The 144,179-nt window shown below is 40.8% G+C and overlaps 1 protein-coding gene across 1 annotated transcript; it reads right to left on the reverse strand.

The window, feature by feature from the left end:
* Nucleotides 1-43,746: 43,746 nt before the first annotated feature.
* On the reverse strand, nt 43,747-118,194 carry LOC126162401 (UDP-glucuronic acid decarboxylase 1). The gene is made up of 8 exons (XM_049918895.1): nt 118,064-118,194; nt 110,418-110,695; nt 101,277-101,562; nt 89,865-89,978; nt 89,287-89,474; nt 60,773-60,905; nt 45,661-45,794; nt 43,747-44,362 (listed from the first exon to the last, which is right to left on the reverse strand). Exons 1-8 carry the CDS (start codon nt 118,122-118,124, stop codon nt 44,240-44,242), a joined length of 1,317 nt encoding a protein of 438 aa, XP_049774852.1. The 5' UTR covers nt 118,125-118,194; the 3' UTR covers nt 43,747-44,239.
* Between the last annotated feature and the right edge of the window lie 25,985 nt (nt 118,195-144,179).

Genomic DNA, 144,179 nt, shown 5'->3' on the forward strand with positions numbered 1-144,179 from the left:
AGTATGAGATGATAGTCACCAACACGTGTTTTGAAATGCCCAAGAGAAGAATATATACATGGAAAAGTCCAGCAGATGGCAAAAGGTTTCAGATAGATTATATCCTAGTCAAGAAGAAATTTATGAATCAAATAAAGTCTAGCTACTCGTACCCTGGATATGATATAGACAGTGACCATGTTCTAGTGATAGCAGACTATAGTAGCAGATTTATGAAATATAAAAGAACTAACCAACACAGATGGTTTGTAGAAAAACTTAAGGAAAAGCATGTAGCTGCAGACATGAAAGAATTGACCGATACCTGATAGGTAACAGGGAAGGATGGGAAGGATTCAAAGAGACTATAGAAGTAGCTGCTAAAGAACTAGTAGGATTAAGGAAATCATGGATGACCAAGGAAATACTAGACCTTATTGAAGAACGAAACAGGCTGAGGAAAAGAGATTTCGATAAGTACAAAAGAGTAAAAAATGTAATTACACAGAAATGTACACTTGAAAAAGAAAAGTGGTTGCACAACAAACATAAGGAAATTCAACAAGATCTAAGTGGAGGTCAAACTGATAGAGCCTACTCTAAAATTAAATCAATGCAGATAAAGCCAAGAACAAAAAGAAATATGGTCAAGAATAAAAACGGTGACCTACTTTTCGAATTAGAGGATGTATGCGAAAGATGGAAAGAGTATGTTGAGGAACTATATGAAGGAGAAGATATTGCTAATGAGGGGGAAATTCTGGAAGCAGTGTGGACATCGACATGATAGGGCCACCGATATCTAAAGAGGAATTCAACACTGCCTTGAATGATCTAAGTACTGACAAAGCGACAGGCACAGATAATATCCTAGCAGAAATACTGAAAGAAATTGGTGAATCAACAAAAGAGTACTTATATAAACTTATTAAAGAGTACTATGAAGATGGAAAAGAACCACCTACAGATTTGCTTAACAACAAAACAGTAATAATCCCAAAACAAGGAAATGCTCTCGACTGTGAGAACTACAGAACTATCTCCTTACTATCCCACACTTCCAAAATAATGTTAAACATAATAAAAAATCGAATAAAAAAGAAAATTGAGGCAAACCTATGAGAAGGACAATATGGTTTCAGATTCGGAAAAGGAACTAGAGAGGCAATACTAGCTCTGAGGATGGTATTAGAAAGACGAATTGGAGCTAATAGGAAAACCTACTTGACCTTTATAGATTTACAAAACGCATTTGACATGGTTAACTGGAAATTGTTATTCCTAACAATGAAGGAAATAAATCTAGATTGGAGGAACAAAAGATTAATCTGGAACCTGTATAAAAGGCAGGAAACAGAGATAGAAGTGAATGGTATGAAGAAGAAAGCAAAAATATGGAGGAGAGTAAGGCAAGGATGCCCATTATCACCATATCTGTTCAACTTATTTATTGAAAAAAACATTAAAAAATTGAAAAGAATAACCAAAGGAATTAAAATTAATGGGGAACGAATACACTGTATCCGTTTTCCAGATGATGTAGTAGTAATTGCTGACTCAGTAAAGGAAATGGAGTTTATGTTGCTAAAATTTGCCAAAATCCTAAGAGAATTTAATCTAAAAATAAATAAGAAGAAAACAAAAACTATGGTAGTAGGGAAGACAAAAAGAAAATGGTAAAGTTAATATTAAACTAGATGATGATGTTCTAGAGCAGGCTGAGAACTTCTGTTACTTGGGAAGCACAATCACTGACGACAATAAATGTGTCACAGATATAAAGAGAAGAACAGCCTTGGCAAATCAAGCTTTCCAAAATAAATGCAATTTGCTAACAGACAATCATATAAGCTTAGAAATTAGGAAAAAGTTTGCCAAAACTTTTGTCTGGAGTGTCTTAACATACAGATGTGAAGCGTGGACTCTGGGGAAAGGAGGGAAAAAGAGACTGGAAGCAATGGAAATGTGGATATGGAGAAGATTGACGAAAAAAAGCTGAGTAGATAAAAAAGTAATGAACAAGTCTGAAGAGAAGTGAATGAGAACAGAACGCTGCTAAATTATGTAGGAAGAAGAAAATAAAAAAATGATACAGCACATAATGAGACACAACCAGTTCCTAAATAATGTATTTTAAGGAAAAATGTTAGGGAAAAAACCAAGAGGCAGGCCAAGAGCAACGTATTTTAATAACATCAAAAAAGATATGGGGATGAAATCGTATGAAGAATTGAAGAGGATGACAATGGAGAGAGGGACATGGCTAAATCGATAAGGCACAGCCTTTAGTTTATGATGATCATGAGGTTAGGGTATATGGATCGACAGAAAACACTAAGAGAGACCTGTTAGCCGATTACTGAATCTCTCCGACAGCTCTCAGCAAAAACAAAAACACGCGATAATAATGTGTTGCCATTGACTAATTCATTATCCATCATGCCCCAGGCCAGATAGATAGGACATTCGTCGTTAGCACGGGAAAACTGTACATCTTGGGTAAGCACCCTGTAACTGTAACCGATGACACAATACATTACCGAAGGCTATGTGAAAAACTGGTGAATGTGGCATTGAGAATTTAGATGTTGCTGGAGGCCCTGGCACCCACTGGGTATCAAATGTTATGAAAAATGCGGATACTATTTCGACTCATTTGGTGACCTGCAACCACCAGAAGAATTACAACGATACTTCACTCACAGAAGACGTGTGTTTTACAATTATCGGCGCTACCAGGACTTTAATACGTACCTTTATGGACATCTATGCATCATGTTTCTCTTAGACGTTTGCAAACCTCAAAACACTTAAATCTGAAATAAGGACTGTAAATGCAACGATTGACTTTAACCAGAGAGGTTCAATAGGGCGCCTGCTGGGTTTCACAAAAGGGCAGGTTTTGAAGAAGGATCCAAGTAAATTTTACAAGTCAGATCAGACTATGGACATACTGCCTGTCAGCACAATCCGAGTCGAGTGTAACATTGCAACGAACTCCTATCTTAACGATAGTTTGACTCATACTATTTATGGATTCTGCCCCTCAGTTGCAACAGTTGCAACGGGTTATAAGATTGCTGAGATGCCTGCCAATACAATATAGCTTCCAGTGACAGCTCAGACACTGGATTATTTGGAGCTGCGTATTGTGGACCAGAATAATCAACTTGTTGACTAACTTGGCGAGGAAATCATTGTACAATTACATCTAAGGCAACATGGGCGTATGACATCAAACAATTGCACGCAATCCACACTACCGAACAGCAAAGTGATAACATGTGCGAACTACGAGTTTCTTAAATCAGTTGGCTTGAAACCGTGCAGTGATGTCCTCACTCAACATAACCAATCGATAGTATGATGAGATAATTATACGTCAGGAATACTTGTCCCATAAACCTTACGCTTCTACCACATTTAACAAGAACGATGAAATTAGGATTGTCAAAAAATGGTTCAAATGGCTCTGAGCACTATGGGACTTAACTACTGTGGTCATCAGTCCCCTAGAACTTAGAACTACTTAAACCTAACTAACCTAAGGACATCACACACATCCATGCCAGAGGCAGGATTCGAACCTGCGACCGTAGCGGTCACGCGGTTCCAGACTGTAGCGCCTATAACCGCACGGCCACTCCGGCCGGCAAGGATTGTCATCCAGCACCAAGACGCACTGATGCTTCCATGAAAGAGTTTCATATATCTAGAGGGGTCATTCAAGAAAACCGACGGCAGTGATACAGTGGGTTCCAAGCTTACATGTAACGCTTTAGCATTCCTGTTCCACGCTATGAACTCAATCAGTCTGAGGTCGATCGTACACGCAACCCCTTAAAACTTAAGTCTCTACATCACTTGCAGATTTGCATAGTTTAGAAAATGTGGGATGGTTCATAGTCGATCCAGAGGATAGAACAGTTGCAGAGTACAAGCGATTTAATGCATGCATACCTCTAAAAATGCTCATGGGCTACTTTGAGGGCATGAGACAGATTATTATGAACGCTAAACAGGAACTCATTCTGGTGCAGAGTGCGACGGACAATAACTCACATATACAAGGAGCTCAAGAGGAGATTATTATCACAAACAGCAAGATAATTTGGAAGATGTCTCACATCAGTGTATCCGACGAGAAGCGTTTGAAGCTTTTAAAAGTTATGAATTCCGGTACATTTCTGTCACTGACATTTCGCTCATGGAAGGTTTCCGAGTACCCAGTGTTACCGACTCCGAGCAGACAAACATGGGCCTCTTCGCAGCTAGAGACACGTAGATTCATCATACTTGCGTTTCTGACTGATAGAAGAGGTAATGTAACAAATGATTCCACCATGTTCGACAGCTGCAAGTTGACTAATCCAAAGTCTACCTGAATTCAGAATTCTACCCATATGATAATTTACATTTGCAGTGGAAACAAAATGTATGCGGTCGAGCTTATGATATGTATGCAAGGTTTCATGCTTCTCACTACGAAATTGCTGAAGGATAGAGAGGAGGGTGTCTACTCAGTCCACGTAAGTTCAAGGAGCTTTCACCGATAATCATAATAGACTGCTAGAAACAGAACGAGATAATTAAGTCTGGACCTATAGACATGTGAATTTAATTTGAATCTTTGACAAATTTCTCAGAACACACTGCCACGTATGCTCTAGTTCTACTTGACCATGTGATCAACTACTGCCCACTCACCGATGTTGTGCAACGAGCTGTATACATTAGTAGGTGTTGTACCATACCTAGAGCATTTCACAATGGCATCTCAAGGTGTGAACATCAGTGCGGATGCTCAGGGTTTCTATGATGGTGAGCGTAGACAGTTCATATTTAAATATGTTGCGTTTGAAGCGTACAAACAAGATGCTGGAATAATAGAGACTTTCTGAGCAAACATTGCATCACTGAGGCCTTTCAAGTATATGAAGTGTGTTAAGACATGGAGTGCAAAGTGGTTAACACATTTCTACCATGGAATTCACTGGGATGATCCTGGCATACCCTATAAAGATATGATGAGGGCACTTAAATTATTCGATTACATGGATATCATCGTCTACGTGAAGGGGAAGGAGAAGATCACATGGATGTGTTGAATCTGTAAGTTTGCTGCTATTCAAGACCTGGAATTCTACAGATGTCCTTCTCTCCATCGACTCAAGAACATGTATGAAAAAAGTTTTGCTGTGTCTGCTTATGAAAATGTTAAATTACTTTTAAGTTGGACGAGAAAGAAATGAATTTTTACCTCACAACCTCTGTATTCTTCTTCCTCAACCCTGTTCCCTCTGTGATAGTGTACAGTTTTAACCACATGCTATATCTGTGGTTTTCTTCAAGCACAGGAGATATTATTTTAGACATGTCTGCTGTATATCTTTGGAAGCAGACAAGGTCATGTGCCTCCTGCTCCCATAACCCAATTCGTGCTGCACGATAGGCATAATTCCATGTAACCATTCTATATATTTTGTTAACTTCCATATTAAACTTCACCTCCTTAATAGCACTCATCTTCAGCAAAACTAATGTCATTTGTGACCTGCACAGCCTTTATATACGTATACATACGTAATGCAATAGGGGATATGGTTTCTTGTAAATAACAACAATAACAACAACAAAGACGTATGGTGACTAATTTTTTTTCTTGGTTTATTCAGTTCACACAAATACAATATGGTTATTGAGATACAATATAATTCTTGAGGTACAATGAAGTTTTTTTGAGATACAATATAGTATTCTTGAGGTATAAATTGACTCTGCTATTCCATTGCAGAAATGTTTTTAACTTACTACATCACTAACACTGGTAGGATTTTTCTTTACTACAACTAAATTCAACAACCTCAGTACCATAGCTTTTACAATAATTCTGATCGACTGCACACACTTAGAATCTAATTTCAACAGTCCACAATAATAAAGGTTTTTAAAATAACAATTCTGATGGACTGTGAGCTATATACACTTAAAACTATTCTGACTTGGATGGCTAGTGGCAGGTGAAAAACTTTAAAGCTATTCTATTTACAACATGCACAGGGTGCATACATATATTTACAGGCTACACATCCGTTACGTATGAACAAATAAATCAATATATAATTCTTTTCTATTTTTTGCTTTTTTTTGTTTATGCTTTTTTCCTTTCTTTCACTGGCATCCTTTCTTTTCCGCACCTTCTCTCTCTCTCACTCTCTCACTTTCACTCAATCAGAGTCCCCCCTCCCCCTTCTCTCGCAACAAGTAAGTAGTGTGAGTATGGGAGAGTTTCAATCCTGTCATCGCAAATGACCCTTTTATCGTCATGAGGTGACAGACCGATTTTAGACTGCAGCACAGTATACACCTCCTGTCCTCTCGATCGAATACTGGTCTGCCGTACCATATGCAGTGGTTGCGAACACCACTGCACGGCCACCGCAAATAGTCTTTAATACAGAGGGCTCTCGATGCCATACGACACACACCCTTAGCCCACCTCTTGGTGGTGGTGGTACCTTCCAATGTGCAATACCCATAAATTTTTGAGTGTAGACTTACAAACTGCACAATCGGCAATCCATTTGCCTTGTCCTTCATAAGACCAAAAACCAAATACCATAAGGATTATCGGCCGTGCATGAGGACGTGTCGAATTCATCACCATGGCACCTAATTAATTCATATGGATCGCAGTTCTTCACCCAATAGAGGAAGCTATCTGTATCCATATAAAATAATTTAGGATCTGCAAAATGAGTTTTCTCAAACACATAATGGAAGCGGTACACATGGAATTTGGATAAGTCTGTAAGTCCCCACATAAATACGTTTCATAAACTCTACTGCAGTCTTCGCCATCTCCACAACAACAAAGTTCTTTTGAATATGGTGACCCACTTAAAATTTGGTTTGGCAATGCATTTTCTTACGCCATCCTTTCGGTTCTAATCAAAGTTTCATGTCGTTCTCTCAAATTCTCCATTGTTTTACCATAAATTGAATTATTCATTAATTTATAAAAATCTTTCTCAAAGTCACACGTCGTGGAAGCTCTCTGTCTCATATTCAGATCAATATACTCCTTCAACCAGGAGGACTGCTTGAAAGAGACGGCCTGGGTGATTCTAACCAGCTCCATACCCAAGCTGAGATACTGCTGGAGATAACGACAATGAATTATGTATGTCCGTCCACTTATCCCCCAGTGTTGTCATCAGTTTTGGCATGGAGCCTCCTCGCGGAACTAGTTGCTCTGGACACAGTGGCAAATTGGCGTGTGCATCATGCAAACTAATAGGGTATGTGAGTTCTGACTCCACCACATACCCTACATCAGAATCAGCTGCCATACCCCCCAAGATTTTTCCACATAATCCCTTGCATTCGCTTTGGACACCCATCGAAACTCGCCAATCGGCAGTGATTGCTGCATGGCGTGCCTATATAAGTTATTTACGTCCAGGTACATTATGTAACTCAAATCAAGGGATGCACTGAACCTGTCACCCATCCACGGCTTATTTGCCTTTGCGTACCTATGGACACATTGGCAAAATTCCCAACAGATCCCTCAAAGAGAAGAAGCATGTCGGCATCGGTTAATAATTCAATGCTGCACTTCGTTTTCTTGAGCATTGAGTCCCAAGAGAACCCAGGTGCCTCGTAATAAAAGGCGGGATCCAGAGAATATGTGATCATGCATAGACTCCGGAATTTCTCGAAAACGTCCGCAAGCAAGTGCTCGTCTGTGCCTATGTAAAGCCGTGCGTACTCTCCTAAAGTGGAAAGATGTAATTCACGCCAGACATTCATGGTATGCTCATACTCTGCATATGTTATGGCATCGCCTGTAAGGTTGCTGGAGAATGCAGATATGTCGGGTAGCCTGGTTTCGTTGAATTTTGCCGTACTATCCACATACTCATATGGAAAAGTCCCTTTCCTAGTTACAAGTTGAAACTTTTCCTCCTCGAGAAATGCAGCTTGAGTGATATGCATATCCCCCCGAGGTTGAGTTTCAACGAGTTTCTGGAGTGATGCCTGCATAAAGTGTAGTGTATTAAGGAAGCAGAGCATAATTCTTGGCGTAATTCGTTTGGATAATGAAATGTATTTCTCGACACTCTCAGGTAGGGCACTGACCTGATCTTTATCCTAACCGAAATCAGCCAAGTGCTCAACTATAAAATGAGCATCATACCCATTTAAATTGTGGAAGAAAACGGGTATGTGTCTAGGTAGCTGGTACTTCAAATTGCACGTATTGTGAGATGCACCATGGAATTTCCCTGTAATATGACGGTAGTCCCTACAAGCAGTTTCGGCTTTTCTGTCTAACGGCAGCCCACAAATATGACAATCAACCACGTTATTATACAAATCTTCATTCTCCTTCGATTTGGTCATGGGCACATTGCCGCTGTAAAGCTTATCAACCTCTCATGAAAATTTTTCGAGCTCAGTGAGCAGCCAAACTTCAGGGCTGTCCCCGATGTAAGATTTGTAGCAGTTAAGACTGGAATCATATGATGATACAATTTGGTACACTGCCGCATATGGTATGTGTTTTTCTGTAAAGGTGGTATGTGAGGCTGTAGGGTCACCTTCAAAGCGGGTCACAGGAGCAAGGAGACATTCAAAGTCAGCGTACCATACAAACGGGCATCGCTCCTGGTGGTGAGCATTCTTGGACCTTCAGAGAAGAGCAGCATGTTGCGAAGCTAAAGCTCACTGGCAAATTTTGAGAAATGGAGGGGGCTGATGACAATGCAAAACAAGCATGATCATATCTATTTTCGACATTAATACATGCCTGCTTGTTAGCTATATTTTCAGGGAGCTTGATATAGCTAGACCCTCCATTCATTGGATCATAGTCACGAGTGTGGATGTCCAGGTGTAGATTTCTGCTGAGTGTTTAAGCTGAGCCTCTCACTTCCATCTCAGAAAACCGGCCCAATATAGCACTCAAGGTGGATTTACGAAACCATTCAGCAGTTGATGTGGTTCGTGTTATCACGCCATTTTCCCTCCAAAGATAATGAAGACTCGTCTATTCAACAGGTGACTCAACTTTGGGGGGGGGGGGGGGGGGGGGGGATGTGATAATTCGATGCAAAGCACCGCACTGCATTTAATGGCGGGATACTGCAGATCATTGACTACCTTGAGGAGCTCCATTTCCATGACAGGAAGGCATGCCCTTATAAATCCAACAGGGTCGCGGTACCCTCCTGCCAGGTTCTCGATCCTGGTGAACGAGAATCACTCCTCAAAAGCGTCTGCAATCACTGAGTACACCAACTGCGGTCTGCTATCATTGACCTAATGTCCTTCACTAAAAGGAGGGAGAGGGAACTGGCACTAGCCATAGGATTTTCTTTATTCCTAATATTATAACTACAACTAGTCGATGGAGTTAGCAAGGTCGACAGGAGTGTGTGCTGTACATCACGTGATCGGCGAGGATGTGACAGCAGAGGAGGAGACGCTGTGGAATCGGGCAGCTGCGAGCATCCTGTATGCTGATGCCCTAACCTGCTAGCCTGAGGGAGGGCGGCCCATGGACGTCAGAGCGACGCTGTGGCAGCCACAGCCGGGGCAGGGTCGGGACCAGGGGCAGAGGCGGCGGTAGCGGCGGCGGCGGCGGCGGCCGCTTCCCAGTGAGAGCAACCTGGGCTGGGTGTAGGCGGAGCATAACAGATGATGCTAGCTCTTTTCTGTGGACTTGCCCCAGTGTCACTTAGCCCGCAACCACTTGCAGAGGCGCCTGCAGCTGCCTGCAACCTCTGCAGAGCAGCCGACAAAGGGGTGCGAGCTGGCAACGTGTGCCAGCGGGAACCTGTCGCTTTTGCAGCCCCGCGTACATCTGGGGAGGCTGCAGGAGCACGCACTATGTGCTGAGAAGGTGGTTCTGTAAAGATAGGATGGGAGCAATAAGTACCCACATCCACATTGTATGAGGAAGAGAACACTTGTTCATATAATAGCAATAATAATAATAATGGTAATTACCTAATTCACCCTGCCACCAGGACGGCATCTCCTCCCAAATATCTGCATCCAGGAGGATGTCTTGCATCCAGTTTGACGTTGTGTATCCCCGCTCCTCGGCAATTTCATGTACCCACTCAGGCACTAGGGAGGATGGACGCGGATCTACAGACGTATCCACATCAACAGACTGTGTAACATTAAGCACATGAATGCAGCAAAGGAACTTCATTAAACAAACATGTTCTAAAGCATAACTCTCGATCAGATGTCTCTACATATACTCTAAAGTAGGATGCACAAACGGAACCACAATATTACAAGATAAAGAAATTCAGAATCACGGTTTTGAAGTAAGGAAGACTGCTGTTGCTCTCTAATTTCCTCCGCAAACTTCGGATCTGTTTTTCTCAACATCTCTAGACCGAATGCTGAAAGGAAAGGAGCGAATATAGTGTAGGAGAGAGACAGAAATAAAGTTTCGGCGACACAAAAGCACAAGAACTGGAACAACTTTCAGTTCTGCATGCTGAAGATTGATCACACACAAAAAAAGGTAATCATAACTTACGCTGGGTCTCGGTTGAGCGGACGCCTTTGACCTCGTCGGAATCGTGAGCAACACCGTTTCTGCTCCTCTTCATGGTGTAAGAATACAGACACACAGAGACAGACACACACACACACACACACACACACACACACACACACACACATGAAAGAATGCTGAGACGAGCTAAAGAGGAGTGAGAAAGGCTCTTGGAAAGCGTTGGAAAGCAATTCCTTATATAGATGTGATGACGCAACATCATGTGATCTCAGCGTGAACCAATGGGTGTTGAGAACCTTGGGGGGGGGGGGGGGAGGGTTGTGAGTGGGGGCGGGGGGGGGGGCTCACTAGCAGTCCTAGTGACTGAAAGCTGAACTGTGCCAGATGCTTCCAGTACTTCGAGGACCCCTGAGTCTCTGATAATTTATGGATTTACAGCAAAAGAATTAATACTATGAGTGAAGATGTTATTTGGAATACACGCTGGATGATATTGAATTCAGCCTCTGCATCTGGAGTCATTATGTGTATTACGAGCTCAGCTATGGAGAATGCCATTAGATACATTCTTGATCAAAGAAGGGAGGTATTTTTAGTGATTTTCGAAGGTGAATGTTATATATGGGTAATTCTAGGTTGCTGGTATTAAGACTAGTGTTTCTTAGATTTAGCTTAGTTTCGTAAACGCTGAAGCAAATGATTTAAAAAGTCTTGAGATGATAAAATGGAGAATTTTAGTATTTTGGGATGGTGTACAGCGGAAAAGATGAAATTCTGCAGTATTTTCGTAAACAGGTTCTGTTAGGGCAAGAATTCCCATGCAGACAAGCTGAGACATCAAGAAAGCCAACATTAACTATTTCTGGGACACTATACATTTTCCGAGAGGTCGACTTGGTTCTTATTTTACATAGACATGTGACATCAGTATAACATTGAGAACCTTGTTAGCCGGCCACAGTGGTCTAGCGGTTCTAGGCACTCAGTCCGGAACTGTGCGACTGCTACAGTCGCAGATTCGAATCCTACCTCTGGCATGGATGTGTGTGATGTCCTTAGGTTAGTTAGGTTTGAGTAGTTCTAAGTTCTAGGGGACTGATGACCACAGATGTTAAGTCCCATAGTGCTCAGAGCCATTTGAACTATTTTAGAACCTTGTTAGATGCGCTTGCGATGCTTTGTAGCTATGCGCACGCATTTTGGAGCAATGTGTCAGCCATGCGTGAATGGCTAGATGCATCTTGCATGTGCCGTTAGTATCACGATGGAGAGAAAGCAGTCAAATAGATTTCTATACCACGAGTTGTGACATCAGTATGTGCAGGTTTCGCGTCAGCAATGGTAAACACACGTGCACAGCCCAAAGAATGACTTGGTGCTTATTTAGATAGACATGTGACATTAGCATAACACTCAAAGAACTATAGCTGTAGACATGACTTTCACATGCCATCGGCAGCGGTGTGACCCACCATTTTCGCCCACTCTGGAACGCCATCTTGGATTATGTCACGGGATGGATGACAGCACCCTCTGGTGGCAGTACTGTGTACTAGGTCAGTTGGAATTCAGATCCCATGGTGAACACACTGGATGGAGGTACTGCTTCAAATTGTTTAATTAAAGATGTGCATCCTTTCCCACCATTTTGCCCCACCATCTGGGATTGCATCATGGACTACGCCAATTGCCTGTTTCCCTTGAGCCATATTTAGCAGGATATCACGTGAGAAAAAGGCAAGCTGAGTTCCACATGAGAGGTGCTTTCTAAATCTGTGCCGATTTGTGGGCAGAAGCCTTTTCGACCCAAGGATGTTTATTATTTTCGAACTCTACAATATGCCCAAGAATTCTGCAGCAAACCGATGTTAAGAACAATGGCCTGCAATTTTGCAGGTCCATTCTTTTGCCCATTTTATATACTGGAGTCACCTGCGCTATTTTCCGTTCTCTTGAGACTTTACGTTGAGCAAGAGATTCGTGATAATTGGAAGCTAAGTAAGGGGCCAATGCCATAGAGCACTCTCGGGTAAAGCCGAACTGGTAATCCATTCGGACCTGGCTACTTCTTCGTTTTCAGCTCTTTCAGTTGCATCTCTAAGCGAGGAATGCATGATGCTGTAGCCACCGTGTGGGAGTCTGTGAGGCGTTCAAACGAGGGTATGTTTGCACGATCTTCCTGCGTGAATGATTGCTTAAAAGTGAAATTTAAAACTTCAGCTTACTTTTGCTATCTTTTGTTCCCACAACAGACCGGTCAGCGAGTGACTGCACTGAATCCTTCGACCGGCTTAACGATTTTACGTAGGGCCAGAATTCTTCTGGGTTCCCGACAAGATCTTTTGCTAAAGTATGAGTATGGATGTTGTAAGCTTTCACGCATCGATCTGTTTACAGAGGCACGAATTCCTACTAACTTTTGCCTGTCGTCATTTGCGCGTTTCTTTTTGAACTGAGGGCACAACAGTCTCTGCTTGCTCATCAAATTTCGAATTTGCTTGTTAAACCTCCGCGGGTCTTTTCCATCCTCAGTCTACTTACTCCGCACGTATTTCTCCAGAGCGCGATTTATAATCTGTTTAAACTTTGCCCATAATTCCTCTACGTCCGTCATATTTGAACTAAATTATGTCCATTCGTTGTCTAACAAGGAACCCTTGAGTGTGAGGTCGCAAAAGGCCAGTCATGTTCACAGCATTCGACGCCGTACATATTGCCTACCATGTAACCACAATATTTGCTGCTAATGGCACAGGGGGCGATCTGGAAGTACCCAATAGTGAGCACAGCATGAACGTAGTTGAACCGCTTAGTCGACGAGTAACTTGGAACAGTACAACAGTCCTACGCTGTTGATACAAAGCAGGGAAAATACTGCATTGTATCAATAACAACTGTTGCCGAAGTTGACATTTCGGATGAAAGGAACCCAAGGAATTTTGTAGAGTGAGAAAGAAGTGACAGATGAAATATTAGCGTTTCTGCGAGATGAGTCAGTGCAATGTATGGTGTCGTATACGACCGACTGTGCGGAAAATGTACACGAGAATTACAGTGATAACTATACGTGCTTAACAAGTGAAAGTGATACTGAAACAGATTTCGAGCCGTTTATCATCGTTTTGAGACAGAGAGCTGCAGATCCCGTCTCCAGGAAATATAGTAAAGGACAATCGTTGTCGAAGGAGCGGGTACTAAACATAATGACGTACATGGAAGATCATCCACAGCATAGTAAAATAGATGTCGAGTGACTCCGCTGCAATATGACCGTGTAGCGCGAAAGAAAAACTGCAGGTATTCAAGGGAGGACAAGGCGTACTTGTTGCAAAAACTGGTGTTTGTGCATTTCAAGGATGCTCGATACAATTTACAGAATATGTTTGATAGTAGCTTACTACGTTATGCACACCAAATGGCGCCACATGGATTACAGTGATTTCAAGGGAAGCAGTAGAAGGTTGCATAACTTCAAACAGTGCTGCAGACCTGGAAGACGTAAGATAACGAAATTTCAAACAAAACATTAATTTGACGACGCACAGCAAGCTGCGGAATTGGATGAAACCATATAGATGAAATAAATAAACTTGTCCCATCGTTCACTACGGAATTTGTATTCAACTCCGACCAATTGGGAAATTAATGTTAAAGGAATCCTGGAAATTAGAGGTACGTAGAGAGTTATATCAAGACCATCTAGCATCAATGCCTTAACGCCTTCGTATACAATTATGCCGAATGTTAATCCGGATGGTAAATCACCTGGAAGGTCGTTTATTGTGCTCTGCCCTACGATTCTTTGTCGTGAGCGTGATCTTGGAAAGGACAATACGAAATATTTACGTCACAGCAAGAAGAATGGGAAGGTGTTCGTAACAGAACTACAACTATGGTATGGGCACTGCTTTTGGCCATACTCCTTTAGACCAAACTATCTCTCCTGAAAAGTGTGTGATATTCCAGTTCATACCACCTGGAACCACTGGACAAATTCATCCTCTGGATGCTTTTTTTCCCTTGCCTATACAACATATTATCGCACTATCCTTAGCTACGCCATAAAGGATAGCCAGTTTTACGACAGACTGTTTCGCTTTCGGTTGCATGCCATCACAATCCGTCAGTTTTCATCACCCCATTACACCAACATGCTACTATATGCATTCTTTAAGAATGGATACTTAGCTGAACGTCCTGCACAGTTTATACCTCGGAAGGAGTTCGTCTTCGATCTTGATGGTGAGAACCTTTTGTGATGAGTGATCAGTGTGGCGCGCCATTTCTCGTTCGGTGTTCATGGTGCAAGTTAATGGTTTGTTTTGTACATTTCTTCAATGTCGACGACGTCCATTTGGTGAAGTGTAATACATAAATCCCATGGAAGATTGACCTCTGCACTTCGCGGACGCTCATTTTCTGCCGCCGCCTTCCTGATGCGCAAGGTGAGTCAGTAGCAGCTAATTTTTTTTCATGTCATAATAGTTAAAACTAAACTTTCAAAGGAGCGTTACTAAAGTCTGAAACTGCAACCTCGCGCTCTAGGGGTCCCTTGTAAGTGAGATACTAGCGGCTGCAACGTCTGAAGACTCGATTTATATCCAAGATGTGGCAGAGAAATGGAGTACTTCGCATTCATCTTCGCTCATTTAGAGGAGGGTGCTGAAATAGGTTTCACATCAATGGACATGATTCATCACACATGCATTGGAAGTCCTCTGCTGACTGTGGATTTGTGACATTTGCTGTTAACGATTGCCGGTAGATAGCACTCAAATTCACACACAGAACACGCAATTGTGTATGAGTCGATTGCAAATTATACCACACAACTGATGCACCCTGAGAGAACAATGGAAAAAATGGTTAAATGCATGATAAATGACCTGCAGCAATATCTCCCTGTTCCTAGAATGCACCACCAACTTACCATTAAATCATAACTCATTACAACCTCTCTCAACTAATCATTCCATCTACTTTCTATCATCCTTTAACTCAGATCCATGTCAATTTTTCTTTTCCAGGATTCATCAAAGAAAGCTGTCAACCTGCATGTATCACTATTACCTCAACAGACATCCTGTAGTATACTGTTAACAAGCCATGCAGCAACTCTTCTGTAAGGTATTTGTTAGCTGACACAGCATGGTTGTGATTAGTGGAGAGTAAATACTGTTTGTTGGGGTTTAAGACACATAAGCAGACTTGCACAGTGTCAAACATGCGATCCATTCTGAAGTTGTACGTTGCAGCCCCCCAGATGGGAATACAACGCTCTTCAGCTAAGGACACTTTACAACAGTTTATAGGGTGGTTGCCGATAACCTTGGGGCCACAACTGGCTCTGTGATCCGACTTAAATGAATTAATTACTCTACACTTAGTGATAATCTATATTAAGCATTCTATTCCAACCGTCTTATCGCTGTCGAAGAAAAATGACTGTTTCCCTGGTTCCCAGTGCTTCCAAGTCAACATTTTCTCGTATTCCTTTTGCTGTCACATACTTGTTCCCATATATAAGACTTTTCCTGCACCAAGCAGAAGACATGCAAGTACTCCCTTATTTCCCCTCAATTTGACATATTTACCCTCAATTTATACGTATTTTCTGTCAATTTTCGTAATTTTACCGATTTAATATCAGTTCTGCCCATATGATCATGTCATCACTTCTCGCCAAGTATTTTCAAAGTGCTTGTAGATGTAGCACAGTTGTCAACATCTAGCGCAAATGTACTATTTTTCTGCTCTGACGGTATCATATTGCACTGTACTCGAATGCATCCCCAGTCACTTCGAACCACACATTCTACAGTTGCAATGCATTTGCTCTGTTTTCTGTACATCTGTGTCTGTCAGTTTGCAACAAATGGCTCCCATGGCCCGGCTTAGATCCTAGTTAGTGTTTAAATGTGGATCCACCACTCGTTATATCCGCAGCAATGTTCAGGGGCAGATCCACAATACGCTACATCTGGGTCAGGGTTCATCCACCATGTGCAGACAAACAAAAATTACGCGAAGCGTAATGTAGTGTGAGGAGGCCTATGCGAGAGGCGTTCAATGAATTCGAAAGTAAAGTTCTATGTACTGACTTGGCAGAAAATCCTAAGAAATTTTGGTCTTATGTCAAAGCGGTAGGTGGATCAAAACAAAATGTCCAGACACTCTGTGACCAAAATGGTACTCAAACAGAGGATGACAGACTAAAGGCCGAAATACTAAATGTCTTTTTCCAAAGCTGTTTCACAGAGGAAGACTGCAGTGTAGTTCCTTCTCTAGATTGTCGCACAGATGACAAAATGGTAGATATCGAAATAGACGACAGAAGGATAGAGAAACAATTAAAATCGCTCAAAAGAGGAAAGGCCGCTGGACCTGATGGGATACCAGTTCGATTTTACACAGAGTACGCGAAGGAACTTGCCCCCCTTCTTGCAGCGGTGTACCGTAGGTCTCTAGAAGAGCGTAGAGTTCCAAAGGATTGGAAAAGGGCACAGGTCATCCCCGTTTTCAAGAAGGGACGTCGAACAGATGTGCAGAACTATAGACCTATATCTATAACGTCGATCAGTTGTAGAATTTTGGAACACGTATTATGTTCGAGTATAATGACTTTTCTGGAGACTAGAAATCTACTCTATAGGAATCAGCAAGGGTCTCGAAAAAGACGATAGTCTGAAACCCAGCTCGCGCTATTCGTCCACGAGACTCAGAGGGCCATAGACACGGGTTCACAGGTAGATGCCGTGTTTCTTGACTTCTGCAAGGTGTTCGATACAGTTCCCCACAGTCATTTAATGAACAAAGTAAGAGCATATGGACGATCAGACCAATTGTGTGATTGGATTGAAGAGTTCCTAGATAACAGAACGCAGCATGTCATTCTCAATGGAGAGAAGTCTTCCGAAGTAAGAGAGATTTCAGGTGTGCCGCAGGGGTGTATTGTAGGACCGTTGCTATTCACAATATACATAAATGACCTTGTGAATGACATCGGAAGTTCACTGAGGCTTTTTGCAGATGATGCTATGGTGTATCGAGAGGTTGTAACAATGGAAAATTGTACTGAAATGCGGGAGGATCTGCAGCAAATTGACGCATGGTCCAGGGAATGGCAATTGAATCTCAATGTAGACAAGTGTAATGTGCTGCGAATACATAGAAAGACAGATCCCTTATCATTTAGCTACAAAATAGCAGGTCAGCAACTGGAAGCAGTTAATTCCATAAATTATCTGGGAGTACGCATTATGAGTGATTTAAAATGGAATGATCATATAAAGTTGATCGTCGTTAAAGCAGATGCCAGACTGAGATTCATTGGAAGAATCCTAAGGAAATGCAATCCGAAAACAAAGGAAATAGGTTACACTACGCTTGTTCGCCCACTGCCTGAATACTGCTCAGCAGTGTGGGATCCGTACCAGATAGGGTTGATAGAAGAGATAGAGAAAATCCAACGGAGAGCAGCGCGCTTCGTTACAGGATCATTTAGTAATCGCGAAAGCGTTACAGAGATGACAGATAAACTCCAGTGGAAGACTCTGCAGGAGAGACGCTCAGTAGCTCGGTACGGGCTTTTGTTAAAGTTTTGAGAACATACCTTCACCGAAGAGTCAAGCAGTATATTGCTCCCTCCTACATATATCTCGCGAAGAGACCATGAGGATAAAATCAGAGAGATTAGAGCCCACACAGAGGCATACCGACAATCCTTCTTTCCACGAACAATACGAGACTGGAATAGAAGGGAGAACTGATAGAGGTACTCAAGGTACCCTCCGCCACACACCGTCAGGTGGCTTGCGGAGTATCGATGTAGATGTAGATAGCCATCAGGGGGAGGTATTTCCGATACTTCTCTCATTGTCGAATGTCATTAAATTGGGGCTGCAAACGTAATATTAAATGTAATTACAGTGACAAATATGTGCCTGGTTTTTTAGGACAACACCGTTTGGCTCCTTTGTGTGAGTGTTTCAATGATCTCAGACAGCTGACTGCTACTACAGATTGGATCGTGGTTTAAGTGTGTCATGTTTAGTGCTTCTTAATACCTCACAGTGAACTCTTGTCTTGTAGTGGTTTTTGTTGTGTTTGTCTCTATCCTATCACACAGAAGGCCCCTCCTCTTCCTTCTGAATGTAGTGTAGAGAACATTTAAGAGTTCTGCAGTGCTTTAAAAACGCAATTGCAACATCAAATTGCTGATTGATCAATTTATTGTTCCCAATAGTGATAATGTGGTAATGTGAGCACACATCTGTCCAACCCCTCCCGCAAATTGTTTAAGGACATAGCTTGCAAATGAGCTGATATTTGATATTTTCAGCAACGTCCAACTTAATGGACAGGCTGCACACAGAGAATCCATTAAATTAATGAGTCAATCATTCTGATAGAAGGAATATTTCCATGACATCCACAGCTGAGGGGGATACCAGGTGTCCACTACTTTGTTCAGCACATGACAGAAGTAGCCATCAGAGAGAGAGAGAGAGAGAGAGTATATGTTTTGAAATGAATTTCCCAGTTATTAATGTCAAAGAATAGCCACCAACTGCATCAAAGAGTTGTCGCCACATGATGCTTTGTCAACTGGAAATAACCGGAGGGGTGTGGTAGAGAGGAGGAGGGAACTGCAGGAAGGAGGGATAGGGGGTTGCTTCTCTCAGCGTCCTCTGTTGGTGATATTGTGAAATAACTCGGTCAATGTCTGCACAGCTGGGTGAGCACATAAAGCAGCTGCTTCCTTTGACCTGTTATGGAAAGTGTGTGCTTGGCAGTAGATTGTGCAGGAGTTGCAATCAGAAGTAGCCACTTGAGGTGGCAAAGGACACCACTGTGAACAAAGGGGAGTTATGAGGGTTACTGGCTGATGGATGTTCACAAAAAAATGAGCGCAGTATTCAGAGACACTGTGGTCTGCTGGTTTAGTCACATTAGTTCATGCACTGAAGAAGCAGAAGTAGCCACGAGTGCGAGAGAGAGAGAGAGAGAGAGAGAGAGAGAGAGAGAGAGAAAGCACATGCGTTTCAACAGGAATTTCCCAGGAATCAAATATCAGATGGTTGCCACCACCTGAAGCTTTTGGTCAGATTTAGTGCAACTTGTGGTCTGCAACGTCACGTGTCAGCAGGCTATGCAGCAGCCAACAGTGGTCTCAGGGCCCAAGCAGCATGGTGTGGAATGTGTGTGTGGGAATATGCGAAGTGGCACACCTGGAAAAGTGGTCAAGGCGTGGGCGCACAAAGCCCAGCAGTTGCTGCAAAAGATTTTTAGCAGTGTAATTATGTGGTTCCTAGTGCAATCAGAATAAAAACAAGTGATTGATTTAATTACTTCTTTTCAATGTTTTTTACAAGACCATCATCTTCTCAAACTGTAGAGATTGATGAGCAAGTGAGATCCAAGGCCTGAAAATTGAATTTTATAAATAAACAATATACCCTCTACAGTGTAATCGAATTTACTGTTGTCAGATCCCTCCTCTTCAGCACAGACCTGTCTGTTTTCAGGAGGGAAGGGGACAGGGAGGGCTGTGGGATTCCTGGAGTGGGAGGGGTTAATTAATTCATCTATTTAATTAATTAGTCAATCAAATTGATAGAGTGGGAAGGGCTATTTGAATAATTCAGGACTCAAAGTGAATTGTCTCAGTGAGGAGGATGGGGAGGGTTGGTCATTTCCAGAGGGGTGGGGGAGGACAAGGGAGAGGGTGGTGGGGAGGACGTTTCGTATGTTGTTGTGGTCTTCAGTCCCGAGACTGGTTTGATGCAGCTCTCCATGCTGCTCTATCCTGTGCAAGCTTCTTCATCTCCCAGTACCTACTGCAACCTACATCCGTCTGAATCTTTCGTATGTGGATAGATTATGTCCAGGGGGCCATAAATCACCGCCCAGGTGGTTGAAATCCACTTAGCAGAACAATAGGTTAAGGGGAGGTAGAGGACCATAAATCAGTCAAGTGCCCCTGAATGTATGCAACCCGCACTAACAAGATGCCATAAAACAAAGTTTGTCATACTACTCCCAGATGCTCACCAAGCCCAGCCCTATGTACAATGGCAGAAGAAACCCACCTTATTGGGGCATGGAAATAGGTCCACGGCGACCCCATACACACACTTCTCACAAGCCATTCTGCCAGCAACATAGATCACGTAAGTGTCTCTGTCACCCACCAGTCTAGAGTGTTCACTGTGGAAAAATGGCCACTCCCCTTTTCCAACCACGGCACACTCATCAGCTCCCACCTATTTGCACAACTGTCAGTCTGGCACCGCCATGGGATGTGAAAGCTATACATGTCTCTCCTCTGCAACCCAACTTATCAACAGTGCATCACAGCAGTATGACTTCCTGTGAACATCACCTTCCCAGATATCCTTCTACAATGATGTGGTGGCGCAACTGCGCCAAACCAGTGATCAAGAGGGAGTTCGTCTGGGAACCCGAGGACAAACCTCCATCAGAATGAGATTTTCACTCTGCAGCGGAGTGTGCGCTGATATGAAACTTCCTGGCAGATTAAAACTGTGTGCCCGACCGAGACTCGAACTCGGGACCTTTTACTTTCGCAGGCAAGTGCTCTACCAACTGGGCTACCGAAGCACAACTCACGCCCGGTCCTCACTGCATTACTTCGGCCAATATCTCGTCTCCTACCTTCTGAACTTTACAGAAGCTCTCCTGCGAACCTTGCAGAACTAGCACTCCTGAAAGAAAGGATACTGCGGAGACATGGCTTAGCCACAGCCTGGGGGATGTTTCCAGAATGTGATTTTCACTCTGCAGCGGAGTGTGCGCTGATATGAAACTTCCTGGAAGATTAATACTGTGTGCCCGACCGAGACTCGAACTCGGGACCTTTGCCTTTCACGGGCAAGTTTCATATCAGCGCACACTCTGCTGCAGAGTGAAAATCTCATTCTGGAAACATCCCCCAGGCTGTGGCTAAGCCATGTCTCCGCAGTATCCTTTCTTTCAGGAGTGCTAGTTCTGCAAGGTTCGCAGGAGAGCTTCTGTAAAGTTTGGAAGGTAGGAGACGAGATACTGACAGAAGTAAAGCTGTGAGGACCGGGCGTGAGTCATGCTTAGGTAGCTCAGTTGGTAGAGCACTTGCCCGTGAAAGGCAAAGGTCCCAAGTTCGAGTCTCGGTCGGGCACACAGTTTTAATCTGCCAGGAAGTTCCAAACCTCCATCACCTGAAACGCCAAGGAATGACAACACAGTAAAGCCAAGCTCCTATCACTGACATGCAATAAGCGACAGAGTACGGTTGTGAGATCACACAGACAGGAGGATATCACACCCAAGGAAACACCATCTAAGCTACACACTGCGTCTGACCATTAATATCGTCGTCGTCAACAGCTTATCACCACCCTCCTCACGCAAGACAGTTGCCCTCCACCTTTGCTGACCACTATGGACAAATTTGCTACTACAGAACCATGGACAATACAACCTCCGAGGACATTCTCTGACACATCACACTAACTCTCAATGCTACAGAGGAAACATCCCTGGTGGCTGCAATGACTACAGACAAGGTGGCAGATGCTATTGCCAAAGGTGTGATGAATAAATTGCCAGGCCTAGACTATTTTCTGGTTGATTTCTCTTGGGCTTTCAATAACCTTTTGATCCAGTGGTGGACCAAAATGTTCCAGGAGCTGCTCACTATCAACTGCGAAGTGCCAGCAGCCTTTGTGGTTGGATTTTATTTCCGGCACATAAACCATCCCAAGGTATGGAGATCACAAACTGTTGTCTACACATGCTTCTTAATGCGGACACAAAGATCTATGCACGCCTACTGGTGGCGCACATACACATGGTTCTCTCCTCAATCCTTTCACTGGCGCAGACATCACATGGCTGTGGTGCTAATTTACAAACTGCCACACGCAAATGTCGCGATCTCGTCGCACTTGGCCTGTCCTGCCACCTTTGTGCAGCACTGGTATTGATCTACTTTGACAGGGTCCGAAAACAGTTGCTTCTATCAGTGGCAACGCGTATGGTCATTCATTGACATCCTGTGATGCCTACTTACCAGTGCCACATCAAGTATTCAAGTCAACGGACGACAGGCGGGACCAATTCCAATACAGCTTTTCGTCAGGCAGGGCTGTCTTCTGTCGACTGTATTGTTCGCCATAGTGCTCAAGCCCCTTACTGGAGGCCTCCTACCATAACTTACGGGATTTACCCTATGCAGTCATACTTTATGTGCCAGGCATATGTGAACGACCTCCTGCTCCTGGCACATACACCTACAAAAATACAGTACATAACGCCTTCACATGAATCCAAGTGTACAGAAGAACCTCAGGAATTATCCTCAATGTGGCCTGATCTCCGATTATGAATGTAGCCCACCAAGACGAAAGATCACTGCTGCTGCCTACAGTCGACAAACTCCATTAACTGGGTATTACATTTATCAGACATCCACTGTATGGCAGCACAGGCCTTCAGCCATTTGCTTCAGACAATCCAACACAACCTCCACCACAGGCTGAATCCAATCCAGCGAGTAGCCTACATCAACACCTATGTCGCACCCAAGTTGGTATGTGTTAACCAAATATTCCCTCTGCCAATAGTCCTAGGACAGCAATTTCAGGTGGCCTTAGGGTAGTTTGTATCAGTAAGAACCATCTTTAACAGCCACTATAACTCCCTCACCCACGCCACTTCAGCAGAACTCAGTCTCATCCATGTCAGAGACAGGACATACGCTTTATATTTAAATACTATGATAAGGTATTGGTGCAGGCCTTCCACATCCCTTAGGTGCAGCCTCTTGGAGGTTCTTATGCGGAACTGCCCTGTCTCACTGGTCAATGTGACTCGCATTGCCCCAACACTTTCCCACATATCGACCTACTTAGTCGAACTCAGCTATGTATATGATGCCCGTCTGTCCACATGTGTACCATGAGTGAAAGACTTTTACAAATTGTTTTCGAAATGCAGCCACGGGTGTCGCCAATGGTGATGGGGTCATTGTCTCCAAAGCAATGAAGGCATAAGACTACCAAACAGCTTGTCCATGTTTGAAACTTGGTCATAGTTGTGTTTCATTCGATATTTTTTGTTGTATGTGATAATATTCTAATCAGAAACTTTTTAGGATTTTTTTGAGTAAAACATTGGAAAGTGTGATTAACAATCAGATAATATATAGTGTACTGACAGTTATTTTCATCATGAATCATCGTACCAAAAATATGGGGGGAGAGTAAAAAAGAAGTGGTCAGCACATCTAACTGCCATGCAGTGAGCCTAGGTTCGATCCCAGAACGGGTCAGAGATTTTCTCCGCTCAGGGACTGGGTGTTGTGTTGTTACCATTTCATCATCATCGAAATGCAAGTCATCCACTGTAGCATCGATTAAAAAGACTTGCAACTCGGTGGTAAACTGACATGGCCATCAACGCAACACGATCATTTCATTTCACGAGACTCTGGACAGTACCAGCACAGACCTGACTGCAAGGATTACCGCACCTGCAGAAGCAGTACAACACACTCTGGAATTCTTGAGCATTGAAGACTGTTGATGGTGTGTCGCTGTACACACGTGATCATGGTGGTCGAAATTTTGAACAATACATGTAAGGGAACAGGAAATGTCATGGAGGGTAACTAAAATATGATGGCGCCAACCCGTGTCATATGCCTTATGTGTCAAACAAGACGACAACAAGGTGCCGACAGTTAGTAAAAGATTGTCAGATTGGAGTTTCCAATCTGAGTAAATGGTCAGTTGGAGATCGTTCTTCCCGAAAGCCAGACTGATAGGGGGACAAAAGGCCCCAAGATTCGAGTACCCACCATAATTGGAAGCTAACCATTCTCTCAAGCAGTCTACAAAGTACGTTCATCAGGCTAGTAGGGTGGTAGCTGTTGAGAGACAGTGGTTCTTCCCAGGCTTATGGTGAGAGTCCAGGTGATACATTAAGAAGCCGAAGGGAGGTCATGTCATTTGGTCGGTGGTCGTCACCAATGAGGATGACGTGACATCCATAAGAACTAGGTCTTGATTCACGATGAAGTGGAGGGAGTAAAACCCCCAGGAAGCTGGGGAAGCCACGTCCTTTGACTTGTGCTGCTGCTTCTCCTCCCGCAGAGGGAAGGAGGAGGCATTATCAGCAAGGGAACAGGTGTCAATGATGTCAGGATCGGACAGAGAACGAGTGGCTAAGAGGCCCTCAAAGCGTGGGTCTCTCCTCTGGCCTCATAGTGCAAGCTTCGTGTCCTGAGAATGCCAGGAAGGGGTGTTCTGAGACTGAGTCCCATCCCTAGTAGGAGCCAGAGAAGAGGGTGTCTTCCTAGGAGGAGGAGTTCCTGCAGGGGAATGGATTGGAGCTGCCAAGGGTGAGGAAAGGGAAGGGGGGCAAGATGGGGGTAAGGGGGGGGGCGGATGTAACTGAGGCAAAGGTAGAGCACAGATTTACAGGGTGAAGTCTGTCAAACTTCTTCCGGGCCTCAAAGTAGTTGAGACAGTCCTGGATCTTTAATTCTTGAATTCTTTTTTCCTTCATGTACACTGGACACTGGTGAATGGGGAGGATGGAGACCAGAGCAGTTTACACAGTTAGGCGGTGGGGCGCAAGGGCTCCCCACATGAAAAGGGCCACCACAGATGGATGTAGCATTGCATCATGAGGACATGTGGCCAAAAGGTAATGGAAGAAACATATGGGAGATGGAATGTATGGTTTTATGCCATATCTGTACACCATTTCCTTGACCTTCTCGGGCAAGCTATCCTCCTCAAATCCCATGATGAAAGCACCACTGTCTACATGATGGTCCTTAGGGCCTTTCTAGACACACCAGACGAAATGAACGCCACATCGTTCCAGATTAGCAGTAAGTTCATCATTGACCTGGAGGAGAAGGTCCCTATGGAAAATTACATCCTGTGTCATATTGAGTGGCTTGTGAGGATCGATAGCCATGGGGATGTCTCCTAAATGGTCGCAGGCACAGAGGGAGGCTGACTGGCTGAAGTTCTCTTTATACAGAGAGCACGATCTCATCTTAGTTAATGACTGAACTTCACCGAACTTGTCCTCAATATGATCCACAAAGAGGGGTTTGGTGGTGGAAAAAGTCTCCCCGTCAGTCCTGATACAGATCAGGAACCATGGAAAGGGGTTTGCCCAAAGCCAGCAGGCCTGGCCCTCCTCCCAGGGTGTATCCAAGAAGAGTAAGGCGGAGAAGGCAGAACCAGGAACAGACAGAACTGTACTGAGGAAGAGAGAGAACTGCAGTAGAGTGGCCAGAGAATTTAATACATTGTGCCTTGTGGGCACCACCCAACCACAGCAACGGCCACCTGACAGAATGGCCGTTGCAGGGAGTTTCAACGCCTGAAAAAGATGGGCAACTACTCCTAGGCTTGCACAAGGTGTTCACAGTGCAAGTACTAGCAATGTGATCCCTGTGTTGTCAGGGGGCTCAGCCAGATGGTTACATAACAGCCCACCACACCGACTGGATACTGAGTTGGAGACCTATCAAGGAGGCCAAAGGACTTTGGCGGGGAGGGAGTCGAAGGGGGAAAAGGGATAGAGAACAGGAGGGGGAGAGAGAGAGAGAGAGAGAGAGAGAGAGAGAGAGAGAGGAGGAGGAACCCACGCCAAAGACGCTAGGGAGGGAATTCTTCCCCATCTGGCTCACACTAAAGATTTCAAACCCCTGAGGGGCACAAAAAAGGCCAAAAAGGAGGAGGAAAAGCAACCAACCAAAGCCACAAGACAAAGCAGTCACGAGTATAGCCAGGCCAACATAAAGAACAACACCAAGAGAAGGAAAGAAAGGAGCAGAGGGAAAGGAAGGACAGGGAAGGAGAAGGTAAGGGGAAGGTAAAGCAGCCCAGAAAATAATAAAGGCTGCAACAGCTCAGGGAACCATGCATACCACACATGTACCTACAAAAGAGCTGTGGGCCTCCTGGAGGGACAAATTTTGACATCTGAATGGTAAGTAAAGACATAAATTGACAAAAAATGTAAGGACTTCTGTATTTCTAAAATTGTTAGTAAAAATCTCAGGTACTATCATCAACATTTTTGCAATGAACTGTTTTTAGAGGGAGAAAGCAAGCCGTATGGTATATATCGTCGGTGAAGAAACAATACCGCGTAAGTAGCAAAATAAGAATTTTACACGAGAGACAAAAAACTGTCTAAAATGCCTAATACATTTCACAGCAGCGCTAAATTTGCATTGCAGCAACACAAGGAAATATTGCATCAAATAAAAATGTGAAACAAAAAAAAAAGCTTTAGAAAGCTTAATTATGGCACATACGCGGAATTGTCTCGGTATTTATGCCATGATCTGTTATTTACGTGGTATTTGTTTGTCAGTCTCCCAGCACGACTTGACACATTTACGTTTAGGAGCATTAATCATTTTTATTGGAAGATTTTATAGAAACATAATAATATACTGTTTACATAGTTCCGATAATGTATGCACATTTCTTCAAGAAAAATCCTAAACGTCACTCAAAGCAGCAACAGAGAATTACACTGCACTGATACTCGTCACACTGTTACCTCCGCGATAATTTTCATTCATAAGGAAAGTTGTCATAATAACTATGACAATCTTTAGAAAGAATAGATTTAAGTTGTAAATGATCCAATTTGGATTTCCTTGTGTAGTTTCTGGAAGCAAACATCTCCAAGAATTTTCGTCGAACCCTCGGTAATTCTTGCCACACCTCATTGAAAGAGCACTTGTAGTAAATAATACCATTTGGGCGGTACTGTAGCGCCCTCAGATCGGTAACTGTAGATTCAGTTTTTACAGCTCTTTCAGGCCTAATTGAGTCGTACAGCCACAAACTTTTCTCTGCGTAGTTGATGAAAAAGGAATAATCTAGGTAGTAGGTTTCGTATGGCTGTGGCTTTTTTCTCGCTTCTTTAGATATCATAGCGCATTGGCTAGAAGTGTAACTTCACGCCCTTTAAGCTTGCACTCAATGGAACTGTGAACTGAGTCACATTCCATCTGAGGAAGGCCTTTCTCCAAATACTCTTGTGTAATCAATACTCCATTATCAATTGCTGATCTTAAAAGAGCATTTGATAATATCACATTTCTGTTCTGATATGTCAGCCGTCAGAATACAAAATGACTTGAACGGGATTTTCCTTAATCGTTCTGGGTAGGGTGTCCACCATGCATGAGGCAAAACATGATGCAACCAAATCACCTTGCGTTTCATCGAACCAGTAACATACTGCATAACTTTCTAAATTATACATTGTAAAGTTATGAACGGTCAACTTTGTTTTATAATAAACTGCACTTGCACTTAAAATTGGAGTAACTTTCACGACCTGTAAGTCCATTGTGTACACTGAGCAGAGCTTCTGCTGGGCTTCTATCTTGTCAGCATCTTTTTGCGTCCTTGCCTGCTCTTTCCGTTCTGTTTGTTGCTTCTACACGTCTTCACTCACGTTACCAAGCCTGTAACTACAACACAAGTCGTACTGGTCTCTCTTGGGGGAAAATAAGCTAATATTACCATCTTCTAAAATTAAGTTAAAGGTAGCCCAACTTCATGGTGAAACCTTCTCCCCATAACATTTTTCCACATAGAGTCCATACAGCTGTTGTTTGGATTGTAGAATAGGCTCTACGTACAACTTCAAGGGCGATTTCCTGCAGTAATGCGACGGAAGAGAGTCCAGAAATTCTTTCATGAAGGTTCTCTCATCTTTCTTCTTCGTCTGTTTGATTCGAGGTCGTGACGATTCTGTATCAGGACTTACCCCATGTGTGGAATTACCCAGCCAATATCCGACAGTCCATTCATTAATCCCAAGGGTATTGAGAAACATCTTTTTGCATACTTCGTTTCCCCAGCTCATTTTTCAAATGATAAATGAGTGTCCCTTTTCTCCTGTATTCGCCAGTGTTCTTCCATGGACGTTTGGTTGGAATTACGTCCACAGGGTTGATAACGTAAACCTTCCTCTGATCATATTACATCGTTTCCCAAAATGTGTTAAATATTGCCTGCCTATCACCAGCAGAAAACTGATGGATTCTGGCACATCTTCGAAGTATATGTTGGACCTAATTTTCGTTACTCTCTTGGAGTATCATGAGTGATTTTACCAATTCGACTCCTTTTGTATCCAGTATACGCCTGCCCACGCATTCTCAGAATTTTATTGGCATTTTTCTTCCAATCTTCAGTATGTGGTTTAGACTTCCTTTTCCTGTCACTTCTTACGTCATCATATAATTCTTGGCCTTCACTGTCCGCATGATTATTACTCCCGTGATCTTCTGATAATTTATCCAGAGTGTTTGGCGAACAATGAGCACCATCGCATAGCAATGAGTGTGAAGTACTGTCGTCTCTAGTGGAAACTGTGACTGTGGTTTCATTTTGAGCATTGTTGGATACAGCCACTGAAGTTTCTAGATGGAAAAATATTTATAAATTAATTTAAGTAGACAAAGATAAAGCTCAAATTCATGTATTTATGAGAACGACGGCATCAGTAATATTGTTAATAATAATCCCAAGAAAATTCACCTGCGTCATTAGATGTAGCAGGAACAGTGACGTGAACCCCATATACGAAATTAATTCTTCTTCAGTACATGTAACTCCAGCGTTACGGCTTTTCTTGCCTGTTGTTTGTTCTGCATTTATGGGAGATCCTACAAGAAAGTGGAGTCTAGAAATCTTTGGCAGAAATGAATGAAGCACAGAACGAGTGACTGGGGACGTTCTGATTTATATCACAATAAGACATTTGCGGTGCTACTAACATTCAAAGGTGAATAATAAAACAATTTTCTTACTGCTGTCTGTCACTCTCAGAAACGATTCTCCGCGTTCATAAGCTGATTTCAGCTGAGAAACAATTTCTTCTTCAGTAAAAAGATCGCCATCTATATCGCTGTCCATTATCACAAATGAAACTACAAGCATGGAACCACTTTCGAGCACTGTTAAATACGTAATAAGTATTGTTTACAGTATCCATAGATTGTAGGTACGCGGTATTTAATTCTCTACAGTTCCGCGTATTGCCATCTATTTATTTGCTGTGTCACATACACGGCATTGTTTTCGATAATTTTTTCATGGTAAATAATTAAAAATTCGGCATTATGGCGTTAAGAGCAGATGCGCGTACTGTCAAAGACATCATCTGACTGAAAAACAAAAAATCGTCAATTTGTCAGTTACGCGGTATTGTTTCTTCATTGACGATATGTTTCATTAAGACCACCGATTTTATTTTATTTCAATAAAACAAAACACATTTGGTGACAAAAATACGCATTTCATTGGAGTCGCAAGAGTTGTGTAAACCAACACTATAGGTGACTGCCAATGAAATGTTGGTTCTACTATGTTTGTTATTGTCGGTTATTACCCACTGTGTCATGTCTAATATTTTACAGGTATTTTGTGGTTTTTCTTTCAAGAAATACTTGAGTACCCAGCATACAAACTGCCTGTCACTGCCACAATTTTCTTCCTCTTAGCATCCGTATTTTCTAATATATAAACTACTTTTGAAGTGCACTGTACAATGTACTTGTAGTCAGACTGTCACAATTCCTAAAATCCATTGCCCCTGCCCTCTGGCCTGCCAAGGAGCATTGCAGTCCTGAGTCCACAGGTAAACCACGAAAATCTGCCGCATTATGCCACACAAAAACAGACCTAGCCTGCAGGCAGATTGGTGAGATGGGCAGGGCCCGCACATTAGTGAGAAATGATGGGCTTCAGATTGCCAGGCCCAGTCCGTTAGACACACCCACAGAAATGGCCAGCAGTTTTGGCCCGTCATGGGAGTCCACTGGTGTGGCCAGCTATTTACACATCACAGACACCTGTTGACGAAATGAGACTGCCGAAATCAATCCATGCAACAGATAACTTGCATGAATACTCTGGGAATCAATACTAATGAGGATAGGTAGCAACTCACCATAAAGATTATCACTGAGCTGCAAGACAGGCACATAGGAAAGACAATCACACTCTCATAACTAAATTTTTGGCCATAGCCTTTGTCAGAAAACAAGAGCAGGCATACATTCACTCCGATGCAACTCATGCACACATGAATGCTGTCTCCGGCCTGTGTCAATAATCTCTGAGAATCAGGTCCAAACGAACCACTCTTCACGCTTCCCTGTCTCTTGTCAGCAGCTGCTAGGTTAGCAGCAAGAAGTGGTGGCAGCACTGACTGCAAGCTGAGGGGACTGGTAGAAAGGGAAGAAGCAGTAACAATGAGGGAGTAGGGAAGTGGCTCACGTATTCGGTTGCGCCCAGCCAACGACAATGCAGGACATCTCAGTAAACAAACCAATTCACCTACTGAAACAGAAATGAGATTTTTCCAGTGGTTTTTTTTTCTTCTTCAAATTTCCCTGACACATTTGAAATTCCCTGATTTCCAGAACTGGCAACCCTGCTAAAGGTTTGGTGAGATAACTTACCCAATTCTTATGGGCAATACCACCCAAGATAGCACATTACTGTTAACAATGGTAAAGACAATAAAATTACTCTGCTATTCTTTTCACACACATCTAATAAACCACATTTTGCAACAGCTGTATCATGTATATAACTGTAAGCAGTTATGAGGTTAAATCTATTGATGGATTTTAAACTTGACAAGATCTTACTAGGGTTTTCTCATACACTTCCTGCCAGGATCGTACTGTGCAAATACACTGATGGCCATTATGATTGCAACAAATGTAACACTGACATGAAGTGTATCATGTGCTTGTATCTGAAAATGAAAAGCACTTTAGCACAACTGTGCAGAGAAGAGGAATACCACCTACAATCATAAATCATATTTAGTTGTTTGTGAGAAGATTGCATTAGGCCTTGTATGAGAAGAAGAAATGTTTATCAGTACATGACAAAATTTGAATGCAACGTGACTATAGCCTACTGAGACTGCGGTTTATTGTTCTTTGATACTGCTGCACTTGCTAGTCAGGATACCGTGACTATCATGAGAGTATGGAACTGATGGGTTCAGGAGGATCTCTGTAGCACCACACAACTAGCATCCAAAAGGGCAGACATAATTAACACTCTGCCTGTAGGATTTTACAGCCATGTCACTTAACTTGTGTATGGAAATGGGCTTGTCCGTAGCAAGACAAGTATCAATTTGTGCTGAGAGTTGACAGCACTGTGCCCACTGTTGCAGCTGCCTTGATATAACACCAGACAAACATGTGCTGACAATGGTGCACCGAATGACAATACTGGACACAGGAGTGCCACCATGTCATCTTTTCAGACAAGTCTCAGTTCTACGTACAGCATCATGATTTACATATCTGTGTGTATGTATGCTCTGAGGAGAACAAATGTGATTTTATTCATCAGTGTCACACAGACCCAGCATTTGGTGAGAGTGGTATCAATGTGCACACAACAAAATCAACTGGTACACAGTTGCTCATTTGGACAATGGCCATTACATTTCTGACATGTTAGGGCCTAGCGGCTGCACTCTATCTTCGAGGCCTTTGATGTTACCTTTCAATGACGTGGCACAAGACCATCTGTTGCTCGTACTGCCCTGACCTAAGTAGATATGGAGGATGTTTCGCTGTTTCCCAGGACAGCATGTTATCCAGATCTCTCACCTATTTAACACAACTGCTCAGTTGTTGCCAAGAGATTGGCACACCACTACTCACCAGCCCCTAGGATGGATTCTTGCATCGCTCCCTCCACCTTTCACTTTCCCATTCCATTTGACACAACCTCTCACGCCAGTAAGTTGCAGTATTAGTGAGTACAGAATACTTACAATAATTCATAAGTAAATTTCAGTAAGTGGGCTTCAAGATGTTTCTTCCGATTATTGTAAGCCAGTATTGCAGTTTAGTGCAAGTGAAAGAGATTGGTCAGTTGAGGCATTGTATTACAGCTAAACAAGGCCAGTAATCCTTATTAAAATGTTTTGCAAGTTCAGCAGAATGAAGGACTTATCTGAAACTACTGCAACCCACATCCCCAACTAGTTAACGTTATCCGGGAACATATGGATTTAGACCATGGGCACATGTAAAACTTTGCACAACACTGTAACATCACATATGAAAAGGAAAGGGACATACCATATTTATTCCTTTATTGGCATTCGTAGCTCACAAAGATCAGGTGCAAAGCAATTGTAATTTCCAGAACCTCAATACAAAAGACAAAAATAATTTCCATGTAGATGTTGCTTCCTTGTCTATGTTTTTTAAGTGAGGTTATGCATACTGATGCAAATATCTTCAACAAGCTCCAGAGAATCTAAGAAATTAGGAACCCCTAGATTCTTCAAAACTAATAATGCACTTCATAAATTTAGAAAACGTTGTCTGTGGAGTGCAGTGATCTGGTGCTATACATCGGTTAAAATCAACAGTTGAGACTGCAATAACATTTGTTTACTGACCAGTTTCAGCTTATTTTAAAGCCATCCTCAGAATTTTTGGGCCCTCTATAGCTGGTGCTGATGACTCCTTGGTTTTTCAGGTGATACCATGATTGTTCACAGTGTACGATCATGGTGTCACATGAAAAACTGAGAAGCTGTCAGCATCAGGCATGGGGGCCCAAAAATTCTGAGGATGGCTTTAACATAAGCTGAAACAAGTCAATAAGCAAATGTTATTGCGATTTTGGTTGTTGATTTTAACCAAATAATATATTTTATTATATGGTTTTAATATCTGAATATTTCTTTCACCTAGCAATGTTCACTGTAACATAGGAACATTATCCTTCAAAGGTAGTATGGTTATTTAATGGTAAATAGCAATGAGATTATGGAGATACTAAGCTGTCAACAGGAGATAAATTAAAACTATTTAATACAACCGTGAAAGTAGCATTGTTCTCTCTTTCCTAAACAATGTATTTCCCCTTAATTTGTGTTAAGCTTAGCATGAGTAAGCACATATAATTAATAAAGGTTTTACAATAGTTAATAAAGTTTCTAGCAGCTGCTTCAAGTTCTTAAAGTATACACTGTTCAGTTTCATATACCTGGAAGTTCTCTCTCACGATGGCACCTATGAAACAGGTGAATGAATTTACTAGTTCCCGTTACCACAACTGAATTCTGAACCTTCACTCTGTCACCTCAACTTCGATCTAATGATGCAAGTGTCTACTTAACCGATGAACAACTGGAGCACAGCTACAAGCACACACATTTAAAAGTATTGTTTAACTCTTACACAAATTCAAAAATCATCCTCGAGAGATAACTTACAAATATTGAGAAAGCGAAGGTAATGCATACAGGAGCTGAAGAGAAGTCACAACAGATCCTAAATCAGGTGAGTGGAAGTGCAAAAGAGTGCTGCTAGTAATTAATACATACATCTACACTGCACAACAAAATTAAAGGGCCACTTTTTTGACGTGTCATTTTTTTCCTACTGAGACACAGAAGTTCAAAATTTGGCTCAAAGGTACCAACATCTTTCCTCTGTAGTGGTGCAAAAGCTTTGTGCCCCGTGATGTCAACCTCAGACTCTGCAACATTTCAAACACCAGGATGTCACCACTTGAGGAGATTATAACACTACCCTTAAGCCATCCTCACATGGCTTCTTTCTTATCACAAAGCACGCCATATGTGGTATCCACTGTGTTTGCTGTGTGCTCTGAAATGACCTGGTACATCTCATAGAATGTGCTCCACATCATTTGTGACTGCAGTGCTTTCCAGTGGCAGTTCACGGCTACATCTGGCATGCAAATTACACAGTTTGTTTGCCAAAACTGATTGTAAATAGCTGTGTTATCCCTGTTAGCAATCATTGAAAAAGAGCAGATAAAATCACAGAGGAGATTCTGGAGTCCTCAATGGCTTGGACGACGAATTACTGGTAGAGGAACACTGTATGTTGTAGAATGATCTGAGAGACATACTAATAGGAGTCATGCATTAACTCAACTGAATCTCAATCACATTTTTAGTTTTAAACCGAACAGAGTCAAAGGTTAGTGTATAATATCAGTTTTTGCTTGTTTAATATCCATATTCTCTATGTAGAATTGATTAATGTTACTCTGAAGTAAAATGCTTCATTATGTACGTTTCAAGATCAAGAGTCATTTCATAATTTCATCTGAATGGAAGAGGAGTTTGTTTCAAAGCTACTCATCATCACTGGAGAAGGTATTTACCAGCAAGACAGAAACGTGAGGCAGTCCATAAAACAATGAGATCGGTATACGCATTTTACGTAAAGCTTCACAATAGTAAAAACTTCCAGCGTACAACTTGTATTCACTTTCTGAAACAAACTGTCTGTCATGTTAAGATTTCTGATCACTGGGGAAATATGCCAGTCGTCGTCCTATTCAACAAGAATTGCAGGAAATAAATCGATTATTGAAGATGATACTTCTATTAAATTAATAACAAAGACCCAGAACCTTTTAAAAAACAAAAGGTGAAAAAAAAATCTTTCGTTTACATACTATGCTACGAACCATGCTACAGCTTTATGTGGCAGTAGCATCTCAGTTATATGGTACACAATACATAAAGGTTTCGATCTGGTCACTTGAAACAAGTAAGTTGCCCAACCCAGTTTGCAGTGAATACTCTACAGCACTGGCTCCTTACTCAGCTTCCATTTATTACAAACCTTTCACCCAAAGTCGCAAGCGACTGAAAGAAAGTGCAAGTGACTACTATATATAAGAATGGTAAAAGAACAGACCTGCAAAATCACAGACCTTCATAATTACAGACCAACATCCTTAACATAGGTTTGCTGCAGATTTCTTGAACATGTTCAAATATAATAAATTTCCTCGATACAGAAAAGTTCTTGTCTGCAGGTCAGCGAAATTATAAAAAACATCCTTCATGCGAAATTCAGCTTGCTGTTCTCACATGATATCCTGTGAACCATGGATGAAGTACAACAGGCAGATTCCATATTCCTAAAACTGCAGAAAGCATTCAACATGGTGCCCCACTGCGGGCTGTTAAACAGAGGTATTAGCACACTGAATAAGCTCCCAGATCTACAAGTGTCTCAAGACTTTTTAAGTAAGTGCTCAATGGCGAGTATTCATCAGAAACAGGGGTATCGTCAGGAGTGCTCCAGGGAAGTGTGATAGATAAATGATCTGATGGGCACAGTGAACACAATCTGTGGCTATTTGCTGATGATGCTGGATGCATGGGAAGTTGTCATTGAGTGACTGTAGGGGGGTACAAGATGACCGAGACAAAATTTTTAATCGTTGTGATGAATCGTAGCAAACTCTGATTGTAGAAAGTCAGTTAACACAGATAAATAGGGGAAAAAACCTGTAATGTTAGAATACAGCATTTGTAGTGTGCTGCCTGACAAAGTCATGTGATTAAATATCTAGGATTAACACTGCAAAGCAATATGAAATGGGATGAGCACCTAAGGACTGTAGTAGGGAAGGGGAATGGTCAACTTCGATTAATTGGGAGAATTTTAGGAAAGCATGGATCACCTGTCAGGAGAGGACATATAGGAACACTAGTGGTCTATTCAGAAGGACTGTATGAATGTTTGGGATCCCTACACTGTCAGATTAAAGGAAGACATCGAAACAATTCAGAGGTGGACAACTAGATTTGTTACTAGTAGGTTCTATCAACACGAGAATATTATGGAGATGCTTTGTAAAGCAAAGGGGAATCCCCACACAGAGACAACGTTCTTTTTGCAGTACTTTACTGAAAAACTCACTCCTTTTGTTTGTGAGGGGAACACGGCAGGAAATTACTAGTAGTGGTATGAGGTACATCACACACCATGTAGAGACTCGCAGAGTATGAGTGTAGATGTAATTACGTTGCAAGAAATCGTCAAAGTGCTGGTGCTCTGAAACAGTTGTTTTTTTAAGTTTAACTCCAAACAATATGGTACCTCCCTAAGTTATGCTTGTGACAAAAACAATGCCTCATCTCACTGGCCGTGTTCCCCTCTGCAAGACAAAAATTGAACAAGGCAGATTCTCCATTTCACACTTCTCAATTTAGTGGAATGTGGAATTCCACACTATGACGTTATCAGCACCTCATCTACACACATTTTCATGTCCCATGGAGGACGCCTTTACTGACATCTCATCCTCTCTCAATGCCTCTGCAGTGGAGCTAAGAACCATGACGCCTAGCACTGAAATCAGACATTTGTGTTGTGGAAAACATTTCGGGCACACTGCTGCTCAGAATCAACACAAAAAGGATCAGGTGGTGTTATAAAGAATGTGAATGAGACCGTTAATTTTCATGCATTCTGTGATTGAAAATGAAAGTTCGCAGCACGATGTGCAAGAGGATGACATTTTTGACTATTTCAGATACTGCTGACACACCACACAGATGTTTCAGTCCTTCTGTAAGGACGCTGTAGGACTGCAACACCACTGAGTGCAATCTCACCCATTTGAAGTGTAGCGGGACAACACTTTTTGTGCTCAAATACACTGGTCGGAACCACCTGAGACCACTGAAAACCATTCAACAAAATTTGAATGTTATATACAGGATGTTTATGATTTTTCATCCAACCTTTTTTGCATCCTCCAATGGCACGTGCATTGGAGTTGCCCATACTGTCAGCAGTTAGGAATCAGTGAATTGTCTCTGTACAGGGACATTTTTAAAGCATCCAACAGAAGTGCACAGAGGGGGTGGGGGGGGCAGCCAAAGGCATTGTTGAACTGGTGGAGCGGATGGAAGGCCAGCGGTAGGGGTGGGTGGTGGTTTGCAGGTGTCCCAGAGGGACACTTTGCCATTTTATTCATGTGTGTGTTAGTGTTTCACCATCCCATGCACATGCACATGCTACAGGAGGAATGAAAAAGCATAAACACAGTTTTCCACTGCGACAGCAACTTAAAATACCAGGTATACTCAGCCAACCTAAAAACAGACCTTTGAAAACAATAAAACCTCACTTATTCCATTTCAACGCCAATAGTTTCACATTTTGTTGAAATGGTTGCGACTAAATATCATCTTCACTGTGAGTAGCTTTGGATACTCGATAACAAAATGGGTCCAGAATGAGATTTCCACTCTGCAGTGGAGTGTGCGCAGATATGAAACTTCCTGGCAGATTAAAACTGTGTGCACCAACCAAGACTCGAACTCGGGACCTTTGCCTTTCGCGGGCAAGTGCTCTACCATCATATCAGCGCACACTCCGCTGCAGAGTGAAAATCTCATTCTGGAAACATCCCCCAGGCTGTGGCTAAGCCATGTCTCGGCAATATCCTTTTTTTCAGGAGTGTTAGTTCTGCAAGTTTCGCAGGAGAGCTTCTGTGAAGTTTGGAAGGTAGGAGACGAAATACTGGCAGAAATGAAGCTGTGAGGACCGGGCGTGAGTTGTGCGTCAGTAGCTCAGAAGGTAGAGCACTTGCCCGCGAAAGGCAAAAATCCCAAGTTCGCATCTCGGTCGCGCCCACAGTTTTAATCTGCCAGGAAGTTTCAACAAAATGTGTGCTTTCATCCTCTGTCCAGTATTATTGTTTAGGCAGTGCTTCCAAAAATAGGTGGATATAGTAATCCTGAGTTTGACATGATTTTAGCCACTCAGAAAGTGAAGAAGAATGTTATGTTACTTATTTAGAGACAAACTGATAACAGATCAGACAATGGACAAATTCTCACCAGAGGTAAATATTAGCGCTTGAGCTTCGTAAGACGAAAATGCATGTTGCGATGGTTCAACTCCTGCTCAAACTTAATTACTGGTCTATTTTTTTCATCACTGCTCACATTATTTAATTTACATTTGAGAGATAATAGAGTGGAAAAAACACGTGTATTTGTATGAAGTTTTAATTTATGTTTCCCATGTCTGTATAACAAATACCATTGTGCAATGTATGATGTCAAGAGCACATCCGACAAATAACTGCACATTACTCTTGTAGCCTGGCACAAGGTGACTTACTATAATACTGATTGCAAATAATGTCACTTGCATCATTATTTATCAAGGTTTGACTTGGCCTGTCCCTTGTCCTTGAAAATTTAATTAAAAATAGTAAATAGTCAAATAACACTCTACAACTTCATGAAAATGCACTTTTTTTATTATATTACCTCTCAAATGTCATATAAATTAAATAATGTGATGAGTGATTGGGAAAAAAAACACTAGTAGGTGTCCATGGTAATGGGATTGGAACCGCCGCCTCATCTGCGATCTGCATGCACCGAACGAATGCTAACTGCTTGACCACAATGACTTCTCACGACAGGTATCTTTGTGCAAATACATCCGCTACATAATAGACAGGTAAAACTTATCTTGCAATTTTCTCGGAACTGCCAGAGTAGTGCACCTTACTACTTGCACATTATGTTGTTTTAATGGCCCACCAAAGATCAACGAAGCTTTAAACTGAACTAGGATCAGAATACCAGGTCACCAATTTTTTTAAACCTAGTGCTGGTCTGGAGCAGGTGACAAGAGGATTTAGGATCACTTTGCAAAGATTTCACTAAGGAAGACACCGTGGTTATAGTGGGTGGGGCAGGTAACAGTATTGACCGAGATCCTGGTTACAGTATAGTGTGACCTGGCAAAGATTCTTGGGATTACAGCTAGATAATAAATTCAAACCACAGAACTGCTGAAGCATCTTAACAAATCTCTGTTCGCAATGCGAATTTGGTCAGACGTAGGGGATATAAAAATGAAAAAGCTGGCATACTATACTTAATTTCATTCCATAATGTCATATGGGATTATTTTTTGGGGTAATTCATCAAGCCAAGCTAAAGTTTTCCGGGCACAAAAATTTGCAGTAAGAGTTATACGTGGTGTGAACTCGAGAACATCCTGCAGAAGCCTGTTTAGGGAACTAGGGATACTAACTACTGCTTCCCAATATATTTATTCCTTAATGAAATCTGCCATTAAAAATATATCATTTTTTCAAACCAACAGCTCAATTCATGGAATCAATACTAGAAATAAGAATAATCTTCACAAGGATTTAAAGTCACTTAGTCTTGTACAAAAAGGTTTGCATTATTCAGGAACACACATTTTCAATAACTTGCCAGCAGCCATAAAAAGCTTAACAACCAATTAAATCTACTTTAAGAGAAGTCTAAAGGATTTATTGGTGGTCAACTCCATCTACTCCATTGGTTTTACTGCAATGGAAGGAAACATTCCATGAAGGAAAAATATACCTAAAAACAAAGATGATGTGACTTACCAAATGAAAGTTCTGGCAGATCGACAGACACACAAACGAACACAAACATACATATATGTGGATGGATATGTGTGTGTGTGTGCGAGTGTATACCCGTCCTTTTTTCCCCATAAGGTAAGTCTTTCCGCTCCCGGGACTGGAATGACTCCTTACCCTCTCCCTTAAAACCCACATCCTTTCGTCTTTCCCTCTTTCCTGATGAGGCAACAGTTTGTTGCGAAAGTTTGTGTGTATGTTTGTGTTCGTTTGTGTGTTAGTCGATCTGCCAGAACTTTCATATTTAAAAAGAAAGATGATGAGACTTACCAAACAAAAGCGCTGGCAGGTCGATAGACACACAAACAAACACAAACATACACACAAAATTCTAGCTTTCGCAACCAACGGTTGCCTCGTCAGGAAAGAGGGAAGGAGAAGGAAAGACAAAAGGATATGGGTTTTAAGGGAGAGGGTAAGGAGTCATTCCAATCCCGGGAGCGGAAAGACTTACCTTAGGGGGGAAAAAGGACAGGTATACACTCGCACACACACACATATACATCCGCATATACACAGACACAAGCAGACATTTGTGAAGGCAAAGAGTTTGGGCAGAGATGTCAGCCGGGACGGAAGTACAGAGGCAAAGATGATGTTGAAAGACAGGTGAGGTATGAGCGGCGGCAGATTGAAATTGGAAATTAGCGGAGATTGAGGCCTGGCGGATAGCGAGAAGAGAGGATATGCTGGAGGGCAAGTTCCCATCTCCGGAGTTCTGACAGGTTGGTGTTAGTGGGAAGTATCCAGATAACCCGGACGGTGTAACACTGTGCCAAGATGTGCTGGCCGTGCACCAAGGCATGTTTAGCCACAGGGTGATCCTCATTACCAACAAACACTGTCTGCCTGTGTCCATTCATGCGAATGGACAGTTTGTTGCTGGGCATTCCCACATAGAACGCTTCACAGTGTAGACAGGTCAGTTGGTAAATCACTTGGGTGCTTTCACAGTGTTACACCGTCCGGGTTATCTGGATACTTCCCACTAACACCAACCTGTCAGAACTCCGGAGATGGGAACTTGCCCTCCAGCATATCCTCTCTTCTCGCTATCCGCCAGGCCTCAATCTCCGCTAATTTCCAATTTCAATCTGCCGCCGCTCATACCTCACCTGTCTTTCAACATCATCTTTGCCTCTGTACTTCCGTCCCGACTGACATCTCTGCCCAAACTCTTTGCCTTCACAAATGTCTGCTTGTGTCTGTGTATATGCGGATGGATATGTGTGTGTGTGCGAGTGTATACCTGTCCTTTATCCCCCCTAAGGTAAGTCTTTCCGCTCCCGGGATTGGAATGACTCCTTACCCTCTCCCTTAAAACCCATATCCTTTTGTCTTTCCTTCTCCTTCCCTCTTTCCGGATGAGGCAACCGTTGGTTGCGAAAGCTAGAATTTTGTGTGTATGTTTGTGTTTGTTTGTGTGTCTATTGACCTGCCAGTGCTTCTGTTTGGTTAGTCTCATCATCTTTCTTTTTAAATATATTTTTCCCACGTGGAATGTTTCCCTCTATTATATATATGTATATATGGAAACATTCCACGTGGGAAAAATATATCTAAAAACAAAGATGATGTGACTTACCAAACAAAAATGCGGGCAGGTCGATAGGCACACAAACAAACACAAACATACACACAAAATTCAAGCTTTTGCAACCGACGGTTGCTTCATCAGGAAAGAGGGAAGGAGAGGGAAAGACGAAAGGATGTGGGTTTTAAGGGAGAGGGTAAGGAGTCATTCCAATTCCGGGTGCGGAAAGACTTACCTTAGGGGGAAAAAAGGACAGGTATACACTTGCACACACACGCACACACACACACACACATCCATCCGCACATACACAGACACAAGCAGACATTTGTAAAGGCCTTTACAAATGTCTGCTTGTGTCTGTGTATGTGCGGATGGATATGTGTGTGTGTGTGTGTGTGTGTGTGTGTGTGTGTGTGCGCGCGAGTGTATACCTGTCCTTTTTCCCCCCTAAGGTAAGTCTTTCCGCTCCCGGGATTGGAATGACTCCTTACCCTCTCCCTTAAAACCCACATCCTTTCATCTTTCCCTCTCCTTCCCTCTTTCCTGACGAAGCAACCGGGGGTTGCGAAAGCTCGAAATTTTGTGTGTGTGTTTGTGTGTTTTTTATTGCGCCTGTCTACCAGCGCTTTCCCGTTTGGTAAGTCATGGAATGTGTATGTTTCTGTGTCTATCGACCTGCCCGCGCTTTTGTTTGGTAAGTCTCAAAATATTTGTTTTTATATATATATATATATATATATATATATGCACAATTTCAGTGCATTGTAAATGTGTGTGTATGTGTGAGTACAATCTAACTTCTGCACCATTTCAGTGCAGTAATGTGTTCGTTGTAAATAAGTATTATAGTAGTTGTATTACTTGTTTATTACCTTATAAATAAATAAATAAATAAAACTTTATTTTAAATTCAGTGCATTAGTATTTGTAAAATGACTCTTTCATATAGTGTTCATTAAAAAATGACGATCATTCCACTTGGGACCTGTGGAATGGTACATTAGCTTATTTGTTTTAGTTGTAAATATTTGTCATGTATTATTGTTTTTCTGACATGTTCCACATCCTGGAGGACCTCCTCAGTATGGATCAATTGGAATGAAAGTAAATCTAATCTAATCTAATCTGTGATCCCAAGGTCATGGCCTCCCTTGTAAGATTCAGGACATTTTAGTCGTTGGGATTTTAACGGTAATCTTCAAAAGCTTTTAAGTCGTCATTTTCAGGTTTAAAAGCTATAAATATTGACATTCATTATAGGATTTTTCATTTATAAAAATACTATTTTTTAACAGACTTTGTAAAAAATATCAATACGTTAAGGAAATATCTGTGCAGTAAAATGAAATGGAAAACCTGCAAACTGTATCAACTGCTGTTATTGGTCTAAGTTACAAGGGAAACGATTGTTATTCTCCAGGAATAAAAATATGTTTCTCATGACTATTTCCCAACACTGTTATTTGCTTCAGGTATTAAAAGGGGGTTGTACTCTTGAAGGTCTCATCAAAGGACTCATTCTGGTATATGCTGGAAGTAATTAAGAAAATGACAGAGAAGACCAAATCGAGAGATATTTGGGTTTTTAACTGGGCTCCTCTGATTTATTACCAAACAAACCAACTTCGTCATTTGGAAATTGGACAATGTTTCTCCATTAAATAACTTACATCTCTTTCTCTGGTGGCACAGTGGTTTGGAAGTAGTGGGCTTCAAATTCCAATTAAGTTCTTCAGTTTTAGATATACCAAAGACATCCTAAATTCTCTCCAGTCAATACCACGATGCTTACTTTGAAATGGTCACCATCAATTTCCTGTCCCTTTTGAGCCAGGCTCTGTATCGCATGACCCAAGACTTATTTCATACATTTTAAATGATATAATCAACCATGCTCATACTTTTATGACAACTGGCAGCAAAATAAGATGATTGAACAAGTGACACTGCCTCACAATGTGATACTGTTTACCCTTGTTTCTTGCAAGTTCAACTTTCAAGTGCTTTCATCCGAACCAATGCACAAGAAGCTTTGCCTCCCAATAATGTCTGCATCGACCATTATGTTATAATTGACACTGGAGAACTATAAAATGATTACTCAGAATGGGGCTCCATGCAATTATTCACAGCATCTCTTCGATTCTGAATCACTGTTAATTTTTTGTGTACCATTCACCCTATTCCACCACAAACACTTCATTTTCTGCATGCATGGAACAGAATACAGGGTGCAGTTAACGTATGAATCAGATAGACATATGGACTATCCCCAGTAATACATCTCAAAACACACAAAGTAAAACAGGAATTATACAACATAAAGGCTCCAATAACAAACAGTTATTGTTATGTGATGGTCGCAGTGCCAGCACCAATGATATATTAATTCTGTACAAGTAACAAACTTTATGTACATAACATATAACAACAATATACCACACATTTACATATATTACACATAAATTATTTAAAAACTTTGAGATCACAATGCAACACTTCTTGTATCACAGTTACCTAAAGGATTAAAAAGATACTATAGCTACATAAAAAACCTTTGAAACCGAAAAAAAGGAAGGACACCATCACAGTCTGTAAATAAAGACACAGAAGTCTTCCAGAAGTTCTGTAACTTTGAAACTGAACCACACAATACACATTGTGTTGGTACTATAACTTAAATCTGCAGAAAAAAGTGTCATAGAACAGCAACAATATTTTATAAAAATATATCAAGTATCTCTCTATGTAACATTGTCGAAGAGGAAAGGCACATTATTTAAAAGAAATCTCTAACTTGAGGAAAGACTTTAAGATGACACCATGATGTGTGAATCATTATACATGAGGAACTCGCATTCTTTTCTCAGGAGCAAACATGTTGCGTTCAGAATGGCTTGCTCTCTGCAATTCTTTCCTAAAGTACTCAATTGTCTTACGAAGTCCTACCTCCAAAGGCACCTGTAAAAGTAGAAGTTCTGTTATTAGAACATTACATGACACTGAAACATGAAACAAATGGTTTCTATATTGTCTCTTATGTTTTCTTCAGTCATTCTTTGGAAAACTGAAAATTTCTTAGAGGAAATATTTTCGACATACCTCCAACATACTGAATACCGAATAAAATCCTGCAAAAAGGGGTAGGATTGAAAGGGCACACTCCATTTTAATTTCGGTCATGACAAATTCCCCTTCTATGCAAGAGTAACCTCAATTAAGTCCTATAGTTCAAAATGCAATAAATATCACTGGCTTAACAAATGAACACTGTATCAATTATGTCAACTCAGTATGTGATAAGAGGAATAGCATTCAGATTGTCCCAACTATGCTGAACATGAATCAGAGTGAGGTTAGGTGCACAACAGTAAAAATTAAAACATTTTCTTCTCCTTCAAGGTCCATTTGTCTTTCTCGTAATTCTGAATAGATCTGTTATCGAGACCCAAAATTAATGTAAGACATAATAGTGGTTTGCATAATTGTGCCAAAGTGGATCAAAATTTGTGTAAACACAATAGTGTTAAACTTCCACCACACGTTCTTAATGAGCTCTTAAAATAAAGGCTAAAGCAAATGATATTGAAGTGTCACTACACAAAACCATTTGTTGAAGTATTGTCTACCAAGAGTGGTATACAATAAATATCATTAACAATTGTAGTGACGTTTACAGAAGAAAACCCCTCTTCTTGTTACCAAACATAGCTGTGTAAAAAAATAAGAATACTGAGAAGTTTTGGAAATCATAATGACAAACTCACAGAAATCTTGATTCTGCAATTTTGTGATCTGATACCTTGCAATTGTCTAGGCGATAGTGTGCAGTAGTGCAAAGACGTTTCACAATATCAAGATACATAAAAAATAAATGTATTTGTTTTGCTACAATAATACTGGGAGGTGTATGCTGATTTTGAAGGCAATATTGAGGAAGTAATGTCATTACAGAACTTATTGTGCTAAATTTTGTTTGAGAGGCTGCAACTATAATTTACTCCTAGTTGCTCTGTTTGATGCCTATTCTAATTCAAATGAGGACGGCTTCTTTTCATTTCTGTCATTGGAATGACACTTGACCATCAACTGAAGTTTATCTTTTTTATCAGATCTATTTCATATTGCGTACCATTTCCATTACAACTTAATACTGTAGCAACACAGATTGAAAAACCTACCACACCAGCAGTATAATTCAGTTTTTCTGAACAGAAACCAACAGAGAAACATCTCACATTCATCTCTTTAAAACTCACTTTGGGTTCCCATGAAAGATATTGTCGTGCTCTTGTAATGTCAGGTTTTCTTCTCTGTGGATCATCCTCCACTGCTGCCACCTGTTTTATGTGACTTGGACCTCCAACCAGGTCTTTTATCATAACTGCAAACTCTGAAATCACAGCAAAATTGTGTGTGTCATTAACAGCCAGTTTCTGATAAAAAGCATGCTTATGAACAAATTTAAGTATCAATTTATCTATTTTTTTTTAGGAATGAAACTATATGCTTCTGCTGTTATATACGTTCTTTGCTGCTGTTTTTCATGTATGTAGTGTGCCAATATCCATGCTAGAATATAACGCCGTCTTGGCCAGCACTACCTTATTTCAATGATGCAGTTCATTGGGTGGTTCATGGTAAGAACTATGATATACAAAGCACCTAATAGTCATATCAAAGGAAAAGTTAAGCTATATTGGGTCACAGCATACTTGATAAGTGTAATTTTATAACAGAAATAGTGTGTGCGCTGTGTGGTGTTGTTTCCCTCTGTTACATGGGTTCAAGGACGCTGGAGCAATGTGGCAGACTTGCTATAACAAGGTACGGTGTCATTGAAAGCTGGTCACCATGCATGCGAAACCATAGGCTGTGCCAAGCTGAACATCGTCGTTGGGACAGGTATCGTACTGTATTATAATGTACTGTACAAAGGAAAAAAAGAGATAAAGTTTTGAATGATCTTAACTCATGTATCAGTTGTTGCCTGGTTGTCTTCACAGCATTAAGTTGCACTCATATGTGTGAGCAACCATAGTTTCTGTTATTACATTGACGATACAAACGTATTATGATGAATGAATAGAAACTGAACAGGAGATGTTATTAATGGAAATATAAAACCTGTGTTGATAACTGATTTGTTACAAGAGTGTTTTTGCTATATGCTCATCATGTTAAATCTCATCCAGATCATGTTATTGAACAAAAGCCTTATTCATTAATTGATGTGCAATTAAGAAAAAGGGAAACGGATTACCTTTGAGACATGATTTTCAGGGAAGTGACTTTGGGTATTGAAGCCAGTATTAACATCCGCAATCAATTCTGAAAAGTTATCACATGCTCTTTATGAGATCTACAGTTTCGAACGTGAAAAGGCGCCATAATTTTTGACACTTAAAACACTGGCTCAGAGATATGGATTACACAGTTGTGCTCATGACTGATTAGTTCATGTGCTAATATCGCTGGTTGTCTGAGCATCGGACAACAACAACTGTATGATGCACTGCGAAAAATATGTTACTGCTTGCAATTACAAACAGATTCATTTGTCACAGTTATGCAATTAATGCCCGATAGTCCTATTCAATAAGAACATGCTATGATAATGTATTTCTTTGGAAGAGGTGATGGTGATATCAACCCAATCAGTTATGGTGCAACTGTTTCCAGCAGTCTTGTAAAGTTAAGGCCTCACAGGATAAGTTTATTAGCCAGTTTGATGACTAGAAAGCTGCTAAGAGCATTGAAAGACTGAAGCAGTCAACATATAGCATCAGAGTTGCTAGTAGCGATGGAAAGGTATTGTTATTAACAAATTACATGGAAAGACCGACTGACAGACACAACAAAGAAATATTATGTACATGTCGACCTGCCGCATCTATTCTCATTCATGTGTGTGTTCTATGGAACCCAGTGCAACCAGTAAACACATTTTGCTAAAAAAGAAAGGAGAAGAAAAGAAGAAGAAAAAGAGGAAGTAAGTTCAGTGATCCAACTGAAGCCGAAATTATGGCATTAGTTTCATTACCACTGAAAGAAAAACTGAAAGGACGATAAAACTAGAATATGTGGCAGTTTGTTATGAAAATATATCTTCAGCACAAAAAGCTATGGGATGTGTTGTTCCCGCATAACATCAAGCAGCGGCATGTCGGCCTGAACAGTACAGCAGAGAAGGCTGTGACATGACATCAGCCAACAGAACGCTAAGACAACACCACGACAGGAGTGGCACCTATATGGAGAGAATATAAGCACCACCCCCCAGCTAGACTCGGCCGCACTAGAAGACAAGCTGTGACTTGTGAGCTATATTAATTGCTTGCATGGAAATTGTATATATCGAAGGACATTGAATATTTGCATGTCGCCAATTGCTTGTGGGAAGTCACAGTATATCCAAGTTTGTCCCTCCAAGTAAGTTGGAGTTCCAATCAAAATCGAAAACCAACTCCGATTCTCATTCTGAAATGAATGGAGGAACATTTCAAGAATAGTTTCAGAATCAACTGTTGCCTTACTTGCATCCAGAGTCATTACTTTGGTCCCACAGCCAAAGGCTGTCACCAATGAAAACCACTATGGGAGACCGGATGTGAGGATCTGACGAATGTCCAGCATACCCCACGTGTCCCCCTAATCGCTCCACTATTGTGGCCACCCCTGGTACTGCCCACACTAAGGATGGCCCCCCACCCATGGTTGAGTGAGAGGTCATTCAAAGGTGTGGCAGGCAGCTACAAACTTTCCAGGTTGCCAATCAAAAGGCCTCACCGGCTCCCAACAGACAAACAGGTTTCAGGTGCTATCTGTGGCTGACAAAGTCCCTGAGCCTCATGCAGTTGCTTGCCTTGTTCCAGAGGAAGCCTCTCGGCCCTCAAGGCCTGGGCATTCACACAGAGGGTGGGATTACTTGTAGTTGGGAGTGACAACATTAGGTAAGTAATGGGGCCCTTTAGGGGATATGGCTGCTAAGGGGGAGAAGAATCTAGACTGCACTCTGTATGCATAGTGGGAGGAGTCATTTCTGATGTGAAAAGGCTGCTTCCAGATGCCGTGACAAGCACTGAGTGCAGCCAACTGCAGTTGGTGGGTCACATCGATACTAACGATGTGTATCACTTTAGATTGGTTTCGGGCAGCTATCTGAAGTGGTAAAGACTCTCAATCTGGCTTGTGAGATGAAAGAGGAGCTCATCATCTGTGGCATCATCAACAGACCTGACTGAGGTCCTTTGGTACAGTGCCCATGCAAGGGTCTAAATCAGAGGCCCAGACAGTTCTGCTGCCATGAAGGATGCAGATTCCTCGACTTGTGCCGTAGGGTGGTAGGTCTCCAGATTCTGCTTAATAGGTCAGGGGTCCACTGTACACAAGAAGCAGTTACACGGGCAGCAGGGGCTGTGTGGACGGGTGCTAGGTGGTTGTTAGGTTAACGGGTGTCACGAAACTACAGATAGGGCATCAATCTAAAAGGCTGCAGTGCACACACAGACAGCTAGATCTAGCAACAATCAGTATTGTAGCTGTAAACTATCGTAGCTGTGTTGCAACAGAACCAGAGCTCCAAGCACTAATGGAAAGTGCTGAAGCTCGAATCGATGTAGGGACCTAACCACATACAGAAAGGGCAGATTTAACATAGTTGGTGGTGGAATGTTTATTGCTGTCAGAAGTAGTTTACCTTGTAGTGAAATTGAAGTAGATGGTTCCTGTTAGTTAGTCTGGATACAGGTTATACTCGACAACCGGTATATATTATTAACAACTGGTTCCTTTCACTGACACCCTGACTCGTATGATACAGTTGCTGAACTGTTCAAAGAAAACTTAAGTGTCATTTCACATAGGTACCCCACTCATATTAGTGTAGTTGGTGGTGACTTCAATGTACCCTCGATATGTTGGCGAAAATATTATTTAAAGTTGGGGGTAGGCATAAAACATTGATCAAAATCATACTTAATGCATTCTCAGAAAATTAATTTAAACAATAGGCTCTGGAGGCCACCAAAAGTGTAAATGGTTGCAAAAATGTAATTGAGCTCTTCGCAACAAACAGTCCTGAGCATATAAGGAACCTCATGGTGGATATAGGGATTCATGACAACAAGGTGGTTGTAGCAAGAGTGAAAATCATAACATCTATATCCACCAAAAATAAATGTAAAATACAGCTATTTCAAAAAGCAGATATCTTGTCAAGAGACAATCTCCACTCTTCCAATTCGACTATGTAAGCATAGACCAGATGTGGTTTAAAAAAAAATTGTATCAACGGCAGTTGAGAGATATATACCAAACAGATTAATGAGAGATGGTACTGATCCCCCACAGTACACAACAGAAGTCAGAACACTGTTGCCGAAGCAACAAGAAAAGCATGCCTAATTTAAGGGGCTCCGGAAAGGCTCAAAATCATGAGAAGTTCAATTTTTACTTTTTTGCGTTTTCTGAATCTGCAGACTATTACCTTTTAATAGATATATAATTCATTCAATTCCGAAGACTACAACTATTTTTAAATTTTTTTTGAAATGTGTTCTACATGGGCGTGACCCACTGTGGCGCTGTTAAACTGCTGTCAAATGGTGTTATTATTAACGTCCGTGTTCATCAGGTACATTTTAGTGATGTGAGATAAAGTATGTGTTGTGGCTAACCTGTGATGGTTCAATATATATCGCTGGTGTGAATGTCGATTGTTTCATGTTTATTTACTCTGTCGTTATCTCGAAAATATTCGTAATTAATTCTGTTTCTTGAGTCTCTGTTTTGTTGAAGTATAATAATGAGTAAAAGTAAAGTTATTACAAATCCTCTGAAGGCTTTTAAGAAAAGGAGAAATGTTGGAAAGCCAAAGGTATGTGTTATTACTGTAAATAATAACATTCTAACATGGTACGAGCAATGCTTGCTTTAGACAAGGAACGCCTTCGGGCTGCAGACAGGGCTGTAAAGAGTCTAGAAATACAAGCAAGAGTAAACAGGAGGAACAAGAAGAAGCTGGAGGAGGAGTTTGCAGAGGATGAAGATAATCCATCCTATGGACCTGGAATGCACTAAAAAGTTAATCCAATCTTTGTCACTCGATTCCCAAAACTTTTATTTTCTCATACTAATTACATGTTTTCTAAGGATCTTCCAAACATATTTGTTTCAAACTTTCAGTAAATGTTACACAGTACATTCTGCATAATTTAACACAGCCTTTTTCCAAAAAACTGTATATTTTGAATATATAAATAAAAAATTGCAAAAAAAATGTTGTGAATTTTCATTACAATTGAAAAAAAAATCATCTTTAATAACTGAACTAAAATTTTGTAAAATCCCTGTGTTAAGTTGTAGCCCATATTCCAATAAATAATCTGTAAAAAGTTCTACTTCCTACCTCAAATACTTTGTGAGGAAAGATGTAATTTATAAGCGTTATTTTAACATTGCAAGTATAGGGCGTTCCGGAGCCCCTTAAAAGAATGCAAAACATCAAGATTGGCAAAGTTTTACAGAACCTCGAAACTTAGTTCAAAATGCTGTTAAATAGCTTTCAAAATGATGTTAGTGAAACAGTGCCACTAAAGCAGAGTTACTAAACATAGCTTTCTGAAATTCCTTCAACAAAGAAGACGAAGCAGATATTTCATAATTCAAACTGAGAACAACTGCCAACATGTGAAACTCAGAAGCAGATACCCTTAGCGTAGCGAAGCAGCATAAATCAAGGCAATGTCTTTGGTACAGTTTGCATACAGTCACATTCCTTTCACTGGATGCTGATACAACAGCTCCGAACTTGTCAAAAAATCCACACCTAAAAGACTGGAAAGTTGCACAAGTCACACCAACACCCAAGAAAGAAAACAGGAGTAATCTGTTGAATTGAAGACCCATATCACTAATGTCAATCTGCAGTAGGATTTTGGAACATATACCGTCCTCAGACATTATGACTTAACTCAAAGATAACAGCCAATACAGATTCAGAAAATACTGTCCTTGTGAAACACAACTAACTCTTTATTCTCCCAAAGTAATGAGTGCTGTCAACAGGGGATGTGAAATTGATTCCATATTTTTAGATTTCCATAAGGCTTTTGGCACCATCCCTCACATGTGTCTTCTAATAAAATTCATGATTTCCTGTCAGAAAGGTCACAGTTCTATTTGAGTCAGAGATTGGAGATTGTGCTGGCCAGGGAAGTTGCTGCCCCTTTTTCAGAGCACACTGAGCTCCACAGGAAGTGTGTGGGCAAGCATTATCCTGTTGGAACAACACATTACCTTCCTGATGCAAGAATAGCAACAGAACGGGCCAACGACATTGACATTCTGCACATACCAAGCACTGGTTAGTGTCCCCTCCACACACACCAAACGTGAATGAGAGCTGTAGCTTATCTCAATCCACACCATAAGGCCTGGGGTGGACCCATTGTGTATTTGACAAATGCACACTACGAGACAGCACTCACCAGATCTACATCATACGCGCAAGCAACCATCATCTGCATACAAGCAGAATATGTTTTCATTGTTGAAGACCATGACATGCCATTCCATCTTCCAAGTGATCCTCTGACAGCACCAGTCAAGCCAAGCACACTGATGATGTGGTGTGAGGGCTCAAGGTGTGTGCACCCGTAGTTCACACTGATAATAACTAGTTCACAACAGTTCGTGTTGACACATCTGGGCTCACAGGTCCTCTTATCTGTGTTGCTGTAGCAGCTGTACAATCTGCCACTGCTGCCCTTACAATCAACAATCCTGGCAGGCGTTCATGCTCTATGAACATCCAGCAACTCATCTACGTGTGTGAGAATGTTCATGTGACCACTGATACCAGTATTGTTGCACAACTGATGCAGCAAGCCCAACTTCATTGGCAATTCTCCAAAAGGACCTTCCTGCCACTTGATCCCTATCAAACTCGCTCAGTTGGCTGTAGAAAGCACGAGTGCATCTCCGCTTGCTTCACATGGTTGCACCACACTGAGCTTTCTGGCTGTGGGCATTCCCTATTAAAGGGTAGACACAGATAGCGCCACTACACTATCTGTTGGAGGATAACACTGACAGCATTATCAGTACATCTATTGTCCCACAGGTGGTATATGCCATCATCGTATTGAAATCAATGTCCTCTCTATAGGTCTACTTTTTTTTCTGGCAGTGTATTTTGCTGGCACCCACCTTCATAGGGAGAAATTATCATCACAGCAAAATAAGAGAAATCAGAGTTCGCATGGAAAGATTGAAGTGTTTGTATTTCCTGCACGCTAATCGGGAGTGGAACATTAGATAAGTAGCTTGAAGGTGGTTCAATGAACCCTCTGCCATGCACTTAATTGTGAATGTCAGAGTAATCATGTAGATGTACATGTAGTCTACAAAAGTGACACTCACAGAATACCATGTGGTAACTGTTTGTTTTACTGATTACAACAGCAAATTATCACCTGACACCAGATGAACAGAGAACTAACTCAAGAACTTCCACCGTTATGTCAAACAATAATTAAGTATCAACACACACTACCCATAACTGGTGCTTCCCATGCCATTGTAATTCCATAAAATTGGTGTGGGGACATGTAGCAAAAAAGGCTGAACCATGAAGCAATACACAAAATCACTGTAGCTGATTGGGAAGCTTATGTACATCACTCCGATAAACCGCTAGTAGTAGTTTATGGGAAAAAAGGGTGTTAAGAGACAAAATAATGGATTCTTTAATCATCAATCTGGCACCCCCATCCGGCGACTCCAGTTCCAAAGGCAGTGATGGTGAAACATCTGACAAGGAGATGGTGTGATCGACTTTTTGAAATTATCTATATAGTGATGTAGGTTAAGATCCCAGTTATTACACACTGTAGCCATTCACTCTGGTGGACCCCGCGTTTTTGAGTAATTGACGAAACAAAAGAAAATGCGGAATTATGTGTAACACTCAACAGCATTAAAAAAAAAAAAAAAAAAAAAAAAAATGGCATCATACAGTCCGATTGCATGGTATAATGGACAGGATAACAGCTTCACATGCAGGAAGTTGTAGGTTCGAATCTCGTCAGGTAGGCACTGAATTTTTTTTATTGAATTTACTGTGATCATTATTTTTATTCCATTAATTGGTTCAAATGTAATTTTTTCTTTCTTTTCCTCTGTCACATCACTTTAATCATCGTATAAACTTTTTCATTTTTTTCATTCTTTCTTTATATCATTTTTTTCCAATCATATTTTTTGGGAATATAAATTTAATTCTATTTATCCATAACAATACTCAATTATTTGAAAATTCCCATTCATCAGTTAAAAAAGGAAAGATGAATAATCTATTTATATTTGTGCAATTGTGAGAAAATGTATTTTTGTTACCAGATGTGCAATTTATCTGCACAGTAATCACCTTGTTGTTGTTGTTGTTGTTGTTGTTGTTGTGGCCTTCAGTCCTGAGACTGGTTTGATACAGCTCTCCATGCTACTCTATCCTGTGCAAGCTTCTTCATCTCCCAGTACTTACTGCAGCCTACATCCTTCTGAATCTGCTTAGTGTATTCATCTCTTGGTCTCCCTCTAGGATTTTTATCCTCCACGCTGCCCTCCAATGCTGTGTGATCCCTTGATGCCTCAGACCATGTCCTACCAACTGGTCCCTTCTTCTTGTCAAGTTGTGCCACAAACTCCTCTTCTCTCCAATTCTATTCAATACCTCCTCTTTAGTTATGTTATCTACCCATCTAATCATCAGTATTCTTCTGTAGCACCACATTTCGAAAGTTTCCATTCTCTTCTTGTCCAAACTATTCATCGTCCATGTTTCACTTCCATACATGGCTACACTCCATACAAATACTTTCAGAAATGACCTCCTGACACTTAAATCTATAGTCGATGTTAACAAATTTCTCTTCTTCAGAAACCCTTTCCTTGCCATTGCCAGTCTACATTTTATGTCCTCCCTACTTCGACCATCATCAGTTATTTTGCTCCCCAAATAGCAAAACTCCTTTACTACTTTAAGTGACTCATTTCCTAATCTAATTCCATCAGCATCACCCGACTTAATTCGACTACATTCCATTACCTTGTTTTGCTTTTGTTGATTTTTATCTTATATCCTCCTTTCAAGACACTGTCCATTCCATTCAACTGCTCTTCCAAGTCCTTTGCTGCCTCTGACAGAATTACAATGTCATCGGTGAACCTTAAAGTTTTTATTTCTTCTCCATGGATTTTAATACCTACTCCGAACTTTTCTTTTGTTTCCTTTACTGCTTGCTCAATATACAGATTGAATAACATTGGGGAGAGGCTACAGCCTTGTCTCACTCCCTTCCCTACCACTGCTTCCCTTTCGTGCCCCTAGACTCTTGTAACTGGCATCTGGTTTCTGTACAAATAGTAAATAGCCTTTCGCTCCCTGTATTTTACCCCTGCCACCTTCTGAATGTGAAAGAGAATATTCCAGTCAACATTGTCAAAAGCTTTCTCTAAGTCTACAAATGCCAAATGCTAGGAACGTAGGTTTGCCTTTCCTTAATCTTTCTTCTAAGATAAGTCGTAGGGTCAGTATTGTCTCAAGTGTTCCAATATCTCTACGGAATCCAAACTGATCTTCCCCGAGGTCGGCTTCTACCAGTTTTTCCATTCGTCTGTAAAGAATTCGCGTTAGTATTTTGCAGGTGTGACTTATTAAAATGATAGTTTGGTAATTTTCACATCTGTCAACACCTGCTTTCTTTGGTATTGGAATTATTATATTCTTCTTGAAGTCTGAGGGAATTTCGCCTGTCTCATACATCTTGCTCACCAGGTGGTAGAGTTTTGTCAGGACTGGCTCTCCCAAGGCCGTCGGTAGTTCCAATGGAATGTTGTCTACTCCCGGGGCCTTGTTTCGACTCAGGTCTTTCAGTGCTCTGTCAAACTCTTCACGCAGTATTGTACATCCCATTTCATCTTCATCTACATTCCCTTCCATTTCCATAATATTGTCCTCAAGTACATCACCCCTGTATAGACCCTCTATATACTCCTTCCACCTTTCTGCTTTCCCTTCTTTGCTTAGAACTGGGTTTCCATCTGAGCCCTTGATATTCATACAAGTGGTTCTCTTTTCTCCAAAGGGCTCTTTAATTTTCCTTTAGGCAGTTTCTATCTTACCCCTAATGAGATAAGTCTCTACATCCTTACATTTGTCCTTTAGCCATGCCTGCTTAGCCATTTTGCAGTTCCTGTCGATCTCATTTTCGAGACATTTGTATTCCTTTTTGCCTGCTTCATTTACTGCATTTTTATATTTTCTCCTTTCATCAATTAAATTCAATATTTCTTCTGTTACCCAAGAATTTGTACTAGCCCTCGTCTTTTTACCTACTTGATCCTCTGCTACCTTCACTACTTCATCCCTCAGAGCTACCCATTCTTCTTCTACTGCATTTCTTTCCCCCATTCCTGTCAATTGTTCCCTTATGCCCTCCCTGAAACTCTGTACAACCTCTGGTTTAGTCAGTTTATCCAGGTCACATCTCCTTAAATTCCCATCTTTGATCTTACATACATTTTAAATATAACCTAAAAACCTAGAGCACTATGCACAAAATAAGAAAGATGAAAATTGAAATGACAAATGGGTTTATATAGTTTCTAGAAGTTGATCACACTGCTGAGGCCTCTTCTTGTGAGCATAAAAGTATGTGAATGGAATGCAGTAAGTAATAGTTCAGAGAATAATCTGTTCTGTAACACAAATTTTCTTTTATTTATCTCATATTCTGACTACAACTTAAAGTAGTATAAAATGCTCTTCATCCTGCTGTGGCTACTTTACCTTTGTTTTTGCATTGTTCTGTTAGTAAAATAAGAGACAACAGAAGGTGTAATCTGTTGTTTTAATTTGTAATTTATTTTAGAATCCATTCTGCAAAGTGACAGTTTGTATCACTGGCACATTATACCTGGGAATGATTGAATAAACATTTCATTCTGTAATGTGTATGTCACACTTATTAGGTACACATAATAAATTTACCATGAAATGGTTTGTAATACACAATGAAAATGACCACAGTGAGGTGGCTTGGACTACTGCTCTTGCAGCTATCCATAACATTGCTGATGGTCATTTGTTGTCAGCCAAATTGACAATGCAGCTTTCCTCGTGCACTGTGTGGTGAGAAGACATTAATATAGTCGCCAACTATACAACAGGTAGAGCTATAAATAAAGACTGGTACATTGACTCCAGTGCTTCAGCAAATATCTAAACTTCTGTGTAAAATGAATTCATGTAGATCGATGTTATCACCACAGATGGTTGTGACAAATAATAATGATTTACCCGCTGAAGGAATTTGTGACAAACACATTGGTGCCCAAGCTGGTAGAAAAGAGAGGGGGGGGGGGGCATAAAAGAGAAAGTAACAGATGTTCTTTGCACAACACTGTTAAGTATGAATTTACTTTCTGCACTTTTGATAAACAAGGCTGTAGGATTTATAATAATCGAAAGAAGCTACCTTCAATAGAAACACTTTACACACGCACAAAGTGACTTTACACATGTACAAAGTGGACCAACCAGATAATTATTTGGTTGAAGCCACATCCATATCACTATTAAATGACATGAACTTGTGGCACAAAGATAGGACATTTAAGACCTGACAGAATCGAAGCTTCTGCAGAAAGGTACAGCCAATTGGATTATTTATACAGGAACTATTGATTCTCATGTGTTATATGCTTGGAAGATAAATACACAAGGTTACCTTTCCAACATTCTGACTCAACAGTGAAAGGTATCCTTGAATTAATATATTCTGACTTGGGTGCTCAGATAGAAACAAGATCAACTGGAGATGGCAGGTATTCCCTGACTGATTACATGAGGAAGATATTTTTGTATGTACTACGTAACAAGTATTGGACATTATTAGAAATTTTAAGTAACTAGTGGAAAAAACCTATAGTTATAGTTGTAAAATTTGTGTCTTGTGCACAGGCAATTGGAAGGAATATGTCAACCAGGAACTAAGAGATCTCTTAATGAATGAAGGAATAATTCATAGCAGGTGGGCATAGCATATTTAACTGATTAGAAGACAAAGTTTTTTTCTCAAATTCGTCATTTGAAAAATATCGGATCGTCTTACATTCACATATTAAACTATTGCTGCTGAGGTCAATGATCGGGTCATCTTACATTGACATATTAAACTACTGCTGCTGAGGTCAATGTTTCTACGTTGTTTAATCGATTAATTTAGGGATCGTCTTACATTTTCAGATGAGGCTGACTATTGAGGTTTCGCACAAATTTACTTCTAAATAATTCTGAAGAGTAGGGCATATCAGACAATACTTGTATTCAATGTGCTCAAGATTTCCCAATATGCCGAAGCGCACGATACAGTAACGACTTTACTTGAATACCGATGTGACATTTGGCTTGCGATTCTAGCGCAAGGGATATGCAAGAAACTCTGAACCGGACACTACAACAATCTAATGCTCTGCTTAAAAATTGACAGTTTTGTGAAACACAGGAGGAAATAATATTAAATTCTGTCAACTTACAAACTTTTGCTGTATTTGAAAAGGTTTGGAATAAAAGTTCTCATATGTGGATGGACACCGCATATGTACATTTATGCTGCTTTTTAAGTAAAAGTAACATTCAAAGGCGAAAATATTGTCCTTCAAAAACCATTATTTGATTCAGAACCCAAATCAATATTTTATTTGGTTAAGAGAAATTAATGGTTTACCAAGTTGGTTGCAAATGAGAAATTCAGTTGTTATACACACATTAGAAAGCTGGAGAAAATCGTTTCCAGCTTTAAATCTGCTTTAGAATAATGTGATGACATACAGATGAAGAAAAATTAATCCAGTATAAAATGTCTAACAAACTAAATAAATCATATTAAACTGACTGTAATTGGTGCCATGAGAATAAATTACAGCAGACCCCCCTTCCACATGCAACTGTGCTTTGCTGTCAATCACACTGTTATTCTGATCTGGGCATAATTATTGTATAACTTAGAAGCCTCGTTTAGTGTAAGCATAAATATAAGTTATTTTTTGTCATAAAAAGACAATGACTTTCAAAAATTAAGATATAACTTACAGGGTGATTATATTTCATTTTTGCTAACGGAGAGGGACCCCATGAGGAACATGTGATCACGTGACAAAGTAACTTAAAAGAAACATTTGTAACAACATGTGGAAGAGCAATAATGAATAAACCATTTAAAGAAACTCATTTTAATTTCCACATGAGAGGGTAGCTTTTGTTAAATGAGTATCACATTTACATTCCAGGTTACAAACATTGCCGAATATGATGACCATCTACATCCATGACAGCCTGGAACGACACGTTTCACAGTTGTTCACAACACTTTTTCAACATTTGCACATGCACACACACACACACACACACACACACACACACACACACACGCAGAGAGAGAGAGAGAGAGAGAGAGAGAGAGAGAGAGAGAGAGAAAATTATTTCAAACTTTCTTACCATTAACAGAAACTCAAGAACACAGAAAAGTTGGGCTTGCATGTACACTAGGTTTAATACTTTCAAGCACTTCTTCAGAAGAAAGTGACCAACAAAAAAACATAAAAGAAGTACAAACATGCATGAGTCGATGAAAAGACACTATAAATGTCTATAAGATACTACAAAACATTGTAAAATGTGAAACATGGAATTATGTAAATGTTACTATAAACAAAGTAGTGACATAAAAAACTGATGCTATTCAGTTACTTTTACAGTCCTGGAGAGTAGTCAACTGCAGGTTACAGTCACAAACCAATACGCCACCAAGGAAAATAATAGTGACGTGAAATGATATTGCTATCACTTACTATTTATTCTTAAACAAAGGAAAATCCAGGATGGAAGGTAAAAATATTACGAAAAGGATAGTTGCTACTCACCATATACTGGAGATGCTGAGTTGCAGATAGCCACAACAAAGGGACTGTCACAAAATAAGCTTTCAGCCAACGAGGCCTTTGTCAAAAATAGACAAAACACATGCATACGAGTGAGTGAGTACGTACACACACACACACACACACACACACACACACACACACACACACACACACACAGTCTCTAGCAGCTGAAGCCAGAGACGACACGCACGCGCGCATGTGCATAAGTTTTGTCTGTTTTTTGACAAAGGCGTTGTTGGCTGAAAGTTTATTTTGTGACAGTATTTTTGTTGTGTCTATCTGTGACTCAGGATCTCCATTATATGGTGAGTAGCAACATGCTTTTCACAATATTACTACTTATTCTTAGCCATACAAACAACACTGCAATGTAATGATGAACAAATTCCTTAAAAATTGTACGTTAACTGAATTAAATTTGTAATGACATTTATAGTGCTCCATAATAATCCCCAGTCTCACTATTACCGAGCTCTCAGTGAAAGAGATATTCACATAAACTGCATTCATTACACTGCTCTCCAACAAATACTGTTTTATATTTACAACTGCACAATCATCCTTAGGAAAACAGCTCAAACAATGAACCAGCCACAGTAGTGAGTTGGCAAGACTGCCTTCAGTAAAAGTACTTACTAGCAAAATCATTACCTCACTAATACAGAGTGGAGCCAATAAAAATGGTCCAGACAAGTGGATACGACTGTACATGAATGTATGCATATAACCACACCCGGTTACTTCCAACAGGATGGAGCAACTGCCCATACATCTGGCTAAGTCTTTGACTAATTTACACAACCTTCATGCCTGACAGTTGTTAGCTGAGGTTAGTCTGGTCAGGCCATAGCTGGTCACCCAGGTCACCTGATTTGTCAGTGTGTGATTACTTTGTGTGGGGAGCCCTCAAGTCCAAGGTGTATCATAATAACCCTCAAAGTCTTCAAGAACTGCAGCAGAGTATTTTGAATGAGGTTGCAGGAATTCCAGTAGTCCAGCTTTGATCCATCTTCAGCAACTTGCTGATCCGGGCCCAAAAGTGCCAAGAAATGAATGGTGATCACTTTCAACATCTGCTATAGTCAGGTTAGTACTGTATTTCCTTTTCTCTGCTGTCTTTCTTTGTACCCTGGAATTCCATTCTCTGGGCCACTTTTATTTGCCCCACCTCATATTGGAAGTGTGGCATTAAATTTTTCTTCTTGATAGAAGCAGAGTGTGACCCACATACAAATACCTTAAGCTGTACCATCAAATTCAAAAATAATTCCATACCCCAGATGCTTCCACATTTCATATTAATGTCTTCAAAGTAAATTAATTACTGGTGAAATTATTATGTAGTTATTGATTTTGGAAGAATACCTTCAATAGTATGCTCAGTGGGGTTTCCTAAATTTACTGGTAATGTGAAATTTGATGCCATTAACGATATCAGACCATTCACAAGATCTGATACATATTGGAAAGATCTTGTCTGTTTACCATGGCCATACACCTGTAAAATAAATGAATAAGAAAAATAACAACTGTAAGACAATGGAATAAACATTGTTTCAGTATGAAATATTTTTAACAACATTCATAATGCTGACATGTAACAGAGGGCTTGCTTGCCTTGGCTGGCCGACCCTCCCTCACAATGTCATAGATTTTATTCGTCAATTTAACCAGCATTTATAATACGTTTATTTACTCATCTAAATATGTCATTTTCATGTAAACTTACATAGCATTTAATCTAACTTGCATTTCATTAAGTATTCAGCTTACTTATTGACTCCTGTTTAATGTCTACTGCTTTCAACATAAATGACTGTTGTGCTTTCAACACAACAAATTTCTTTACAGAAGGTCAAAACATATGCATTTTTGTACTGCTGTCTGTCATGTTTTTTCACCTATCTGTTGTTTTATATTGTGGGTTCTAGTAAAAATAATCCTTTATTTATTACCACAGAAAGGAAGCTCCTATGAATGCACACACACTTTTTCATATCAGTTGCAATGGAAATGCTTAACAACTAAAAACAAAAGACCAATTATTTCAATGTATATACACACTTTTTTACAAGTTTCCATTTCACTGTGTCGATTACTTAAGACCATGAGCCATTTACATTTTCCTTTAAACAGCACCCAGAAAAAACAACACTGAGACAGCTACGCCATCTGGAATTTCTCGGCATGTTCATCACAAATAGAGCTTCTCTCTGTGCATCATGCCTTGCAAGTACAACTGAAGACGGATTAAAACAGAAGGGATAGCATGGTGTCAAACATTTATTGATTTAAACAATGCCATGTTCTGTTTCAAGTTGTAAATTAAAGTGGAATGTCACACTCCACTCGCGTAGGATCACAGAAATCACCTGGAAGTCTAGTTGTCAAGCTATTTCATTTCTACAGCAGTGGTGTTATGTTCTGGAATCATATAGATACAAGATATCCACTAAAATTGTTGGTAAGTCAGCAACACAGTCACCTGAAAGTTGTGCTCTTAATGTTGTTGATGTTGTGATGCCACTGTTCAACTTTTAACAACGTAGGAAAAGACAGATTGCTACTTACCGTGAAGTAGACATGTTAATTTGCACACAGGCACAATTAAAAGATCCTCACATAAAGCTTTTGGCCACAGCCTTTGCCAGTAAAACACACACACACACACACACACACACACACACACACACACACCTCATGCGCACACGACCGCAAACCCCAGCATCTCGGGCCGGAATACATCATCATGTGAGATGCAAGCAGCAATCTGGACGGGGTGAGGGAAGGGGAAGGGATAATAGTATACTGGAGGGAGGAGAGACGAACACTGTCTGGTGGAGTGTGCAGGGACTTGACTGCCAATAGGCGCAGTGGCAGACGTTTGTGGGGCAGGGGTGTGGGGAAAAATTGAGAGGCATGGGGAAAGATGAGCGGATTCATTGGCAGTGGGCTGCAAACAAACATGGTTGGAAGTGAGAATGGGGAGTAGATGATGGGACAGAGGTGATGGAAACTTTTGAATGGTGGATATGTGGACAATAGGTCCCACCTACAGTAATGTACTGTCCCCACATCCTCCACCAAACAGTTTCCACCCCTTATGTCCTACAATCTCCTCCCCATTCTAATCTCCCACACTATTTCCAGCCCTCTGCCAATGCATCCTCCCATATTTCCCCACTCCTCTCCTTTTTTTCACCTTTTTCCCACCTCTCTGCCCCACAACCTAACGACAATGCACCTGTTGGCAGTTTAGTCCCTGGACATTCCACCAAACACCAGACCCATACACTACTATTCCTTGCCCATCCCCACCCCTCCAGATTGTTGCTTGCATCCCATATGATGATGCATTCCAGCCCAAGATGCTGGAGTTGGTGGTCATGAGTGCATGAGGTGTGTGTGTGTGTGTGTGTGTGTGTGTGTGTGTGTGGGCACACACGTCTACCTTCTACTGACAAAGGCTGTGGCCAAAAGCTTTATGAGAGTGTCCTAATTGTGCCTGTCTGCAACTTCACGTGTCTTCTTTATGATAAGTGGTAATCTATCTTTTCCTACATTATTGATATTCCTACCTCGAGTTTCCGTTTCAATTTTTGCGGTTTGACACTTATGGTAAGCAGTGGTTTGATGTGGTGTATATCTAGGGTCTTGTGAGGCGAGTGAACAATTGACACTCAAACTGCCTTCCTTTGTTGGTGTTGACAATTTTTGGGACTCCCAAGCAAGCGATCCATGATAATAAAAGTGTAGTGCAAACACTTTCTGCATAGATGTCCTTCAGTGGAACTGCTTCTGGCTAATGTGTAAACCTGACATTGTTAACAGATAGGTGAAACACTGAGAGCAAGGCAATAGTCCCACTACATCTATGTGTATATGTTAGATGTGACTGATACCCTCACTGACAGTTAAGCAAGCACTGGTTGTATGTTTGAAATGTTTGCTCACTGACAATGAACACATGCTTTTGGACACATGTTTACATCTTGTTTCAATGAAACCCAAGTTATGTAGTACACGGATGACATTTTGGTGGTTGCATGGAGGAACATACGGCCACAGTTTACCTGTTAACTTATCACAAGTAGTTGTGACGCATGAGGTAACAATATTGTTACAAACGCTAAGGAAGAGGAGTTCGCATTCTTCACTTTCGCCTGTTCTGGGTCACTTCTTTCTCCTTTGCAATATCATCATATAAAATGCTGGCTGGCAACATTATGTTCAAAACTCTGGAACATATATCAGCAGGAATATTCTCTCATCCAGGAAGATACTGAATACTTGTTGTGAACCGCCTACTTGGGTGTTGCTATTTTGGGCACAAAGGCAAATGTTAATGGTTTGTGGTCTGTGAATTTTGTGAATTATCTGCCTTCCAGAAGATAACAAAAGTGTTTGACAGACGAATATGCTGGCAGTAACTCAATGTCACATGCTGTATGTCAGTGATAGATATGGAGAAAAATGCAAATGATTCAGGTGTCCCTTCTCGCAAATGGATTAATATCTATGTAAACTGAGGTTACTGAAATGTAGAAGGCTGCATAAAATCTCACAATGTCATCTGATGAATCAATTTTTTTTTCCTTTTCATGCAAAGTTTCCTGTAGCATGTTAGTCTTTTATTCCCTGTTTTGTAGCAGAAATGATCATTTTTCAATTGTCAGCTCCTGATTGTATGAATCTAGCAGTTCTTGAATGTTATCACCACCCATATCTAAATTTAACTGCCTGCCAAAATCAACCACCTCTTCAATCACATTTTCAATTTGATCAGGATCTGGTATTGATTCCTCCTCGGTTTCCGTGGCAAAAAAGGAAAGAAAAGAATGAACACAGTTTTCTCCAAATGCAATTTTAAGGTTTTTGTAAAATTTCATTCGAAGATTGTGCAATAATTCTCATGGCATCTAAAACACTGAATTACTTCCAAAAGTCTTTTAAGAGATAGCTTGTTGTTTTGTCTCGCAGCTACATGTACGTGTGCAAACAATCATGTTATGTAGTAAGCTTTCAATGTTTTAATGACTTACTGGTCCATTGGCTCAAGAAAGCTGGTTGTACTCCGTGGCAAAAATATAAGTTTCTCAATTACAGTAAAAGGAGGATGACCTGGAGTGTTCGTCGATTAGTAGCACCACTTTAAACGGGATTTGTTTCAATTGGCAATAACATTTAACTTCAAGAATCAAGCGATGACCAAATGACCAAACCATTCCTCAAAAAGTGAGGCTGTCACCAAAGCCTCAGCATTCCATTTTCCAAATCATGTGCAACCCAGTTATTGATTTACTTTTTAAAGCCTTTGGGTTTTCTAAGCAATGAACTAAGAAAGATTTTAATTTATAATCACCAGCTGCATTCAAGCCAAACATCACTGTCAACTGAGCTTCAGTGGCTTTAAAACCTGAAAAGCTTTGCTCTTCCCATGCAATAAAAGTTCTTTTAGGCATCTTCTTCCAGAACCGACCATTTTCATTTACGCTGAATATGGCGTGGCTGGTACAGCCACCCTCTTCTATCACTGAATTGAGTTTCTCTGGATAGAGCAACACTGTCTCTTTATCAGTGCCTGCCACCTATCCATGCTCCTTTCTGCAATGCTATGCCAATTAAGGCGTCCCTCTTGGGTAAAATATTCTGGAGGTAAAATAGTCCCCCATTCGGATCTCCGGGCGGGGACTACTCAAGAGAACGTCGTTATCAGGAGAAAGAAAACTGGCGTTCTACAGATCGGAGCGTGGAATGTCAGATCAATTAATCGGGCAGGTAGGTTAGAAAATTTTTAGGGAAATGGATAGGTTAAAGTTAGATATAGTGGGAATTAGTGAAGTTCAGTGGCAGGAGGAACGAGACCTTTGGTCAGGTGAATACAGGGTTATAAATACAAAATCAAATAGGGGTAATGCAGGATGTAACGGAACATATTAAAGGCTTTACTGTACCGAAGTATGCGATACCCTCCAAATTCAACCAGTTTAATGAGTATTTATGATTATAGAAAAGTTATTGTGTATGTTAACAATGATTGCATAACATGTCTGCATAAACATTCAACCCATTAAATTATACCGAATAACTGACCCACACAAAAGTTTATATCACTTGATCACTGATACAGCAAATGTCATCATGTAAAAACACTAAGTTCATCTTAAATAATTAATATGAAGTACGAAAAATAGTGGCCAACGTAAGTATTTCGGATCTCCTTAAATAAAAATCACCCAGTGAAACCTATTTGTTCACTAGGAGCGTTTTCACTCAGTATTCACGTAAGCAATCCTATTTTAGACGAAAACCAATGTAATTCTTAATAATTCATGTTATTTACTTATTTATGCAAATTAGAGAAGTCAATTGACAAACTTCTAAAAAACGGCCTTTTTGTAACAAAGAATTATTCTGTCAAGTCAACAAATCTGTCTGTCATTTTAATAACATGTTAAATTATGTCACTCGATGCAAATTAATAACTTTTCTGCAGAAATTATGATAACAGATGTACATGTGACTTATAAACTATATCTCTTTTTAGTAGTTCTTTGACAATGTTATAAATACGAGCAGCAAGAAGGGTCGAGAAGCAGTCGGAATGTCACTTTGGTAAAGTGTGTTTGTGTGTTATTGTTTGAGGTGGATAAACAATGCAAAGAACATGTAAAGGAAATACTACTTTGTGTTGTGTCATGGTCTTTGGTGGACAGTGGAATGAAGATGGACACCAGAGTAATAAATATTTGAAGTTTACGTATTTGTTGGTTTCGCTCGTTCCTTCGTTCTTTATCATCAAAAGCACATAAAAAACACGGGACCTCATGTTTTTAACCCTAGACAACCAGATGTAGAGCCAGCATCAGCATCGAGAGACAGCAGCGATCCAGCAAGTAGCAGCGATTACTACAACACAATGCATTTTAATGGCGCCAACCTAACATCAAGTGCTAACAAGCTCCGTAAATGGGAGTGAAATAGTGCGATTATAGCAATTAGCAATATCTACGACCAGGCGACCATTATAAGGAGTAGGTTTAATAATGAATAAAAAAAAATAGGAGTGCGAGTAAGCTACTACAAACAGCATAGTGAACATATTAATGTGGCCAAGATAGACACGAAGCCCATGCCTACTACAGTAGTACAAGTATAGATGCCAACTAGCTCTGCAGATGAAGAAATTCATGAAATGTGTGATGAGATAAAAGAAATTATTCAGGTAGTGAAGGGAGAAAAAAATTGAATAGTCATGAGTGACTGGAATTCAACAGTAGGAAAAGGAAGAAAAGGAAACGTAGTAGGTGAATATGGATTAGGGCTAAAAAATGAAAGAGGAAGTCGCCTGGTAGAATTTTGCACAGAGCATAACTTAATCATAGCTAACACTTGGTTTAAGAATCATGAAAGAAGGTTGTATACATGGAATAACCCTGGAGATACTAAAAGGTTTCAGATAGATTATATAATGGTAAGACAGAGATTTAGGAACCAGATTTTAAATTGTAAGACATTTCCAGGGGCAGATGTGGATTCTGACCACAATGTATTGGTTACGAACTGTAGGTTAAAACTGAAGAAACTGCAAAATGGTGGGAATTTAAGGAGATGGGACCTGGATAAACAAACTATACCAGAGGTTGTACAGAGTTTCAGGGAGAGCATAAGGGAACAATTGACAGGAATGGGGGAAAGAAATAGAGTAGAAGAGGAATAGGTAGCTTTGAGGGATGAAATAGTGAAGGTAGCAGAGGATCAAGTAGGTAAGAAGACGAGGACTAGTAGAAATCCTTGGGTAACCGAAGAGATACTGAATTTAATTGATGAAAGGAGAAAATACAAAAATGCAGTAAATGAAGCAGGCAAAAAGGAATACAAACGTCTCAAAAATGAGATCGACAGGAACTGCAAAATGGCTAAGCAGGCATGGCTAGAGGACAAATGTAAGGATGTAGAGGCTTATCTCACTAGGGGTAAGATAGATACTGCCTAAAGGAAAATTAAAGAGACCTTTGGAGAAAAGAGAACCACTTGCATGAATATCAAGAGCTCAGATGGAAACCCAGTTCTAAGCAAAGAAGGGAAAGCAGAAAAGTGGAAGGAGTATATAGAGGGTCAACACAGGGGCGATGTTCTTGAGAACAATATTATGGAAATGGAAGAGGAGGTAGATGAAGATGAATATTTTTTTTTTTTTTTTTTTTTTTTGGTTGGGTTTAAGGGCGCTCAACTGCTGAGGTCATTAGCGCCCAGTCACTGTTGTTAGAGCACATGGAATCTAGTAAAACTCAAGGGGATGGAGGGGACACCAGAAGGGCCTGACAAAGATGCAGACAAAATAAGTAAAAAGATTAAAAGTCTTTGGACAAGCCAGTTAAAGTTATAAAACGCAGAATACGAGCAGCTGCTCGAGCGTCATCAGCTAAAACATCCGGTAAAGTAGATGGCAGGGACAGGACAACACGAAATTGACTAAAACGGGGACACGACAATAAAACATGGCGCACTGTTAATGCCTGACCACAAGGGCACTGCGGGGCTGGGTCACCGGAGAGCAGGTAGCGGTGGCTAAACCGGCAATGCCCAATCCGCAACCTGGTCAGAAGGACCTCCTCGCGCCGAGATAGTCGGGAGGATGTTGTCCAAGCAGTTGGGAGCAGTTTTACTGCCCGGAGCTTGTTTCCTTGGAGGGATGACCAGGCATCCCACCACAATGACACAAGCCTATTACAGACATCCCCACGAACGTCGGATGACGGGACACAATGGGAGGCTGGCCGAGGCAGGAGGACTGCAGCCTTGGCTGCAGCATCCGCAGCCTCATTCCCAGGCACTCCTACATGTCCGGGAACCCACAGAAAGCTGACAGAACCACCATTATCAGCGAAAGAATGGAGGGATTGCTGTATCCGTTGAATCAAGGGATGGACCGGATAGGGAGATCCAAGGCTCTGAAGAGCACTGAGTGAGTCAGAGCAGAGTACATATGATGAATGGCGGTGGCGGCGGGCATACTGAACGGCCTGATGGAGAGCAAAAAGCTCGGCCGTAAAGCTGGAACATTGGTCGAGGAGCCGGTATTTAAAGGTGGCGGCCCCGACGACAAAGGCACAGCCGACACCATCGTCAGTTTTGGAGCCATCGGTGTAAATAAAGGCGTGACCGGCAAGTCGAGCACGAAGTTCGACGAACCGTGAGCAATACACTGCAGCCGGAGTACCCTCCTTCGGGAGTGAGCTGAGGTCGAGATAAATATGAACCGGAGCCTGGAGCCAAGGTGGTGTCGGGCTCTCACCCTCTCTGAAGGTGGTAGGGAGGGCAAAACCCAATTGTCGAAGCAGGCGACGGAAGCGGACTCCGGGGGGCAGCAGGGCAGACACATACAACTCGTACTGACGGTCGAGAGAATCGGCGAAGGACTTGTAAGAGGGGTGGTCGGGCATAGACGACAGCCGGCAGGCATACCGACACAGCAGTACGTCGCGCCGGTAGGTCAACGGTAACTCGGCAGCTTCGGCATAAAGACTCTCGACAGGACTAGTGTAGAAGGCTCCGGTCGCAAGACGTATCCCCCGATGGTGGATGGAGTTGAGCCGGCGTAAGAGGGACGGCCGAGCGGATGAGTAGACGAAGCTCCCATAATCCAGCTTCGATCGGACTATGGACCGATACAAACGAAGCAGGACAGTGCGATCCGCTCCCCAAGATGAACCGCTAAGAACTCTGAGGACATTAAGGGAACGTGTACAACGGGCCGCCAAATAAGAGACATGTGGAGACCAACACAGTTTCCTGTCCAACGTGAGCCCTAGGAACTTAAGTTATGTCCACGAATGGGAGAACAACGGGACCGAGATGTAAGGATGGCGGAAGGAACGCTTTATATCGCCAAAAGTTGATACAAACCGTCTTTTCTTCAGAGAACCGGAAGCCATTTGCCACGCTCCATGAGTAGAGGCTGTCTAGACAACGCTGAAGGCAGCGCTCCAGGAGGCATGTTCTCTGGGCACTGCAGTAGATCGCGAAGTCATCGACAAAGAGAGAGCCTGAGACATTAGGTGGAATGCAATCCATAATTGGATTGATCGCGATGGCAAAAAGGGCTACGCTCAAGACGGAGCCCTGAGGCACTCCGTTCTCCTGGAGGAAGACGTCGGACAATACGGAACCCACACGTACCCTAAACTTTCGATCCGTTAAAAAGGAATCAATAAAAAGGGGCAGGCGACCGCGTAGGCCCCACCTGTGCATAGTGCGAAGGATACCTCCTCTCCAACAGGTATCATAAGCCTTCTCCAAGTTGAAGAACACGGCTACCGTTTGGCGCCTGCGCAAAAAGTTGTTCATGATGAATGTCGACAAGGTCACAAGGTGGTCAACAGCGGAGCGGCGGCGACGTAAGCCGCATTGGACATTAGTAAGTAGCCGTCGAGATTCAAGAATCCAGACTAACCGAGCATTAACCATGCGCTTCATCACCTTACAGACACAGCTTGTAAGAGAAATGGGGCGGTAACTAGAAGGAAGGTGTCTATCCTTCCCGGGTTTGGGTATAGGAACAACAACGGCGTCACGCCAACGCATGGGGACTTGACCTTCGGTCTAGACGCGATTGTAGGTACGAAGAAGGAAGCTTTTGCCCGCCGGAGAAAGGTGTGCCAGCATCTGAACGTGAATGGCATCTGGCCCCGGAGCAGAGGACCAGGACAGTGCAAGCGCACGTTCGAGTTCCCGCATATTAAAGGGGGCATTATAGGTTTCCAGATTCAGCGAGTGGAAGGAAGGTCGCCGAGCCTCTTCTGCCTCTTTCCTGGGAAGGAAGGCAGGATGGTAATTGGCGGAGCTTGAAACCTCCGCAAAAAAGCGGCCAAAGGCGTTGGAGACAGCCACAGGATCAACAAGGACCGCATTACCTGAGGTCAGGCCAGGTACCGAGGAGTGGGCCTTAATGCCCGACAGCCGGCGCAGGCTACCCCAAACGACGGAAGAGGGAGTAAAACTGTTAAAGGAGCTGGTGAAAGAGGCCCAACAAGCTTTTTTGCTGTCTTTGATGACTCTACGGCATTGCGCTCGGAGTCGTTTGTATTCAATACAATTCGCCAACGTAGGATGGCGGTGAAAGGTGCGTAAAGCACGTCGTCAAGCACGGATAGCGTCCCTACAAGCCTCGTTCCACCAGGGGACAGAAACGCGACGTGAAGAAGAAGTAGTACGAGGAATGGAACGTTCGGCAGCATTGATGATAACAGCCGTGAGGTATTCGACCTGACTGTCACAACTGGGAAAATCGTGGTCCGGAAAGGTCGCCAGGGATAAGTAAAGTCCCCACTCAGCTTTCAGTATGTTCCAGCTCGAAGGACGTGGGGATGGGGTGTGGTGCAGGAGACGAACGACACAGGGGAAGTGGTCGCTCGAATAGGTGTCAGAAAGGACATACCACACGAACCGATGGGCAAGAGTGGTAGAACAGATCGAGAGGTCCAAGTGGGAGTAGGTATGAGTAGAGTCCGAGAGGAAAGTCGGGGCGCCGGTATTGAGGCAAACAAGATTGAGATGGTTGAAGACATCTGCCAAGAGTGAGCCTCTTTGACAGGATGCAGGAGAGCCCCAAAGGGGATGATGGGCATTGAAGTCGCCAAACAATAAAAACTGCGGGGGAAGCTGAACGATCAGGTGCATCATGTCAGCCCGACTAACAGCAGACGACGGTGGAGTGTAGATGGTACAAACTGAAAAAGTAAAAGCAGAAAGAGTAATGCGGACAGCTATTGCTTGGAGTGGGGTGGTCAATGGGATGGGATGGTAATAGACATCGTCCCGAACGAGCAACATGACCCCACCATGAGCTGGGATACCGTCCACAGGGGTGAGGTCATACCGCTCCGAGGTATAGTGGGTAAAGGCAATACGGTCAGTCGGGCGCAACTTGGTTTCCTGGAGTCCAAGGACGAGCGGACAGTGCAGGCGGAGGAGCAGTTGTAATTCCTCCCGATGAGATCGAATACCTCTTATGTTCCAATGAAACAACGCCATCGCTAGTCAAAAAGTCGGGGGAACGAGACGGGGGAAGAGCTGCTCACCTCGACGGCCGCTGAGGGCCAGGTTTCGAGGGAACAACGCTACAACCGACGGGAGGCGGATCCGGTTCCATCGACTCGTCGCCAGCTGCGGCCGCTGTCCCTGGTTGTGTAGGAGGGGCAGCATCATTTGCCGACGAAAGGCCAGCTGAGCGCCTGGCAGCGGAGCGTCCCGGCGAAACTGAGGACGGCCGGGAGCAGCAACTCACGGATGGAGCGTCAGACGAAACGCGCCGGGGTGGAGAGGGGGATTGAGACTTCTTCTTGGAGGCCTTCTTGGAAGGCCGACGAGGCACAGTGATGGTGGGCTGGACCCGAAGAAGATCCTCACGTGCGGGGTCCGTTTTGGAACGCTGGACCTCGGAAGCTGGGGTCCGGAACGTGTCCCCGATGGACGCCTGAGAAGAGGATCGCTTCTCAGGTGGCGTGGGGGGAGAAGGAGGAGGAAGGGTGGCCCCTGGGGCAGAGGGGGTGGGGGCCACGGGGGAGGAGGATTTGGAAGGGAGGGATTTGGGAGGCGGAGGCAGAGCCCCCTGATGGGCGGAGGAGGCGGAGGGGGGACAGGATAGGGGTGAGGATACCGCGGAAGGAGTGGACACAACTGAGGCAAACGAAGTGGTCAATGGCACGGGATGGAGGCGGTCATACTTCTTCCTGGCCTCAGAATAAGAGAGCCGATCCAAAGTTTTGATTTCTTGTATCTTCTTCTCCTTCTGATATGTGGGGCAGTCTGAGGATCTAGGCGAGTGGACGCCAGGACAATTAACGCACCGAGGTGGTGGGGTGCATGTATGTTCCTCACGAAGAGGACGTCCACAATCGCCACAAAGGGGCTCAGCCTCACACCGTGACGACATGTGCCCAAAGCGCAAACACCTAAAACAGCGCATAGGAGGCGGGACGTAGGGTCGCACGTCACACCGGTAGCACATCACCTTTACCTTCTCTGGGAGAACGTCCCCCTCAAAGGCGAGGATAAAGGCCCCGGTGTCGATGCGACGGTCTTTGGGGCCGCGCTGGACTCGCCGGACGAAATGCACGCCTCGGCGCTCCAGGTTGGCCCTGAGCTCCTCATCAGATTGTAGCAGGAGGTCACGATGAAAAATAACCCCCTGCGTCCTATTGAGTGCCAGATGTGGGACAATGGAGACTGGGATGTCCCCTAGGCGGTCGCATGCCTGGAGCGCCGCCGACTGCGTGGCGGAGGTGGTCTTGATAAGAACGGACCCTGAACGCATCTTGCTGAGAGCCACGATTTCCCCAAAGATGTCCTCAATGTGCTGAACAAAGAACATGGGCTTGGAGGTGGCGAATGTCCCCCCATCGATTCGAGAACAAACCAAATAGTGGGGGAAGTACTTCGCCCCAAGCCGGCGGGCCTGTCCCTCCTCCCATGGAGTGGCCAAGGGGGAAAGGGCAGGAGAACCAGAACTAGAAACGGTACCTTTTCTTTTGAAAGACTCGGCCGCAGAGCGACCTGATACGTGGTGACGTTTCATCTGCGAAACGTCCGCCCCGATACCACCCACTCCGACCAGGGGCTCTCCCCATGGGCGCCACCCAGCCGCAGCAAGGGCCACCTGGCAGGATGACCATTGCCGGAGTCCTGATGCCCCAAGGAGACGGGCATCTACTCCTTGGCCGACGTGGGAAGGGTGCAGCTCAGGTATCGGCAGTATGATCCCTGTGTTGTCAGGGGGCTACAACCTAGAGGGTACATGACGACCCCACCACAACGGGCTGGCTACCGTGCTGGATTTCTGGTGCCATGCAAAGTCCTTCATGATCGCTGGTGCAGATGGAGATGCACTATGGGCGTAACTTGGACAACCCATCAGGCGTTTAGGCCCAATTTGAGGAATAGTGGGTATGGTTACAACGCCGGTGCAATGCTGAGTGCCAAGGTCTTAGTGGACTTAGGACCAGTGGTACACCACGTAAGGTGTCCTTCCCCAAAAGGCTCGTACTTCTGTAGAATTTTGAAAAATGGAGGTCAAACCCCAAGGGGGACCATCACATGGAATGCCGAAACGGTTGAAACTCCTTTTAGTCGCCTCGTACGACAGGCAGGAATACCTCGGGCCTATTCTTACCCCGGACCCGCAGGGGGAGATGAAGATGAAATTGGAGATAGGATACTGCGTGAAGGGTCTGACAGAGCACTGAAAGACCTAAGTCGAAACAAGGCCCCAGGAGTAGACAACATTCCATTAAAACTACTGACAGCCTTGGAGGAGCCAGTCCTGACAAAACTCTACCACCTGGTGAGCAAGATGTATGAGACAGGCAAAATTCCATTAGACTTCAAGAAGAATACAATAATTCCAATCCCAAAGAAAGCAGGTGTTGACAGATGTGAAAATTACCAAACTATCACTTTAGTAAGTCACAGCTGCAAAACACTAATGCGAATTCTTTACAGACGAATGGAAAAACTGGTAGAAGCCAACCTCGGAGAAGATCACTTTGGATTCCGTAGAAATATTGGAAGACGTGAGGCAATACTGATCCTACGTCTTATCTTAGAAGAAAGATTAAGGAAAGGCAAACCTACATTTCTAGCATTTGTAGACTTTGAGAAAGCTTTTGACAATGTTGACTGGAATACTATCTTTCAAATTCTGAATGTGGCAGGGGTAAAATACAGGGAGCGAAAGGCTATTAACAATTTGTACACAAACCAGATGCCAGTTATAAGAGTCGAGGGACATGAAAGGGAAGCAGTGGTTGGGAAGGGAGTGAGACATGGATGTAGCCTCTCCCCGATGCTATTCAATCTGTATATTGAGCAAGCAGTAAAGGAAACAAAAGAAAAGTTCGGAGTAGGTATTAAAATCCATGGAGAAGAAATAAAAACTTTGAGGTTCGCCGATGACATTGTAATTCTGTCAGAGACAGCAAAGGACTTGGAAGAGCAGTTGAATGGAATGGACAGCGTCTTGAAAGGAGGGTATAAGATGAAAATCAACAAAAGCAAAAAAGGATAATGGAATGTAGTCGAATTAAGTCGGATGATGCTGAGTGAATTAGATTAGGAAATGAGACACTTGAAGGGGTAAATGAGTTTTGCTATTTGGGAGCAAAATAACTGATGATGGTCGAAGAAGAGAGGGTATAAAATGTAGACTGGCAGTGGCAAGGAAAGTGTTTCTGAAGAAGAGAAATTTGTTAACATCAAGTATTGATTTAAGTGTCAGGAAGTTGTTTCTGAAAGTATTTGTATGGAGTGTAGCTATGTATGGAAGTGAAACATGGACGATAAATAGTTTAGACAAAAAGAGAATAGAAGCTTTCGAAATGTGGTGCTACAGAAGAATGCTGAAGATTAGATGGGTAGATCACATAACTAATGAGGAGGTATTGAATAGAATTGGGGAGAAGAGGAGTTTGTGGCACAACTTGACAAGTAGAAGGGATCGGTTGGTAGGACATGTTCTGAGGCATCAAGGGATCACCAGTTTAGTATTGGAGGGCAGTGTGGAGTGTAAAAATCATAGAGGGAGATCAAGAGATGAATACACTAAGCAGATTCAGAAGGATGTAGGCTGCAGTAGGTACTGGGAGATGAAGAAGCCTGCACAGGATAGAGTAGCATGGAGAGCTGCATCAAATCAGTCTCAGGACTGAAGACCACAACAACAACAACAACAACAACAACAACATGCCAATTAAGACGAATTCTGAATCAGCTAAAACAACCATTACTAGCTTCAAACACCTCATCTTTGGCTGCCTCCCCAGTTTCTTCTTTCAGTTTCTCAAATATCAGCTTAGTTTTAGAGCACACCACATTCTAATCAACAGGACAATTTCCATTTGAGCGATAATACCATGAAGTTTACGAATAATACCCAAGTTCAAAGACTGAGCAATTCTCACAGCTTCCAGAATTTTTTCTTTACCTTTTACAATTGTTTTCACTGTTTATTCCGGTAGATCCAACTTCTTTGGCAATTTTAATTTTTGCATTGAAGCCTTTGATAATATAAAGAAGATAATGATTTTCTTCCCTTGTTTGATGCAAATGAATCAGTTCTGCTTCGTTTGGACGACACTGGCTCTATCAATCAAACCAGCTCTGTGGATACAATGATTCTGCATGAAACACGTCTGAATCTGTGGGGGGCAGAATGGCGGAATTGAGGTGCGCAGCATTCAAACAGATAAATCACGTAACTCCAGATTTGCATAAAAAGGGTAGCACATATTTAACTGTTTGTCCTATTGTTATAATGCAAGTTCAGTTTAGAATATTTTCAGCATAATTCTACTTTAATTCCTCATAAGTTGTTATGTTATTTGAAAATTAATGAAGATATACACTGAAACATTAGCAAACGCACAATTGTGCATGTCGGGCCTAATGTCAGATTTTTTAAGACATTAGCTTGTTGACAGAGTGCTGATATTCACAATTGTTTCAATGTCTGTATCTATCATGTCTGAAAGCCAGTTGATTTCATATGGTCTTGTGATGTTTTGTCATTACTTTAATAATATCACTCTGTGTAATAGTTATTATTAATCAAACAAAAAAATTAAATTATTGGTCCTATTTCAACACTTGTGAGTGATACTGTGATCGCTGCTTTGCTAAATCCACAAGATATAGATGATTTAAGCAATGATGGTGATATACTTGAATCTACTTGACTCCTAAATGCAAAGACAAATGCTTCAAATTCCTGGAGGAGTTCATCTGGGTCATCTTCACAGGTGAAGATTTTAAAGACATATTCACTTCACAGTACAATGAAGATGACATCCAACAACACTAAACTGAAAACCTGGGGAACATAAACAACATACGTGACAGCAAAGGAACCAAACATACATGTTTCTGACTATAACTGCACCAGGCAAATGGTGAAAAACCTATTTGACGACACTTTCTCAGGTGACACCACCTTCTGAAGATCAGAGCCAGCAGTAAACCTTACTATTCATGCTTTATATTAAAGCAGAAATTTTGTACAATATTGTTCAAGAAAAGTTTAGTTTCATTTGTTTCAGTATGTTGTCAAAGTTACAAATCCAGCATCTTATTTCCTAAATTCCATCAATAAACAATTGTTCCAAAAAGCAGCAACCTATACAGACATTTACTACATGGCTAAAACAGAATTACAACCTGCAAGAAGTTCACAGGAAATCAAGAAATTAATTGGCGTGCACATAAACTGCATGCAAGTGCAATCAATCAATAAAAGGAACTGAAGTGTGCGATCGGCAGATGGAGGCGTATTATATACATAAAAACTAAAAAGTGGATCCTCCAGATAAATTTACATTTGATGGATGTGGCATGTGTGAATTTGGTATAGGAATGATCGTAAGGCAAAAAAAGTTTTAATAAGAGACATACATATTCCAGATGGCCATGAAGGAATACCTTGTCATAGCATGAATGGAAAGCCTTACAGGGATTGATGATCATGATGAAACCGAAGGAGATGGCCACTAATTATAGCTGAAAGCAAAAGATATAAACCATCATGTTCACCATGCACGAATAGGAGGTCATTAAAATTTGATAAATATTCTGCTGCAAGAAGTTGCCACAAAACCTGTTGCAAACAGCCTAGAAGAAAAAAATGTATGATAGTTTTGATGTGTACTTGTGTTTATCAAAAGATGCCAACTGTTTTGCTTTTATCTCACAGAGAAATGAGTGAAAATATGACAGACTTGGATTGCGTATATCACAAAAAAGTTTTGGTTTAGGGCCAACATGCACAACTACCGTATTTACCCGAATCTAAGCCGCACTCGAATCTAAGCCGCACCTGAAAAATGAGACTCGAAACAAAGGAAAAAAAGATTTCCCGAATCTAAGCCGCACCTGAAATTTGAGACTCGAAATTCAAGGGGAGAGAAAAGTTTAGGCCGCACCTCCAAATCGAAACAAAGTTGGTCCATTGTAATATGAGACACAATTTAGGTCGAATGAATGACGATACAGCTACAGTAGTTTGGTTCGAGTCGTAAGCTTTACCAGGTAGCCATTGCTATGCGTCAGGTGCTCCGTCCGTATTTATACGGGTACCCTTCCTTTTTCACGTGCTTCGTCTGGTTTGAATCGATTGCTTATTTTGTTTGATCCGATAAGTGCCGTTTTCTCTGTTATAGGTGTTTACGTCACTCTAAGCTGAAAATGCATCACTGTACTGTGTCATGCATTGTTTGTCGCATTCTGATAGTGCGTGTTTACGGCCTGTCGCCGTTCGTGGCATGGCTTGCTTTTGTGCGCGCTACCGCCGCTTACAGCTAAAAAGAGGCGAATCGTCTAATTAGCGAAGCAATGTCAAGAGACTGCTATTTGTTGTTTACTTACACTGCTGCTTCTTTGAGAATGATCAACAAGAACCAAATAATAGGCTGCGTATGATAGAACATGTTTTGAACGAGAGTTAGGCGAAAATTTTTCTCCGTTTGAAAATCTTTGCGGCCGCTTCTTTAGTACATCAAATTCTGCACAGAAATTAGAGTCATCTTAGATTTAAAAATCTAGTCAGTTGCCGTGGTTCATTTCTGACTGTATCACTATTAGGCTAAGAATAATACAAATATAAAAATGACACGATAAGTGTATTCTTCTCACTCTAGTTTCGTAGTTTATTAGGCAGACAGGATTTAAATGAGATAGCAACAAACACGGAAGAACACATGGCAAAATGTTTATATTCGTATTATTCTTATGGTGAATGGTGAAGAGAATACTGCTTGTGATTCACATTTCATCAGGTTACTATTAGCAACCATCTCTTCTCACAGGTAGGAAAAAATTCAGAACGTGGAGTTGGCCATATTGAAAAACATCCCCAACAGTCTTGCCAGTCGGATTTTCGTAGTACATTGAAATTCTAATACATTCGAAGATGAACAATACGTTGGAAAATGTATGAAAATGCAGTGGTCGAAACTCGGGGCGGAGAAAAAAAAGCTCGTCTTCCACCTTTTTTTTTTAATTTATTTACTGACGCATAGGTTTTGGCGCCAGTATTTATCTTTGTGCCTACAGAGCATGTCTGTGTAGTGCCACGTATATTCGACGGAAGAAGTTAGTTGTGGCGGCACCTACCAACATTTTTCAGAACTTCCGCTTGCTTTACACTCGATTCTAAGCCGCAGGCGGTTTTTTGGATTACAAAAACCGGAAAAAAAGTGCGGCTTCGATTCGAGTAAATACGGTATGCAGTTGCGAAATTTCTAGAAACTTCTGAAAATAAATTTATTTTCATTTTTCTAATGTATTAATGACTGGTTTTCACACGCTTGGAGTTCCTATTTTCAAAAACACACAAAACGCAACCTTGGGACTGGAGGGGATAGAACATGCAGCGGTTGGTAGTTGTTGAAAAAATATAGCTCATAAAATATAATTGGTTACTCGCATTTCGGCAACAGCATGCATGTCTTGCCGCAAAGTTGTCGAATTTTTGTGTCTTAGTTCTACTTTGATTAGTAATTTTTAACTTTGTGTGAGTCTGATTCCCGATTTCTGTGATACGAGGTGTTTTTAAGTCTGTTTCTCGAAAAGTCAGTAACAGTTTGGACATGAAATCTGCAATTAGCTCAGCAACTCGCTATCAAACTATCCCGAAATGTAATGATACTTTGTTACCCCATTGCTAATATGTGCAGTAATAAACTGGGACTACACTTACAAAATCCATCTTTGTATTTTTTCACCACACAGGGTATTTCCATACAGGTATTGTTATATGGTGGGTCTGCCACGAAAAAAGACATTCAAATTATTACAGTAACATTGGAATAATGATTGGAGCGATTCTTGTGTACTCGCAGTCACAATGGGGTCAACATTTAAGGGACCTAATAAAAATAATTATTTATTTAGCACCACAAAAAGAAACCATTATAAATGCACACATATCTTTTAGTGTAAGATTCAATAACAATACTAAATAACTAAAAACAAAGGATCAATTACTCTTTTGTTTATCCATAGTTTTTACAGTGTTTACACTTTACTGTGTCTATTACACCCACAATACTACATACTGTTACCACTCTGTGGAATCAATGGCAACTGCTTCACGTACTAAAAGAAGCCATTTTTTAATTCCAGGACCTATTTAAGGCTCAAGTGACACAAGATGCCACTTGGGGTGGCAAGCTGAGACATACACCACGACTAAGATTTACCTACACAATGCATCACAATTTGTAGTGGCCTCTCAGGGCACCAAGGGCAAGGGCACTCAAGTGTAAGATTTGTATTAAGGATGTACACAACAAGCGGCAAAAACTAACATAGGTGAAAGTGAAGGAGGAGGGAGCAAAGCAGATTCACTTGCGAGGAAAAATGTTCTTGAACCAGCCCTGATTAACTCAACCAATAATACCCCCCCTCCCTGCACTGCAAGACATTATGTGAGAGCACATTTATTAGTCTCAAATGAGTGAAATTTCAAGTATTGTAGTACCTATAAAAGGCCTCCTAGGCCCATTAACACTTATAAAGTAATAAAAAATAAATATTCTGTGAAAAAATGTTTAACTGTACTCGCACAGTAACTTAAACGGGCATCTATCTTCCAACACAGTAAATAATTAAATGTGCTAACAAGGGAACCTCTCCATCGCACCCCCCTCAGATTTAGTTATAAGTTGGCACAGTGGATAGGCCTTGAAAAACTGAACACAGATTAATCGAGAAAACAGGAAGAAGTTGTGTGGAACTATGAAAAAAATTTGTAAAATATACAAAGTGAGTAGTCCATGCGAAGATAGGCAACATCAAGGACAATGGTAATCGAGGAGTGCCGTGGTTCCGTGGTTAGCGAGAGCAGCTACGGAACGAGAGGCCCCAGGTTCAAGTCTTCCATCGAGTGAAAAGTTTAATTTTTTATTTTCAGTTTATGTGACAAACTCTTATGTTTTCATCACTTTTTTGGGAGTGATTATCACATCCACAAGAAACCCTAAATCGGGCAAGGTAGAAGAATCTTTTTACCCATTCGCTAAGTGTACAAGTTAGGTGGGCCGACGACATATTCCTGTAATGGGACGCACATGCCGTCACCAGTGTCATATAGAATATATCAGACGTGCTTTCCTGTGGAGGAATCGGTTGACCTATGACCCTGCGATCAAATGTTTTCGGTTCCCATTGGAGAGGCACGTCCTTTCGTCTACTAATCGCACGGTTATGCGGTGCGGTCGCAAAACACAGACACTAAACTTATTACAGTGAACAGAGACGTCAATGAACGAACGGACATATCATAACTTTGCAAAAATAAAGAAAGTAAAATTTTCAGTGGAGGCAAGACTTGAACCAAGGAAATCTCGTTCCGCAGCTCTCACTTTAACCACGGCGCTCCTAAACTCCGATTGTCCTTGATGTTGCATATGTTCACATGGACTACTCAGTTTGTATATTTTATTAATTTTTTTCATGGTTCCACACAACTTCTTCCTGTTTTCTCGATTGATCTGTGTTCAGTTTTTCTAGGCCTATCCACTGTGCCAACTTATAACTAAATCTGAGGGGGGTGCGATGGGGAGGTTCCCTTGTAAGAAAAAAGTTTAGAGAAGGCTGTGTAACTGCGCTGAATGAGTAAAGGGCTGCAAGACTGTGCAAACTTTAAGTGTATTCTTGCAGCAATACCAAGAAAGTGTAATTTCATAATTACTTCTACTCAAATATGAATTCTGTACATTTATAATTTCACAGACAGCATTGTCTGAATTCATCACTGACAAATTATGTTAAAAACTATTTTTATCACAATTCTTAAAAATCCCGACACATAATTTCATTGAGTTTCATGTTTTATTCTGCCATCTCTCATACTCTTTGTTTTTCGCTTTTCTGTCACTTTAAGACTTTATGCTGTGATCACTCAGTGGAATGAATTACTATTAATACTACACTTAAGTTTTTGTGATGTACCAACTAATAGCACATGGATTTTTGATGCACTATGAAATGAAAAAAGTCACACACACCTGATGTCAATGAGGAGTGTTTATGCACACTTTGGATGTGTAAAAATTTGGGAATTACATCTGCACTACAAACAGGTACCAGACTAAAATGTAAAGTAATACCACACAGAAATGAAAGAATCGTGAAGGAGGGTACGGGGAGCAGGGGAAGCAGACTCCAGCACCTTTCCAAGTGGCCCTGACAGTGCCATCTACTGGCTGCCATACCAACTGTCAACTGTTATCGTATTTTATAGACTACAATATTCACTTTTTTCCTCAAAAAACTGCCTCCAAAATTCAGGTGATCTTATAATCAAAATTAATATAAAAATGTCTAGTGTTTGATTTATAACCCCCGCCAACCTTAAAAATAGCTATATATTTGAAGTGGCAGGAAATCTATCTCTATCTGGCAAAACTGGACGCAACTGACACCAGTGGTGTACCAATGTGACGAACATGAGTTGTGGGGATTCGCAAGCTTGCTAACACTATCTCCCACCACCCAGCCATTACAAACCCAGCACACTGTCTAGCCTATGATGTGTCATTGCAGTCTATGGTGTCAGTGAACTTGAAATGAAAGTGATTTGTTGTCGGTAACAGTACAATATTTTTGTTAGTAGCTAGTTATATAATGGAACAAAATCAAAAGGTCTTCATATGACGTGGGCTATATATTGAAAGCAGCAGTATATGCAGAACAACATGGAGCTGCTGAGTGGCACTTTGGCACTCCACAAAATCACATTCACAATCGGTAGGCTGATGAAGGACTGAAAAAAATGAGGAAGACTAAATGCGCAAATAGAGGACTGAATTCAAAATGGCAAGAACTAGAAGGTGATGTATTGAAATAGGTTCAAGGACACCATCAGAATGGCACTGGAATCAATACAAAATGATTCAAATACACAAACTTTAACAGTGGAGTTGGTTGGTGCTACGGGTTTATGAAGTGTCACGGACTTACCCTGTGAACAAAAACCAAAATATCTCAGAAAATACCACAAGAGTATAACAAGAAAATGGCTTTATTATTCAACATCGAAAGAAAATCAGTGTGGAACTAAGCCAAATAGTGAATATGGAAAAAATTCCTCTGACGTTTTATGTGTCAAGTAACAGAACTGTTGCTGTGAAAGGTGCTAAAATCGTCAAAAAATGCGCTACACTGTTGTCCTTTCATACTGTGTTGACGGTACTTAACTTAAGCCAATTATCATTTTCAAGTGCAAAACAGTGCCAAAACCTTCTGAAATACCACCAGGTATTGTTGTTCACATATATGACAAGGGTTGGATGGATGAGGCTGCTATGAAATTATGGATTAAAGAGTGTGGGAGGAAGGAAAGGTGCTTTATTGAAGAAGATTTCTGTTCTCGTGCTAGATCTGTTTAGTAGTCATTTGAAAAATTCTGTGAAAGAGAAACTGAGACAGGGAAATACGGAGCTTGCTGCTCTTATGGAAGGACTTACTTAAAAACTGCAATCTCCTGATGTCTTGATAAATAAATCACTTAATGTGTATATTAGAGAGAAGTGGAACAAATGGATGGTGGACGAAACCCAACATCAATTCACGATGAAGGGAGCTTTAAAACGACCTATAACACAGCTCTACAAAATAAAATTTTTTTTTCGTTGCCAGGGAAGTTTGAACGAAAATGGGATATTGTTATGATACTCATTCCGAGTATATTTGTACTTTTTCCAAATTGGCTCTGGTTTTTGAGATATAGGTTATTTGTGGAAATGAGAGTTTCATGTGGATAATATCGACTGCAGGGTCCACATATGGTGTAATGTATTTGCTACCTGTTTTTTAATTAGTGATATTGTACTATCTTTATTTAACAATTGTGCTCAGGGAGTGCATCTGTGTGGTTGAGGATTACATCATGCAAACATCACACTGTCAGCATGTGTTCAGTCCTGTTGTGCAGTGCATGTGTTGAAGATATTGAGGGTTGTGCAGATTTGAATTCGGCGGTACTCGACATTCATTTGTTGGCCGAGGTAATCCCCACAACACCCGATAGGTAGCGTTCAGTGTAAACAAGAAAAATGGCGATGGTCGAAAGTCACACACATGTGCAGTGCAGCTTCAAGGAGATAGAACCTCTTCATCGTGACGTAGCAAATAAGAGGTGAGTATTCATTTCACACAAAACAATTAATGATGTTTGTTGGATGTGATTGACATGCAAATACAAGAAAGTTCTGCATAATATGTAGTATTTGTGCAATTTTGTTTTAGGAAAACATGAGTTCTTCACGCCGTCTTTGCGTGAACCATCCAGATGAGTTCTGCTACATTTGTGGTGAATACGTTCTTCAAAAGAACAGGAAGAATATCACTCCTTTTGTGAAGGAAGCGTATCTGGCATATTTCGGAATTAAACTTGGAGATCAAGACAAGGCGTGGGCACCCCATAAAGTTTGTAAATGCTGTGTGGAGTGCTTACGGCAGTGGACAAAACGAAAAAGGAAAAGCTTAAACTTCGGAGCGCCTATGGTATGGCGAGAGCAGAAGTACCATACAGATGATTGCTATTTTTGAATTGTTAATGTGAAAGGTTTTAATAGGTTCAAAAAACGAAAGTGGGAATATCCTGATTTGGAGTCAGCAAGAAGACCGGTGGTGCACAGCAACGATGTTCCTGTACCAACCTTCACAACATTACCACGCTAACATCATCAGATGACGAGGTGCACGGCGAGGAATGTACAAGTAGTGGTTCGGAATACGAAGGACGTGAGACACAACCCCAGCAGTTCGACCAGAAGGAGCTCAGTGACTTGATACGAGAACTCAATCTTTCAAAGCAAGCATCAGAACTCTTAGCATCCAGGCTTAAGGAAAAGAACTGTCTTCATCCAAGTGTTAAAATAACAGCTTACCGGACGAGAGAAGAAAACCTTCTTCCATACTTCAACCAAGAAGAGGTTATAGTGTATTGCAGCAATATACCTCAATATACCTGGACTTTTACTTGAATTGGGGCTGCCGGAATATAGACCAGAGGACTGGCGTCTCTTCATAGACAGTTCCACTATAAGTTTAAAATGTGTTCTCCTACACAATGGCAATCGTTGCGCATCTATTACAATTGCCCACTCAACAAAACTTTGTGAAGCATATGCTAACATCAAGATGGTTCTGCAGAAAATTGATTTGTGTTGATTTGAAAATGATGAACTTCTTGCTTGGACAACAAAGTGGATACACAAAGCACCCATGTTTTATCTGCATGTGGGATAGTAGGGCAAAGCACGAACATTGGAAGCAGAAAACATGGCCTCCAAGGGAACATATGGCTGTTGGTGAAGCAAACATCATTAATGAACCTCTGGTTAGTAGGGCAAGATTGTTCTTCCACCATTACATATTAAGTTAGGACTAATGAAGCAATTCACCAAAGCTTTAGACAGAAATGGTAATTGCTTCACATACATCTGCAATACGTTCCCTGGACTCAGTAGTGAAAAACTTAAGGCAGGAATATTTGATGGTCCTCAAATTCGCAGGCTCATCAACGATACCAATTTTACATGTGTCATGACTGTCACTTAAGCATCAGCCTGGAACAGTTTTGTCGCTGTTTTAGAATGTTTTTTGGGCAATCATAAAGCTCCCAATTACGAGGAACTGGTCAAAAACATGCTCACTAACTTTTAAAACTTAGGAGCTAACATGAGCATAAAATTGCACTTCCTTCACAGCCACTTGGATCGATTTCCTCGTAATCTAGGTGATTTCAGTGAGGAACAAGGAGAGCGGTTCCATCAAGATATGAAAGGAATAGAGGAAAGATATAAAGGAAGATGGGACAGGCATATGATGGCAGATTATTGCTGGAATCTGCAACGTGACTGTTCTGAAGAGACCTATAAAAGGAAAGCGTGAAGGAAGCGGTTCGTCATGGACGGAAAATGATATACTTATAGAGAAACTTTTCAATTATGTTTTACACGTGGACAAATGCCAATCAGGTTTTCATAGAAGCTATTTATAAAGATTATTTTCTTTTTTCATTGTAGTTTGTAGCGCTCGAGTTCAGTATTAGCAATTTTTTCTAATTTTTTGAATAAATCATGCATTATCTCAAAAACTAGAGCTAAACTGCATAAATGGTTGCTATATTCGTCCTCAGCACCACTAACCCATCCTAAAGCCACTCAAATATCCTTGGCAAGAAAATGAGTGTTGACCAGTGTAATCAAACAAGTGTGTCATTGGATAGAAGCCATGGTCTAAAGTGAGAGAGGACATTATTCAGGGTGTATATGCGGACAAGAAAAAAAAATTTCTGAATTTTCCCCGGATCTCCCAGTTAAAAACACACTTTTTGCGATGTGAAAATTTACTTCTTCCAATGTGAAAATACATTTTTTCCCACAATAAGTGACAGTGTACTTTACCTTGGAGCTGTAAAAATATCAATCCTTTCAACAACAAAGGTTTTATACAACAGCGTAGAACTACCCGGCACTTTAGAAAATGAAAATGAAACTCGGCATGAGGGGGGGGGGGGGGGCGTTTTCGAAAGACCTTTGTTGTGCAGCAACATGTACGCCGCATATTTTCATATTACAATACGCAATACGCTAAATATTTTCGTATTACGAAAGTATAAATTCAAATTCCAACAAACACAGCACTTTATAGTTTCTGAAGCACTGAAATAGAGATTGCAATGCACTTTGGTAAGCCAATCATAGCTCATGTCGCGTGAACTTGCGAGCCAATGACAGCAGATATTCAGAGCATAGGACACGTCATGCAGTCAGCCAATAGCAACATCACTGTTAAGCAGTGTGAACACATAAGTAGGAAAAGTTAATGTACATAGTGTAGCTACAAGAAAAGCTAAGCTTTCACATATAATACTGGTCTTTTTAACATGTGTTACACCTTGAGATACATCACACAAATGCATCAGTAAAATTTTAAACAATGACATTAATGTCTGGTCTCCTGGGCTTGAAATTATTCAACGTAGCTGGTACTCAAAGTGTAAGTTTTACATTAGAGTCAAATGCTCTGTGATTTAAGAAATTCACTATACTTTCTGACACGTAACATAATTCACCTTGTGTAAAAGGAAATTTCCTTTGAAAATGACGCTTTTTAAAGAAATATTCGAAATATTTTCCCCGTGACCTCTTAGACATGGATTTGTTTCAGCAGCTGCCACAGAGCGCCAGAAAACAGGCATTACTGCATGTAGGCCACTGGAAGCCAGTACATTCGTACACATATAGCATTAAGAGATCTTACATGACGTCATAAAAGAAATAGGGCATCAGAGGATACTTCAAGAGCATGGGAGTTCCGTAAACCATACTAAAATGCATAATTCAGCTTAGAGGATACATTCATATGTGTAGATTCACAACAAAGTAGGCCCCTATCTGATGATAAGCTTTTCTGTAAACTTTTCGGGATGCAAATTTTCTTGGAGTAGCAGTACTGTAGTGTCTCATGTTTGGTTCTTTATTATACCATACATGCCAGAAGATAAAAATTGTCATGTGAAATTCTGTGAAAAGTTGAAGCTAGCCAATAGTGTGGAACAAACACTTCGTATCTTAAAACTGACTGCATCTGCGAAAAAGATTAATGAAAACCACATTTATTTAGCAAACCACACAAGCAACTTCATTGACAACAAGGTGATTAATGTTTTACTACCAAAAATGTGGAAATACAATAAAATCAGAAAACTTAAACCAGTAACATATTTTAGCCTTCCGTAATTATGAGAATGTGTTTTAATTCACTTGATAGCTTCCGGCCACAGAAATCCATTTTGTTTTCATTTGATGTGTAAACTGTAAACGAAGAGGAAACAGTAAAATCACCAAACCTAAACACGGGTAACTATCCCCCACCCCATTACAACCCAGACTGATCTGTGCATGCATGAATCTGGCAGCTTGAGCGTACCAGAAAATTTTTTCTGGGTAGCGTAACTGCTCCTTGCTACTGCGGCAGCCACACTTCAAGTAGCCAGAAGAGGGAGAAGGTACTGCTCATATGCAACTCAACTGCGCATGCACATGAGCCTGCTGGCAACTGCTCAAACAAACTTAATGTAAACAGTTACAAATGTCACATTCATCGGAAACAGGTATCTGTTATAAAATATTTCATTGTCTTTAAATACGAACATTTTTCATGTCTTTGACACATTTTGCTTTTGGCATGCACTTTTGTGTGTACTTTGTTTTGTTGTTGTAAATGGCGCATGAACTTTGCAACTTAAGTTTTATTTTGGTTTTTTTCTCTCGTTTATGTTTCATTGCTGAAGTATTATTCTGCAGCAGCGGGATACAGTAAAACTGTTTGTTGCACTATTGGTTCTTGCCAGTACAAATTACAAAATTTTCCGGAACACTAAAACAATGACAAATACCTGGAATTATAAAAAGATTCCCAGGTCTTCCCTGGTTTTCTCCCGGATTTCCTGGTTGTCCCGGAGCGTATACAATCTTAAATCTTTCATGAAGTGTGGCATAAGTAATGCTCTCGATGGCAGTGAAGACCATCTTATATATGAAGAGGACACTGATGATGGCAAATAGGAGGAGGAGGAGGAGGAGGAGGAGGAGGAGGAGGAGGAGTAAGAAGCAGCCCAGCTGACGATTTTCAGTGATTTATAAAGATCAGTTTGGTTTTATAAATTACAAATTTTTTTTAGTCTGGCTTTACAATCTAATGGTAAAAATGTTACTTTTTAAAAAAAAACTGCTTAAAAGTTACGGTGTGTCTTATAGTCTGTAAAATATGGTGCGTACTGCACGTTTATGAAAGTCAAAAGTGAGACAGGAGCATAACAGAAGCTTACATGATTCGTGAAATCTAAATTGATGGTTGCATATTGAACGACGGTGCTTGTCACTAACAGTTCACATAGACAATTCGAAATTAAAAACAACTAGTACTAAATTTACATTGTGGCAATTAAAAAATAATAAAAATTACATAACAATCACTTTGAAATGATTGCATATGCAAGATTCTGTATTTGATCACTAAGGATGGCAGCAGCCCACAAAACATGAGCACGCCAAAGTTGACAGGCTTCTGGTGATCCAGAACTAGGGAGCCCTCAAAGCCCTCATTCACCTCTTCGTGAATGGACTATAGGCGAACTTATGGGCAGTACAAATGCTAATTCTCCCTTATCAGAAGTGTTTTATAAATAATGAGTGCAGAAGAAAACTAAGCAAATGTGTTGATGTTAACACAACGAAATTTCAGTTACCTTGTGTCATGCTGTCAAACACAGTCAAACTTCTTCAAATATAGACACAGCCATGATGCCAAGATCAGCAATAACTCTAAACCTGAACTAATTCTGTATACAAGTAAGGATACATTGGGAAATAAAAGGTAACCTATATACAGAGAATAACTAAAAAACAGAAGAAAACGATGGTCAGCTTCCTCAACTGTATTCTTGCGCCATAGTATTTCTACACACTGTTGTCACTATATTGCTTTATATGTGCGGGGTGGGGGAGTGGGGGGGGAGGGGGGAGAGAGGAAGAGGGAGAGAGGGAGAGGGAGAGAGAGAGACTCCATCACCACAAAACCAAATACAATTCAACTAGCAAATGCCAGGACAACAAAAAGGCCACTACAATATCAAGGACTTACAAATCCTTTTTCGTCCACCCAAACACAATTTATGCACACATTCAAATGTAAGCAACCATTAATGTCAGTAATTAAAGGTATGAAGTGCAACTTACATTGCTGTAATCATTTATTCTAACCTTCATCATTTTACTTAAATACTATAATGTCAAAATGATGTAGAAACTCACTGTGATGGTTTCATTGTTAAGGGCTTGAAGAATGAAGTTTGATACCACTCTTCCATCATTCATATGCATTCTTGGTCCATATGTGTTAAATATTCTTGCAACTCTAACATCAACTTTCTCCTGTTTTGCATAGGCATAGCTTAGTGTTTCAGCAACCCTTTTACCTTCATCATAACATGCCCTGGGACCTAAACAATTAATGTAATACATACTAAGCTATGAAGATTTAATAGAGTTTAGAAATCATATTTCTTCAGCAATTTATCATTTCTTCAAAAATTTGGCTAAGAAAAGAAATTTTCGATTTTATGCATCTTATATTTATTCAGCTTCAAATTATGCTTCAAAACTCAACAATTATAGCAGAATGCTGAAATTTTTTTATGTTCAACATTATTTTTCATCTACTCTGTCGAGCACATGCTTCTAACCTGTCATACAACACACTACAACTGTGGAAATTTTGTGTGTGTGTGTGTGTGTGTGTGTGTGTGTGTGTGTGTGTGTGTGTGTGTAAACCGACGTATTACATGTTCATTATAAGGAATATAATTATTTCTTTCTTGTTTGGTTCTCACCTATAGGGTTGACATGGCCCCAGTAAGTTTCTGGTTGGGGATGCACTTCCGGGTCGCCATACACTTCCGATGTACTGGCAATCAAAACTCTAGCACCAACTCTTTTTGCCAGCCCTGTAAACAAAATTAAATTATTGCAACCAATTAAATGTTAATCATAAAGCAGTAAAAAAAATCTTTTTAATTTCACTGGCAACAGATATTTTAAGGCTAACTGACTACTAATATCAAATTTAGCGTTAATATTTCATTGATTTCACACAACTTCATGTAACACTATGCACGCTCTTTCTTTCTTTCTTTTTTCACTCACCTTCAATGAGGAACTCAGTAGGTTGACACCAGCAAACTACTGCAGTCAAATAACACTTTCGTGCATTAACAACCAATGTGAGATTAGTGCACAGCCTTATTTCCAGTTTTGTATTTTTGTGATAACTGACATTTATATGGCAGAAATACTTATTGTTATCATCATTTTAATTTTTAAGGTAATTTTAATAACTTGAAATACTGGTACGTTAATCAACTTTCTACACCAATCTAAACCTTTCAATTTTCAACATAATACAAAAGATGCAGTTTCCATTTCTTCTCTTAGCTGCACTGAGCAAAGCTGTGTAGTGGTTAGCACAGCGGACTCAAATTCAGGACACACCGGTTAAAATCTGCATCTGGCCATCAAGATTTAGGTTTTCCGCAATTTCTCTAAATTGCTCCAGGCAAATGCTGAGATGGTTCCATTGAAAATGCACAGCTGATTTCCATCCCCATCCTTGAAACATTCCAACCTTGTGATTCATCTCTATTGACCTCAATTATGATGGGACATTAAATCCTTCCTTCTTAGCTGCACTATATGACTGAGTTGGATGTCCCTCCACATTACTCCTCATGACAATGTTACTGCAGAGGAGAGGTTCATCTAGTTGCTCTCTGCACTTTTACTTTAATGCTGTCATGTTGGTGTTCGGGTAATCAACATTATGATCATTACAGCCCTCTCAATTCAATTAATATAGCTCAACTAAAAAATCATAATATAAAGTCAACTAATGAAAAATATTACAGTATTTCACTGAAGATCATAAAACAGCCAGGAAACATGTTCATTAAATTATCTGAACAAGATTCATTGGGTCACAAAACATTAACATGCACCTCAAATTATCACTGTCATTTGTTAAAATACAAAATATCCATCAAATCAGCACATACCTAAATTACAGTGCACTGCAATAGTGATCACTTCATGCAGGCCATTCATGATGCAGTAGGACACCATGTGCTACAAGTGAGCTAGAATTACCTCTTTCCATCAAAGTGCATTGAACAAAGGTACACCCTGACAAAGATCAATCAGATCTTCCAAGGCTTGTTCAGTTACACTTTTTGTCTCTTTTCCCTCCACACAGCCATAACTTTACTCCGTACCGATAACATCAGTGCACATTTGGAGATGTAGCATAATGCCACTTAATTCTCCTCAAGTCTATCTGGCTGCCACATCTGTTATCTTACTGCTACAAATCTAACTCGAATCAGGTACCCACCATAATGATACTAGTGAACTTCGCTTCTGCAAAAATTGTGAATGACAAGCCTTTCTGTTGTGTATATTCTATGGATAATATGACGAGCAATGTTATCCTTTTTTTGGCTAAATTTTATACAATTGAGAGCAATGAGTATTGCACTCAACTCTTTATCCTCAGGATGTTACAGAAAATGGACTTACTATTTAAGTTCCATTTCCTGGACATATTTGTGTGAACTGCAATGGTAAATACACTGGTAGACACCCTTAATTGTCCACTTCTTGAGAAACAGCTTGTATGATCAGTTTAAAGACGTGTTCCACTTCTTGACTTTAATAAAATATAGGTACTGTAAGTGCATTTAAGAAACACAGGTCATACTCATATGGTATCATATGGTAATTAAATGTTTTTTATGCCTCTTTATCAACCAAGGTGAATGGTTGCTATAATACTACAGGAGAACTTTCATTTTTACAATTTTTTTTTCAATCATGAGTCATCTGGCTGGGATCCCCCAATGGCATAAGATTCTTTGGCCGAATGTTTTAAAGAGGGACAAAGCACTGTGAGTAGCTTCCCTTACATTCTAAGAAAAGAAGGAAGCTTAAGTTTACCACATTATCAACAAATAAGTCAGTGACCAAATGCTAGCACAGACTGGCAAAAAATAAATAAATAAATAAAAAATAAAAAAAAATAATTTAGGCCATGCCCTACACAGAGAACCTTCCCAATATCTTCCTTAATCTGTTATGAGGAAAGGGAAGGAGGAGGGGGTGGGAGGGTGGAAGGAGGGGAGAAGGGGGGGGGGGGGGGAGAGAGACAGAAAGCTACATGTGGGTGGCCAGAGAAAAACTTGAAACCCACTGCTCCCAACAGCAATATCCAGTGCCTATACCACTGCACCACCTTCCTTCATCGCAGAATGGGGCTTGTCTTATGAGCTCCAGTTGCAAGTCTTAATGGGCTGACAGTTGGGTCTATTCACTATTTTCAAATTATAAAAGTTGATTGACAGAAGCTACACCCACTATCAAGTCAGGAGCAAATGAATGATACATATATATAGAAAGAGTAGTAGACATTAATTTATTTAACTGATCCTCATCCCTCTGGCTGAAGCACTTCAAGGGATTTGTGACCTCCTACAACTAGTAATATTAAGTTTTCTAGTGTGGCTGCCAAGTGGCTTTATCAGCTAATACCATGCAATGAGAGATGACTGTTTTATCAAGTTAAGAATAGAGTCTTTAAGTTGAAAGTGAGTGAGTATTCAAACATTTGTATGAGAGTAAATCTATGCTCACAGCCTATCTCTCCAACCAGCTAAGGGTGGTCAATTTCTAATGACGAGTTGTCACAGTGAGGTTTGAAAATGAACAAGAAATATAGTCCTGAAGAAAAAAATGATCATTTTTACAATGGTTTTTACTGTGTTAGTTACACCATTTACAGATAAGCGAAATGGAATATGCTATACTGTAGAACAATTTTTACTTAGATAAATTTGCAATAAACCACTCTACCAGAAAGGACTTTTAATAGAAGTGGAAGTTGTCCACCGATACCCAACTATGAAGGCGCTTTACAATAGTTCTTCTCCAACTTGTTATTACTGCCACAGGAGAGATGATGACAGGTTTGCGAGGCACTTAACTGCACTGTCATCAGTGTCCGTACAAAGTCCCAATTTTTACACAGTCCAATCTAGCCACTGTCACGAATGATGATGATGATGATGAAATGATGAAGACAGCACAAACACCCCGTCTCTGGGCAGAGAAAATCCCCAATTCAGCCGGGAATCAAACCCAGGACCACTTGATCCAGAGGCAGCAATGCTAGCCACTAGACCACAAGCTGCTGACACCACAGGAGAGAGATGGGATATTTGGGTAGGGTGTGAAGAGGTAGGGGGGGGGGGGGTTGTACAGGGGGCACTAAAGGAATATTGGGGGATATACTGCCAGTGTTTTCTTTTAACTGATGTTTTAGTCAAGATAAAAATTTCCATGAATTTAACTTTTTAAACATAGGTACGATAACATCTGACAGCTGAATCCAATGTCATTTTTAAAAAAATATGCCTGTACTGACTGGCAAAGAGACACCTTCAAGTCAGTAGGAGTGGTACATGAGTGTGGTACACATGATCAGCATGTTCAATCCCTACAGCAGAAATTGCCAGTAGCTGAATACTGATGGTGTCAGTTGTTCTTTATTCAAGAAACTCCTCATTTGGCCTCATGAAGCTGAGTCCACACCATTCCAGACCTCTACTTCAATAAAAGATCTTAGATGGTATTAGGAATTGAACCTGGATCTTTCAGCATCAAATGCAGTGGCTAACAATTCGGCTAAAGAGGTGGCCAAATATATTTATTAAAATTATATTTCGATTCACATTTGGTTTAAAAATGAGACCAGAACAACTTAAAAAGACACTTAAACATAAAAACTTTTTTTAGTACAATTATGTAAGAAATAGATGTTACCTGCTGCTGTGCTCGCAAATCAGTAGCTTTGATATGATGAGCCATGGTAAGTACACAAGTTACTGTACATGCAATAACATAAGCTGCTCTCACACCTACCTGTTTGTGTAAGCCTAGTTCATAATGTGCATCCTGATCTTCCCCCTCCCATGCTGTCCCAACACACAATGCATTGGAATGCGCAGTGACACTGCTGAGCAGTGAGTACAGAGGGGCAAGAGCAAGAGCACACATCTATGCATCATGCTATTGAAGAAGCTATACATTACATAATATGTAAATCATGCAACAAATAGTGTGGATGTATAGATTAAACACAATGATGATTACATAAGCATTGTATTCATTACATTGAATCTTATTATGTGTCATTTATCAACCAATAAAAACATTACACAAATTTGATAAAGATCAAAAGTCAAGGACTAAATATTTTTCCCTAATCTGCAAAATATTCTTCAAATCAGTAAGTACTTTCTACTACAGATTTTCTAAAGTAGCCTATGTTCTTCATCAATGTTCAAGCTATCTTCATACAAAATTACACTAAAACTGGTTCAATGGGTTAGTCGTGAAAACTTGATAGACTTGATTACTTGCACATTTATAGAAATACTACACATAAAACTTTCAATGATGACATCTTTTTTTCTGTGATCCAATTTTGATGAGCTAAACCCATACAATGCCCCAAGCTATACACGAGCTGCCTGCGAAAACCTCCTGAAAATCTGTTTAGTAGTTTTGGAGAAGAATGTTCAGACAGACAAAACAACAGTTTTACATGATTATTATTAGCTTAGATTAATATTCAAACATCCACAGCTGCTGTAATGTTAGTAGGTGCCTTGTCTTGGAGGCCATACAAGTGCATCAAGTGGTTGAACTCAGACTTGGGCAAAGCTCCAACAATGAAATCTTCCAAACTGATTATATACCAACAGAGAAGCCTCAATATTGAGACTACTGGCACTGCACACATGTTGTGGTACATTGTGCCTAGAATCAGTTGAGCATGGTGAAAACCTATGGCATTTGTTCAGCAGCATAACCAGCGCATTTTGGAAGCACATTTTCACTTCTAAAAATATTCACTTGATTACTTGGAACACTGACTCGTCCCTTTATCCAGCACTGTGCATCATTCGTGGAGACCCATTGTGAAATGAAGCTATGGAACCTACCACATTCTAAGCGATCATCTTGGGAAAGTGCTTTTCGGCACGCAAAGTATTCAGAAAACCTACTCTCTGCACACACAAAGGTCTCCTTGCTTTATAAAAATAATTATTATTATAACAAAATGTGGGGAATTGTATATTTTTTTGGAGAACACTTGTATACCCTGTAACTAAATAAACTATCGGTATAGTGCTGGAGTCTGATGCATGTGGCAGGATGAAATAAGTTCCTTTGAACAATGACACTTCCGAAAAGAATTGGCGAGATGGCCTTTTAGGTGGATGAAATGCATTTCAATGTCTCTAAGAACACTCAACTAGTAATGCAAATTGATGGATCCACAGCTATAGATTAGGAGGCACTGCTGCTCCCTGCCATTCGATCCATTAGCTTAAGTGACAACATAATTGATGAAATGATGTTTGCCAGAAATTTGACCACCAGCATGACTTCACTACAAATATAAAAATGGAAGATTTTTTTCAGAGAGAAATATCATTTCCTAAGTATTGTGGTTATAGAGCCCATTCAAAACCTATATTGTGTAACCCAAAGGTAGTGCTCTGTTGCTAAACAAATTTAAGTGAGAGACTGCATAAATCTCTGTCTTTGTCAGTAACGTTAACAACAGGAATGTGCATCCTTTGAACAGTCATCTTTTCCTTCAGCTCTGTCAAGGAATTGACAAAGAATTCAAATGTCTTCTCCAACACATTGATATGAGGCAGTTATCAAGATAAAAGTGTCCCCTCCCCCCTCCCCATCCTTTTGATGCAAGAGTTGAGTTTCTTTGGTCAAGTTACCTAAGCATTCAAACTACAATGTCTTGACATTGCCCGTCTTGCAGATATAACTGATAAATCCAATGAGGTCAGGACAAGGCTGCAGAAAGACAAAATGAATTTCTTTAAGTCTAAAGCAAAAATATCTTCATTCATGGCCAAACTGCAACTTCAACAGCAATAACTCGATTCAAAGTGCACTCTGTCACTTTCTGAATCTTCAAGAAACTTCATATGATGACACACTTAGATAGTTTTTCCTCAAATCTTCTACAATCCATGGAAGATATACTAACCAGATTCCATCATTATTATACTCTGAAATACCAGATACAGGAGAATTCCATCAGAAGATGTAAAAGCAACTGACTGACTTAAAAGACAACTGTGAACCTGAGCACTTTTTCACCAATATGGCTATGAAGGTTTCCGTTTAAGTGCACATGCAGACACGTGAAAAGGGCTACATGAGAATCTAGCTGATGACGACAGAACTAGGTCTCAGGAAATCAGTATTCACTTGCCCATTGCAAAGGAGCTACTAATGACAGATTCACATGTTTTTGAGAATCTTCATTACTATTACTCCATTTATTTAAATTTGTTGCACTTACATTTAATGTTAATCTTCTGTTAGACACTGTTGAACATACTATGCTTTGCAGCAATAGTTTTGGACCTGAAGATCTGTGCACCAGGTTGAAAATGATTATCAAATTAATAACACAGGCAACATTTTCTCAGGGTACTAATAGTGGTCAGGGTTCCTCTGAAGATGTCATGTCTTTATGATATCAATATTCTGTCCATTAAAGATAAATGAGTACCTCCCATTCTTTTTACAGGGTTATTACAACAGGGTGTATACGGGGACAAGGAAAAAAAATTTCCGGATTATTCCCGGATTTCTCCCGGATATCCTGTTTAAAAAATATGCTTTTTCCCGGGCCAAAATACACTTTTTCCGTGCTAAGTGACAGTAGGTTTTCCCGTAGGTTTTCCCTTGGAACTGTAAAACTTATCAATCCTTTGAATGATTAACGTTTTATACAATCGCGTAGAACTTCCCGGGAAAAAAAAGAAAGAAAGAAAGAAAAGACGGGGCAGAAAAGGTTTAGGAGAGACATTTAACTTAAAAAAAGGAGAGAAGTTTTCTAAAGACCTTTGATTTGCAGTAACATATACGCTGCATATTTTCGTATTACGAAAGTATAAATTCGAATTGCACCAAACACAGTGCGTTAGTTTCCGGAGCGTTGAAACCGAGGTTGCGATGTCCTTTTGTAAGCGAGTCATGTCTCAAGCCACGAGATCTCGCCAACCGATGACAGCAGCTATTCAGAGCTTAGGACACGTGTTATAGTTAGCCAATAGCAAGATCACTGGTTACATAGCACGAACACACAAGAAGAAAAGTTAACTGTTTACATTAATGTAAACAGTACCGTATATCTACAAGAAAAGCTAAGCTTTCACATATAATATTGGTGTCTAAGATTAACACGCTACAACAGAAGCTAAGCTTTCACATGTAATATTGATCTTTTTTTGCGTGTGTTATGCTTTTACGATACGTCACACAAATGTGCCAGTAAATTTAAAATTATGACGTAAATGTCTCGGCTCGAAATTCTTGAAAGTTGCTGGTTCTCAATCTGTTCAGTTTCGAACGCTCTGTGATTTAGATATCCATCCCACTTTCTCACACGTAACATATTTCATCTTGCGTAAAAAGAAATTTACTTTAAAAGTAAAGCTTTTCTAACCACCGTTCGCGGTACTATCCGGATGCTGTTAAAAATAGGTTCGATTTACCAGTAGCCGGAGAGCGCCAGAAAACAGGCATTATTGTGCGTGTGTGGTGTGGGAAGCCAGCATGTTCGTGTGCATAAAGCACGAAGAGAGCTTACATTACACCATAAAAGAAACAGGTCATCAGAGGATACTCCAAAGAGCATTAGAATTTCGTAATCCATACTAAAATGCATAATTCGGCTTGGAAGTGTAAATTGGCTTTTTCCAGATTCACAATGAAGTAGGTCCCATCTGATATTAAGTTTTTCAGTGTGTTTTTTTGGGATGTAAATTTTCTTGGAGTACCAGTACTCTACGATATCATTTTTGGTTCTTTATTACGGCATAATGCCATACATGGCAGAAGATGATAACGTGCACTTGAAATTCAGTGAACAGTTGGAACTAACCAATACTGTAGAATGAAACACTTCGTTACAAATATAATGATTGCCTCAGCGGAAAGATTAATAAAGCCAAATTTCTTTAGCAAACTTGCAAAAATAACTTCACTGTTCTGCGAGGTGATTAATGCTTGACTGCTACTAACTTGGAAATAAAATAAAATCAGAAAACTGAAATTAATAATATATTTTTGCCCTCCATAATTATGTGAATGTATTTTAATTCAATTGATAGCTTCCGGCCACAGAAATCCGTTTTGTTTTCATTTGACGTGGGAGCTGTACACGAAGAGAAGCAGCAAAATCACTTAACGTAAACACGGGTCACGTGGAGACTAACCCCCTCGCCACTGCAACTCAGACAACTCTGTGCAAGCACGAATCTGGCAGCTAGGGCGCGCGAGCAAAATTTTTCTCATTTGCATCTGGCTGCTTGCTGCTACTACCGATACAGCTAACAGCCAAACTTCAAGTAGCGGGAAGCGGGAGAAGGTACTGCAAGGCGAGTCAAATGCGCATGCGCAGCAGACCGCTGGCAACTGGTCAAACGAACCTAATGTGAACAGTTGTGACGTCGTGCTCATAACAACCAGTTTATTGTTATGAAGAATTACAGTCTGCGCCCTATGGCCTTTGACATATTTTTGCTATTTGCAGACGCTTGTGTGTGCACGGTGTTTTGTTGTTGTAAATTGCACATTTCCTTTGCCACTAAAATCTTATTTTTTTTCCCCCTCGTTTACATTTTATTGCTGCAGTATCATTCTCCAGTAGCAAGATACAATAACATTCTTTGCTAGAGATCAATTCTGCAGTCAAATTACAAAAATTTAACTCAAAGCTAAAACAATGAAAAATTCCCGGAATTCCGAAAAATTCCCGGGTTTTTCCCGGTTTTCTCCCGGACGAAAAAATTCCCGGGTTTTTCCCGGATTTCCCGGTTGTCCCGGGTCGTATACACCCTGTACAAATGATTGAAGCGATTTCACAGCTCTCCAATAACTTTATTATTTGAGATATTTTCACAATGCTTTGCACACACATACAAAAACTCAAAAAGTTTTTTTAGGCATTCACAAATGTTCGATATGTGCCCCTTTAGTGATTCGGCAGACATCAAGCCGACAATCAAGTTCCTCCCACACTCAGCGCAGCATGTCCCCATCAATGAGTTCGAAAGCACCGTTGATGCGAGCTCGCAGTTCTGGCACGTTTCTTGGTAGAGGAGGTTTAAACACTGAATCTTTCACATAACCCCACAGAAAGAAATCTCCTGGGGTTAAGTCGGGAGAGCGTGGAGGCCATGACATGAATTGTTGATCATGATCTCCACCACAACCGATCCATCAGTTTTCCGATCTCCTGTTTAAGAAATGCCGAACATCATGATGGAAGTGCGGTGGAGCACCATACTCTTGAAAGATGAAGTCGGCGCTGTCGGTCTCCAGTTGTGGCATGAGCCAATTTATTCGTCGACTTCCGCGGGCTACGCGTGAAACTTGCCCGCACGCGTTCAACCGTTTCTTCGCTCACTGCAGGCCGACCCGTTGATTTCCCTTTACAGAGGCGTCCAGAAGCTTTAAACTGCGCATACCATCGCCGAATGGAGTTAGCAGTTGGTGGATCTTTGTTGAACTTCGTCCTGAAGTGTCATTGCACTGTTATGACTGACTGATGTGAGTGCATTTCAAGCACGACATACACTTTCTCGGCTCCTGTCGCCATTTTGTCTCACTGCACTCTCGAGCGCTCTGGCGGCAGAAACCTGAAGTGCGGCTTCAGCCGAACAAAACTTTATGAGTTTTTCTACATATCTGTAGTGTGTCGTGACCATATGTCAATGAATGGAGCTACAGTGAATTTATGAAATCGCTTCAATCATTTGTAATAGCCCTGTATTTTCTACATTTGTACCAGGTAGTGATTTAAGTTTGAATCATTCATTAAATGTTAGAAAATGTCCACAACCAATCATTAAGAACTATAACCAGTGGAGTAAGAATAAACATTTATGAGAATTCTACCTGGATTAGAACCTACTGAAACAAGTATTAAAAGGTTAGTACTGCTTCAGTATGAGAAACTGATTCATCTACCCAGTCATATGAAATGGTTAACAATGTAACAATAACAGTAGATAGTTAGAAAACACCAATTAGCTTCATTCAAAAAGTAGAAGACATAAGGTCAATGCTATAAACAGTTCTTAAAGAGTCAGGAAGGGTGCAAACTCTGTGACAATGGAAAGTTTTTCTTGAATGTGGTCCTCCACGGCCAAGGACTTGCTCACTGTGCAGTTATGGTCCAAGTGCTTCTATGAAGGTATAATATCACAAAGGAATGTGTTTTTCATTTACATCAGATAAGGAATGGTAACAACTTTGCCAAGGGTTTATTCAACAGTCAGTTTCAGTTAACATTTGTACAAGAGTGCTGTTGAAATAATCTATTGGATGTAAGTCAACCTCATCGGTAGAAGATGCAGTACTAATGATGTTTCACTACTCCAAATGTGAAAATTACAACTGGAACTGGGAAATTGTTCCCAAACATAGCAGAAAATGTATGTTTAGCCCCTTTGCACTCCATAATGTAGACATGGGGCATCTCTGTGCCCTCTTATTTAAATCTTCGCCACGAGTACAAGTCTCTTTGTGGAAACAATGATGCTACTGACCATCAATTAGGGTATACATTAACACAAAAAGTGCATGTTAATTCAAATATGTTTACATAAGCAATACAATGCAAAATGTTTCACCGTGTGACATTTTTTAACACTCTTCCAGTTGAACTGTTTCCATAGTCATTCCACTCTAATTGTTTACAAATGAATCACTATCATCATCAGAACCACTGCCTTACTCATTTTAACTTACTCTAAAAGATCTACAATCTCCTCCTCAGAAAGGACTGTATTTGAAGAACTAGTCATTTCACACCTACTAACTTTAATTTATTAATTGTAACCTCCCTCCACACAGGTTTCCTGAGATGGCAGTACTATGTAGGACGATTGATGCCCAGTACAATCAGATTCAAGAATGGAGCATGTGAGATATACTAGAAATTGTGTTGAAGTGGAAAGGGTTAATGATTAGCGAGTAATATTAACCTACAAACAAATAGAACTGTATAAAATAAGAACACACAAAAAGTAGAATTGAGCTTCTGATGATTCCTATTCAAAACAGAGGTGAATTGGAATACTTGCCCAGCATATTGATTGTGCCCACTGTATTTGTCTTTATTGTTTTCACTGGATTATACATGTAATGTGGTGGCGATGCAGGACTTGCTAGATGATAAATTTCATCAACTTCAATGAATAAAGGATTTACAATATCATGGTGTATTAACTCGAAGTTCTCATGACCTATCCAGTGTTCAACATTGCGCTTGCGTCCAGTGAAAAAATTATCAACCACAATAACTTCGTGACCAGTCATCATAAGTTCATCTACCAAATGTGACCCAACAAATCCAGCTCCACCTGTAATCTGAAGAAAAATATTTTGATACTGATTATCAATAATTGTGGCAACTTGTCTGTTGCAAAAGTAACATTACAAGTAATCTTATCACACTTAATTCCTTTATGAACAACACTTTTCATTTCAAATGTAGTGTACTGTCATGAGAGCATTTGTGACAAATTAGTGCACCAGACCAGAGCTCAAATTTAGCTGTAGTGGCCACTCAAATTACACACTTTCAGTTCAGCTCCAGCATAGAGTATTATCACAAATGTTTGCATTTAATGGTGATAACATTAATTTATTAACAGTGCATAATTTTTGATCTATGACATAAATACACTCATCACAACTACTAATCCACAATTCTATGTTCCCAGACGTTTCTTTCTCTGCAAAGCTAGACTCGCACAAAATCAGCCATTTACATAACAAGAAAGTGGAGATTTTGAGTGCACACAGCCACAACAAAAAGACAGCTAAACAATTAAGCTTCTTTTGAATTAGACAGCATGCGCATGCACGCACACGCACGCACGCACGCACGCACACACACACGCGCACACACACACACGCACACACACACACACACACACACACACACACACACACACACAACCTGACCACTGTCTCTGGCTGCCAAGTCAAGACTGAGAGCAACAGTGCCTGATGGGAGAAGCAGTCTGAGTGGTGGGGGTAAGGAGGGGGCTGGGGCAGGGAAGGACAGGGATAGCAGGATAGAGTGGGGCACAGTAAAGTGTTGATTGTGGTAGCATACCGTGATTTGGTGGTGAAAGAGTAGGGAAGCTAGGTGCAGTCTCGAGGCTGCACGGACAGTGGGATACAAGGTGTATGGTAATTCCACTGAGATCCACTGAGATGTAAACCAAAGTGCTATGCAGTAACGAATGATGGATAACAGCAACCTGCTTATCTTAGAGACAATGAAACATACAATAGATTTATTTTTACCTTACTTTAAAAATAAAAGTGTGACTGAAGGATGAGGGAGGGGGAGTAAAAAAGTTGTGGGTGCGTTGGTGGATTAGGAGGCTGTGCAGTGCTAGAATGGAAACAGGTGGGAAGCGGACAGGTGGGTAAGCACAGTGACTAACAGAGATTGAGGCCAGGAGGGTTAAGAGGACATAGGATATACTGCAGGGAGCAATCCTACCTGTGCAATTCAGGATTTCTGGCATTGGTAGGAAGGATCCAGATTGCACAGGCTGTGAACCAGTCAATGAAGGACATTCATGTTGGGCAGCATGCTCAGCAACTGTGTGGTTCAACTGTATCTTGGACCCTAGTTTGTCAATGGCCATTCATAAGGACAGACGGCTTGTTGGTTATCATGCCCACACAGAACACAGCACATTAGTTGCAGCATAACCAGTAGATCACATGACTGGTTTCACAAGTAGCCCTGCTTTCGATGCAATAGACGATGCTTATGACACGACTGGGGTACGTGGTGGTGGTAGTGGGAGGATGTACGGAACAGGTCTTGTATTCAGATCTATTACAAGGTAAATCAGCCGTGAAGCAAGGGGGTTGGGAGCAGGTGTTGAGTACATATGGATGACGATATTGTATAGGTTCAGTGGATGATGGAATACCACGGTGGGAGGTTATGTTTGTAGTCAGTGAGGCATCACCTACAAGTAAATTCAGGGTACGGAAATGGGTATCCACATGGCACCGCCCTATGCCAATCTATTTATAGGCCTTCCTGAACACCCAGTATCCCAAGCCCCTCACCTTGTTCAGATTTACTGATGACATCTTCAAGATCTGGATCAACGGTGAGGACACCCTAACCACATTCCTCCAGAACCTCCAACACTTTCTCCCCCACTTGTTTCAACCAGCCCTCCTCAACCCAACAAGACACCTTTCCCGGTGTTGACTTCTACCTCAAAGATGGCTACATCAGTACCTCCGATACACATCAGACCGACCAACCAACCAACCAACCAACCAACCAACAGCCATACCTCCACTTAGACAGCTGCTACCTATTCCATACCAAAAATTCTCTTCCCTACAGCCGAGCCACCTGTTCCTGTCACATCTGTACTGATGAGCAGTCCTCCTCAAGATATACTAAGGAACTCACTGAGGCCTTCACAGACCGTAATTAGCCTTCAAACCTTGTATACAAACAGAGCTCCCATGGACCATCTCTCCAGCCACCCACCACCTCCAAAGTACCACCATGCAGCCATAGAGGAAGATTTGCATTGTGACTCAGTACCACCCAGGACTGGGGCAACTGAATCACATTCTCCAACAGGGTTTTTAATACCTCTCGTCAAGCTCTAAAATGAGTAATTTCCCACCCACTATCCTTCCTACCCCTCCCACAGTGGTATTCCAACACCCAGCAAACCTACACAATATCCTAATCCATCCCTACTCAACACCTGCTCCCAAACCCTTGACTCATGGCTCATACCACTTTAATAGACCTAGGTGCAAGACCCAGTCCCATACATCCTGCCACCATAACCTACTCCAGTCTGGTCCCAAGCATCACCTATCCCATAAAAGGCAGGGCTACCTGTGAAACCAGTCATGTGCTCCACAAGCTAAGCTCCACCTAATGTGTTCCATTCTACATGGGCATGACAACCAACAAACTGGCTGTCCACATGAATGGCCCCCGACAAACTATGGCCATGAAGCAACTGGACCACCCAGTTGCTGAGCATCTTTCCCAACATAACTTTCTTTGCTTCACAGCCTGTGAGATCTGGATCCTTCCTACCAACAACACCTCTTACGAATTGAACTGATGGGAATTCTCCCTGCAATATGTCCTACATTCGCATAACCCTCCCGGCCTCACCCTTCATTAGTCACTGCCCACACCCACCTATCCCCTTTTCTATTCCCACTCCAACACTACACAGCCTTCTATTCTACCAATGTGTCCACAGTCTTTTTACTTCTCTCCTCCCCTACTCCCTCCAACCCTGCCCTCCATCTAACCTCCCAACCACACCTAGTTGTCTTACCCTCTCCCCATCTCAACTCTATATGCTCCCACAAGCAGCACTTTAGCATCACCCACCCCTAACGTGCTATCCCTCCCCTTCCCTGCCCCAGTCTCCTCCTTACCCCCTACCATTCCGGCTGCTTCTCCCAGCATGCGCTGTTGCTTGCAGCCAGACACAGTGATCATGTGTGTGCAAGTTGTGTTTATGTGAATGTGTGTGTGTGCGCATGGTGTCTAATTCAAAAGAAGGCCTTTTGGCTGAGAGCTTATTTGTTTAGCAGTGTTTTTGTTATGCCTGCCTTTGCTTAACATCTCCTCAATATGGTGAGTAGCAATCTATCCTTTTCATAACATTGCCATTACTCCATCCTGTATTTTCCATTGTTTATTTAACAAGAAAAGTATTAAAATGGGGAAAGTGTCACAAACTGTCCTTGCATGCCTCATTTCCAACTATTATTACAATTAAGGAGAAAATTCTAAATGTAATTAACTCTAACTGCTGTGGACGAGTTAACCTGTCAGGCTCTAACGCACCCTAGGTGCCAAGCACATGTTTAAACATAGCCCCTGGGTTTTCCTCAAGCACTTTCAATGTGTTTAGCGTCCCATTCCACTCACCCTCTCCCTACTGTAGATGAGTTACTTCCATATCTCGTTGATTAAATAAGTTTCAATAATTTGTCAAACATACAGCTTGTGGGTATCATTTGGAAAAAAAACCTTCCTTCATTTTGCTATCTTGAGCTATTTATGATCATGCAATTCTCGATACGCAGCAACTGGATTGGGCACACTGCATGCAACCGTCCTCTGGATATAAAAAACCAGTCACTCGAGAACAAAATAAGATGATGTCCTGCTCTCGATTACAATATCTTGTCTACATTTCATACATAGCAATGTACGAGATAAAAATCAACCATATGCAAAGTTTACGAAATGCATTTTTACCCCTGCAAATTCTTTAAAATCTCACACAATGCTTTACTTAATTTGATGCAGCAAATAACTATGACAAATAAAAAGAAATTCCATCTTTCATCGAGTGATGTGCAAAACTCAATCTTTTTTCACCACGTAATTTTCTTAAAATCTAATCGTATGTATTTAATAGCGGCCCAAAGACCATCTCTCAGGCATACTAAACAGCAACAACAAAGTCGCACTCAGCAGAGAGCACGTCTGTAGTAGTCAAAGGGTTAAATAGGTTCATAATTTGAGATAACCAAGGCAAAACTGTTCCATGATATTTGCTACTTAACTACACAGAAAGCCTGAGGTACTTACATATTAGATAGGTTTGGCAGGGGGACAGGGGGTCAGCCAACCAGTGGCAAATAAAGGTTTATTCGTATGGATTTCGGGAGTTAAATGCTGATGCCCTACACTAAATAAAGCCAAATGGCTTGTTGTACGAGACATTCATATTAAGAACAAAATATCACAAGCCATAGCTTAAGAGTGTGCAAACACAGCATCTCAGGTTTGAAGATTAAATGCCAAGTGCAGTTGTCCATTCGCATAAGGTTGTATGCCGCAAACACCAAAGGTCAGATGCCCAAATGTACAGGTTTTAACATTAAGGAAAGCTACGTACAGAGGGCACTAAATGTATGTGCCTCGAATGTATTGCGTAACTTATGTACATTGAAATAGAAAAGAAAATTGTGCCTCATATAGGACCAATGTTAATCTAAAGCAATAACAAAATTAAACATATAAAAAGTGCATATAAAAACATTCTGAAACAAAGTAACACAGCAATGACATTTCCCAGTGCATTTAGTAGAAATGTTCTAACAAAAGTAATGAATACTATTAAAAAGAGGAGGAGGGGGGCAAAATGAACTAAAATTTTATTGAAACCTTGTTGTTAAAATGGAGAAACTTCAAATTAGCAACAAGAAGTTACAGACAGTAGAGGAAGTAGAACAGCCAAAAGATTCCAGATTCAAATTAGACTCAAAAACATTAAAAGAAAAATATGTCTCGTACAACAAGAGCCATTTGGCTTCATTCAATGTACTTTATTAGCATAAGATGGAACGAGTGACTATGATTACCTTAAAATTTATTGTCTACAATTGTTACTTGTGTTTTGTTTAAAATACCCCTTTTTGTAGCCAGTAATGTCATGTTTAGTGTTCATTACATCTTCTGAAGAAGATAATTATATCATTATTGAAATATCGGTAAAGGGACCCAATAAGCCTTTATTTGCAACTAGTTGGCTAACTTTTTTCAACCTCTCCAAGTTTAGTGTCACACAAAGTTCTTAATATGCCATCACAGTATTTGAGCTGGAAATACACTATGTGATGAAAAGTATCAGGACAACACCAAAAACATACGTTTTTCATATTAGGTGCACTGTGTTGCCACCTACTGCCAGGTACTCCATACCAGCAACTCAGTAACCATCAGACATCGTGAGAGTAGAATGGGGCGCTCCGCGGAACTCACGGACTTTGAATGTGATGAGGTGATTGGGTGTCACTAGTGTCATCCGTCTGTACACGAGATTACCACACTCCTAAAAATCCCTAGGCCCACTGTTTCCAATTTGACAGTGAAGTGGAAACGTGAAGGGGTATGCACAGCACAAAAATGTACAGGACAACCTTGTCTGTTGACTGACAAGAGACCACAGACAGTTGAAGAGGGTCATAATGTGTAATATGCAGACATCTATCCAAACCGTGACACAGGAATACCAAGCTGCATCGGGATCCACTGCAAGTACTATGACAGTTAGACGGGAGGCAAGAAAACTTCGATCTCATGGTCGAGCGGCTGCTCATAAGCCACACATCATGCCGGTAAATGCCAAATGACGCCTCACTTGGTGTAAGGAGTGTAAACATTCGATGGTTGAACAGAGGAAAAACATTGTGTGGAATGACGAATCACGGTACACAATGTGGTAATCCAATGGCAGTGTGTGGGTATGGCGAGTTCCTGATGAACATCCTCTGCCAGCGTGTGTACTGCCAACAGTAAAATTCGGAGGCAGTGGTGTTATGGTGTGGTTGTGTTTTTCATGGAGGGAGCTTGCACCCCTTGTTGTTTTGCGTGGAAGTATCACAGCACAGGCCTACATTGATGTTTTAAGCACCTTCTTGCTTCCCACTATTGAAGAGCAATTCGAGGATGACGACTGCATCTTTCAACACAATCAAGCACCTGTTCACAATGTAATGCCTGTGGTGGAGTGGTTACATGACAATAACATCCCTGTAATGGGCTGGCCTGCACAGAGTCCTGACCTGAATCCTATAGGCTAGAACACCTTTGGGATGTTTCGGAACGCCGACTTCGTGCCAGGCCTCACTGACCTCTCCTCAGTGCAACACTCCCTGAAGAATGGGCTGCCATCCCCCAAGAGATCTTCCAGCACCTGACTGAACATATGCCTGCAAGAGTGGAAGCTGTAATCAAGGCTAAGGGTGGGCCAACATCATATTGAATTCCAGGATAACAGATGGAGGGCTCCATGAACTTATACGTCATTTTCAGCCAGGTGGCGGATACTTTTGATCACATAGTGTACAGTGATTCGAATGTCATCACAGTACCAGCCACAAAGACAATATGACACACTTGTCTTCTGATGAACAAGAGTGAATGCTGACTGAACTGAAGGTGACAACTAAGGGAAAAAATTATTTAATGGTTTAACACAAGGGGAGTATAATTTGGTAAGGTATGGCAGACAAGAGTGAGTAATCAAACAAAAATTAATCTTATAGAAAAGTGGACATCAAGTTCATGACATGGAACATTTCCCCGAAACTCGAGGCAGTCATTTGTAGACCGGATGTGACTGTCTTAAGTTCTCACGGAGGTTCTAAGACTTTGCATGACTAAAGACTGATATCAAATTACCTGTCAGACTATTTTCAGTTATGGTTGCTAATGTACCTCATTTCCAGCTTAGGCTGACAAGATATACAGTCTAGTACGCAACTCAAGGACCAGTTTGTCCAAGACAGGAATTTAAAGATTTTCATTAAAATGCTATCACAATATCCTTAACTGCACAGACCAACTGCTGAAGTTATTCCAATGTTTGGTTCAACACATGTGCAAACTTTTTTTTCTGTTATGAAGCTTACTAAGCCCTGCCAACTTTAAGGTTTAAACGATTTTGATCATTGTTAAGTCCACTATGTTTGTCTGCATCACAAATCAAAGTTACAGATATTTAAAAATATTCTAAAAATGAAATTGTACAAATTTATAAACAACACAACTGCCATATATTTGAGCTTTTCGGCAAGAGACCTTCTAATCTAGAAAAGAAACAAAACATACATGCAGGGAAAAAAACAGAAAAAAAAACATTGTCTCTGACCACCGAGTCCGGACTGTGTACAACAATTGCACCTGATGGGAGAAGCAATCTGCTGTGTCTGTCTGCATGTCACCCTATCTTCTATATGGTAAGTAGCAATCTACCCTTTTCATTATTCCATCCTGGATTTTCCATTGTTTAAAAAAAAAAGCTCAATGATAAATGCTTGTACGTAAAGTTTTTTGTAGTTCTGCTAACCATATACTATTTAACGCACTAACTCAAGTAATAAAATTATTGCTTTGGAAGAAAGTAAAAGGTTGAACATCGATATTACTGATAAAACCCTTATAAAAGTAAGCTGCAATATTCGCATTTTAGAAATAATAACACTGTGTCACAAGACAAATTCCTCAGTTTCTCCCTTGTGTAGCCTTCAGCATATAGATATCCCATTTACATCCCAGCTAGGAACAGCAAAGTGGCCGGGGGAGCCAGAGCACTGAGCAACACTGCTGCACCCGTGAAGCATGAAGGCAAATCTTGGTCAGGCCTGAACTAAAGGGTCACCAAGTCTGGTAATCTAGTAGCATGTGCTTGGAAACCCAAAGGTTGAAGGACCAAATCCTGGCCAACAACAGAATATTTCAGTCCGTCTTTAATGTAACCATCACTTCTCAATGATGCGAAGATCTGCCACAAATGACACGCTGTTTAGATCATACATTAAAACTAGAGGACCCCTTACAGTAGGATTACTATGGGTACGCTAGGAACATATTAGTTGCTGAAGTAGCATCTGACTGAAAGACTTGTACCATGCTGCTGACACACACAGGGTGGTGAAGGCACATAATCATATAGTAGACATCTATGTCTTTCACTAGTTACATATATATTTATAATAAAACCCTAACCTCATCTCCAGTAGATATTACCCTCAACTCTTCCCAGAACAGTACACTGTTGGAACACAGGATGAATTGTGTAATGTGCTTTTTGAGCAATTAACCAAGCCCCCACCCCAGGCGTACAACCAACCAAAGTGTACCTATCTATGTGTACCATGACTTGTCAGACCAAATAACCTCTTTTCAGGTTTTGCATGTTCAACGTCAGTGTTCCCGCCCCCACATAAATCTTTGTGTCCCAAAATGTATGGTGAATACAGATACACATGTCAGACCTTTGCTTCAGACCATGTCTCTGGTTTTACAATCCACCATAGTAACTGTACTCTCACCATCAACATTTTACTGTCCATGACAGGAATCAAGACATTTATTATATACCCTGAACATGGTAATACCAGGAAACCTTAGTAGTGCCTGTATGACCTACTAGAGGAAGTGCACTAAGCATTGAACATCCATGACCGGCCTGACCACACACAGTGACACCATGTCATTTGTCTGTTCTGCACTCTATTGCCATATTGACGGGTTGTACGTGCTTTGACTACCTCACAGCAAAAACCACACACACACACACACACACACACACACACACACACACACACACACACACACACACACAGTAAGTAACAATACTTTCATTTATGCAGCAAAAAGAATATGTACTAACAAGAATTCTTTTTCTCAGTTTATAGTTCAAGAAAGTAACATCTGGATATCTCTGTGGAATCCTTGCTTCTAGCTTCTTAATCTGAGCTTCCAATTCCTTGATTCTCTGCTGGGCTTCAAGAATATTTTTGGTGGCATGATACTGTTCATGGGAACCACCGACATCCACTGGTGACAGATGCGTAACATATTTGCTATCAGCGCTGTGCAATCTGGAGTATGCGTGCTCATATGTGTATAGTTCTTCACTGTGTACCCAATTTTTATAGAAACACAAAACTGTAAAAGAAAGAAATAATTTCAGAAACTTATTGAGCTTTGCCATAAAGCTAAAAGTATTGTGGACACACACACACACACACACACACACACACACACACAGAGAGAGAGAGAGAGAGAGAGAGAGAGAGAGAGAGAGAGAGAGAGAGAGAGAGAGAAGTTGATTTAAAACATATTTTAATGTTTTAAGCTTAACATAAAACAAGGGCAAAGAGGTGAGGAGACAAAACGATGGAAAATGGCTGTTTGCCCTTGACAATTAACACCACTGCATTCCTCACTGTATCAACAAAATTGTCACGACAAATCGCAAACTTAAATTCATAAGAACCAAAGCCTAAATTCAGCGTATCATAAAATTCTTTTATTTCACAAAATGGTTTTGCAGACAGCCAATTATAAAGGCTTTACTAGATAGACCATACCCAGTGTCATATTTAGATACACCCATTGTAATTATTGTTATTATATAGATAGTCCAATGTGTGTTCGCCATTTAGTAGTTCTCTCTTGTTAATTGTACCAACAGATATGGAACCTAACCTAACATGCAGGAATACTGTGATGGCAACAAGTACATGGAAACACCATTTTCCAATGCTGGCCGGCATGTCCTTTACAACTGCTGCAACATAAATCAGATAAATTTCCTTCACTCACATCCACTTGTGAAATGTGATGCACAGCTATGACCTCCTGGATGTAAATGTCTACTGTATATGACAGTTTAGAAATATGGTTATAATAGAAGGAAACATTCCACGTAGGAAAAATATACATAAAAACAAAGATGATGTGACTTACCACATGAAAGTGCTGGCAGGTCGACAGACACACAAACGAACACAAACATACACACAAAATTCAAGCTTTCGCAACAAACTGTTGCCTCGTCAGGAAAGAGGGAAGGAGAGGGAAAGACGAAAGGATGTGGGTTTTAAGGGAGAGGGTAAGGAGTCATTCCAGTCCCGGGAGCGGAAAGACTTACCTTAGCGGGAAGCTTCTTAATCTGAGCTGGATATGTGTGTGTGTGCGCGAGTGTATACCCGTCCTTTTTTCCCGCTAAGGTAAGTCTTTCCGCTCCCGGGACTGGAATGACTCCTTACCCTCTCCCTTAAAACCCACATCTTTTCATCTTTCCCTCTCCTTCCCTCTTTCCTGATGAGGCAACAGTTTGTTGCGAAAGCTTGAATTTTGTGTGTATGTTTGTGTTCGTTTGTGTGTCTGTCGACCTGCCAGCACTTTCATGTGGTAAGTCACATCATCTTTGTTTTTAGGTACAGTTTAGAAATAGTGTTACACGGGTGTTGATAAGGAAAGGAGCAGGGAGAGCCTGAAAGCCTCATTCATTAAAGGACTTCCTACAACATCTGGACCATCATCTGCAAGAATCACATTCCACTGCCCACTGAGAAACTTTGGAGAGGTTTGGGATTTAACTTGGGATACTGTAGGTTAATCTGGTGGTCAGAACAACTCCTCTCCTCACCAGCCAGGCAGTGTTAACAAAACTTTCTTTCACGAAATTTGCAAAATTTTAAATTGTATCCCAAAGGTTTCATTCAGGTGAATTAAAAACAACACACAAATCGTTCAAAAGAATTTTGACATTAGATTTCTCCACCTATACCTCTGGCCTCCCTATCAACTGGAAATTACGTGTAGCAATTATTGTGAAACCACATGAAAAATATTTTAAGATCACTGGAATGGCTCCTTACTTGGGATAATTTGCTGTTAATTAAATTGTAAAGATAATTTCCTTGCTGAATTCATCCCAAGAGTACTTCAACAAAATAAATAAGAACTTGGGATAGATGTCCCAGGAAGATCCTTCTAAAGTGATGTCCAATTGTATTATGTCTTGGAGCAGTACTGTAGGCCATCTCAAGTTTAGAGAAGACGCTTAAGGGGAGCCGGAGGTGGTCAAATCCAAAAAATTACAATTTTTTTTTCCCTACCGAAAATTAATTGGAACATTCCTCTTTAATGTGAAACTTTGAATTATTGTTCTACTCGCCCTAGAAGTGGAGTTATTACCATTTTCCCCCACACCTGCAGAGGAAATGGGCGGCCGCTGAATGCATCCAACACCCTCTCGTGACTTCCTGGCGAACTGCTTGGGATTTTCTCGGCCTGTTACGCATACAGAAAGTGTACAAGGGTTGGCTACATTGTTTTCTGTGACAAATGAAGCACTAAGAGCGCGAAACATCGTCTATTTGCTGTTTACTGTTTCGAATTAGTTCAGTGTTGTGCCTGTTGTTGGTAGTATTATACTTCTTGTGTAAAGCGTTGTTCTGGTTACGATGCCACATTTTAGTAACCGTGTATATAAGAAGAGGAAGAACGTAGGGAAAAGAAAATTAATACTAATACCAAGTTGCGATACTACAATTACTGAAACAGTGCGTTGTTCTGCTAAGCAACACATGGCCGGCCATAGCCCTGTGCCATCTTCTAGCAAGAAGCTGACTGGTGGAAGTGACAGATTTCGTGAATATGTTAGTGACAGTGATGATATTAACGAAGTACTGAATATTGGATTATTATCTTCTGTGCTGTAAGAAAGTGTTCTGTGCAAAATGTGTTCAAGTGTAGGAGTGGGACTAGAGATAACAAAGCACTTTGGTTTAGCTTGTGAGATGAAGATAATCTGTGCATGTTGCAAGTATCAAGCGACTTTTTACAATTCACATGCCAGTCTCTTTGGTGAAAATGGACGATCTAGAGTGTCGGATGTGAATGTTCGACTTGTGTATTGTCTTCGATCCATTGGAAAAGGGTCTGTTGCTGGTAAACTGTTTTGTGGTATTATGAACTTGCCATCGCCTCCAAGCAAATTTGGGTACTACTGTGAACTGGTAGGATTCTCTGTTGAAAATGTGGCTTTGAAAACCATGAAGGAAGCAGTGGAGGAATCTGTAGAAATGAACGGTGGTTCTAGGGATTTGGTAGTGGCATTAGATGGTTCCTGGCAAAAGAGGGGTCATAAATCCCTGAATGGGGTTGTAACTGCTACTTGTGGTGATAGTGCAAAAGTGATAGATGTTGCAATATTATCAAAACATTGTAGGTGCAAAAATAAAATCAAAGGAGAGCACAGTGGAATCTGTGTGGCAAATTTTAGTGGATCAAGTGGAGCAATGGAAGTGGATGGAGTGAAACAAATTTTTGAACTTTCAGTTCCAAGATACAACATTAGGTACAAATACTACCTTGGGGATGGTGACTCCAAAGGTTTCAAGACTATAGAGGAACTGAAACCATATCGAAATGAATTTGTAGTTGAAAAGTTGAAATGCATTGGGCATGTGCAAAAGCGTATGAGTGCACAGCTTCGAAGGTTCAAACCAACTTTGGGTTCAAGTAAGCTCAGTGATGGAAAGACAATAGGAGGGAGAGGCAGGCTTACTGATGAGGTGATTGAACATCTACAGAGATACTATGGGTATGCTATTAGGCAGAATACTAGTAATGTTAGTGACATGCGAAAAGCAGTGTGGGCATTGTTCCTTCATACTGCCTCTTCCAATGAATACCCTCAACACAGCCTGCGCCCAAAAGATTCCTGCTGCAAATATAATGCAAAAAAGGACTATGATCACAAACATGGTTTGCCAGCAGCTGTGATAAATGCAATAAAACCAATTTTCCATGACTTAGCACAGCCAGAATTGTTACACAAATGTCTACACGGAAAGATGCAGAATCCTAATGAGAGCGTAAACAATTTGATTTGGAAAGTGATTCCTAAAAGGGTGTTTGTAAGCATAAAAACACTGCACTTTGGCAGTTATGATGCAATAGCAACCTACAACCAAGGGAGAAATGTGAAGTTCTGAAGGCATTAGGATTTACAGCTGGGGTGAACACTGTACGAGCACTAAGAAATATTGACAGAGAAAGGATAAGAGGAGCAGAAAGAAGAGAAAGGCATATGAAGTATGATGGAACAACAGGCCAGAAAAGAAGACAGAAGAGGAAGCTTTTGGAGGATGAAGAAGACGACCCTGATAATCCATCCTATGGTGCAGGAATGTATTGAGAAACTTTGACAGCCATTTCCCGTAAATTAGAATTTTTCGAATATAAGGAACATTTTCTCAAAATCCCCTCAAGCTAGAGAGATGAAATTTTTATACAGCACTCCTAGTGGTCAAACTTACATTGTAACACAGCCATTTGGCAATATGTTCAGTAGTTTCATTTCAGTTTAATTATAAAACAATTATTTGTAAAAAAATTTGGGTAATTAATAAAAAAAATAACTGGAAGAAAACTAGAAAAGATACTCCAAAATCCCTCTGTCATAACTACAATACTAAACCACTCTATATGTAAAAAAAATTCAAATTTTTCTATTTGGTAGTTTATTCATAAATGTTCCTCAAACTTAGTGATTTTAACATGGGTAGCATAGGCACCTCCGGCTTCCCTTAACAGAAATGACCTACATAACACATCCATTTTTGTAGGTGGTCTAATATGAGTGAGTCATCAGTCAGGCAGTAATACTTTCCCAACCTGCAATGAAAGCAGCTAAGAAGCTATCGGGATTTCACCATTTGCTCCAAGTTCTGCTAACACGTATGAGAGCAATACCATGACTACCACATTGCTTGGTTTAAGCTGTCCTTTCAGTTTTCTGAGCAGGTACTGAAACTGCATATCTTCAACGGTACAGGTTGTAATGGTCTTCATAATGACCAAGCCTAAGTCCAAAGTCACAGATTACACGGAATACTGCACCCGGGATGTGAAAGGAGAACTACAGTTTTAAACTACAGAACAAACAGCAGCTGTGATGCAGAAGTGGCCCACAAGAATGCTACAACTACCATACAAGATAACTAAAAATCAGTTGCCTATACAGAAGTGTAATGCAGTGATTTACATAGCTTTTTTCACATGTGGATTTTGCGTTAATTATATTCATTACAAATTTCTGCATTACATACAGTATTAACATATTCAGAGGAAAATTAATACTTACTGGATTTATCTGCACACTGTTACACCACCGTTTTGTGCTGCCAAAGGTCAGTATAGCCTAGTGGAACAGCCTATAGGCGCTTCATGTGATTACATTTCAGTGGGAACTAACCTGCTAGCTCCTCCATTCACACACTGGCTAAATCATTTGGGCAGTTGATGTCTGAACTTCCCTTAACAGTGATCACTTGGAGGCAACTGTGTGTAGGATCCTGACAAATGCTGGCCACTACTCTGGCAAACCCTTTTATCACCATGCAATTTAAACACATCACATCGGTCTGACTAACAATTTGTTGCATTAAAGTGAATTTATTAACACACAAAAATTAGTGCTAAAAATTAAATAAAATTTTGCCACAGATACTGAAAGTGTTTTGCAGTCTTTAAAACAGCAATCTTAACTCCACCAGGAAACATAGTGCTATTTGTATTGATCTAAACTGGGTGAATATTTTAAGAACACAGTGAATCATGGTCATAGTATGGGCTAATTCACTCATCCAAAGATGATATATTTGTGTTCAAATACAGCCACCTGGTTTGCCTTGCTCATCAGGAGATGTTTCCAAGACCAACAATGACTACCTCAGTACAAAAGATGATTTAGCAATATTTTCAAGTACCTTTGCCCCAGACAATTGCATTTGGTCTTTTTCTGAACCCTTAGCTAATTTCTTTAGTATTAGTTTTCACTAAATGACTATTTTTGTATAGAAGTAATATTTGAAATTATTCTTTGCCTCTATCTGTCCTAGTGTAATTTCTCTCAGCAGCTTTCACCTCACATCAACAACACTGCCATCGGATGTACCAAGGTAAGTTCTTCAGTATGCAAATATGCCTCACCACTACAAAAGTACCAATATATGCTAATAACACACATTCACATTAAAATGAAAGCTAGATTTTGCATGGACAAAAAAATATATACACTGGTTTTAACCTGAAACTCCTAACAGTAGTTTTGGATATAGATGAAGCTTTCACTTTCCTACAGTGTCACTAACAACATCCAAACAAAAAATTGCAATACATATTGTAACAAATACAATGTACTGCAGAGGAGATAGTGGGTTTGAAGAATTCCTCTTATATTGAGCCAATTTCAGTGAGCTGTAATATATTAGTGTTCAATAGATCTACAAATGGCACAGTCAAACAGGCTGATTACACAACAAATATTTGGCTCCTAATTGTGGCTGAATAGTACACTTCAAAATTGCTTCACTGATATAAAATTTCACATGCTCCAACTGAACTACCCATTAAAACAGGCTGAAAAATTCAACCCACCTAGTCAAAATTCAACATCCATAACAGATATTAAAAACGATGCTGTTACTGTACAGGAGAATGCCACACCACTACTACTTGTTTGAAAGCCATTGTGATCACTATTCAGAAGGTTATGGTCATTTCACTGTTTGTCAATTTATTACTTAACCTCTCAATTACTTTAGAAAAAGGTGAGAGGAGTGATACTGGTAAAAATTTTTCTGCTTCTTGCCTATATCACTATCTCACAATACGAGCCAAAGGCTTCACATTTTTATTTAATCGTTTACTGAGAGTGTATGTTGTCCCCCCACGCATTAAAAATCCCGAAAGTGATACGTTTGATGACCGATAATAGGTATAAAACTGTATATGTTTTTCCAACTCTATACACAAAGCTTATTGGCAGAGTTACATTACGTACACAAGCAACTGCGTTTAAAGAAATGCATAACGTCGGAATATGTACCAAGAAATAATGGGTTTTTGTCGCCTTTAATCCACATCAAAAGCACAACCTTATCCTACATCAACAACAGGACGATGTACTCTATTCTGATTTAGTCTCTACTATTCAACGCCCCATGACAATATGCAACTTGTCCATTAACTGTCTAAATACGTTATCCCAGTATCGAAAACTTACAGCAGTTGTGTTCAACCAACTACTTATATTGCAGATTAAGGCAAGCAAATAACATACTTTTCTTTCTAAATAGCGTAGCTATTCACACATACTTTTCCTCTGAATTAATTACCATAGTATCACACAAAAGCCAGCAGTGGTACAGAGAATCGAAACACGGGTAAAAGTAATGAAGCATCTCAAATTTCAAAATATTGGAAACAATTTACAAATAACCACGGTTCAACACGCGCATGGAGCAGATAAACTAATAATATGGACGATACATTGAAATACTTTCTCGTTCAACTGGGTCAAAAACATTGTTGATTGAATTGAAAATTTGTTTTGATCTTATCTCCAAAATACAACTTTCACTTTCCAACAAATCTACGAAGCAGCAGGCAACACTTGTAGTCACCTGAATGGAAGTTATTTACACATAGTGATAATCACAATCTCCAACTTACGTATAACAAGCACAATGACACAAAGCAATAATTTTTTCACATTTCTATTAATAATGTTCATTTCAAACAATGTTCACCATTGTGACCAGTGACAACTGCACTCGAAGAGCAGACTACACTGCAAACTACTATGTTGCGTATATCGAAAGTTGTATAATAATCGACAGAGCCAGGTTCACACACGCAACTAAAGTGATGCTGCAGCTAGTGGTATACGGAACTGGCACCGCAGTTGAAAGTGTTAACACCCAATTGAAGACCCTTATGTCATGCAATGGAAAATTTCAGCTCACCTATACTTTGTAACGTCACTAGTCTTTTCGCCAGCTATGAAAAGCATCATTCGGCTGCTCCTAGATGGCTGTATTTCGAAACACAAGCATTCTATCGGAGTTTTTCTAGAATCTACTCGGTTCGATTTCAGTGAGTTTTCGTTTTCCTACTGAGAAAAAAGATAAAACAATGGACGGCAGGGACACTTGCGTAGTTTCTAGAACTATATGAACGACAACCTGATATTACGGTTAAATTTCCTGTAATCGGGGGCAGTAAATGAAGCTCGATAAAGGCAAATTCACGCTGGCCGTCACGTCCCGTCACGTCAAGGAAAGGGTAAACTGGCTGGAATGATAGCGAAATTTTTACGGGAAGGGGGGGGGGGGGGAGGGGAACTGAAACTCATGGGATTATTTTTTTTGGCTAAGATCAGAGTCCAATAATCCTACATTGATTGAAATTAAATTTAATGAGAAGTTCAGACAGGCAGGTACTGGAGAAGTTAAAATATCACGAGATTTTCGTAACATTAAAATGAAAAATAATGTTAGTATATTGCATCAAAATATCAGGGGATTAAAAAACAAATTAGATGAGCTTCTTGTTTGTTTAGAATATTTAGAATCTGAGGGTGGAATATTTACTATGCCTGTCTGAACATCATATAGTCACAGGTATGGAAATGGTAAATGTATGTGGATATACGCTTTCAGCACATGTAAGTAGAGCAACTATGGAGAGAAGAGGATTTGCCTTATATGTTAAAATCTGCCATAGTGTGAAAAATTTGGAAACTAAAACTTTTGCATAGAGCAACATATAGAAGCATGTGCATGTGAGCTTAAACTAAATAATGGCGCTTTTATAAATATAGCGAGTATAGGCCCCATTGGGAAATTTTCCACTATTTTCGAAAAACTTGGATGCTTTGTTTTGCTATCTATCAGTCATAAGAAAGCAAATTATTGTTTGTGGGGATTTCAATGTAGATTTTCTGAAAGAGTCCAATAGAAAGCTTGACCTTTAGTATTACTTGGTTCCTCCAGTTTGACATGACTTATTGATTTTCCTACTTGCGTGGTACAGGAAAGCAGCACACTGATAGATAATGTTTTCATAGACCATGACAAATTTAATCAAATAAAAACTTTTCCTGATAAGAATGGTCTGTATGATCATGATACACAGCTAGTTACTGTATATGATATAGCTCCATACAGTAATGCAAAACAGTCCTCCAAAATAGTACGTTTAGCTAACGATATAACAGTTAAAATTTTTAGGAAAAGCTTGCAACAGTTAGACTGGGATGAGGTGTACAGGGAACGTGTTGCTAATTTAAAATTTAACCTATTTCATGAGACCTTTGTGAGTATATTTGAAAACAGTTTCCCTAAGCAAATAGTGAAATATAATTGTAAGAAACCATGTAAAAAGCCATGGCTAACTAAAGGGATAAAAACATCAGAAATAGGAAATGTATCTTACAGCTAGGAGGGGTAATGATCCTGAAACAGTAAAATATTATAAAAACTAGTGCACTTTATTAAGAAAAGTTACTAAAAAGTCCAGAAGTATGTGCATTATGTCTGAGATTAGCACATCTGATAATAAAATTAAAACAATTTCGAATATTGTTAAAAGGGAAACAGGGCAACTGAGAGCACAGGAAGACTGTATCTCTTTCAAACACAATGAATATTTTGTTAACAAGAAGTCAAAAGTAGAAAACCTTTTTAATAATCATTTTTTCAGTGTTGTAGAGAAAATAGGATCCAGCTACTCATTAGAAAATGCAAGGCAGTATATGGAAGAGGCAGTACCTTTGTAATTTGATAAAATGGCAGTTCAACCCACCTCTCGTACAGAAATTAGGAAAATAATAAATTCACTCAAAAGTAAAAGCTCACATGGAATTGATGGCATTTCCAACAGAGTACTAAAAGCTTGTTACCAACAAATAAGTAGGATTCTCAGCCACATATGTAGTAGCTCACTAAAACAATGCATTTTTCCAGATAGACTGAAATATCCTACTGTTAAACCATTGCATAAAAAAGGGGATAGGTCTGATGCTAATGACTACCGCCCAATCTCACTTCTGACAGCTTTATCCAAAATTCTTGAAAAAGTAATGTATTCAAGAGTAGCATCACATATTTGTAAAAATGAAGTACTAACAAAATGTCAGTTTGGTTTTCCGAAAGGCTTTTCAACAGAAAATGCTACATATGCTTTCACTGATCAAATATTAAATGCATTGAATAACTGAACATCACCCATTGAGATATTCTGTGATCTCTCAAAGGCTTTTGATTGTGTGAATTATGAAATCCTTCTAGAAAAGCTTAAGTATTGTGGTATGAGTGGGACAGTGCACAAATTGTTTAACTCATACTTAACTGGAATATTGAAGAAAGTTGTAATTAACAGTACAGTTAGTCTGCAAATATCAACAGAGTCCCCTAACTGGGGAGTTGTCAAGAATGGTGTCTCGCAGGGTTCACTCTTGGGTCCCTTATTGTTCCTAATATTTATTAACGACTTGCCACTCTATATTCATGAAGATCCAAAGCTAGTTCTTTTTGCTGATGATACAAGTATAGTAATCACACTCAACAAGCAAGAATCAGATGAGGAAATTGTAAATAATGTCTTTCACACAATTATTAAGTGTTTCTCTGCAAATGGACTCTCACTAAATTTTGAGAAAACACAGTATATATAATTCTGTACAGTAAACTCAAGGTACCCTCCGCCACACACCGTCAGGTGGCTTGCGGAGTATGGGTGAAGATGTAGATGTAGATGTAAATGGCATAACACCATTGATAAATATAGACTACAAACAGAAGTCTGTTGCTAAGGCAGAATCTCAAAATTTCTGGGTGTGTGCATTAATGAGAAATTGAATTGGAAGAAACACATCAACGATCTGCTGAAATAGTTATGTTCAGTTACTTATGGTATTAGGGTTATTGCTAATTTTAGTGATAAACATACCAGTAAATTAGCCTACTATGCCTATTTCCACTTACTGCTTTCATATAGCATCATATTTTGGAACAATTCATCACTAAGAGAGAAAGTATTCATTGGACAAAAGTATGTAATTAGAATAATAGCTGGAGCCCACCCATGATTACCTTGCAGACATTTATTTTGAGGAATGTGGGATATTCACAGTACCTTCTAAATACATACAAAGTCTTGATGGGATTCCAATTCGGTTTTACACAGAGTACTCTACTGCATTGACTCCTTACTTAGCTTGCATTTATCGCGAATCTTTTGCCCAACGTAAAGTCCTGAGCGACTGGAGAAAAGCACCGGTGACGCCTGTATATAAGAAGGGTAGAAGGATGGATCCTCAAAATTACAGACCAATATCCTTAAGATCGGTTTGTTGCAGGATTCTCGAACATATTCTCAGTTCGAATATAATGAATTTCCTTGAGACAGAGAAGTTGCTGTCCATGCATCAGCACGGCTATAGAAAGCATTGCTCCTGCAAAACGAAACTCGCCCTTTTTTCACATGGTATCTTGCGAACCATGGATGAAGGGTTTCAGATGGATGCCATATTCCTTGACTTCTAGAAAGCATTTGACTCGGTGCCCCGCTGCAGACTCCTAACTAATGTAAAAGCATATGGGATTGGTTCCCAAATATGTGAGTGGCTCAAAGACTTCTTAAGTAATAGAACCCAGTACGTTGTCCTCGATGGTGAGTTAACCAATATTACTAAAATGAAATTTTAGAAAGACTTCGTAAAAGAGGTCTTCGAGTCTGTGCCAACATTGCTGGTAATTGGATTCTGCATCACGATAATGTGCCATCCCATACTGCTCTGTCAGTTCAGCAATTTTTATCCTCATAACAAATTTCTGTACTATCAAAGCCATCTTATTCACCAGATATCGCTCTGTGCGACTTTTTTCTATTTCCAAGAATCAAAACGGCGGTCAAGGGACACCATTTTCAAACAACACGACATGTCCAAAAAGCTGTGAGGAGCGTCTTTGTGACGGTACGTCATATAAATATTGACATTTTTATCAGTTGTAAACAGTGAACAGTATTGTGAAGTGTTAAGGGTGAACTAAAAATTATTTGTAAATACTTAAATATTTTATGTACATAATTAGTAAAAAAAGGTACAGTTAATGTTCTAGAAACAACTGATATGCAGTGATAATTTAAAAGTAGCATCTTTATTTAAAATTTGACGATGAAAATAGAAAAGGACCGTTAAAAGAGGCGATTGTATAGCTGAGGAGGAAGGACGTATTTTATGGGACTCACACTGTATTGTTTCGCAATACAGAAGGCAGCCATTGAGTGGCTACACATATTTTATGTAAGTTATCCGGTATTTGCTAAAATAAACTAATTACTGTTATCACACTAAGGTCGCAGGTTCGAATCCTGCCTCGGGCATGGGTGTGTGTGATGTCCTTAGGTTAGTTAGGTTTAAGTAGTTCTAAGTTCTAGGGGACTTATGACCTAAGATGTTGAGTCCCATAGTGCTCAGAGCCATTTGAATCATTTTGAACTGTTATCACAAAATAAATTACTTTGTAATAGTTGTCACCTCAAATGGTTGCAGCGGCTAATTATTTTTAATAAGCATTTTTTTCAGTAATTTGTGCTGTGGGAAGCTCATCTTCCGATGCAGCCTCTGGTTGGCCATTATGCCCTGAAGTATTAATTTATTTTTCAAAGTGTTAATAGTAACTGTAAATGCGAGAGATTTCGTTGAAAGAACCTTTCTAAATTGCAACAGATAATTAATTTACGTTAAAGTTCATATTTAAAATTATACAGATTCCATGAGTTCAGTAAGTTTTATCTTGGCCACTCCATGGCAACAATCGAAAGTCTCTCGAGCCTTGCTTTGCAATCAATAAACAGAAATCAACAAAATTACATTCAATTCAGTTAACGTCAACTATATTTTAGTCATCACGTCCAAATAACGTTTTAGCAGAAGTAAAATTTTTCACAGTGCAACGGAAATATTACGAGTGAGAAAGTGTAACTGTTAGTTTCAGTAGGACTAGTGGTAGGTAGCTTCTTAGCTTTACTTGATTTCAGTGTTTTGTATGTGCTTTGTGGAGTTAGTATATTTTGTGTGTGTGTCATTTTTGACGGAAAATATATTTTGTGTGTACTCGTGTCTTACCAGTCAGGATTAATACTAGTCGAAATGGTGAAGATACGCAAGGACAAACGGTTAGAGGGGGAAGATTTGTCAGGCTATGACACAGACGGAAATATACAGGAGTTTCCAGTGAGGAACCCACCCACAATGACAGGTTCTCAACTTCCAAAACCGGAAGCTGAGCAACCTGAAACGGACAAAATATTAAGCACTGATCAGGATCAAGCTCAACTGAGCAAAGAAATCCAAGGAATTACTGGCACAGGGAAGGAGGATGCTACTGCATCGACAGCAAGTGTTGTACAAGTACCTGTACCAACGACCGATTTTCTAACGCTCCTGATGGCACAATTAGACATGAGAGACAAGCAACGGGAGCAGGCATTAATTACCCAAGTTAAGGACATTTTAGCGGAAGAACGTCTCGAACGAGAGGAAAAGCAAAGACAAGAACGCAACGAACGCGAACGCAAGGAACAGGAGCGTGACGCTCAGTCCCTGGCAAAATTAAATGAAATGTCTGAACAACGTAACAAGGCGCTAGTATCATATTTGTCACAGGAGATCAGGAAGTGGCTGAGTTGGTAGACCAGAACAAAGACATTCCACAAAGGGTCACGCAATTAGACGAACGTGTAGATCAATTAGACAAAGTTCAGTGCGTGTTGGAGAACAAGTGAAAAATGTCGTCCATGCAGTTGACGAAATTTCCATCTCTGTCGAGCAGCGAGTCGACGACTGCATAACACAGGCGGTAGCTCGTTTAGAGGGAGCAGTCATCGACCCTCGCGACACCTAGTAGCAAAACACAGTACAGAAATGTGCTGATAAATGTATGCCAAGTGGAAAAAGCTGACTGCGAGAAAGTGCAACTGTACTCGCCAGTCAATTGTTCAGACGTTGTCGCCACGAACGAAGAGGTAGTGGTACCAACTGTAGCGCAAGTAAAGCACGAGGAATCACTATTAAGATACAGGCAGTTCCAGACATTTAATGATGAGAAAAAGAATGTCCATCCGGTAATCTTTATAAAAAGTTTCCGGAATATACTCCTGGCATCATAGACCAAGCACCAAAAGGTTCAGTTTGTGATCCCTTTCATCACAGACGACGCGGCACTGTGGGCAATGGAAATCGAGGAGCAGTGTCCGTCGTTGTCTGAATTCGAAAGTAAATTTCTTGCCAGATGATGGTCCAGGTCTGTTCAGCAGCGTCTCCACAAACAAGTGTATAACCCGGAACCATTGAATCCCCGTTCAGGTAACTTGAGAAAATATTTTGAAAGATCCTAAACAAAACGAGGTACTGGGACGAACCCATTCCTGCCAGGGAGGTTCAAAGAATTTTGAAGGGTAAACTACCTATAACGATAAGAGAGAAGATCGTACATGTCCCTAACATGGAGTTGTTTATGGCAACCATAGACTCCCTCGATTTAATACACGAGGATGCCAGTCTCAGGGAGGTCAGGGGAGTATGAACAACGGACAAGCGAACGGTAAAGGAAAAAACCAATCCAATAATAGCCCTCGGAAGAACAGGTATTCAAAGAGTGACGAATATTCGCAATGGGTAAACTTCTCTAAGAAAGGAAGCACTATGAATAGTGTGCCCACTGTGGATGGTCACTGGCACAGCACTGGATACAGTACGTACCAGCATGGTCAGTCAAACCCATCTTCACCAAAAAGAGGTGGAGAAAACTACAATCAAAAGAGACGAGGCGAAGGGGGAGGAAACTCCAACTTCGGCAATAAAAATATGAGAACTAACAGTGAGCAGTGGCAAGGGGATGGGCCAGCAAACTGGCAAGCACATCAAAACATGCCGTCAGGTCATGTGCCTGTCAATCACATCAATGTCATCCTGATGCCACCGCCTCCACTTCAGCCTCCGAACAATCAGTCACACGTGTATGCACCACAGTGCACATCATCAACTGTGACTGATAATGTTCGAATAACAGATGTGTCGGCAGGGTGCGACAGGCCATCAAACTCTGGCCAACCTCTGTAGGCCCTTCCCAGATGGTCGGCAAGATGAAAGAGGGGGGCAGACAGAATGTGGGGGTGAATCTGCTCCTCTACAATGACGGATACGAGATGAAAGATGAACTGACAGTTCATCCTCGACCTGCGGACCAACAAGAAATAGAACATGTGCAGGCTGCCTTTGTGGCAAAGATAAATGGGGTCGAAGTAACAATAATATTGGATACAGGGGCGAGTGCTTCTTGTATTGATGAGCAGTTATTCAAATACATGGATTGTGTGAAAAAGTTACCGAGCCTGAGAGTAGAAAATTGTAGCATAGTAGGTGCCCTACGGGGCAGGGTGCAGCAAATATAGAATCAGGTGCAGACAGAGATTGCCCTGGAAAACGAAGCCATACAGTGCTCTTTCCTGGTGTTCAAAAATCTCACAGTACATTGCATCGTGGGCCTTGACGCGCTTAGCGAACTGAAGGCAAAAATTGACCTCTCCCGAGCCAGATGGACCTTAACCTATCTAAACCGACAAATTGATCTGGCATTAATGAGGACTCCGGACGCGTATGTGAACTACTGCCAGAACGTCCAGGTAACTTTACAGGATCCTGACACGTTGAATCACAACAACTGTGTCGTAAATCAAGACAGCAGCGAACCCGAACCCGGTTGGGAAGGCGAAAATGCTATTCTTAAGCAACATATTGCATTAAAAGTAGCCGAATCTTCGTACCTGAGCCTGTCACAGCACTCTGATTTGAGCCAAGTGCTGAACCAATTTGTACAAGTGTTTTCAGAAAAACTGGGGATAGTAAAAGAGTATGAGTTCGACATGCAAGTAAAACGTCACCAAACTTTCTGCCGTACCTCCTATTCAATACCATGGTCGAAAAGACAAACCATAGGGAGAGAAATTCAGAGAATGCTGTGGTGGCAGATAATAAAACCATTTATATCCAGGCTTACTGAAGGGTATAAGTCTAAAATGTGTAGTATGTAAAGGTAGATGTAAGTTGTATGCCTAGTTAGTAAGAGTTCTTTCATGTTTATTTGATTTTATTCTTGTGCATGTTAGATATAGAGTAGTTGCTAAGTGTATGTATGAGTGAGTTGTGACAGAAGGGGAATACTGCACTTAAATAAGTGCCGTGACAGAAAAGAGATTAGCAAATGAATTTGTGTAAGGACGCTCTGCACAGGATAAACCTTGAAAAGGGAAGAAGCATTGTGAATGGTCGTCGTACGCGCACATTAACAGCGAATCGCTGTACAAACGCGAGAATTCGCGTAATAAAAAATTTCAAATAGAATAATATCTCTAAACTTTCTCGCGTAACTTCGGCCGTCGTAATTTAATATATATATTATTATTGTTATTATTATTATTTGATTGTTGCCGACTTACGTGGTGGGCCTTAATAAAAATGATATTTCATTTAAATTTTGATTTTACGATTAAATGCGTTCCTGAAGTTCTCCTTTTTAACAATATTAATTTCAAATTATTCGTTACGTTAATGAATGTTAGACTCGTTGAATCTTAAAACATGAGCATATAAGTTGTACAATGTATTAAACTTTTCATATTAATTTCCTCGGCTAGTCAGTTCACCTTAAAGCATAAGATCTTTAGTTATTAGTTACAATTGCAGCCCACACACGCGCGAGAGTTTTCTTACCTCCGTTAACCATTGTATTGTAGTCAGAGTCCTGGCTCTGGGTCTCGGCTATGGTACTGAAAATAAGAATCTTAAAGCTAAGTATTTTCTGCAACGTCGGGCGGCTGTGGAGAAAAATTAATATTATGCTAATAGCGGGCGAGTTTTCAGCTTCCGCTAATTTTTTTCATAAGTTAATATCGCCACGTAATGGCGTCGTTGGTTGCATCGGCCGCTGCAATTGTTGAGCTGTAAATTACTTGAATGCAGGTTAATTCAAGGAAGGCGGACATGAAATGGGGATCACCTCTTACAAATTAAAAGTGCACAATAATATTAAATCAGTATATTATATGCTTAACTCATACAAATATGCTTACATTTGTCAGCACACGCAAGATGTCCGTCGACACACAAGAAAAACAAGAGAAGAAGTAATGAAGACGACTAAAAAATTAACAAAAGAGTGTATCTTGTCATAAATTATTTCTTTGCATTTGAAACTTGGACAGAGAAATTCTTATGTTACGGCTACATGAAAAAAAAATCTCTTACAAATTATGAATGTCTTCTTTAAATTATTTATAAAGTCTTTTCGTAATATGGCACTGGGGACGCTATATTGCCCCCCGAAATGTTTATGTCATAAAAAATGTTCGTGTTTTTTGACATAAATATTTCCTCTTTCATGTCCACAGTGTCCACACGCAGATTTTTCTTTCACAGTCTACATATGTCACATCGTATATTTAAAGCGTTAAATTACTGTGGTGTGTTGCCCACAAAGTGTAATACAGATGAGGTTCAAGGTATACAACCACGAGTTAGTCCGGAATATTTGAAGTCCCAGGGGTGTCAACTGTTCGCTCCCCATTTGGCGCGGCCGTAGAGAAACCTGGGGAAAACCTCGGCGGAGCGACAGACTAACTGCTTTGGTCACTTTCACTTAATTGTTTCCGGAATGTCATTCGGGTACAGGATGTGCATACAAATATTTTTGTTGCACTATGCAAAAAATGAGGTCATTATAACATTTGACTGCGGTGTTGTTGAAGATCTACGCCGCGACGTTTGGCTCGCGACGGCGTCGGTTGGTGTGTTCGGTGCTCGGCGTTCGCGGCGGCTGCGGAGAGGTCAACGCCCGCCCGACGCCAGCGTGTGTCTCGCCGTCGCGGAACGTCAGAATCAGCTGATCGGCTGCACGGTTGGCGATGCGCTTCTGTCTCGGCCGGGCGTGGCGGAGTGGGATGATATTCGCCCCCCGCTCTTGTTGGCAGGAGTCAGCTCTGCTACGCATCTCCGACGTAGTACATGAAACATACACACAACCAACGTAATATTTGTTTCCCGCTGCAGATGGTTACGCTAGTGGGAAAGAAGAATTTATTAGTGCGGCAGTTGTTGTTAAGTTTTCGCCAGTTTCCGAGTGTCAAGCTAGCACTGTCTTGCAGAATACATGACATGGATCTTCTCCCGTGAATGAAGTTTTGTTGCGCCACTGTTTCCATTACACGTCAGTTTTTGTCTTGATACAATTATTTATGTTTTCGCCGCACTCGCAGGCACTGGTGAGTGTCCCAATACGAGCTTAGCACAAACATTCGCCGTTTCTGCGGTCGCTGTCTTGCAACAGTCCACGCATCGCATTCCAATCTCGCATTATTGCGCTCACTGAAACTACAGTCTGTCCCAAAAATAGACTGTGGGTTCACTTCACGTTAACAGTTCACATTTATAAGCAAATTCACTGTTTTTCGTGCGTAATATTGGCGTTTGGCGTCCTTACCGCTGTTGAACGTTCAATACTAGCACTTCACTGTCCGTATCACAGTTTCACCTTCACAGTTTTTCACACTGCTTAAAGTAACTGTTTCGATTAGTTCACAAACACTATGTATTTCATTCAGTCTGAACTGGATTTTGGCTCGTGCTGGATTTTACCAGTCTCTCGCACTAATTATCTCTTTTCATTTTCCACTTAGAGTCGTACTTGCCTTCAGATTTTTTGACTATACAATTGTATTTCCGTCTCATCTGAGATAAGTCCCCATGTCATGTCTGCCCACTCATTGCGTACTTGCCCTCCAGAGCCAGGCTCGACTTTACAAAACTTGGCCTCTCGCATTATTGTACACATTTTATAATCTAGGCCTAGCGTGCAAGTTCCTAGATTAACGTTAGATTTGTGACTTTTGTTTACACTACAAATTCGTGCAAATCTCTGCCTTAGCAGATGGCAATATATTTTAACAGTGCTTAGCGGTAGTCGCGTTTACTGATTTGCTTTGTACCTTGTCCACAACACATGAGGTACCTTGGGTGATGTACACCCTGCACTGATATTGTTAAGTAAATTATGCTTGAGCATATTTCAAGATCGGTATAGACATAAATACATGAAACGACTTATACACTATAATATTAGATTTCATAAGTTGCATTACTACTACAGTTCAAAAATATTCATGACACACTAATGAAAAATTCTTTCATCATTACATGCTGTTGAATTTTTTTTTTATTTTTTAAAGCGTTTTTAAACATGAAATTTGTAAAATATTCTTAAATCTACGTTCATTTTCTTTTCAAAATGCAATTGTTTAAAAATACTATTATTCCTTAACATCTACAAAATTGAATCGCACTAATCTTGTGTGCCTCATTGTCTTTAAATGTTCACTAAAATCTGAACATTTACTCACAAAAAAAATACACTATAAACTTAATCTATTATTCACATATGTAAAAGTTGCTCTACTGAGCGAACGTCTTTAAGTCTTTGTAAGTATTTTTCTTGTTTCCTTCGTAATTGCCTCCGTATTTGACCACAGGATGGTGTAGTTTGCGTGACAGAAAGTATCGTGAGGTACCACTTCGATGTCATAGGTGTAGCCCTCGATAACACCGGGTTTTTCGGGAAACACATTCTCATAATCTGTAAGTAGCTGAGTCAATTCGTTTTGTTGTGCTTCAGTCAAATGTTCTGACTCCCTAACTTTCATGGCTATCAGTTTCCTTGTTTTTTTCCTCTTTATCTTCAGTAATAAATTCTTTATAATATGCTTGTCTTGTACTTAAGTCAGAATATAAATTCATTACCTGCATTCCTTCGAATCTCGACTGAAAGTTCCGGCAATATTTACCGTACACTTCCCGTGTCCTCAACAATGGCAAAATTACACGTCTGTCCTCATTCATAAGGCTTACTTCCCCGCACAAGAGGTCGATTTTTGCGTCCCTCTGGCGTAAAAATTCCATCCCCAGGATGCAAGCAACACCTAATCCCTTAACTACTAGGAACGAGCTTTTCATTGCTTCATTTCCTACCGTAAACTCGACTTGCACCTGGTGCTTTATGATATGAGATTGTGCACCTATTGCACCTGTAACACGACAATTCTTCACTGGCAATACTGGTATTCTATTATTTTGACTCAAGTACTTGTAAAAATTTGCGCTCATGACATTGGTTGACGCACTGGTATCGACTATTATGTGTATTGGTGCTCCATACATATCTGCTTGCAATATAGCCTGCACAACACTTTTGTCGGTTCGGTTACATTTCTGCGGTATGTCTACAAGTTCCTTTTCTATTTTTGTTCATTCATTGTATCTCAGCATACAAAGTTTATGGCTGTCATCCGTGAATGTGCCCTCACTACACCATCCTGCAGCCAACAACGGAGAGCGTATTGTGGCTGTCTTTAGTTTAACGGATGAGCATTAGTGGATTGACAGTTGTCTGTCACTTCCACTAACCTCACATTGTGGTTCTGGTTGTTGTTGTTGTTGCTACTGTTGGGTTGGCCACCCTGCCTCCCCGATGGTGTAATTTGATATTGTGTATGGCTCTGGTTTTGCGGTGGTCGGTTGTAACTCCCTGACATGCTCTGTGATGGACCTGGGTTGGCGTTCCATTGTGGCGCTGTGTTTTGTTGCCACTGTGGTGTCGGTTCGTTACGACCACGCCACTGGTTTCGGTTATTCCGCCATTGCGGATTGCCGTTACCATTATATCCATTACTCATGCGTCCATCATGATGTCTCTTTCGATTTTGACAATTATAACCGTTGCCGTTATAACCATTGCCACTATTTGTGCCTTGATTCTGTTGCCGGTGCTCTTCCCTATTCCCGTTACCATTTGGTACTAAGTTACTACCGTTACTGTGGCTGCTATTGCAATCGGCTTTTTGTTGATTACAGCCTGCATGGTTCCACTTGTTTTCGGTTTTAATATCTTCGATCAATAAGTCAACAGAATCCACTATTTCCATGAATTGTTCTATATCGTATTCCGGCACATTGATGAAATATCTTTTAATTTCACTGGGCAACTTCATTTTTATCAATCTGATTATGTCACGATCGGACATTGGCTCGTCCCAGTACCTGGTTTTGTTTATATACTTTTCGAAATATTTGCGTAACGTTCCCATCTTAGGATTGTACATTTCTGGACTGTATAACTCCTTTCGTAGTCTTTCTTGGACGCTATCGGACCAGAATTTTTGCAAGAAAGCACCTTCAAACTGTTGCATCGTTAGACATTTTTCGGACACGTCGGTGGCCCACAGTGCCGCGTCACCTTGAATAAAGGAGACCACGAACTGTATTCTTTGTCTTTCCGTCCATGTCCTGGGAAAAACATTCCTGAAGCTCTTAATAAATACAACAGGGTGGACATTTCGCTTTTCGCTATTGAAGGGTTGGAATGTCCTGTGTTTTATTACATTGTCCTCTTTTTTGCACATCTGATTGCTACATTCTGGGACATTCATCACTTCGTGATGTGCGCTGCACGGTATCGCATGTTGTTCGTGCTCATAATTCGCATTAGGTTGCGGTTGCGCACTCGTACCCTGCCTACCGTCAGCGTTATTATAGTAATCAGTGCGCGGAGTCGGATTCATGATCTGTCCGCCACTGTTTACATTGCTTTCCAACGCAGACAGTCTTCGCGCGACCTCCTGTTGCCAATTTGGTAACTCCACTGTCACACGGGACTTGATCTGTGTTAATTCGGCATTTAGTGCGGCAGCGCTAGCGTCCATATTTACACTCGCGGCCGCAGTCGCTTGTTCTACAGCTGTTTTTACGTCGCTTTCAATCTTTGCAGATATCTCGCGATCTTTTACTTCTAGCCATTCATTTAATTCTTTTTCTATTTTTTGAGCTTGCACTTCCAAATATGCGTCAATACTTTTCCGTGCATCTATCTCCACATTATCTACGCGGTTGGTTAAAGTCTGGACATTATCTTCAAGCCTAGCCTGCGATATCTGTAATTTTTGCATTTCGCCGGCTAAGCTTTGCACAAGATCGGGTATTTCTTTGCACGCGTCCCGCATCTCGGCAAGTTCGCTTTGGATACTGTCTAGTTTGGCTTCACTGCGCTGCTCTTGCTCAATGAGCTTTTGCGTTAATTTTTTCTCCTGCTCATGCAGCATCTGAGCCAGTTTTTCGTCTCTTTGTTTTTCCCTCTGTTCTAAAATTCTTTCTTTTTCCCTTTCTTTCTCTTCTCTTTGTTGCTCTTGCTCATAGAGCATCTGAGCCAGTTTCTGATCTCTTTCCCTATCTCTTTCTTCTAACCTGCGCAGAAATTCTGCAAATGGGTCTGCAATCGGTGAGCATACTGGTGTCCCGCTTAATCTAGCACTCGATTGGCCCCCCTGCCCAGGCAGTGGAGTTGTTACTCTATTCCCATTCTGCTGTGGAGCGTCATTCACCGTCCACAGATCCTCGCCCCCCGCTCCGGAAATTATGTTACCGGAGGCGGTGGTTTGGGATTCGTTTACGTTTTGCAAATGATCCTCACTTTCCATATTAACAGAATTCTGTTCTTCTGGTACGGATGCTTTTGGTTGTCCTATCTTACCCATACTAAATTCACTTTAAGCCACTGACAAATCTTTAACACTGATACACACACGAATAATTATCCCCTCCAAAAAATAAACACATAAATACACAAAACACCGAAGGTATCTCATGTGCACATGGGTTCGAAATTCCGCACAGAGCTACACAGGATGCTTGCACAGCAGGCCTTACCTTACTTATTTTTCTTTCTCGTAATCCTTTTTCTTTTCTACTCTTTTTCCTCTCCAGATCTCCTCAGGGTGTGGTTTTGTTGTTGTACATGTAAAAGAATTCATACAAGCATTAATATTTTACAACAATTAGACACATACATAATTACATTCAGTAAAATAGAATCATATTAATCGGGCCCCACGTTGGGCGCCAATCTCGCGTAACTTCGGCCGTCGTAATTTAATATATATATTATTATTGTTATTATTATTATTTGATTGTTGCCGACTTACGTGGTGGGCCTTAATAAAAATGATATTTCATTTAAATTTTGATTTTACGATTAAATGCGTTCCTGAAGTTCTCCTTTTTAACAATATTAATTTCAAATTATTCGTTACGTTAATGAATGTTAGACTCGTTGAATCTTAAAACATGAGCATATAAGTTGTACAATGTATTAAACTTTTCATATTAATTTCCTCGGCTAGTCAGTTCACCTTAAAGCATAAGATCTTTAGTTATTAGTTACAATTGCAGCCCACACACGCGCGAGAGTTTTCTTACCTCCGTTAACCATTGTATTGTAGTCAGAGTCCTGGCTCTGGGTCTCGGCTATGGTACTGAAAATAAGAATCTTAAAGCTAAGTATTTTCTGCAACGTCGGGCGGCTGTGGAGAAAAATTAATATTATGCTAATAGCGGGCGAGTTTTCAGCTTCCGCTAATTTTTTTCATAAGTTAATATCGCCACGTAATGGCGTCGTTGGTTGCATCGGCCGCTGCAATTGTTGAGCTGTAAATTACTTGAATGCAGGTTAATTCAAGGAAGGCGGACATGAAATGGGGATCACCTCTTACAAATTAAAAGTGCACAATAATATTAAATCAGTATATTATATGCTTAACTCATACAAATATGCTTACATTTGTCAGCACACGTAAGATGTCCGTCGACACACAAGAAAAACAAGAGAAGAAGTAATGAAGACGACTAAAAAATTAACAAAAGAGTGTATCTTGTCATAAATTATTTCTTTGCATTTGAAACTTGGACAGAGAAATTGTTATGTTACGGCTACATGAAAAAAAAAATCTCTTACAAATTATGAATGTCTTCTTTAAATTATTTATAAAGTCTTTTCGTAATATGGCACTGGGGACGCTATAACTTCCACACTGATTCCAGCTTGAAGGCACTTGCAGGTACACCCGCGCACAAGCAAGGCAGCTGCAAACGCAACAATGACAAAAGTTTCTGAATCAGTGTTGAATGAATAAATAATACACATGTCATAAAACCTACTGAACTCAAGGGCCAACTGGTCAACACTTTAAATAAGAGGTGACAACTATGCCGGTCACTGAATACTAAGTGATAAACGGACCTAGAAGGAACTGTAATTGTACCATATATATATACACTCCTGGAAATTGAAATAAGAACACCGTGAATTCATTGTCCCAGGAAGGGGAAACTTTATTGACACATTCCTGGGGTCAGATACATCATATGATCACACTGACAGAACCACAGGCACATAGACACAGGCAACAGAGCAAGCACAATGTCGGCACTAGTACAGCGTATATCCACCTTTCGCAGCAATGCAGGCTGCTATTCTCCCATAGAGACGATCGTAGAGGTGCTGGATGTAGTCCTGTGGAATAGCTTGCCATGCCATTTCCACCTGGCGCCTCAGTTGGACCAGCGTTCGTGCTGGACGTGCAGACCGCGTGAGACGACGCTTCATCCAGTCCCAAACATGCTCAAAGGGGGACAGATCTGGAGATCTTGCTGGCCAGGGTAGTTGACTTACACCTTCTAGAGCACGTTGGGTGGCACGGGATACATGCGGACGTGCATTGTCCTGTTGGAACAGCAAGTTCCCTTGCCGGTCTAGGAATGGTAGAACGATGGGTTCGATGACGGTTTGGATGTACCGTGCACTATTCAGTGTCCCCTCGACGATCACCAGTGGTGTACGGCCAGTGTAGGAGATCGCTCTCCACACCATGATGCCGGGTGTTGGCCCTGTGTGCCTCGGTCGTATGCAGTCCTGATTGTGGCGCTCACCTGCACGGCGCCAAACACGCATACGACCATCATTGGCACCAAGGCAGAAGCGACTCTCATCGCTGAAGACGACACGTCTCCATTCGTCCCTCCATTCACGCCTGTCGCGACACCACTGGAGGCGGGCTGCACGATGTTGGGGCGTGAGCGGAAGACGGCCTAACGGTGTGCGGGACCGTAGCCCAGCTTCATGGAGACGGTTGCGAATGGTCCTCGCCGATACCCCAGGAGCAACAGTGTCCCTAATTTGCTGGGAAGTAGCGGTGCGGTCCCCTACGGCACTGTGTGGAATCCTACGGTCTTGGCGTGCATCCGTGCATCGCTGCGGTCCGGTCCCAGGTCGACAGGCACGTGCACCTTCCGCCGACCACTGGCGACAACATCGATGTACTGTGGAGACCTCACGCCCCACGTGTTGAGCAATTCAGCGGTTCGTCCACCCGGCCTCCCGCATGCCCACTATATGCCCTCGCTCAAAGTCCGTCAACTGCACATACGGTTCACGTCCACGCTGTCGCGGCATGCTACCAGTGTTAAAGACTGCGATGGAGCTCCGTATGCCACGGCAAACTGGCTGACACTGACGGCGGCGGTGCACAAATTAGAGATGGGGGATCCGCTCTTGAACTAATTCATAGAGTTCACTCTTTCAAAGGAGTGAACAATCAGTGATTCAGAAAAAAAGAACGGTAGCTCCAAACGTTTCCCACGGCAGAGAGAGAGAGAGAGAGAGAGAGAGAGAGAGAGAGACGGAGCATATCAGCAGCGCCTCTGCTGGTCACAGCACAGTGCACGCCGCGCAACACAGCCAGCGCCGGCCTCTGCCCTGCTTCTAGTGTCTGGCGCAGCGTAACTTCGCATTGCACTCTGTCGGCGATCGTTTCAGTCGCACGTCCTGCCCTCTGGGCAGTTGATGCGAGCAACAGGACAGAGAGCCACCTAGCGGATAACATAGGAACTACTTGCAAAAACCCGCTCGCAAGGGAACGAACTATTTGTCTCGGAGCGGGTGAGTTCACCGCTACCCCCTCCCTCGGAACTCGCCCGCTCAACGCTCGCCCCACCGTCTCGACTCTAGCCAGAGCGTCGAGCAAAGCGACTCAGGTGTCACTGTGGTCTCTGCGGTCTCAGCTCACGCAGTAATACAGCTCGCGGCTCGACCTGCTCGACTCAGCGCCTCTGCATCGGAGTTCGTCCCCACTGTATATTGTTCTTCGTAGTAATGCCGCTATGTATATTACATTATTATGTTATGTATACATCAATTGTTTTTATTTTATTTTTATTTGTTTAAACTGATTAGTTTAGGTTCCTGATGACTCCTCTTACTATAGGATTTTTATTATAGACACTCGAATTTACGCTTTAATTACGAGCGAACCGATAAACGTATCGCAAAATGTGATACACCAATATTTTCCTTGTTTTATTCTGTGTAAGGCTATATGCAGCACTTTCGTTTTACAGTCAAATTTATATATTTTTTTCTTATTCTGGTATGGGTTTTGCGATTTTAGGCGTCTTCGAAAGGAAACGTTCACTTTAAAAATATATGGCTTGCAATGTATTTGTGTGAGGTTAATGAAATTTTAATACGTTATAGCCAAATATATTGTTAATGTAAATCTCAAGTTACAACATTTTCCGATCACCCAAAAAACCACGATAGTGCAAAATAAATCAATAATCAAAAACTTTGTCATATCGTGGAAATTTCAATAAACAATACAAAATTCTTACTCATTATCTGTGTTACTTCAAAATAGGATCAAATAAGATCAAAATACAGGTATAGTACTGGAATAAACCAAGTTTAAAGGGCAATGTGCCTTCCATTTATTTTATATTGTAAATGAGTGGTGAGTCATGAAAAAGAGCTAATTCATTTCAGGGAGTGAACAGTTCTGATCCAATCTCTGAAAAGAACAGTTTTGCCCATCTCTAGCACAAATGCTGCGCAGCTAGCGCCATTCGACGGCCAACACCGCGGTTCCTGGTGTGTCCGCTGTGCCGTGCGTGTGATCATTGCTTGTACAGCCCTCTCGCAGTGTCCGGAGCAAGTATGGTGGGTCTGACACGCCGATGTCAATGTGTTCTTTTTTCCATTTCCAGGAGTGTATATATAAACTGAACTACGAATTGGAACGACATAAAAGTGTGAACAGTTAACTGTGTAAGAACACAATATGTGTGACTGTGTTTAACAGTGGAAGACTGTTCTGCAAGTATGGCGAACAAAAGAATAAAAATCAATAGCTCAAATGGTGTGGCTTTCTTAGAAAACAATTTCGATGCGAAACATGATAGACATTCAGAGTGTGGATAAATTTTCTGCAAAGAAGTGAGACTTCTGATGAACAGAGCCATAGCAGTGGACTGTGCGAATAGCTATAGGTAGCGCACAGCGAACTGTGGTTTCCGGACTAGCAGAAGCATGCTGGAAGCAATGCAGGACAAGTGGTATGAAGCAAAAAGTGTCACTGTGATGTACTCGACTGAACACTCTCCATAGTGACAGTGTGTACTGCGATCAAGTGAACACTTAGCTTAAAACTACAGTTATGTTAAATCAGTGTTATATGTGTGAGTTCGAACCAGAACTTATTTAAAGATCTGGAACTCATTCGTTCATACATTCTTACAATGCATCCCATACGCAGTGAACACGAATGACTGTGGAGTGTTTGGGAAACAAATGAATTTTCTTCCAACACTTGTAGCAGGTATATTTATTTTATTATTCTGATGAACTGATACTCGGTTAAATGTTTACATGTTGAGTGACACGGTGAGCGATAGGTGGTTGTCCTGTCCATGCAGCGGGTGCGGCGCCCCGCCCACTGACCGGCAGCTGTTCGCGCCTACGTCACTGCTTGGGCCAACGAACCGGCGCCGGCTGCAACAAGCGGTCACAGTCGCTACCGTCTACGTCAGCAGCGACACACCGCCAGACCAGCAACAAACCGCCGTCGGCAACGTTTACCTCAATCAGATACAAAAATTTGTAGTCGACGATAAACTGATACACCATGTAAAATTGTAACAAACATAACTACTCAAAAACATAACGACTAAAACAACTATCTGCACAAAAGAAAAAAGGACTGTTGTACATTATGTAATTTCATGTTTTAATGATGAATTTTTGTAATGTAAATGTATATGTATATATTTGTCTGTTAATTTGTGTGCAGGTGCTACACATTCAATGTAAAAGCAAAATTAACCATAATAACAACAATCTGAAGCCTCCGGGCGGGTTTTGTTTGGCCTGTTTTTTCCCTTTACGCCTGTAACCCGAATGGGGGAGCGTAAGTCAAAGTGCTTTGGGTCTGTAAGATACCAGATTGTTCCTCTTCATAATAAAATAGAAAGGCAGATGGGACTGATAGACATTCTCACCTGTAATTGTGAATTATGTATGACATCCATAATTGTGAAATGAACAGAGTACTGAACAGTGCATTGAAATAGATGGGCCAAACATAAACTTTTGGCTGTCCACAAAACCGAACTAAATATAAAACCGTAGTGAGTCTGTACATAAACAGTGGACTTTATTAGGTACACCCTCACTAGGGAGACCATGTGACGGTATGTCACATAAAAATTGACATTTTTATCAGTTGTAAACAGTGAACAATATTTTGAAGTGCTAAGGGTGAACTAAAAATTATTTGTAAATACGTAAATATTTTATGTACATAATTCGTATAAAAGATACAGTTATTGTTCTAGAAACAACTCATATGCAGTGATAATTTAAAAGTAGCGTCTTTATTTAAAACTTGTCTGTTGTTGTTGTTATGGTCTTCAGTCCTGAGACTGGTTTGATGCAGCTCTCCATGCTACTCTATCCTGTGCAAGCTTCTTCATCTCCCAGTACCTACTGCAACCTACATCCTTCTGAATCTGCTTAGTGTATTCATCTCTTGGTCTCCCCCTACGATTTTTACCCTCCACGCTGCCCTCCAATACTAAATTGATGATCCCTTGATGCCTCAGAACATGTCCTACCAAACGATCCCTTCTTCTGGTCAAGTTGTGCCACAAACTTCTCTTCTCCCCAATCCTATTCAATATTTCCTCATTAGTTATGTGATCTACCCATCTAATCTTCAGCATTCTTCTGTAGCACCACATTTCGAAAGCTTCTATTCTCTTCTTATCCAAACTATTTACCGTCCATGTTTCACTTCCATACATGGCTACACTCCATACAAATACTTTCAGAAATGACTTCCTGACACTTAAATCTATACTCGATGTTAACAAATTTCTCTTCTTCAGAAACGCTTTCCTTGCCATTGCCAGTCTACATTTTATATCCTCTCTACCTCGACCATCATCAGTTATTTTGCTCCCCAAATAGCAAAACTCCTTTACTACTTTAAGTGTCTCATTTCCTAATCTAATACCCTCAACATCACCCGACTTAATTCGACTACATTCCATTATCCTCGTTTTGTCTTTGTTGATGTTCATCTTATATCCTCCCTTCAAGACACCATCCATTCCGTTCAACTGCTCTTCCAAGTCCTTTGCTGTCTCTGACAGAATTACAATGTCATTGGCGAACCTCAACGTTTTTATTTCTTCTCCATGGATTTTAATACCTACTCCGAATTTTTCTTTTGTTTCCTTTACTGCTTGCTCAATATACAGATTGAATAACATTGGGGAGAGACTACAACCCTGTCTTACTCCCTTCTTAACCACTGCTTCCCTTTCATGTCCCTCGACTCTTATAACTGCCATCTGGTTTCTGTACAAATTGTAAATAGCCTTTCGCTCCCTGTATTTTACCACTGCCACCTTCAGAATTTGAAAGAGAGTATTCCAGTCAACATTGTCAAAAGCTTTCTCTAAGTCTACAAATGCTAGAATCGTAGGTTTGCCTTTCCTTAATCTTTCTTCTAAGATAAGTCGTAAGGTCAGTATTGCCTCACGTGTTCCAGTATTTCTACGGAATCCAAACTGATCTTCCCCGAGGTCGGCTTCTACTAGTTTTTCCATTCGTCTGTAAAGAATTCGTGTTAGTATTTTGCAGCTGTGGCTTATTAAACTGATTGTTCGGTAATTTTCACATCTGTCAACACCTGCTTTCTTTGGGATTGGAATTATTATATTCTTCTTGAAGTCTGAGGGTATTTCGCCTGTTTCATACATCTTGCTCACCAGATGGTAGAGTTTTGTCAGGACTGGCTCCCCCAAGGCCGTCAGTAGTTCCAATGGAATGTTGTCTACTCCGGGGGCCTTGTTTCGACTCAGGTCTTTCAGTGCTCTGTCAAACTCTTCACGCAGTATAGTATCTCCCATTTCATCTTCATCTACATCCTCTTCCATTTCCATAATATTGACCTCAAGTGCATCGCCCTTGTATAGACCCTCTATATACTCCTTCCACATTTCTGCTTTCCCTTCTTTGCTTAGAACTGGGTTTCCATCTGAGCTCTTGATGTTCATACAAGTGGTTCTCTTATCTCCAAAGGTCTCTTTAATTTTCCTGTAGGCAGTATCTATTTTACCTCTAGTGAGATAAGCCTCTACATCCTTACATTTGTCCTCTAGCCATCCCTGCTTAGCGATTTTGCACTTCCTGTCGATCTCATTTTTGAGACGTTTGTATTCCTTTTTGCCTGCTTCATTTACTGCATTTTTATATTTTCTCCTTTCATCAATTAAATTCAATATTTCTTCTGTTACCCAAGGATTTCTACTAGCCCTCGTCTTTTTACCTACTTGATCCTCTGCTGCCTTCACTACTTCATCCCTCAAAGCTACCCATTCTTCTTCTACTGTATTTCTTTCCCACATTCCTGTCAATTGTTCCCTTATGCTCTCCCTGAAACTCTGTACAACCTCTGGTTCTTTCAGTTTATCCAGGTCCCATCTCCTTAAATTCCCACCTTTTTGCAGTTTCTTCAGTTTTAATCTACAAGTCATAACCAATAGATTGTGGTCAGAGTCCACATCTGCCCCTGGAAATTTAAAACCTGGTTCCTAAATCTGTCTTACCATCTATCTGATACCTTTTAGTATCTCCAGGGTTCTTCCATGTATACAACCTTCTATCATGATTCTTAAACCAAGTGTTAGCTATGATTAAGTTGTGCTCTGTGCAAAATTCTACCAAGCGGCTCCCTCTTTCATTTCTTAGCCCCAATCCATATTCACCTACTACGTTTCCTTCTCTCACTTTTCCTACACTCGAATTCCAGTCACCCATGACTATTAAATTTTCGTCTCCCTTCACTATCTGAATAATTTCTTTTATTTCATCATACATTTCTTCAATTTCTTCGTCATCTGCAGAGCTAGTTGGCATATAAACTTGTACTACTGTAGTAGGTGTAGGCTTCGTATCTATCTTGGCCACAATAATGCGTTCACTATGCTGTTTGTAGTAGCTTACCCGCACTCCTATTTTCCTATTCATTATTAAACCTACTACTGCATTACCCCTATTTGACTTTGTGTTTATAACCCTGTAGTCACCTGACCAGAAGTCTTGTTCCTCCTGCCACTGAACTTCACTAATTCCCACTATATCTAACTTTAACCTATCCATTTCCCTTTTTAAATTTTCTAACCTACCTGCCTGATTAAGGGATCTGACATTCCATGCTCCGATCCGTAGAACGCCAGTTTTCTTTCTCCTGATAACGACATCCTCTTGAGTAGTCCCTGCCCGGAGATCTGAATGGGGGACTATTTTACCTCCGGAATATTTTACCCAAGAGGACGCCATCTTCATTTAATCATACAGTAAAGCTGCATGCCTTCGGGAAAAATTACGGCCGTAGTTTCCCCTTGCTTTCAGCCGTTCGCAGTACCAGCACAGCAAGGCCGTTTTGGTTATTGTTACAAGGCCAGATCAGTCAATCATCCAGACTGTTGCCCTTGCAACTACTGAAAAGGCTGCTGCCCCTCTTCAGGAACCACACGTTTGTCTGGCCTCTTAACAGATACCCCTCCATTGTGGTTGTACCTACAGTAAAGCTATCTGTATCGCTGAGGCACGCAAGCCTTCCCACCAACGGCAAGGTCCATGGTTAATTGGGGGGGGGGGGAAACTTGTCTATGAAAATAAAAAAGGATCGTTAAGAGACGCGATTGTATGGCTGAGGAGGAAGGACGTACTTTAGGGGACTCACACTGTTTTGTTTCGTGATACAGAAGGCAGCCATTGAGCAGCTACACATATTTTATGTAAGTTATTCGGTATTCTGCTAAAATAAACTACTTATTGTTACCACAAAATGAATTTCTTTGTAATAGTTGTCACCTCAAATGGTCGCAGCAGCTAGTTATTTTTAATAAGCATATTTTTCAGTAATCATCTTCCGATCCAGCCTCTGGTCGGCCATTATGCCCTGAAGTATTAATTTATTTTTCAAAGTGTTAACAGTAACTGTAAATGCGAAAGATTTCGTTGTAAGAACCTTTCTAAATTGCAACAGATAATTAATTTACGTTAAAGTTCATATTTAAAATTATACAGATTACATGAGTTCAGTGAGTTTTATCTTGGCCACTCCTCGGCAACAATCGAAAGTCTCTCAAGCCTTGTTTTGCAATCAATAACCAGAAATTAACTAAATTACATTGAATTCAGTTAACGGCAACTATACTTTAGTCATCAGGTCAAAAATCTAAAGTTGGTACATGAATAACATCGGCCCTTCAAGAACCCATTTCCTATTTTCTTATGCACATATGTAAAAGTGATAAGAAAAGATAATATCCCTGAGAGAAAGAATCATGCTCTAACAAAAGAAAAATTCCCCTTATAATTTTTTTTACATATATAACGTAACATCTTGGAGGATATTACAGAAGATGAGCTCCAGAAATGTTACCATCAATGGCAGAAGCGCTAGAAAAAGTTTGTGCAATCAGAAGGGAACTACTTTGAAGGAGACAACACTAAAATTGACTAAAACAGTAAGCAAAATTTTTTTCATATCAGTCTCATTACTTTATTGTCGCACCTAGTATATTCTCTTATGAAAATTGTCATTAATAATCCATCAAAATTCAAAAATAACAGCAAACTGTAGAGCGACAACATTAGAAGAAAGGATGATCTTCACTATTTTGGATTAAATCTCACTTTGACACAGAAAGAGGTTAATTATACTGCCACAAAAATCTTTGGTCATTTAACAAATAGTATTAAAAGTTTGGCAGATAGTCAACCAACATTTAGAAGCAAATTAAAAGAATGACTGAATGACAACTCCTTCTACTCAATAGATGAATTCTTAGATATGAAGTAGTAACTGTAAAAAAATAATTAATTAATTATTTTGTGCAAAGAAAACGTATGTTAAAGTGCCATGTTCCACATCATTACGAACTGTCATATTCATGATCTATGGAACCAGGTTTAATATATGTATGTTTGTTTGTATGTCATGTCCTGCCTCAACATTCTGCTTTCCATTTTAAATCGCGGCATCCACACTGGCTGTCCCGTCTCGTCACGTCATGTCTCGTCACGGCACCATCAAGGTTTTTCTGGAGGAAAGTTTTGCCGGCTGAAGTCATCTGTTCGTTTGATGATCATGTGACGTCAAGCTCATTTCCTCTGGATACATGGCCATGCACAGGTCTCTGTATTTCATTTCGTTTGGTTTTTGTGGTTGTTTTTCATCCCTTATTTGTTATAAATTGTTTAGTTTCATTATTTTGAAGCGTCCCCTTAGAACAATTTATACACGACTGTGCTTAACCTGACACACAATATTATTTAGCGCAACGCAATCTGACTTTCAAAAATCCCTACAAAAGAATAGCCCTGACTAACATTAAACTATACCCTTCAGAAATCACTCACCTCACAAAAATCTCCATTACTCGAACTACCGCAATACAGCGAGCGCCACTACTGCCAGCTAAATAAAAGATTCA

Source organism: Schistocerca cancellata, chromosome 2, assembly GCF_023864275.1.
Source record: "Schistocerca cancellata isolate TAMUIC-IGC-003103 chromosome 2, iqSchCanc2.1, whole genome shotgun sequence".
In the NCBI taxonomy this organism is placed as follows: Eukaryota; Metazoa; Arthropoda; class Insecta; order Orthoptera; family Acrididae; genus Schistocerca; species Schistocerca cancellata.

Bases quoted from the DNA above. Each gene is read 5' to 3' on its own strand.
- LOC126162401 (XM_049918895.1), bottom strand. From the start codon at position 118,124: ATGAACATTATTAATAGAAATGTGAAAAAATTATTGCTTTGTGTCATT. The intron at 89,475-89,864 runs GTGAGAACCAAA...TTAATTGTTTAG, and splicing joins GGGCCATGTCAACCCTATAG to GTCCCAGGGCATGTTATGAT. The intron at 45,795-60,772 runs GTATTCTTCCAA...CTGTGATTTCAG, and splicing joins CACTGAGCATACTATTGAAG to AGTTTGCAGTTATGATAAAA.